The following is a 144179-nucleotide window of genomic DNA, read 5'->3' on the forward strand; positions in this document are numbered from 1 at the left end:
TGGAGGGGAACAGCTAAAGAATATTACTCATTTATTTTCTCCATCAAGGATTCCTGAAAATCAAACAGGAGAGTCAAATGAGTAGGCTATATCCCCGGTTCACCACACTGGTTGTGTAAACTTTAAAGATGGCGTGCTGTGATTTATTTCGACCCTAAAACATGATCATCAGGTATTTTTATTATATAAGGAGGAATTATTTTTTCAAAAGAGTATTTTGTTAAAATGTTGTTTTAATGTGGGCACGCCCACCAGTTCATTAAGTATGCCTGGTTTGCCTGGTGGGTGGTGATGGGTGGTGATCCACCTGAACTGAAGCCGCACCCACAGCTGTTGTATGATAAAAGGGGGTGGGTTAGGGGAGGTGATGATATTGTGATGTCACTATATCACTGTTTTCTTTTCATTGGCACGTTTGACTGTCAAGGTTTCAGCCTCCATGAAGAAACCTTAAATACAAAGGCAAGACATCATTGCACATAACAACCACATGCACCAATGGGTCTAATGAAGTACTGTCACCTCATAGACACATGAAAAACTGGGGGAAAAAACAGCACTCCATCTTTAAGATTTCACTAATATAGATTTTGCTTCGAAAATGATGATCAATCAGGTAAGCGGTATAAGCAGGGAACCTACAATAACCAGTGGGGCCACTCTAACCGTGACCAATGATAGTTAAATAAAAACTGGCAACACAAAATGTCTCACCCACCTACTCCAAGGAACCGATGGATGGGGGGCCACCACTGCCACCAGCAACGAATGGTCCTGAGCAACCCTCCTCTAGCTATGTAGAGATAAGGGATATAACAGGCCCCTAGTGCACCCAATGGTGCATGAAAGCCATTTATCAAGGACAATAATTCACATCCCCAATTTAGCAGAGAACAATGAGACCAGTCACGTTGGCCTGTGCAAACTGCACATAGGAGGGATGATTTAACGACCAAGGTCAGATCTGTCTAGAAGCAACTAGCAGAGATATCCTGGCACAGGGCCCCCAGGAACCGACGGGAGGATACCACCGGATGAACATACGATACAACTAGATGAAGATAATAAAGAGAGCAGAGACTTTATGTGCTTCATTGGCTTTCAGGAAGCCTTTCTTTCTCTCTTTTGCATTAAATGCGGGGTTAAATGTTAACCCATTAAGACCTGAGGACGATTCTACAAATGCCTTCACTTTAAAGTTTTTTTTTTTAAATGTTCAAAAGTAGCAGATGCAAGCTCAAGCTTGTATATCTGCTATTTTTGAATAGCCAATGCAAAGATCTAAAATGGCACACACACACACACACATGGACGGACGGAGTCCAAAACATACTCTCTCCCCATGCCTTCGGCATGGTGGAGACAATGTATGACATGTATTTGTGTCTTTACTCTTTAATACCTATAAAACATATTATTGTGGGAGCACTGTGTCTGGGGCTTGTCGAATGTATATCTCTGCCTAGGGTTGGACGTATAGTAACTATAGCACTGTCTGAACACTACAACTAACTAGTGATCATGGTGGTGCTGCGTTTCAACTGCGAGGGTCTGCATCTCTTCCTCCGCTGAACAAATTAACTCCTCACTGTACTATACAGATTGTTCCTGTTTTTATTATTGGTAGTTTGGTACTTACTGTACACTACTAACACATTTGCATTTTGCATTGCATTAGATTGATGCCATCAAGTAAATTCCAAAATAAAATCATCCATCCATCCAAGTTAAAGTACAAAAGTAATTGCAACCAAATATACTCATTATACTGAATGCCCATTACAGAAGCATGTATATCATTTTAAATTGGCTTTATTATAGATCATTAACCACTTCTAAAATAGCCGATCTATTATAGCTTGTATAGATCGGCTATTTTCAATATACAGAAAAAAGTACATTTGCCTCTGAGATGAATGGTGGAGTAGAAGTATAAAGTATCAAGAAATGTCAACAGACTCAACACACAGGTCAAATTACCTTGAAATTGTACTCAAGCACAGTACTTGGGTAATTGTACTTTATTACTATGCCTCTGTTGTTAATTACGTACAGTCCTAAAATGGATAATGTATTTAGAACCAATTTATCAAAAGGTGAACTGGTCACAAAAACCCCAAACAATGAAATGTTATAAAATATTTATTTGTAAAGAAGACTGGGACATTCATTGGCATTCACGTGTACCTACCTACTGTATACAAGGCATAACAGGCCACAGCAGATACATTCTGATGTATTATCTGTAATGGGTCATGTAATATATCTTAAAATAGTTCCCATTATATGAAAAGTAAAAACACAACATACCGGTAAGCATTCTATAAAATATTACATTGTTCCTAATACTCAATAAGGCAGGACCTTCAAATCAAATTTCCAACATAGACTCAACAATAGCTAATTGGATTATCCAATGTTTTTGTATCCATTACTGTGCACCTCCTTATAGCATGGTAGTACAAATGCACTTCAAAGATCAAAAGATCAAAGATCAAAAATCTTAGGATACAATAAATCTCAATAAACAAGTTTTTCTTTTTTCTTAAATATTTTATCCCACGATTTTGCAACGCATTTTTTCACCCAGTGTCAATTATCTAATGTAATCCTGGGAACTAGACCCTCTCTGCCAACCTGGGGAAAGCAACGGACTGACATCATGCTTCCTTCTATGAATAACGGGTAAGCCGCTTCTTTTCACCTGACATGGGGAAGTTTCCCGGGTTGAACGTAGCGCGTGGAAGGAACACATTATTCCAACCAGTTCCTTTCCCCTCCATAAGGCATCCGGCTGACCAGGGGGAGGATTATTTTTTTGGGAGGGTACCTACCCTAATAAACAAGATTGTAAACATCTACAATTAAAGACAGAAAGAATAGGATATGTGTGCCATTAAACTGTTATAATATTTTATCGAGGCATAACTGTGGACTCGGATATTCATAAAAACACTTAAATTCCACAATCTATTGTACAAAGTCACAGGTAAAGATGTGACACCTGTTCTGGACATTACTAAAGTAAGTAAACAAGACATTCCTGCGATACCATCATTAAGCCTCGACATGCCCTTGGAGTAGGTGGAGAAAGTGCTCGCTTCAGAGAAGTGAAATGAAACAAATGAAAGAAAAGAAAGGCAGACTTAATTCATTGTAAGTAAACAGCTATATATCAAATGCATTTACTATGTGTTGTTAAACAAAATGTAAAAAAAACAATATATATAATATATATATATATATATATATATTCAAAAAATCTGTAAAAGAATAGGTGGGCACCAAGGAAGAGCATCTGTGTTAAATTGGCACTTTTTTACGTGCCAATTTAACACAGAACGTTTTTAAGTAACGTAAAGTATACATGATTAGAACATGCTTAAACATTTGACAATTAAGATTCAATATTTGTACAATTGCTACAAAACCTGTATATCCACTCATTTTGGGGCATAAACAAGATGTTGAAGCATAGAATTAAGTCTGATAATGATGTGCCATGCATGTCCACATCATGTATACTTTACATTACGTTATATATCGTTTTACATTTTATAATTGTACAAAATAGCCAATTTTACATTGAGGTCCCCAGATGTCCTTAGTGCCAACCTATCCTGTAGGGTAGGATATCCAAATAATCTTATATTTTCATTTTCACGACCAAATGCATTTAGAAGGCATTTGTAGAATCTGCCTCAGGTCTTAATGGGTTATGGCTTATGGGGTGAGACATTGAAGCAAAAGGTTAATTTTTCTGCTATATGAGAGCAAAGTCAGTGCAAACAAAGGTCCCCTGGAAGCCTGTTTGGTTGTATAGCTTGCTCCTTTTCGAGCTCTTCAGCACTTCAAGCAGAGTGAGCACAGATGTAGAAGTTCTTCTCAGTGAATTCCTCCCAGTAGTGCAGCTCATCTGTGAAGCTCCAAGAGCAGGCGAGGTCTTTGCACTGGGTCTTGACTGTGTGTACCACACAGGGACCAGGCAGCTCTGCAAACAGGAGCTCTGCTACACTGATCAGAGTAGTTTTCTTCTGGCCCTGGATCAGACGCTGGATGTTGTTCCTGTCAACAGGCTCTGGCGAGGCACTGTAGGATATCACAACATTTAATTTCTCATCGTTTGAAACGACCTGGAAACGACTTTTTCCTGTTAGACAGTGGAATTCCCCCCTGGAAAAAAACCCTGAAGGTGACCTGTACACGCGAACAGACCAAAACACCCAGTCATACTTCTTCTTCAGCTTCTCTATGATAGCATCAGCCAGCTGTTGGTTGGTTAAGTCAGAATGGTCTCTAACCAAACGACGGGAATCCAGCTCGGCCTGTTTGGGAAAACTAACAATGCAGTCCTCGATGACAGCATTCATCTTGGATTGCACATCCTTCATCTTCTCGCCCCAGGTATTAAGGAGCCCTTCCACCTCATCATCATACCCCTTTAGAGCAGTGTGGCCCATCAGGGCAATGATACCAATACAGAAGAGCTTCATTAATCTGAAGCAGTAGTCCTCCACTACTCGCCGACTTTTCTCCTCATAGTTAAGAATGATCTCCAGGACAGATTCAGGACCTGAAAACGTACCTCCTCCTGTCACTGCTTGGTAGAGGACATGAAGGTTTTGGGCACCACCAGCCCTCTCAAAGTGATCCATGAATTGCTTTTTCTTGACTTCACGAAACTTGGGCTTGGCATTGAGAATGTCCATGTACTTCCGGAATTGGTTAGTGATATTCTCCTCCACTGAGAAGTACTTGGCATCCACAGCACTTTTCTTGATCTGCTCAGAGACCTTCTGCATCCCCTCGGAAACAACATCCAGCCGATCACGCACTTTCTGGAACTGCTCCTTCATGAACACAGCCTCTTTGCTCTCCACATTGTCCATGAACAACATTATAATTGGTGCAGCAACGGAAAAGACAGGGAAGAGGTCACCAATAATAGTGGCTGCTACTTCAGATCCTTTTTCAAAAACATCCATCACAGACTCAATCACGCTCTTCTTTTCTGCAACAAATTTCTGTAGCTGGTCAGACATCTTTGTTGACACGGTGAGAAAATAGTTCAGGAGAATCTAATAACAGAAACAAATTATGACATTAGAACTATGTGTGATTTTTAAGATATAACAGAACAAATCAGTACAATACTACCAAATAGTTGACATTTAGAATAAGGATGCAACAGTTAATCAAACTAATCAATATAATCAATTATACAAAATAATCGATAATTGATTTGGGGGAAAATAATTGATTATGTGACACATTGTGAGCTTATAGATCAGCTATTTTTGTGTCACAGTGTAGTCCAGGGGCTTTCAACCCTTTTCATTTCAAGGTCCATTATTTATTCGCCATTTGAGCCACGGACCACTATTTGATGATATATATACAGTGAATTAATCTAAACATTAAAGACACAACATTTGTCACCACAACAATATAATTTAATATTGCAAATGTGTACTGTACATTTAATATACAGTACAAATTGAAACAATGATATTGTCGTGGTGGCTAGCTGCATGGTGGTGGTGAAGTTTAAATAATAGTGCCACCTCATAATTGTAAAGTGCAAATACAATAATTGAATTTGTGTTTATTAAGTACTTGGTTAGGTTAGTTATAATATAAGCATAATATATGTCAGAAAAAAAGGTGGAAAGAAATAATATTCGAAATAGGAACCGTGGCCCAGGCCGTGGCGTAACGGTCTGGGCACCGGACTGGTGATCCAGTCGTGGTGTGCCGCGGGTTCGACTCCCGGACCCGACACGGCCTTTACTGCATGTCATCCCCCCATCTCTCTCCCGTTTCCTGTCAGCCTACTTTCTATCCCTTAAAAAATCAATAAATCTTATAAATATCTTATAAAAAAAAATAAAAAAATAGGAACCGTTAGGAACTGGAACCGTTAAAATCCTAACAAATCCCAAACCTAGTTAGGGGAGGGGCTGATAGTGTAATGTCACCATATTACTGTTTATTTCATTGGCCCGTTTGACTGTCAAGGGTTCAGCCTCCAGGAAGAAACCCTAAATACAAAGTTAATACACCATTGCACATAAAAACAACTGCAGGGTGTCTAATGAAGTACTGTCACCTCATAGATACATGAAAAACTGTAAAAATACAAAAATGTTGGCACTCCATCTTTAACATTCTCTAATTGTATAGACTTCTTGTAAATTAAGTAATGCAAATTTTTAACAATAATTTAACTCTTGAGCATAAAACGAAACTATTTAGCTAGGGACCACCTGGAACCCCCTCAAGGACCACCGGTGGTCCCCGGACCACTGGTTGAAAACCACTGGTGTAGTCAATCAGACTAATTTGTTGATTAGAATTAAACAAAGGAACAAAACAATGCTTCTTGATTATTCAATTAATCAAAAAGATTATCGATACAGTAATCACAAAGGAAATAATCGATAGTTCCAGACATAATTTAGAATAAATAAACGGCCTTGTTTTACTTACAGAGCTATTGAGGTCAAGTTGGACTCTGGCCTGCTGTCTTGCTGTTCAGTCCTCACAGTGAATGCTGATAAGGAAAGATAGAGACAAACAGCAAAATTAGTTTCAGTGTGTAGTTTCATGTAAAGCTGGCTGGGACTGGACACACCCAGTGAGTAATGCTTGAACAACACAGAGGGAATCTACCAGTGAGAGAAGACCAGTAAGGTACAATATTTACATGCAGGAGTTGCAAAATGTGTGCTGTAAAAACAGGTTGATGTCAGGATACACAGCATTCTTGTGACTGTAACCATGTTGAAAATAACAAAACTCAGTGAACTGAGTGGTGCAACTATACATACTAGCCCTCCTCCATGGCCTCTGTGTGTGTGTGTGTGTGTGTGTGTGTGTGTGTGTGTGTGTGTGTGTGTGTGTGTGTGTGTGTGTGTGTGTGTGTGTGTGTGTGTGTGTGTGTGTGACGCTGCTCAACAGTGCCATCCAGCAGTATTGGTGAGGTGTTGCAGCTGTCCATGCTCAGACATACAGACAGAGACGGACGTGTCGTGTATACATACATACTGTATAGCTGCGTAGTGGAGCGGTTAGCTAAAAAATGAATACATTTTAAGTTGAAAATAACAAAACAAAGGTAGCTACTATGCAGCATTTATGTCTTCCCTTTTGTAAAGTTATGGCAAATAGATGGAGAATTTTAGAATACCGGTCCTTGCTGCTGTGTGGATCTTCATTGAATTTATGCATTTGACTTTCTCTTACCCTTCACTATTGCTAGCTGGAGATGCATAGCCTAAGACGAATCATTATTTTGGCCTTCAGCATGTCAGAAAAACATTTGACAATTTGGAAAGTCATTATACAAAGGGAGGGAGTTACATTACATCATTAAAAAGTGTCATCTATTTAAGCAATCATGGCCGGGGTAGCTCCTTCCTCTCTGTCTTCATGCGTTTAGCTTTTTAAGTTTTCTTATCATATTTGTTACATAATTAATAATGATGCCTGAAGAAGGTCAGTAGACCGAAAGCTTGCAAAATAGATATTTTGATTGTGCGCAGATCTGAGTGTGCAGAGCTTCCCTTTGATTTTTTCGTTGTCCCTTTGTGACTCCAGCACCTCACTTGAGTTTTTTCAGCAGGCGGTGGTTCTATTTACATTTTTACATAATTAATATAAAATGTGTGGGCATTGTTAATTTGTCTTTAAATAAAAGCAATGCTCCCGTTTCCTTTGGAATAGGTAATCTGTTGTAGTAATGGTACATGCCATGCGAATTTATAAGAGAAATGTATTTCCTGTCCAGTCTGATGCAACTGCAATGAGAGGTAATACCCTGAGTCCCTGCCCTTTAACGGATCTAGCCTACGTTTACCAATCTCCTCTGCCCTTTAAAGTTTAAACGATAGTGCGGGGCGGTCCAGTCCAATCAAAGACAGGCAGCAGGCGTGGGAAGTGATTAACTGTAAGAGGTTAAACTTGCTGGGCAAGGGTGAGTTTTCCATTGCAACTCAGCAAGTAACCATGGCAACCAGACAATGGAAACTATTTTGTCAGCTCTCTAGTATATCTGCTGAGGCTTGTCCCAAGGGGGGGGGGGGGGGGGGGGTTAACAGTGCACAGATTGTAGTGACAGAGCATCCATTTCTCCACGTCATACATCACACTGACACAACTTGCAGTTGTTGAAAGATCAAGGCTGTGGGCAGTGTTTACAAATCCACTAACATTTCTCTCTCTAATTGTGAATAGCTTACATATCAACAACACAGCTTTACATTAACCTATACATGTTGGTGGAGCATATAGTGATTTGATTAGGCCATGTTAAAAACGAGATATTTCTGGTTTGATGTGCTCTCTCTCTCTCTCTGTGTCTCAATGTCCCAGGGGTAGTTTAACTGCATTCTGAGTGCTGGTGAAGCACCATCACACAGACATTACACTGATTACAGACAGTGCTGGAAGAATTCACATTTTCAGAGTCGATGGACTTTTTTTTGCAGTACACAGAATCATGGATGCCAGTGAGTCCACAAACAGGAACCATACAGTATACACTAGTGTGGATTTGTCTTTTGTTATTATTAACAGCGTGAATTTGTACACTGACAGTAGGCTATATAATGTCCACACTCCACAACATAACACAAAATGCACAACGTTACAGTGATTCTCAAACCTTTTCAATCTTTGGAGTACCAATTTTATATAGGCCTACATTAAGCAATTTTGTTGCAATCTAAGAGCATTTTTATTATTGGACCTATGATATGGTCTGTCATTTGGTCTAGAATTCCTCTACTGTCCATGTACAGTACTGAGATAACAGTGAAATAGTAATGTATTAGTTTAGACTAGACTGTATTAAGTTACTGTACTGTAACTGATGGTGGAACCCAGACCATAATGTGGACCCCACGTTGAGAATAAGCATCCATAAAATATAGGCCTGGGTAAGTTTTTCTTAAGTACAAATAATGAAAGTAAACATGTTGGCCCTACAACAATCTTCCATTTAACTTCAGCCAACGTAAAACGAAGGAAAACATTATTATTCATGTCTTGACTTGTCTCATGACAGGCCGTCGCTCCGGGAAGGAGGAGACAAGTGGCCGTCCGTCTGGCCAGTGAAAGATTGTCCTGAGCTCAGATGTAAAGTCAAGATCAACGGTCTGTTAATGCGCCTCGCTAATGGAAAACATATCGATCAACTCGTGTAGGGGGGCTCTAATTGTATCATTTGACCCGTGTTAAAACAGCGAGCTATAAACAGACAGCTCATTAAGATGGCGTATTGTTACACACACACTCACTATCACATGCACCCGTGCACGCACCACCTACGTCTTTAATAATAAATTGGGACACTTCCTGGGTTGAAAACGGAATGCTTTTCCTCGTTATTTAGGCTCTGGGTACAACGCCCTTTACAAAACAAATGTGAAAACCCAGTCCCATATACGTTAAGTTATGTCGTATAATTTTAATAAACAACTACTTAAAGATGTCAATAACGACGTCGACGTAGCACTCTACTCTGTACAGTGATTCAAGAAGAATAACGAACTAATCTGTAAAGGTTTTAGGCTTGTTTATGTATCGAACGAGGTCGACAGAACGGGGTCACTAAATCTTTATCTTTGAAATGTAGGAGTACATTATTTGAGTACTACAGTATAATAGTAGGATAATACAATTGCAAACAAATAGCCTACTCTGACTGAGCTGAAATGGACTCACCTTGGCTTAGAAAGTTTGCGAAACAGCTAAAGTGTTTCCGCACTACGTACAGTCTCGGGTTACAGATCGAGGCACACCCAGAATGTAACGGAGAAGAAAAACTGGGAAAACTTGGGCGGTGGAAAAAAAGAGTTGATGCCCAGGCCAGCTGAGTCTTATAAAACAAACAACATTTTGACATGCAACCAAATGTAAAACGCCTAATCACAGGAATAGAAATGCAGCACCGCAGCGGGACACTCACCTTAACTCCAGGGGTTCTTGGACCAAATGGTGTAATTCTATGATGGGATCATGGGGTTTTATACCTGAAGAATGGTGTCTAATCATAATTTAATCATTTTTCACAATAAGAAGTAATCTGACAAGAACAGTATTGGCTGAACCCTGATGTCAATACAAATACTATAGTTGGCTTTCTGTTGTAAAGCTCTCATTGTCCCTTTCTGCAAGATGTGTTATTTAGTCTGTTAAAATAACATGAGAAATATCCGCCTAGGCCAGTGGTTCCCAAACTTTTTCATGTCAAGTAGGCCCTACCCCCAAAGTGACACTAATTAGCCAGGGACCCCCATAAGAGTAGATTGGTACGGCTCTAGCAGTGATTCTCAACCCATTTAATTTCAAGGACCCCCAGTTTGACATGAATTATCTACGGACCCCCATTTAATGGCATTTCCCCCAATTTATATTGTAAAATCAATGTTAATTGTGGACCAAATTGGATCAAAATCAAGTTCAAGATCAAGTGGATCAAAATGACCTGTTCTTGTTCTGTAGATGTTGTCTATGAACTTAGTGGCTCAGTGCAGGGTGACAGTTTGAACTCCATGGCCAAATGGTGTCTCTTTATAGACGGAGCTTGAAACAGAACCTGTATTCTCAGTTGAGAATCTCTGAGCTCTGAGTTGAGAATCTCAACTGAGAATACAGGTTCTGTTTCAAGAAGTTTACAGTCAGTGGTCATGCAGGCTGCATTCAGGTGTTACCGTGTTAATGGCAATACCAACCTAAGACGGTTAAGTCCATGAGCTAGAGCTCCAAATTTGGGCTAAGATTCCCTAATCTGAGTTCCCAGAAGTTTTCCCCAACAATGATTACCCAATGAATAGGCAAAGCCATAACCTATACAGTATATTAATCTGTTTCAAGTAAAGTACCGTGTATGATGACCCTTCCACAGGAGTATCCTTTTCATATTTATTTATTACACATTTTGTTATTTTCAACTATATGAATAGGTTGATACATTTTAAGAAATAGTTATCGGGACAGTGCGGGACCCTTTTCTTCTCAAGAAATAGTTATCACCATGAAACTTCCCCTAGTGTTCTGAAATTAGGCATAGGAAAATAGGAAAATATGCCAGAATTTGCATAACTTTCCAGAATCAAAATCAGAAAATTGGATATAGCCAGATACAACCTTCTTATTTAATTTGGTTTACATGTTAGAATCAAAGGTTTTAAGTAATAAATCGCTAACACCGTCCCATCCCCCCTGTCCCACACAAGTGAACTCAACTCAACTCAAATCAACAGTTTGGATCTAGTCACCCTATACATTAACCTGACTCCACCAGATGGGGGTTACCTATATACATAGGCTGCCTACTATCTGAAGGCATCATTCAGTATAATGAAGACCAGTGATATCAAAATCATTAATACATTTGGTTTATTACAAATTAAGGCAGAAAAAAAAAAAGTTCTGTAGATTATATGAGAAGATTGTCTGAAGTAGGCCTACATGGGTAGACTGCTACTGCCCTAATTCTTTTGCATAAAGCAGCTTGCATGTTTGGAATGTAACTCAGTTTATTGCAGGGTATTTATCAATATAAATATTACGTGGGTTTTAACCCTAACCCTGAACACTGTAGGCTCTGAGTCTGAACAACTGAAACACAGACGCAAAAAGATTAATTTGATGTGGAAAATAGCCTGCCTTTTTATCACTAGAGAAAAGAAATGTACATTTATAATCATTATGTAAAAAAGAAAGACAGCAATTTACATTCCAGCCTCAACAACACAGAACAGATTACAAGCATACTGCATGTGTAACATTACAATTCAGGTATAAACATTTATGAATTGTATTTGGTATTTCCCCATTAAAACAATCTGCATTACTCTGAATTGTGCATAACTATTCAGGATGAATGCAGAGGTAGGCTCTTTTATGTTTTCCATAGTAATAACAATCCTCATGGAAGTTGTTGATCTCCACCACCTCCTTATAGTGGCTAACAGCGTGTACCAAACAGTTGGGGAAGCTTGTGCTCAAAGATAGGGCCACGTGCATCATGTTCCCCTTCAGCTTTTGCCCCTCAATCTGCTCCTGAATCTGGCTCTGGTTGATAGGCTTTGGGTTAACACTGAAAGAGATCACCACTTTGATGTTGTTCTTGGTCAACACGTCAAAGTAGTTAGCTCCTCCCCCACTGCCATGGTATTTTTTCCCCGCCAACCAGTTGAAGAAGAAAATGCGCTCCTTATCATTGAAGACTCTGATGGACCAATTCACCCAGTCATATTTCTTAACAAGGGAATCCAAAAGGGATTTGGTGAAGTCAAGGTCAACACTGCCAGGTGTCTGCTGCAGCTTGTGCTCCATGTCCAGCTTGGCTTGATCCGCAAAGTTCTCAGTGCAGTCGTCCACTGCAGCTTTCATACGCTTCTCCACATCCTCCATGCGCTCCTGCCACTTCTTCACCATTTCATCCCCAACTACCCCCTGCTTTAGGGCAGCATGGCCCATGACTGCAATGATGCCCACCACGAAAAGCTTCTTGAGACTCGCACAAAAATCCTCAACTGCCCTCCTGCTTCTCTGCTCTGTTGCAACTACTGTCTCCAGCATGGGATCTCCTGACATGTTTTCTCCTGTGACAGAATTGTACAGGGCATCTAAATTCAAGTCACGACCTGTGTTATCATATTGAATGAGGAACTTCTCCATCTTCTTCTCTTTAAATTTAGGCTTAGCTTTGATAAAGTCCTGGAACTTTTCATACTGACTGAGCATCTGGGCCTCTTGGTCAAAGTTCTGCCTGTTCATGGAGGTCTTCTGAAGCTCCAGTGCAATTTTATCAATCTCATCTTGGATACCCTCAAGCTTCTGATTGACCTGGTCAAACTGTTCAGTCAGGTAGCGCGCCTCATTCCCATCCGGGTTGCTAAGGATTTCAGCGGAGGCCACAAAGACAGCCTCCAAGATAGGATGAAGCTGGCCCACAGTGGCTGCCAGAACCTCAGAAGCTTGCCCCATGATCTCCACACCTTTCTCAATCTTGCCCCTGTTCTGCACGAGCCAATCTGCCACACTGGTCATCTTTAGATAATACGTATGAGACTTACTAATCCAAATTGGGTCTGTCAACAGCCAGACTATGCAGTTTTCTGAAAGGAGAAGAAATATAAAACCACTGTAAGCGTCATTGTAGTGTGATTATATGTCTTACAGCAACATTGCCACCCAGTGCCTTTTCTTTTTAACGAAGCCAAGGGACAATAGGTTCAGTATCTAGGGAACATTGACTCTAAAGTAATATTTTCACAAGTCTTTCCTGACAAACAAACCCCACCATAAAAACACGGCCGTGCATGTCAGTACTTGCAGGCCTCCAGTTTCATGCCGCACCCTGCAAGTCTCATTTAATGACAGGGACCTGATTAGACCTTTGCTGGTATTGTCACACATTACAAATTATGAGTACACAGCATACGGTAGGTACACAGAAAACCTATATGGCAATTCAGAGCAAATATCAAGCATGGTATGTGTACACAAGATAAATGACATCAAAATTGCGCAACACTGCAGTACTGGCCTTTTGGGATGTAATTTACTGCTCCATTGCTCCAACAATAGCCAAGACCCAAAGCAAACACAGATGTTCACAACATGGGAAATAAAATGGCTTTACGTACTTGGGTGACTATATCATAGTTTTCAATGTAAAATACACAAGAGAAATGAGCTCACACATATATCATTCCCTGGAGCCCGTATCCAGTTCAGAAAAAGGCACACCCTAGTCTGAGAAAAGAAAACCCCCACAACTGCACTTGTTCTATGGTAAGAAGTCCACAGTCCTCTTTTTTGCAATAGTGGATGTTATGATTGAAGCCCAAATCATGAAATCAAAATATGAAACACAAAATTGTATTGTTATTACAAACAAAATGGTGTGATAACAAATTATTTAGAAAATTACAGGTTTGAAAGTAACATGTCACAGGCTTACCAGTAATTGCTGCAGTGTTGAGATCAATGGTGTCAATTTACAAGCTGTCCTCCTAAGGACTATCACTGCACTAATTACGTTTTGCCTTGCAGATAATATTATTGCTTACACGATTTCTCACCTTATTATTTGAACTAGCTGATCAAAAATGGGGACAAAGACATAGCTCTAGTGGAATGTAGAATTATAATTAAAGAATAAAAATGTCCAATTTCCCAAACCTCTCCTAAAGGCATAAAATACATTTAAAAACACTATGAAGTATAAATACTTACTGATATTTTTTTGTTTCAACTTGGAAATATTAATATCCAAGCTGTTTTAAGGTGATAAGGTGAGTTTCAATAAGATAACTTCTGGCCTCTCCTTCAGTGCAATATGTTTCTTGGCTTTTCACACAACAAGTGCTGCTTAAAACACCATTATGATGATCCGTTACTTTCCACTTAGCTGGTGGCAGTACCAACCTATTGAGCTCTTATGGAGACCACATCCTCATGTCATGAAAATCACCCAGACCACATCCATGGACAATATGATCTCCACGTCTGCTCAAATTGAATTTAAGCTGTTTGTCTTAAATGAGAATTGTATTGTGCAAACAAGTCAAAATTAGATATAGATGTCTCTAGAAGTCATGTCATCAAAGGTCTTCAAGCTCCCAAAGTTCTTAGTCAAGGTCTGTTTTCCATAGTGATCTAACCAAACAAAATATACATTTCTAAATAAAAAATGTAATGTATTTTTGTTTTAATGCAAAAAGACTAATTAATAATAATTAATAATATTAATAATAATTAAGCACAACATCTCAAACTTACCTCAAAGGTTCAAGAATGCTGTGTATACTGTCCAGTTATCCAACAGTCTAGCTGTATCATTTGAGTACTAGCCTGCATGAGATGTATATATAGACTCCCCCTCACTCTCTCTCTCTCTCTCTCTCTCTCTCTCTCTCTCTCTCTCTCTCTCTCTCTCTCTCTCTCTCTCTCCCTCTCTCTCCCTCTCTCTCTCGTCACTCCCCTTTGGAACTCCTCCATCCCCTCCAAGCATTCCACGGGAACCCACTCGAAGAGATGGTGGGGGCCAGGCACAGACAGATAACATCCTGTAAACCCTCCCCATGCAGGGACACCACAACACTCTGGGAACATACTGGTTCTCTCTCTCTCTCTCCCTCTCTCCCTGAGTCCCCTCCCAGAACTATGTCTCTCTCTCTGTGGGTGAGGAGGAGAGAGAGAGAGAAGGGGGAGAGGGAGTACAAAAAGAGAGCACAGTCACACAGGGCCAGCTAAACGGCTCTGTGCCACATGCACAAAACTCTCCTTGTTGTGTCTCCACCAAAGTATCCATGGTTACCAGGCTGATTCTTCTTTTTGAGCAAGTGTGCTCAACAAAGTCATCTCCTGCGTTTTTCACCTGATGTGACTTCATAGTGCTCAAATCCACAAATCCACAAATAAATGAAAATTAAAAATTAAAAGGAGACATTTGAGATGGGTACTTTAACCTCACAACTGAGGGAAAACGTTTGGTCGCTGGATTCAGTTCCAGTAAAGAGCGTTGACATTTTGTCCAGCAGCAGTAAAATCACTCTGTCACAGTGCTGAGCAGCCCAGTGAAAGGACCTCTGTGTCTCCTGAGAACACACCAGTCTTCCCTTACCGCCTTTGTGCTTCAGAAAGTAGACCATGACCCCCCCCCACACACACACACACACACGCACACACACACACACAGCCTAATGATGCAGATCTGATCAGCAGTTTAAAGGAACACGAACGTCAAAGATTCAGCAAGAGGAACGTTTGTTGAACGTTAATGGTCAGCTGGTCAAAAGAAGGGTTGGCGTGCCCGCGTAGTACCTCCCTGTTTCTGGGTCTCTCTGTGTCGTCTCGCTGTCAGATCTCGCACCATGCTAACCCGTTGCCATCAGAAAGTGGAGAATAGGCATCGCAGGGACTCAACGGTATGTGGCGTGATGGCTGGTACAGACTGACACTGGTAAACACACTCACAGCAGAGGCCGAAGCATGATAGTAGCCAGCTGGAAGAACTCACTTCCTGTCTTCTGTGTCATGTGTTGCTCTCTCACTACACTTATCATCTCCTTCCTTTCCAAGCAACATGGTTCTTATGTGAAACACATACTTAGTGAACATACTGCACGCACGCACCGCACGCACGCACACACACACACACACACACACACACACACACACACACACACACACACACACACACACACACACACACACACACACACACACACACACTTTTTGCAGTTTGGAGCAGAATCAAAAGCATCGTACACTTTTTAAATAAGATGCATTGCTTTTCGTTTCATGTGGTCAAACTCTCCAGGTGAAACTCTGGGAAAACATTTAAGATAATCACAAGCGGCTGTCGTGTGCGGGCCAGAATTCACTGTGGTACTGTTTTCTTGCTGACACACTAAGTAAACTTTCCTGTTGTCAGCATTTACGATAGATGTGTGGAGAAGTTGAATTTATTAAATAAGTTTATTATAAGTTTTCATGGTGTGATATCTTGTTCATGGTGAATAGTTATTTAGTGTTATTTATCATGTATTTCATTGGGTACCACACACTGTTTCGATGATCTAGTCAGTGTAGCTTTATAGCACTCAAAATGCTTTGGATGCAAGTATCCACTAACACTAACCTCTAAATATACTGTATCATTCTTACATTGTGGTGTATGATGGAGCTGGAGCTGCCTCAGGTATTTTACATTATTTTGATCCTAGCAGGACATCCTCTTGACTTATTCAATTCTTATCTCATCTCCTTTCCACACAGTTGCCACACAAGGCTTGGAGCACAAGAATTCAGCCTGCAATGTTGTATGTTTGTGCAACAATAAACACCTTGAACTTGAACTTCCTTTGTGTCCAGCGCAATTAATAATAGTTTTATCTCACAAGACTTAACGCCATCCCGAAGGTTGTGCTGTCTTTGCCTTTCAGATGAAATGATAAAATGATGGATCACCTTATTATGCAGTCAAGCTATTGACCATGTTTGATCTTTTTGACCTTGGCTGATGGCTAGTGTTTCCTCCCCACCACAAGATGTCACTTCAGTTCACAGGAAAAGCCCCCATCTTCTAGCTGCAGAACACACCAATGATTCGGTGGAGGCAGGGTTATTTTTGTCTTCACCAAGCCGACACTGACAGGCATAGAGATGACGACTATATATGTGTGTCTATCCATCCAGTGTGTGTGTGTATGTGCGGCGCGCAGGTCACTGTCACTGCTGGGCTGATCAGGGTCAACCTCTGCATGAACACTCCCTGCATGTAGCTCAAGGAAGACACCCCCCCCCCCCTTCAAATGGTTCAAATCAGCCTCATGGTGGCACTATAACAGCCGCCTCGACTGATTGTATCATTCATTACATGTACTTGTAGACCATAATGTATACTAATAGTATATTCACCAAAATGGTGAATAGGGTCAATAGTCTTAGTTGAAAAGGATAATGCCTGTTGGTGGACAAATTGGTAGGAATTTAACCCAATAGGCTACTTTGTTCTACTGGATTCTAAACTCTCTTACCTGTAGATCAACTTATTGTATACAAGAGAGAGAAGAGAATAATATGAGGCATAAGAACAGGTGCAATTTTATCATTGACAGAAATAGGACAGTATACCAACATCACAGTAAGGAGAGACCTGTGAGTGAGAGGATTTTGATACAATAAGAATTAAAATGAATGGAAACTCAAATAAGGTGAAATAAAGTTAGGTCCACAAAGTAAATACCATCTCTTTAATGTAGGCATGGAGCTTTAATTAGAGATTTCACTAAACACTTTTTGCTACATGCACTGTAGTAAACAGACTATTGTGAATCATACCAAAAGTAACACTAAGCAGTAGCTTTGCTTGAATGAATAGTTTATTTCGATCTTTCAGAGAGGGAGACATTACACAAAAACAGTTAAGCTTATTAGTGCCTTTAAGCTTCTGCCTATGCCTTTTCGATCACAAAAGAAAAAGTAAGTGAGTGCTTGTTTACACAAAAGTGCTCTTTCAGTCCACATAGCTGCATTGCAGCAATGAGTCATGGTAGTGAATGCCTGTAACAAAAAAGAAAAATAGTAAAATTGTTACCACTAAAGACATGGCTTAGAGACTGTCATCCTGGATTTGAACTACTCCCATGGGACAGTGTGGGCTGGAATAACAGGTCCTGGGAAGCCACAGAATTGAAAGTGTGTGTTCTTAAATCTTTATTTATCTAGGGAACAATTCTTGCTTTGCTTAATGCTCAAATATCTTATTCACACATCAAAAAACTTTTAAATACATGCAGGCTACTGAGGTGCTCTAGACACACAAACTGTGTGTGTGTGTGTGTGTGTGTGTGTGTGTGTGTGTGTGTGTGTGTGTGTGTGTGTGTGTGTGTGTTACTGCCGCGGAGGAAAAGCCGTGGAAACCGGCCTTTGAACTGCGCCTGCCTCATGGTGATCAAGCACCAGCAATGTTTAATCAATAACCTCACGTTTCTAGTTGACCAGTTAGTAAGTCTTGAATTTATACAGCTTGTCTAAGCGCAGTTTCCTGAAATCAGTAGCATGATACCATTTTAAAGTTAATTATAAGACTGATTCTACATTCTACAGAACAATTACCACCCTCCGCCTTCTTTTTGATTGAGCCAAGAGACAATGTTATTATCTAGACAACATTGAAGCTGAAGTCATATAAATGACTAGTCATGTCAGTACTTGCAGGTATCCAAGACGCATTTTAATGAAAGTGTCTTGATTATATTGTTGGTGGCCTTGGCACACATTACACATTTCATCAAAGTACACAACGTAGGCACACGGAAAACCTGTATGGCAATGCAGCGCAAATAACAAACATGGCATGTGTACTCATGGATTACAGTAAGACATAAACAGAATCCACCTCTAATAACTGGCATGTTCTGCAGGCATCCAATTTCATGCCATGTCATGGCCACACGCAACAACAGCTCTATTGGATATTCTTGATAGGCTGCAAACACACATTAAGCTATTCACTGTCTGTAGCTGATGGGTATTTTATCCCATCATGATAAAAAATGTCAGGGGGGACTGTAAGCCCCTGTAACTATAAAATATGAAAATATCTTCGATAGCAGAGTGCAACTAGAAAAAGTGCCCTTCCGGGCACAGGTCTCCACCAGGTTATCCACAGATCCGTGCAGTTAGAGGTAAAAACACTTTTCGGCCAGTTATAGCGCCACCTTGAGGCTGAGTTGAAATTGTTCATGTGGCATTTCGTCCTCGGCCTAGTGGGAATGTGGGTGCACAATTTCACGGAAATCACGCGATGTGTTCATGATTTGCAGCATTTTGTTTGAAACTGAGCACTCCTGTGAACTTTGGAAGCCAATCTTAACCAATCAGGATGGAGTCTGATAAATCTGAAAGACCCGTTTCGTTGAATGGCTCTAGAGAGACTGTGTACCAATTTGCGTGATGTTTGGACAAAATCTGTAGGTGTACTGTGCAAAAACTTGTTTTGCACAAAGCGGCCTCCTGGTGGCGCTATAACAGGCCGTTCTGGAAAGTTTGGGGCAGAGGTTCATGGTTGGCATCCAGGGAGTGTGTGTGCAAAATATGGCATTGAAAAACTTGTTTTGCACAAAGCGGCCTCCTGGTGGCGCTATAACAGGCCGTTCTGGAAAGTTTGGGGCAGAGGTTCATGGTTGGCATCCAGGGAGTGTGTGTGCAAAATATGGCATCGACCGGGTTAACGGTGGCCGAGATTAGCTGTTCACGGACACACGGACACACGGACACACGGACACACGGACACACGGACGGACGGAGTGCAAAACATACTCTCCCCACATGCCTTCGGCCTGGTGGAGACAATGAAGCTGCGAGCTGCTCCGGAACAGAACCAAAATGCTCCGGAAGGCTCACAATAATACTTTAGGAGTAATCCCATTACAATACTTATACTTAACTTTAGCTTTACCAAAAGACTTTAAGTAAATAGCCAATATGAACAGGAAGGATTACCCCATAACCAAAATATTACCTGAATGCACCCCAAGAAAAGAAGTCCAGAGCAGAGCGAGGTTTTTAGTCATTTTATATCATCGTTTCAGAGAGAAATAGAACAGGATTCACAAACACAGCAATAATAATCAAATACAGAGCCCAGACCCCCGTGGGGGGGGGGGCCTAGTAGAATGGTTGGTTTCTCTCTCCCGTCTACCCAAAATGGGAGAGTATATATACTTCGACAATACAAAATGGAGGATGGTACAAAGCGACGTGGCACGACACGAGGAGTATCGTACTCAAAGTATGGAAAGATACTGGAATGGAAAAATACTGGATTACTGGAAAATTACCAGATACAGTAGATAACCAAAAAAGAGCAAAGAGGCTGCTCTTCGGCCTCAATGGATAAATTTATCTTCAGCTTGCCGTCTCGGCGAGCTGGGAAGGGGGTATGGCATGCAGTCTGATAAGATAATGCCTGCATGGCCAAGGTCAGATACAGGCTCTAGACAGAGACAGTGCAAGAATCCTTCTTACTAACTAAACGCCGAAATACAGCGGGAAGTCACTACACAGGGCAACCAGATTAAAAGGGTCAAAAAGGTCAAAGGAGCTGATCATTCACCCACAAAAGATACAAAAGATAGAAATTATCTAACAGTAGCCTAATTTCTTTTATATAAATCAGGGGTTTTCAACTGATTATGAACCAGGGACCACCACCCTGACTGAGAATCAACCTGGGGACCACCACCCTGACTGAGAATTAACCTGGGGACCATTGTTGTGTTGGGAGGGGATATGGTCGTGGTGTGGGGAAAATAAATTAACCTTCCATATTAAACTCATGTTGCTGTTCATTGTAACATATTCTATGAGTAAGCAGACACTTACGATTGATTATGGGCACATTTCCTTTTAATAGTGACTCAACTAGGTAATCCGGTTTCCCTTGAGATTCTAACTCACTTTTCTGTGGAAGTTCTTGACATCCGACTTCCCAGTAACGGACAACATCGACGCGTCATCATTTGTCACCAGATAATTTACTGCATTGTTTCTCAACTTGTGGTCAATACGATAAATTCAAATATGAATCTTCACTTTCCTACATTACTAAATGCATGGTCAGGGACCACATACAACACCTTCACGGACCACCAGTGGTCCACGGACCACCTGTTGAAAACCCATGATATAAATGATAGATGGTACACACGCTCACTCATTCAGAGAGAGTGTAGATATCTATCGCCAGCAGCTGAGTATTTTTGATTATATATTTGTTTTTATTATAATCTTTTACTCAGTCATGACAGTAACACAAATAACAGCAATTTGGTCGACCATTGGTCGCTGTAAAATGTGCTCTATAAATAAAGTTTGAGTTGAGTTGAGAGTTGAGGAAGTTATTAGCAGTAAAGACATGGCTTAGACTAAAGACCATCTTCCTGGATTTGAACATGTGGGCTGAAATGACTAGAAAGTAGAAACAGTTGCGCCAGAGTCAGAGAAATAGATGATGAGAACTGGGATACAAGGAAAGAGGAATGCCATGGACCGGAGGGATGTGTAAGCTTTCACTCATAGTGTTTTAGGGAAGCAACGTCCTGTTAGATCAGCTAACTTCCTGTGTTAGCTGATCTAAGAGAATGGTAAGGGGTGGATCATGTCCTTAAGGTAAGGGGTATCAGAACAAACAAAGAGGTCGGAGCGCACACCAATAGTGGGGAGGTGCCACTGCTGACCACGGGATACAAACTTGAAAAAAGGGAAGAGAGGTTGCACAGCTCGTAGTCACAAAGCAAAAAAACGTTTTTATTAGATTATCAACGCTTCTGCAACAAAATGCCTTCTTCAGGGTATGGAGGTAAGCCGGTAAGGGGTGCCATGCCCTTGATACTGCAGGTATAGTGAACATGGGTGTGAGCAGCAACTGGAAGCCAGTGAAAGGAACACAAAAGCTCAGAGATGTGGTTTGGGCCATGGTCCAGCGGTCCAGGCACCTATAGGCACATTAGCAGCCTGGCAGTGCATCGCATGATCTTTGCTGCATGTCTCTCCCTGTCTCTCTCCCCTTTTCCTGTCTATCTACAATGTAATCTATAAATAAATGCAGAAAAGCCCCCCCCAAGTAGTTGGGTAGTTGAGCCCAGAAATAACCGGTGCCAGATCCTGAATCCATGGGCCCCTGGGGGCACTAGGGGTGCAACAGTTAATTTATTGAACTAATCTATTTACAAACAATATTTTAAATATAAAATATTTATATTTTAAAATAGACAATCTACAAGCTCACATGAATGCGGCACGAGGCGATGCATTATGAGTTTTTAGATCTTCAATTTTCACAATTTTTGTATAAAATAATGCTTAAGTGGTTAATCAATTTGTTGACATACTAAAACTACTGTTTCAATCACAACTAATGAGACAAGTACAGAACAGTAGTTTGTGAACAGACCCATGAGACAAAAATGTAGAACAAATGTTTTCATCATGTGGAATGGGAAATGTATTTGATTCATCAGTAACCCAACTAGAAACAGAGAAGCCTGGAGATGTCTTGTCAAATGATTTGCAGTTTGTCAGAACCATGCACAAATCATTTGACAAGACTTCAAGACAAAGAAAGAAGGAAGTGAAAACTCAACCATACACATTTTTACCATACATGAAACTGCATGGTGCTGTCTTCAGTAAGTGTATATTTGTCTAATCAACGACAGCTTTGCAGTGATGCGGAAGAAATGGAACTTGAAAAGTCACTTTCAGAATCAAATCATTTGACTACTTTTTTCCAGCCAACAGTGTACTGAGAGAAGAAAGACGGAATTGAAATCTCAGGTAGTATTATTTGCCTATACGTACTACCTGTTCATAAAATATACCTCTGCATGTGGGGTGTTTTTGGTTCAGCTTCTAAAAGTCTGGGTCAGGCTCCAGTGGTTCTCTCAGTTGGCCTAATTGTTTCTTTAGAATAGAGGGCCCCCTGACCTTTGGGCCCCTTGGCCTTGGCGGCGTTCAGGGATTTAGCAGATGAGACTTGGATAAGGAGTACAGTGCAAACCTACAAGTGATCGCTGCATTGTGTGACCTTTAAGACAGCTGCCAGTCCAGCATCACTCCTAGGTTCTGGTTGTAATTGTTGTAAAAGGATCTGCTGGGTGTTGGCGATGGAAAGAAGATGCTGCAGGGTCGCAGGACTTTCCTGAGAACATCTGCTCTATAGGATATGTTTGTGTTAAAAAGTGTCCTGCAGTGCTCTGCTACAAGTTGATGGTAGATGTTGAGAGAGGGAGAGAGAGAGAGAGAGAGAGAGAGAGAGTAGAGGCTACTAGAGTGGTGTATATTCAATCAGGCGTTACCACCTTCACAAAACACACACACACACCCACACAGACACGGTCACACTCACGGGCACGCACACGCACGCACGCACGCACGCACGCACGCACGCACGCACGCACGCACGCACGCACGCACGCACACACACACACACACACACACACACACACACACACACACACACACACACACACACACACACACACACACACACACACACACACCAGCATTCCATTCCCCTCTGCAGATGTTTCCAGGTCACAGAGATCTTAGCATTTGGTGAGAGATTGAGTGTTGCTTCATCTGACGAAGTTAAGGGGAAAGAAAGAGAAATATTGCTTCCTTTGGATTAAATGCTATGAATATTTTCAGTTACAAAGGTATAAAAAGTCAAACATCAGATTGTGTCTTCAAAGGGAAAATAATAATAAATGAAATATATACCTGTATCTGTGTTTATTAATCATTAGTTATCTCAAGCTATTGACTAAGCACATACTGTAGTACTGTCTTCATGGAGGAATAATCAATAATCACTTCAGTGTGCTGATCATTAAAGACAAATAATCACGATCTATTTGACTTGGTGCATTGCTCTTACATAGAATAAGAATCACACCCGTGTGAAGTGAGTGGTGCAACTCCGTGTGGGGGTCCCTGGAGGGTCCCCGGAAGTTCCAGACCCCCAGGAACACGCCCAGGGGGCCGGGCCAGTTCCGGCGAGCCACCCTGCATCCGAAATGGTTGAGAAATGACGGAGTTACCGTGTGGGGGTCCCCAGGGGGTCCCTCTACTGCACTGTACTGTACTGTCACACCCGAAATCATCATATAAACAGTTAATATATATGTGTGTGTGTATTAGGCTGCACAACAGTGACACTTGGTGATGAAAACAACCAACGCAATTTTCGTGTTCGGACACAGGGACACAATATAGCCAACATAGCCATCATGACATGCATTCAGAATGCGTCGTTTTGTATATGAGCTGTCCGACAAAATAGCTAATAATTTTAGTCTCCAGACTGTCTGGCTGGCAATTTAAATGTCTAGCATGACCTCTACGTTGGTGATATATTGGTGTCCCACAAAATGTCCTCTTGAGAGTCCTTTCTTGTCGTCCCTCAAATGTAATGAGATCTGTGCCCAGTGCAAGGACACATTACATCTTAGGTGTGTGTGCCCTTGCACTGGACGCACGCACGCACGCACACACTAGCCTATGGTAGAGTATGTTAATACAATCTAACTGGCGAATCTGCATGGCAACTAGACTTAATACGTTAATATTCAGAGTAGACTAATACTGTAACTAGTAGGCTACATCTGCAATAGAACTACTGTAGTACACTTGGCCATGGCACGAACACACGGGCAATTGTGTTCGTTGGAGTGCTGCGCTTGGCGCAGTGGAATCTACGAATCAAATTGCAGTCTAAACGTTAACCATTAAAGGTTCAGTTGTATAGTGCAACATACTGTACTTTACTGTAGGAAGAAGCAGTTTATGTGCCAGGATGGGAGAGATCAGAGATGATCTTGCTCACTCGCTGGATCAGTCTGATTGTGTGTGTGCGTGTGCTGCCAAATGTAACAAACCACACCTGACAGTTTTCAATGGCTACGCAGAAGCCATTGAAAGCTGCATGGGTAGAAGTGATGTGGGCACAGTGCACACCCATTGCAGCCAATCTGTAGTTTGTAGCTAGCTAGCTAGCCTGCTAACATTTTCTACTCTAACGTGCACGCCAGAGCCTTAGATAGAGACAGAGTTACGCAAACTGCGTTCACTTCATGGGGCCAGTTCAATGGCGGCTCTCCTACATAGACTTCTATTGAGCATGGGGACAACCAACTGGGCCAAGTCCTGGACCGGAAGTAGGCAGAAATGCATTGGACTCAGGCAACAGCCCAGCTTTAATGAACTTAAATTCCTATATTTTAAATTACATCAAATGGGTCAAAATGGGTGATAATAACCTATTCCATCCACCAAGGTTGCAAACTTGAAAGCGGCACATGGTGTGGACTGTGGACACTCACTTGCATGGCGGTTCACTCGGGCATGACTCACAAGCCTCAAGGCCTCGCTGTCGACGTGCCTGTCTTGTTGTCAAGTGATCACTGTGATGGAGCCGTGGTTTTCCCCATTTGTCGAAAAGCATAAATGAAGTCTGATGATCAGGGTCATGTATGTCATTTGCAAACTTGAGAAACTTGACAGAGTAGTCCATGGATGTGTCATGTGTAGAGCTCGCGACAGTAGAGCAAAGGGGAGAGCACACATGGTTCCCCTTGCCTTGTGCTTTCCCAGCCACCCATGCTGCTTCCTGTCTTTCAGGAAGTTGACAGAGAGCTTCATGCAGGCACAGTCAGCTGGGAGAACTTGTATGGCAGGAGTTCATTGGCATTGGTGTCGAATGCACGTACACGGACAAAATGTGAGTCTCCAAAACACTAATATTTGGAAGTTAGGGTTATTGCGTAGGCTACCATTCGGCATTTATTTAATTATTTTCTTTATGTTTTTTATTTCAAGCTGTGAGATACCAAAATGTCTGTTGAGATGGCTGGGTACAGACTCTGGACATTCTTCAGTCCTATGACTTACTGTATCAACTCTTCTTGATTAAATGCACCTGAACTTTGACCTACTGTATCTGATTCTGATACCATCAACAGTCACTCCAGTGAGGCACCCTCATCTGTCTTTCCAAGTTACAACCAGAGGAAGATACAAGCCCATCTGTCAGTCATGATGAATCAATACAAACTGTGGCTTAGTTCGATCAAAGGAAACAGATAAGGGCTCAGAGGCTGAGCGCATTGACTGCAGTCAAATTCAAATTCACCCATTCTTACACCTACAGAACCAAGTGAAATCTTCAAGCATTCCAATGAAAAGTGTAAACTATGTTACTCTGCCAGGCACTTTGTTCAATCATATTGTTTTGCTCCCATTGGCTCTTTTGGAAAGCTTCCACAAAAATAGTGTATTTTATTTCCATGTTATATATTATTTTGGTGAAGTGAAATCATATTTTATTACACCCGCTTAATCACTATATTTCCTTTACTGCTGTGATGGATGCATAAAATATGCATATTTGTCGTCACTTTCGCCTCATTGTTCCATTGGCTATCTGATGGGACCTCAAACTGGACCTAAACCCACGCTACGCCAGCCACACAGCTACTGCCATTCATAGCGAGAATGAAATCTCTGGTGAATAGACTTACAACATTTGAAATTTAACTTTTATACTTTTAACCATACTGTAGGTGTGGATTTGGTGTGTGTCCGGATACAGTCTGATTGTAAGTAAATTATTTTTGTTTTTGCTGTATGGTTTGTAAAATGGTATATATAACATATGTGTGAATTCTGTGAAAGTATGGGATGTATTGTGTACAGCAGGCCTGTTTGTTTAGCAAAGTTGTACCGTGGCACTATGAGAAAAAGTATAGAAAGCACATTTTGAACAGCATATCAGTGCAGATCAATTCATCGCTTACAGCTGTAATTCGCAAATGTTTGGACTGTAGAATTAACCTGAGGGACTAGAATGTGAATGTGAGGGTGGGGATGCCTCCCTCAGCCTATTGACTTGCAGTCAAATCATCTGTCCCTGTCCTAAAACAAATCCACTCTCTGCATTTATAGGAGGGAGAACCTCAACAGTATAAATCAGTGTTGTATACATGTAAGTGCAGTATAGGTGAGTGTAAGTATTGATGAATGATTCTGGGACTCCATAATTTACTGTCGAGTCTTGACGAGATGTGGTGGCCAGTGTTTTTTATTTTACTTTTAGATAGTCTCTTGAATAGTTTTCCATTTAGTTTTATTCACATATTAGTCACCCAGGATGTTTTTGTGTTTAGTCTAGTTTCATGTCGACAAAATATCATAAGATTTTAGTCGACTAAATCTACAGTTGATTTAGTCGACTAAAATGCATTTTGGCGGGCATTGATGCCGTCGTAATGACCTGCTGAAAATAGCCGATCTACAGTGAGCTTGTAGATAGGCTATTTTCAGCATGCAACCGATTGTAAAATGACTTATACTGCATCTCTTGTCCACTAGTGCCTTCCTAACATTTTAGTCTAGTTTTTATTTGCTGACTAAATTGTCAATATATTTAGTCTTAGTTTTAGTCATCATAGCTTATTTTTTATTTAGTTTCCATTTAGTTTTCGCCAGTGGAAAAAGGTAGTCGCCGAAAATTATTCGTCTTAGTTTTAGTCGACGAAATCAACACTGGTGGTGGCCTAATGTTGCCTTTAGTTTAATAGGGGGTTCCCCTTCCATAACCCCAATGGGCCTACAGTACTCTCACTTATCCCCTCCCCTGTTTTCATACAGTAGTAGGCTAGTACAAATCAGGTTTTTATGTTGGCTATAATTCTTATTTGATGCCACACTGTATTATCATGACAGATTCAGATTGTTTATTGATAAGTTGTCCGTGGGAATTACTTGGCGATTCTAAACTGTAACTTCCTGTGTACAGAAGGTTAATTGGTGCCATAGATATTTCTTGGGTTTCCTATCTTTCATCATTTCCCTTTTCTCATGCTTTTACTTACATATTCTATTCCCATGGGGACATTATCTGAGACTCCTCCCTGAACTGGACAATCCTTAGCATTAATTTAACCCAGAGAATCATACCCGCGAAAAGTACTTTAGACCAGGGGGTGCAGGGTGCGGGCTGGCCAGAGGTGGAGAAATATTTAATCCCTTCATGATTGTGAGATTTTTTGATTTCTGCATCAATCAAGAATGTGATTATTGTTATTGTTTCTTAAGTTAATAACTGATTTCAGTTACCATTTTTATAGCCTGATTATATATTCTATTCTGTTCTGGTTTTACCATTATAGCAACACAGATAATGATTTGAAAGAAGTGATTGGAAAAAATGAGGTGTAGACAGAGAATGGTGAATTTGATTTATTAGATGTGTGGTCAGAGAAACTAATGGCAAACGTTCACATTCCTAAGTGCTGACAGGACTGTGACGCACCAATTCATGGGGTGAAGAATCTAAATGGGGGTGTCTTTGTTAAGAATCTGTGTGTGTGTGTGTGTGTGTGTGTGTGTGTGTGTGTGTGTGTGTGTGTGTGTGTGTGTGTGTGTGTGTGTGTGTGTGTGTGTGTGTGTGTGTGTGTGTGTGTGTGTGTGTGTGTGTGTGTGTGTGTGTGTGTGTGCATGGGGAGGGGGTGGGTTAGAAAGGTAGACATGAGACAGACATAAAGGACAGATACTCATGATAGAGTCCTTATCAATTAGAGTCCAATGCAATGTGGACTGCTAATCCTCCAACCAACAGTGAGTTGAGATAGTATAGGAGCAGCAGAGGAGTTAGAAGAAGCGGGGAGAGGAGGTGAATTTACTGAGTGAAGGACATGGCTACCTTTCTCTCTCACCTTGCCAGGTGCCACTTGTTAGCTTAATTTAACCTTGTAAGTCCTGGTTCATATCTGACAGTATATAAATTATAGACCAAATCAATAACCAAGAGGAAACTTCTTGCTATAATATTATTTGGGTTTATTCCAGAGAAGAGATCAGAAGAGATAAACAATGACACAGTATTATATACAATACATATTATGGGAATGGCACTTTATGGGATGTACATCTGGTTTGCTGGCAAGCGTCCTCATGTCAACCATCATGATTTGCGTAGTTCCCTGGGCAACTAGGCTTGTTGACATTTTAAGCAGGCAACTCTAAAGGCATATGCTGTAAACTTCTTCCAAGGTTAACAGTGCTATCTCATATTGTTTACATACCAGAGCAGGAAAAGGCCCTAGATGGCACCTACACAAGAATGCTGCGAATGGCACTTTATGGGATGTACATCTGGTTTGCTGGCAAGCGTCATCATGTCAACCATCATGATTTGCGTAGTTCCCTGGGCAACTAGGCTTGTTGACATTTTAAGCAGGCAACTCTAAAGGCATATGCTGTAAACTTCTTCCAAGGTTAACAGTGCTATCTCATATTGTTTACATACCAGAAGGATCTCAATGGATGAAAAACATGACCAATGCTGTCTGTGAACCGCAAGCACTTTAACCATACAAATGAAAATGTACAAATGTCAGTCAAGATGACATGCTAAATATTAACTAAATAATCCTCAATATTGATTTGATCACAGATGTATCACCTCTGATTGCCAGCGTCATGACGTCTGAATTAGAATTAGTTGATTAATAACCAATAATCAGACAAAAACAAATCACATTGTCTTGAGCTTGTGTCCATGCAAACAATTTCAACTGTTACTGTGTGTGTGTGTGTGTGTGTGTGTGTGTGTGTGTGTGTGTGTGTGTGTGCGCGCGCGTGTGTGTGTGTGTGTGTGTGTGTGTGTGTGTGTGTGTGTGTGTGTGTGTGTGCGTGTGCACACGTGCGTGCGTGCATGTGTGACTTCTTCTTAAAACTAGTTAAATCTCAACTGAAAACATCTGTGACAACACAAATGAAAATGAGGAGAAGCAGTGCGGTCACCAGACAACCAGGAGAGACAGGAAGTGTTGGAAAACGTGAAGAACAGCTTGAGACATGCCAGGTGGTCAAGAGTATAGACATGTGTTCAGCACTCGCCATAATGCTTGACCACACACAAGATGTGTCCTCTCTAGACTTTCCACATGCTATTGTGTTGAGTCACACACAGATATAAGAAATGGTTCAGTATAACTCCAAGTTCATGGAACTGCTGACACCTTCATTGACATCCAAAAAGCTTTTGACACCATACACTGGGGGAAGGAAACTCATGAACATTCTCCGGGCCTACGGTGTTACTGAGAAGATGGTGCAGATGATAGCAGCAAGCGTTTGGATATGCTCACCGTATGGTATGTGTTTGTATTGCACCAGTGCGCTATATCCAAAGGCACCCATAGTCAGACTTGAGCCAAGGTTCAGACCCATGAATGGTGAGACGAAATAGTTGATTATCATGGGAGTCCTACAAGGTGATAACCTTCCTGATTATTGTGGCAATGGAACTTGCCCTGAAACTCGAAATCATGCAGTGGCAGGGAGGAGACACTGGGGTTCACGCTTATCCCACAGTAGACTAAGCGAGTACATCCCATCACAATCACAGAACTATATGTAGATGACATTGTCTGACCTACAGTATAGTCTCAGATACAGCAGAGGAAGGAAAGGCACTATTAGTGGCAGTAGGAACATCGGCCTTAAGCTCAATGCTAAGAAAACTAAAATAATGGCATTTAACACAGGGGACAGCAGTCAAGGATTTCAAATATCTCGGTGCCTGGACTGCCTCGAAGGAACAGAATCTGAACGTCTGCTGTACACTTCCCTGGAATGCTTGTATGGACCTCAAAAGGCAACTACGGACAGAGCAGGAAAAGGCCCTAGATGGCACCTACACAAGAATGCTGCGAATGGCACTTGATGTCACAATTACATGAGCGGACCACATCAGAAACACAGACTTCTGTAGAGGCCTAATGTGGGTCGCGGACAAGGTCAGGGAGAGAAGGATGAGGCTGGCTCGACACCCAGAACTGGTGGCCGAGCCCTTTGGCACTGGGAGCTAACCTAAGGCCTGTGGCTTAGGTTAGCTAGGGTATAGGAGAGGAAATTGGTGCACCACCTACAATAGACACTGGACGCTGGACACTGCACATGTACAATACAGGATTTGGAAGTGTGCACCCGATTGGCTATTAGATGAAAGAGATTAATATAGAGCATTTAACCACATTTAACCTACAGTGTCTTTTCTGAGCATGTCATCATGACTCATAGTCATAGATGAATATTCGGGGCAAAACTTCAGAATTTGTAGATCAGCTGATTCAGCTCGTGAAGAGATTTAGTGTAGAGGGAAAAGAAGGAAGGTCCCCTTCCTTTTCCCTCTACACTAAATCTCGTGTAGTAAGTAGACCACTATGAGCCTGTCAATGAAATGTATGGTTGAACTGTGTTGGTTTACAAGGTCAATTGATATACAGTGGGGGGTCTTTTCACAGTGCAATGTCCACATGAGGCTACGAGGCGGTTACAGGTTCAGAAGCTGGCTGTTGAGGAACCTGACTAAAAATGGATCTAAAATGTTACTGACAGATCACCTTGCCAGGAGGGACTATTCAAAGGGCCAGTCCTGAGTGCGGGCATGGACCTGCAGATGTGTGTCACCGAACAAATGTTTTAATGCTTTTTATCGGATTAGACCACTTAAAGAGCAGCAGGCTGGTCGATGGTCCACTCGGACTGATGGGTAATAGCATTATCCTGGGGCAGGATTGGCAGACACCAATGGACAGAGCTATCCTACCATTGATCGACTTTTCCCTTCAGGGCCACTCTGATGCTTGCTTCCATCCATCCAGTCTTTCATTTGTTTATGAAATATTGATATTGGCTGCTATCTTCTCTCTGAGATTAGGAGATTTAGCTTGATGGATAAGGAGAGTGTTTCCAAGACACTGGCTATTTGGGGTTTTGTGTGTTTTTTAGGGGTAGCCTAATTGGTTTACAACCACTATAGTAAGAGGGGACGAATCTTGCCCTCGATGTCATACTGCCATTTGTTACATAATGACTCAGGGTGTTATTGATCTAAATGGATCTCTGTCCTCTACTGTATGTCAGAACAACTTTGACATTGACAAGAGCCACGTCTTAAACACAACCTTTTCTGATCTGATGTGGTCTAAATATGTTAAATAATATCAAGCCAGACTGCACCATTGTCAAAGCTGGATTTTTGGCATGCAAAAGGTTAATCATTATGAAAGAGATCATTTTGTGGCAGAGCAAAATTGTAAATCTGCTCCCCTGCCAGTGGCATAGACTTGGCAGTTTACATGGCTATGGAATCAAGGATATAATACTAATACTGAAAGTATACTGATCTGTATGTTGACAGCGCCCCCTGTCTGCAGAGTAGCTTCATCACCATTGAAATGCAATTGTAGACAGAAACAAACCGATATAATCCTCTGAACCACAAAACAAGCTAACACTGGCTCTCTAGTCTCCATAAGATGGATGCAGTTGATGATGTCACTAAGCATGCCTTGGTCTTCCCATAATGACAGGGAGGATTGATGCATTACCACAACCAGAGCCTTTCTTGTAGGGGAAGAGCTTCTTGGATCAATAGTTGTTACCTAGGCAAAGCCCACACAACCACAAATGAATCCACTGGCTTTTAGTATAGGCTGCCACTGCTGTCCATGTCTACAAACCTGGGAAAACAAATTAGACAGCTGTAATAATGAATGATTTCCTTTCAATTATACCCAGTACATACACTTTCCATCACATACAATCTACAGTGATCAAGGGCACAATTATCTCCATGTTACAGAAATGTACAACATCAGGAATAGATTTTTTTTTCTCCTAAAGTGGACATTATAGCCAATTGAACTGAATTCCTTTGAATGCTTTAGGATAGCAGTCACACCAGACACACTCAAGAGTTGCGTGTCCTGTGACTTTGTGACACCTCAGTGGGACAGGTTCTGTAGTGTGTTTGGTGAGGGATTGTTTTTTATCCTTAACTATTATTGTCTGGCACACCCATCTGTGTGTCTACAAACATTCTGATTGTTTTCAACATAGGATTAGTGTACTGGCTGTCATATCAGTAGTCATGCTTGTTAGTCACCTGTCTGTCTGTCTGTCTGTCTGTCTGTCTGTCTGTCTGTCTGTCTGTCTGTCTGTCTGTCTGTCTGTCTGTCTGTCTGTCTGTCTGTTTGTCTATTTGTTAAGCCAGTATGTCAAGATAGCAAGTTGAATATTGTGTATTATTCTATTAGACCGCTGATATAGAATTAAATATTCGAAGATCATCTTTTTTAAGGATCATAATACTATAAATGGTGCTTACAATGCTGATGTTACAAAAGTGCATCTCTTTTTAGCAAAATCCTTGTGTATGACGTGTGTAATCGCAACTTCATCTTCCTAACATCCCAATATAGAAGCGCTCACTGCTTCATGCAGGGAGGCCTCTGGATGATTCAACAAAGACCATTTCCTCCTCCTGCACTGTATATTATAGATAATACCTGATGGACCCCGACAGGCTTGATTTACGATAGGGAGGCACAATGGCTAAACACCCTACTGATCTATAGAGCTATGAAATGATGGCTGTCTCCTCCTGCTCTATGTCTCAAACAAGCATAATGAGTGGTTCCTGCCTGCTGAGCCAAGCACTTTACAGCTCGTCTTCAGTATATTAGCCTCAGCCAAAGGTTATTCATAGCCTATCAAACTAAAACTGTGGTCAGGAATTGCTGACTTTAGTACAAATATCAATTAAATTAGTCGAGGCCCCTGTTACTTGGGGTTTGCTGGCTTGCCTCAATGGACACACCAACGGTCGTTTATAAATCATCTTTATAGAGGAAAGAATAGACAGATATTAGATTAAACCGGTATATATGTCTGTTAATCGTTCATGTAGTTATTAATTGCTGTAAAGGAAAACAGTTACACAGGACAATTGTAAAGTTTTTATTTTTTAAATATTACTCATTTTGTAGGAACTATGAGACAGGTGCATACTGAAACAGATTAACAAAAGGCACTGTGCTGGCAGTGCTAGGGTTTAATTGTTGCAACATGCCTGGTTTAGATTCAACAGTAAATGGTTGAGCGTAGTTAGAACACAAGGCACATTGCAGAGATCTGAGTGCCAACTCCTCGCCTCTTGTTTTCACGGTTGAAAAAGTAACCCCCATGCTCCCTTTCAGTGTTATGTAGGCCAGCCTGTCTTGCAGAGACAAAATGGGACTACAGCTCAGCAGCAGATGCAGTATCAGCAAAACCATCTTGTTTGAGCGGTATGGCTGCAGGGTTATTTCTCTTAAGAGCTTGGGGCATGCCGTTTACTGTAAAAGCATGCGTTATTGTATACATTATAGGCTAGAGTGAAATATACTGCAGGGGAAAAAGGTGTTTTTGAGTGAGGTGGTAATTCTTCAATATTTTAAACATGAATAGATGGTAGTTTTTTTTTTTACAGTGCTACTGTGTCAATAATTCAACAGCTAACACAACATACATTTATAACATTGAAATATTGATGTTTTTGTTCATAATTAAAAGCACAAGTACATCATCAAATGATGTTGATCATAGATTTGAAAATTAAATTCTCAATGATAAGAGAAGGAACCATTTTAAGTTATAATATGATTTCTTCCAAATCCTTTTCATGGACTTATAGCATGGCTGTTCTACTTGAACAATTAAGCATAGTTAAGCAAGCATTTTGGTATATTATAGCACAATATATTATTTATTGTTCCCTACGTGTTATATTTGTCATTATTTTCACTCAGAATGCACACACACTGCTACATTCTTGTGTCTTTCCCAGTAGTGGCAGTCTTCTGGAAAGCTCCAGGCTGCCACACTTTCTTTGTGGCGACTAATGGCGTGAATGACAAACCCACAGAACTGCTTCTCCAACACCTCTACTATGGCCTGGGAACCTTTCTTTGACAGGCTTTCCATTACCTGCTGGATGCACTCACGAGGCACCGGCTGTGGACTAGTGCTGTAGGACACCACCACGTTAGTATTGTTTACCTGGAGTACCTCAAACTTGTTCTGACCAGCTACATGATGGAAATGCTCCCCAGCTCGCCAATTCCGGTAGGTACTTCCAGAGTCGTTAATCACTCGTACCGACCAGTTGACCCAGTCATACTTGCCTGTCAGAAATTTGAGAAGTTCCTGGGCATTATCTTGAAGATTTGGGTCTTCTTTCTGTTGGAGGAAACGTTGGGCATCCAGTTCGGCTTGCACTGGGAAGGCTGCTACGCAGGCCTCAATGGTTGCTTTCATTTTGGACTCTACTTCTTCAATTTTACTGTTCCAGTCTCTGATTTTGTCGTGTTCATCATCGGGACACTCGGGCAGGGCACAGTGACCCAACAGAGCAATCAAACCCAGGCAGAACAGTTCCTTCATCTGAACACAGAAGTCTTCCAGCAGGCGTCTGTTTCTTGCAACATACCTGCAACAACATAGTTGGAATCGATTTAGACTGCATTCATATTTTAGGTATTTAACTGCTACTTTGCAATGATTTATCCAAAGGGAAAACGATGATATTAGTATTGACAACAAAGGTTAACACACAAGGTAGCAATAGTTAAATAGTTTAATTTTACCTTTCCACCACCACCAATACAGACTCCCCAAAGCTGTTGTTTCCCATCAGAGCATCATACAACACATAAAGATTCTTCTCTCCTCCTGTGTTGGCAAAGTGTTCCCTAAAAAGCCTGATCTTAACATCTCTGAACTGTTGTCTGGCCTCCAGGATGTCCATGTACTTCCTGAACTGGTTCCTGATGTTCTCTTCCACAGAAAAGTACTGAGAATCCAATCGCCCTTTCTTGATCTCGCAGTCAATGTCATCCAGCTGGTTGGAGAGCACATCAAGGCTGTTCCGCACGGTCAGGAACTGCTCTTTGACGTAGAAGACCTCTTTGCTCTGAACATTGTCCATGGCCAGTCTTAAGACAGGTGCTGCAGCCTCACATATCGGGAAGAACTCCCCCACAGCACTGGCCAGCACCTCAGATCCCCTCTCGAACATCTCCATCACTGCTTCGATGGCTTTCTTCTTCTGGGCCACGACCTCTTCCAACTGACTTGTCATGGTCTGAAAGGGGATTATGAAGGTCAAACAATATTAATAATGTATTAATAGTTCACAAAGGTGTGGTGGTTCTTTGTATTAATGTCTGTAATAACAGGGGGGTTTCAGTCAGGGTTTCAGTCAAGCATACTGTATCATATGATTGATAAATGCTATATGTAGCTAATCACTATAAACATGCCCTTAAGTCTGTCTACACTACAGTAGGTCTACGCTATGACTTACACTGCACCAAGGCCAAACAAACCATGTTTTAAAATCTCCTTTCATCCGTGCCTGCAACCTGTCATACATCACTGTGTCCTCCCTGACCAGACATTTGCATCAACATATGGCACCACCACAATTAGGAAGAGGAGATGGACAGACGCTGCATCATGGTGATATGATGACATGATAATGGACATCACATTTCTTTATAAATTATATTCCATAATGGAATTTCCATTACTTTAATAAACACATGCAATCAATGGCTCAATTGCACCCAAATTAACTAATCCATTTGAGTTATGACTACAATGAGTAAAACAGCTTTGAGACCTACTTGTAGGCCTACATTTGTGAAGAAAGGTATCCAAAATATTCCGTGTGAAAATCATGCGCACCTAAACGAAAGCCGCAGTGGAATTTTACGCACGAGTATCCTGAGGGGGAAATAGACACACCTCACTATTTTTTTCTTTTCTTTTTTTTTACCTCTCTTGGTGGATGAAAAATCTGTTCCTCTGATTCTTTAAATAACAGCGTTTTTTTGCCCTTTGCCTTGGACGAAATGGGTCTCCTTGTCTTTCACGCCAGATTAGCTCCAACAGCTGCAGTCAAGTTTCACCCCCAAGTTAGGGACAATTCCCACGGTTCTCCCTTTCGCCGAGGAGGGGTCCAAAAAGCAGATTCACTGAGGAAGATGCACAACCCTACCCTATATCTGCAATGTGAGTAGGCTATGTGCAAAGGAGAGAGCGAGAGAGAGGGGGGAGAGAACGCGCAAGAGAGCGAGAGAGAGAGAGAGCCTGAGAGCGAGAGAGGATGTAAAGAAGAAAAAGAGCGCACTAAAATGTGAGGCCATGTTCTGCTTGTCCGTGTCAGCGGCGTCACACAAATGGGTGATTTTCCTTCCTATTATGAGTAGTGCTAATGTGTTGTTAATGTCATTCTCATAAATACCTTAGAACTATTTTTTGTGGTAGCGTATTGCGCACTTTTACGCAAGTCATAAAAATGGAATTTGATGTCTAGCTTTTGGATTATTCAACGAATTTGAGGTAAGACACATTGAAAACTACTATAATGACATTGTCAGCACTGGAGTCGATTGCTTAATACGCTAGAATGGCAAGTTAGATGAATTGCAACTAGTCTTCTATTGTGATGGCATGTTCTACGAACACGTCACCTGTATCAATCAAATGCATCTATTTATGTTTAACGCTTTCTTAAAGAAAAGGGGAGAAGAAAAGAAACGTGGCAAGCACTTTTTTCATTATTCTTTATAGGAAATGTGGGACACTAATTACCATTAGGCTTGAAATAGCCTAACCTGTTTGTTTACACAAACATGATTTCGTTTTTGGGCTCATATATGCTACATATCATATCGATCTATAGATCGATATATGTAGTCTGTCTATGTGCGCACAGTCTCTCTGTGCGCACACGACGCGCCCTGTGAGCGTCCATGCAGAATCTCATCTAAAAAAAAGAAGGGGGGAAAAAGCCATTAAGCATTTACAATTAGCTACAGTTTTATTTGCATGATATGCGAATTCGGCTCATGAACACTTCATTGTATTTTAGGTCTACCAGATTTGGACCCTTAATTTGACCATTCTCAGTACCCTCACACTAGGAGCGTATATATTGCATTGCATCACGCGCTTTGCGCAGACTACTGGTCTGTAGCCTAGTAGGTCAACCTCATAGAGCGGCCGTCAACCCAACCCACAGAGCGGTCGTTACTGGTCATTAGAATAACTCTCTGGCCTAACCCAGCCGTAGGTTAAGCAGGCACCGCAACCTTCATGTATAGCCAGCCAGCCGCCAGTGGCAGACACTGGCAGTGAGCCATAGGTCTACTATTTGTAATTGAAATTAATGCTTTTTACAAGGCAGAATTGTCTACTTGGATCAAAACCAGTTGTAGGCTACTGGATATATTATAGCATACCAAAGTTGTTAAATACCTTCCAGGACCTGAGATTTTGCTCTGAATATGCATGCATGGGAATGAATAGCGGCCTACCTACAGAACTTTTGATAGGCTAAGCCAATCACGTAGTTTAGCCTCGAATGATTCTCTCCAGTAGACTGCATACCATGCGGCATAGACACGGACAAATCACTGGTCTGGTTTTGGCAGCTGTAGTGGATGTTCCAGCTGATGAGTTCAGTGCGCAAGAGTTGTTCACACTAGTGAGGCAACAGTTCCACCTTGTGGACATGGCGTTAAACGGCATTCAATTTTGTATGGACTATGGATGTATGAAAAATGAAAATTCCTTCCCTGCATCCCTTTAGTTTGTTTCGGATTCCTTGTCTCGCTTAAAAGGAGTAAATCTCCCAAATGTAAATTGAATTTACCCTTCAATCGATTTATTATTTTCCATGAAGTCTGCTAATATGCTTTTGTTTAATGCATTTGTTTAGCCTGAGATCTAAATGTTTGCTCTTATTTGCATGATGCATTGCAAACTGATGCTTTTTTTGCATACAATGAATGACTCCAACCTCAAACATTTTCCTTTATAGGCTATATTTATTTATAGCATCATTCTGCATACAGGCCATTATCCATTATAAAATAGGCAAAAATATATTCACAAACTTAACATTCCAAAGGGCTCCATAGCCTCCCCCAGCATTTACATAAGTATACTTATAGCAGTTGTCACATTATAAAGAAATGCCATGTAACATACAGTATAGCTATCAGAGTAGTTATCATGACAGCATTAATAAATGACAAGTAAAGGTGACTGTGTCAAACTGTAATTGTAAAAAAACAAAAAAATAATAACTTCCGACCTCACTGATACCTCCATCTCTTATGTAGCAAGATAAAAATCTTTAAATTACATCAAAATCAATTTATTTAGGCACTGTTGGTCTGACTGACAAGCAAGTGCATGCAAAGATGATGAAATACGAAAACGGATGTTATATGTATGCTAATGATAAAATAACATTCACCTAACCGGGAAATTCCTCTTTGATTAAAGCTGATGAAATCAAATAAACCCCATTTATATTGTCCTATATTACCGTGATATCATACGTCATTTAATGTTAAACTGTTAGTGTTCCATTACAATTGAAAGCCTTATGTGGGGCTAAAGTTACCACTGTGGGTAGAAAAAAAAAATAACAAAAATGGAAGCACATTCAAAGCAAATGTATACTTTGACCTATTGTTTTACAAGATATGTTCAACTAGCTATTGTCCATACTGTATATCTTTATGATATAGAAGACAAGAAGTGCTTGCTGTGCCTGCCATATACTGCATCTAGTATATCCGGTTTCATTAGTGTTGTAATCAGCTACTACATATAGTGTCAATATATATAAAGGGAAATCAGAAGCGCTAAAATACATTAAATGACGTGTTTTTAGTGTTAAACAGATATTCGTGTAAATAAAAGCAAAATGATGCAAAGTCAAACTCTGCATATGCACAGTGAGCATTAAGAATCTCACAAAAGTTACATTCAACATTGAAAACTTTGGGATGGTGCATTTAAGATCCTTTTTTCTTTTGGTCACAATGTTTTCTTTTATATGGCTCATTTTTTATGGCTCATAAAGCCAAAACCTGTTCCTACTGTAACTGCTCCCTCTAGTGGTTGAACATGCATTTGATAAACAGCCTCGTGCCACATCCTTTTAAGACTATATCACTGATCATTGTCAATACAAATTGTATTGATTTACTTGAAAGCAATTATGAGTGCATTCGTTTCTTTAGTGAACAATTTCTTCACCAAATGATCATGGTCATTGAAGCGTAGATAACTGGATGGATATGAACCAGTAAAATGTATTTCCAATATCTAGCCAACCCAAATACGTAGTGTGTGTGTGTGTGTGTGTATTCTCTCCTTGGCAAATTGTCCTATGTTAGTGTTCAATGAGTAATGTGTAAGCACAAAAATCTCATGTACTGTATTCTTTGACATCTAAAGGTCTATTCATAGTCTAGTTTTCGGTGAAGAGGTGACCACCGTTATTAAAAACAGAGATGTGTTGTGTGAGCTATGGTGTGAGATGGTTTTGTCAGAAGGCGGCCCTCACTTCACACGGGTGTGATTTTTTTAACCAACAAACAGATGAATGATATTTTTTTTAAACCTGAAAAATTGAGTTAGCAGGTTTCTGCCGGATAGTGATGATATGCAAATGAAACCTCTATGATTAATATGCCCATACACATAGTACAAATTCACAGTTTTCTTCAGTGAAGTGTGGTTGCATAACCAGTACTCAGTAAGGGCAGAAAATGGAAGAATATAGCAGAAGGAATCGGCAGGATAGATGGGAATGTCCTAAATATCAAGGAAAGGTAGCAGAGGTGAAATTATGCCTCCCCTTCCTCACTTGCACCTCCTCAAAGCCTCCTGCATCTTCTCCTGCACATGCTCCATCTTTTCGGCCCACTCCTCACTCAGGCCTTCTTCGTCATCTCCAATGACGGCGGCGTAGCCCATGAGTGCGATGAGGCCGATACAGAAGAGGTAAGTGAGGCGGGTGCAGAGGTGCTCCATGATGTGGCGGTCACCCTGTGAGTGCTTCAGGTACACTTCCAGGATGGGTCGGCTGAAGATTTTACGTTTTCCTACCACGCCCTCGTAAAGGGTGTGCAAGTTCTGGTCACCGAGGTCGTTGCTGTAGCTCATCTCAAAGTCATCCTTCTTGCGCTCCCGGAGCTCGGGCCGCGCCTCCACCATCTCCATGAACTTACGGAACTGGTTCCGCAGGTTATCCTCCACCTTGGAGTACTGGCCATCTATTGTTTCCTTCTTGATCTGCAACAGGGCGTTGTGGTTCTGCCGGGACAGGTCATCGAGGGCCCGGTTGACGGTGCCAAATTCGCGTTTCAGGGTGCGGATGTCTTCATCATCCACGTGGTGCAGCACTACCCGGATAAGGGAGCCGGCCACACCAAAAATAGGGTTCACCACGGCTGCTGCAGAGGAGATGGTGGCCACACATTCCAGTACCTTTATCAGGCCCTGCTTCAGCTTGGCCCTATCATCCTCAATCTCTTCTGACATCATGGCGAGGTCACCTATGCTGCGATGACAGTATGAAGGTCTATAAGACACAGAAACATGAACAGAATTAGAAAGAAGAAAACTCACATTGGGCATTAGCAAACTTTGTGAGAGTGATACCATTGTTAAGGTAGGCTTTAGGCATTGGTTAAGTCTTGGACAAGATGATGCGCCTAAAACACAAAGTTTTATACATAATAAGATAGAGAACAATAATTTCACATCAAGCCCATTTTTGTTGTCCATGATTGGCTGCAGACTTCGGCAATGAAGGAGTTAACAGTTATATTGGTTAACACAGCAGCTCTCCACTGAGCACTGAAATACTTCAGCACCAGATTGTTTTCAATGAGTTTCTATGGAGGGAACAGATAGCTCCCGAGCAACAGCGATAGTAGCAACAGTAGGCCAGCAAAGGCATGTTGAACGAGTAGTGCTTCTAGCAACACATAGATAGCACACAACAAGTCCCTACACACACACACAAATACTGAGTGTTAAATCAAAGGTTCTTAAAGAGTGAAATAGGCAGTAGGGTTAGTCAGTAGTAAGATAATCAGTTGGGATTTCACCATTTTGCTTTAAAAGAAAAAACATGTCACTGCACTCAGTTGTCTTTACAGTACAGGTTTTATCAGCGGGTCAGCTATGTGGCTGCAGGGCTATATTTAGCTTGCTTTAACTCAGCTATTACAAACACAGAGATTACAACATAGTTTAACACAATGTGAACCTAGACTATGGGTATAAGGGGAATAAAATCCACACTCCCAGTAATCATGTCATTCCAATGTCCGGCCAATCACACTTTGTGTTTACGTAATGTTTGTGTTTACACAAACACTCAAAAATGGCCATTCATTATCAATGGCATTTAATGTTTGTATTAGGACAAGTTCGTGTTTACACGCACACTAAAAGCTGGACATAGCCGGAGTGGATAGCGCCCCTCAATGATGACAATGACAGCAGTAGTCAAACCAAACAGACGCGCAGGCCTTCATCAGTGTAGTCATTTTGAAAATTTCCTACACAATGACGCGCCTGTTTGGTTTGACTGCTGCTCTACGTATTTTCTGAATCTTGAGTCTTTCCCTTGAAGTGAGTTGGCTTAGGGAGTGAATGACAGTATGACACACTTTAGGTCGCAAAAGTTCAAGCAGGGAGTAGAAGCAAAAGCCGAGCAATGCAAGGAACACCCTGCTTTGACTTCAGTGGGCTGATGTTCCTTAATATATGTGTCCACCAGAGGGGGCAGTGATTACACTTACAATGCCACACATCCCCACCCGCCTCCATGTTTCAGCACCAGCATAATGGACTGATAGATGATGGCCCTAACCTAAGGATATAACCCTTTATCTTCAGGTTAATATTAGTTGATGTGCTTAAGTGCAGGTTATCAGAGGTAGTATGAACAGACTTTTATGAACAGATTTTTTGGTGGTCGTGAAAGAACAAGGCACTTGAAAAATGATGTAAGGTCTGAACCCATACTCATGAGATTTTGTTCCCTCTTTTTTATTTTTCTTCAACTTTGTTGAAGGTTAAGTATTGCTTTTCTATTGCTCTCTTCTGCTTTTTAATTAAATTATTGTGTGATTTAGTTTTTGTGACACATGTCTTTATTGTTAATATCTTCACAGATGGTGTTCCACATAAAAATGCATCCTCACCCAAGTACCAGAATCCAGCTGTTTAAATGTAGGTAATGAAAGGGTTAATATTTTTTTCCTCTACTCTTTTTTGCCACTAGGGCCTGCCTGCAACTTCAAAATTGTCAGACATATTTAGCACCAACATAATCTTTCTGCTAATTAGGCAGGATTTGGTACTGACGTGGCACAAATTGGAGCAAAAGTTGTTTAAATAAGCAGAATGGTTGAACAGTGGTGTAAAAGGCAACTGGAAATGAACCCTTGGTGAAGGTGACATAATTCCTTATTTATTCTTCACCAGTGAAAACACGATCTAACCATAATTCTCCACTTTATTACAGCGAATGATTGATCTGAAATACAAAATGCATGCTGTCACACAAATAATTTATCCCAATAATTATTATGAATAGTCAACAGATGAGGCCTGTGACCCTGTTCATGCATTTCCTCTTTGGGTCACCAAATTACTGTTATGTTCAAATCTGGGCCTTGTAGGAAAATGGATACAACAGCACTTCTCTATCTAAGTCAATAAATAGTAAATACTAGCTTGATTCATATTGCATTAGATCTACCAAAATTTGATTAACCTAAGCTAAATGTTGTTATATATGCAATTATCATACTCAAATAGGAATTGTTTGTAAACAGAGTAGCTCTAGTTCACTAATCAGGAAGTAGGCAGTTGTTTTCACCAGTCCCCAGTTCAGTGGAGAGGCCATCTTGAATTATTTTCTCTCTATGATCATATGCTAAGCTAATCGACTTCCAGATACAATCTTACGTTTAAAATAAATTCTAACATATGATTTGCATGTTCATGGCTTATTTGAATGTTATTTTTATTCCACCCAGGCTTGTACCATGACAGTTTTCTCTCTTTATTTCACTGTAGGCCTACTGACTTCTGGCAGTTGAGACACTTGAAGAACAACCTTGAGCCTAATATAGTTCAAACAATATACCTAAGGAAGGCTAAACACACAACTATAGACTTTCTACCATATGGTCTGCTGTGTTTAAATACTCAAATCAAGCTCAACAGCCCCTCTCCCGAGTCCCAACAGCCAAGAGGCAGAAGGCTGCCTTTCCCATGCTAGCAATGGCTCCCCCTAGCCGTCTCTCCATATTTCCTTGTTAATGCACACCATAATGCTCTGTCCCACCCTTGTGTATTACACTGTACAGCAACTTAAAAACACCTGAAAACGTATTTTTTGTTGGCTAAATTTGGAGTATACATTCACCATTTGCCTTTTGTCCAACATTGGGCAACATTGGCCACTGGGAAAGATAGGATTCCTTACCTTTTAAGTACCTCTCTCTCTTTACACCACCCTCTCCAAAGTCCCAAACTCGATTGCCTCTTCTTCTTCCCAGCAATCCCTGCAAAAAAGGAAACTTCCATGTAGGTTGAATGTGTAGGGGTGTTCATATTTGACTAAACCATTCCCATACAATTCCAAGGGCCCAAAATGTCCAGAAAGGGCCCTATTTTGCACATATACACACATGCTCAAACATGCCATTTTAAAAGGCTGTCAATGGGCTCAGATAGTGAAGCCCACTCCTCAAATACACTCTGACCTCCCCCTAAGTTTTCAACTTATTCTGGTCCATCAGTAGTCATACAGTCCATACTAAGAAGCAATTGTCAGTCAGTACAGTGCTGAGTATTCAGAGACTTTCCACTGCATCTTGTGCATTTGCCAAGCCCTGGAGCATCTTTGGGTGGACCAAAATGCACCATTTTGTGGGGAAATTGTTAAAAGAGACCCCTCTAGAATGGATTTAACCAAAAAATAAGAAAGAAAACGTTTTCTTTTAGAGAGGACCGAAGAAAACCAATGGAAAGCTACGTTTCCAAATACACCTCTCCAAAAGTGCACATGTGTACCCACAGCTGCAGAGAGATCTCCAAACGCTCTAGAGGAAAAACGAGAAGATTCTTCTGTCTAAAAAGGTAATTATTGAACATTATTTCACCATATGATAAAGGTTTTGGGCTATTATCACATTTGAGATCACTGCCTTTAAGCAAACCCAAACAAAACAAGTTATCAAAAGGCACGAACTGCAATGCGCCACAGTTATTTATCACTGAATTAAAAAAAATATATATTTATTTTGCAGTGGGTTTGATATTTGTACAGTATATAGTCTACATCAAACACATCACAATAGTGAATTTTGCAAATTCAAGTTGGCAATAACGTGGTGCCACTGGATTCATTTAGGCTGCAGCTTTGCGCCCTGGTGCTGAAAGGAGAACAGCACTCAGTACCAGTACCCAGACCAGTAAAATAAATAAATGAGTAATAGGCGTAAATAAAATAGGCAAAACTGAACAAAGTCATTCAGAAAAAGAACCCCACAAAATGTAAAAAGAGAGCATGCCATCCGATCTTCGGCGCCGTTCAAAAATGTCCAATGTTGACAACACACAATAGCAGGGTCCAGGGATTTGAATGAAACGCGGAGAGATATACTATATTTCCACAGCAAAATGGATAGGCGTTTGTTGTCCTGAATGTCCAGATCTGTCTCCATTATGTAGGATAGATCCACCCGTCAACTAACAGCTATTTCTGCCTGCTTAGCAGCAGACAGCAGCCTTTGTTGTGTTTTGGAGAATTGCTATTTGAAATAAAACACGAGTCTGCATTTTATACACTATCTCCGCATACGGTACCTGCTCGGACACGAAGTCACTCAGCGACGTATTAGTAGGCTAAGCAATCTTTCTTAAATAAAATGCGCTACGTCTGTGACTGTGTGCGCCCGTTGTGTTGCGCCAGTTTCCAAATGACAACCACAGAGTGGAGATGGTGCATGGCTGCACGCGACTCACTCACTGGTGCTGTCAGTTGCTGCTACAGCCTGGCGCACGGCTGTCGCTATTGTTCATCAGCCGCAGCAGCTGTTATTCCAGAATCCATTCCACAGTCAGACTCAGACCTTTCACAACGAGAAGTAGACAACTAAGTCAAAGCATTAGTAGTCTACACGAGGCTACGTAGATAATCCTTTTGATGATAACCACAAGCTTGCCTTATGCAATTGAGTTGTGCGGTCAACATGCGCAATAATTTATGTTTAGGGCAGGCGAATGCATTGCAAAACGTCATTAACGTAGCCTGGGGGTGGCACCGTGGCAGTAGGCCTATAGTAGCCTAGAGCTTGTTTATGGTTCCAGTCCAGAGTGTGTGAACCTAAAACAAGCTTGGGACTTGGGAGACATTGGATATCTATCCAACAAGATAACCAACCAGTTGGCAGAATACACATCAACACAATGCATTTCAGAATATATAACTTATTTATTAAAGCCCACACCGTTAAATTGGATAGGCAGCCAATGCCAAGACATATTTTGTGTTAATTATCTAAACATAATTTTTTCAGAGATCAAATTTGTAATTGTTAAAAAAAAGAGGAAGATATATATATATTTTTTGTTATGTTTATGTGACATCAGGCTATTTTGATCCGTTTTTGGTTACAGTGCCCAAAGAAGAGTTTATACAGACGTCCAATTGAATGCAAATTGTACAAAAACAGTACAATTTACACAATATTTTCTAAACCAGGGTCTTATTAGGCCTAGGCTATTTACTTGCGCAAGCAGAGTGCGCAAGTAATAGTTTCGCCCGGTCCGTATGCACCGTCCCAGCCAACCCGCCACTTTTGATGCGTATGCAAATAAAACAGCAAATTGTGCCTGATTTGCTGGGACCAGATTACATACATGACCATATTTCTTACGTCATCATTGAGAGCTAGTCATACATATACTATATATATGTAATTTATAAAATAAAATAGCAAATTGTGCCTGATTTGCTGGGACCAGAGTACATGGTGTGTATATGTATAACTAGCTCTCAATGATGACGTAAGAAATATGTGGATTAAAGGACCCAATGCCAGAGTGTAATTGGTCTTCGATTGTGACGTAATGACGATATGTTTTAGTGTTGGGAGGTTTAAAGGTAATGCTCCTGTGTATACATGTATGTAATCTGGTCCCAGCAAATCAGGCACAATTTGCTGTTTTATTAGCATACGCATCAAAAGCGGCGGGTTGGCTGGGACGGTTTTTGGCGCAAAGTAACCACAGTATACCGCTAATCAACTTACAAATTACATATATATATAGTATATGTATAACTAGCGGTGCATACGCATCAAAAGTGACAGTTTATAACGGTCGAAAGTACTTGCGCGCTCTGCTTGCGCACTAGTTGGCCATTTATGGCCTACTAGTGTGCAACAAGCAATATATGCACTCGACAGAGTGCAGTTCTAGTTATTATAATAATTTTACAGCAGTTGTCACTAATTAATCATGGTATGATTTTAATAGTTGGTATGTTGGCCACTTATTGATTTGTTGCTGGAAGTCCTAACATTTTATAAAATATCAGTTCACTGTAAGAGACCACACCTGCTCAAGTTAAACAGTATTTATTGCACAAAGTGAGATGAATGTGTAGGCCTATAGATGAGGAGCACGAGGTGGGGCGAGACTCAGGGTGGGGGTGTAGTCTCGGGAGCCTGACGACCTGCTCGGGAGTCGGGAGCGGTCAGTCGCCTCTGCTCTGACACTCCCCCCCTCGGGGCTTCTAGAGGAAAGAGAGAGAGAAGTGTTAGAAGGGCAAAGCTGTGGATGAAGGGAGTTTGTTGGGGGGGTTGACGCCACAAACCAGTGTAACTTGAGAGAATATAGCAAATCAATGTGAACAGTTTGAGCAATTCTTAGACAATCATTATTACATCAGTGTACTTACTTAGTACTTACACTTAAATGCAGCAATGCTCATATAATATGAAGTTAGTCGTCGTCCCCGCCACACACACACACACACACACACACACGACACACCTTTATTTTACTTTGTGTATTACAATAACAGGTCAGTAACCCATACTTCTCTTATTTCCGCAGGGTTCAGGTCATCAGGTCATCCTGCCCACAAGAGAAGATGGCTGCAGAATCTGAGGGGCCGAATCTGTGCTCGGCCCCTCTTGGACTCCCTGTCCACACATGACTGTGTGACCACACTCGGCCCCTCTTGTACTCCCTGTCCACACATGACTGTGTGAACACACTGGGCACCACCGGCATTGGCCTGATCTTAGAGACAAGACGACCGACCTCTGCCTCAATGTCAACAAAACAAAGAAGATGATTGTGGAGCACAGGATGCTGCAGGGGTGAGGACACGTACGTGCGTGCATTGTTGTTGAGGCACTGAGGTAACGGCTTTATCCGGAGGCTGAAGAGCTTTGGCACAGACTCCAGGATCTTAAAATATGGAGCTGGACAGTGGTGGACAGTAACTACAATTTACAATTTACAATTTAGGCATTTAGCAGACGCTCTTAATCCAGAGCGACTTAAATTTAAGCAAGAACAAAAGCATGGGAATACATCACATAAAAGCATTTATCATGAAACATGCGTAAGCTAAGAAGGTAACAGTGGAATATCTATATGATGAAACTATACATACACTATACATAATAAACTATACATATTCACTACTATGCTATACATATGTACTATGGCGTGCTATGACTATATACAATACAATTATAGTGCTGTCTACATAACAACTACCCTATTGAGTACTGCACTTTATTTTTGCAAGTTCATGACTTTCACTCTGCTACATTTCTAATAGAAATAATGTACTTTGGACTCCACTATAGGAATGGAATCTTGGGACCTTAAAGGGATAGTTCAGAATTTTACTTAAGCTGTATGAAATACGTGCCATTAATATAGTGGTTGCAACTTGCAACTGTATTAATTGATTGCCAGAGTCCTGAGAGTCCTGAGAGTTCTGCTCTGGTTTTGGTGAAATATTAAGTAGTTCCGGTCATTTTGTGGGGGGCGCATTAAAAGTAAATTAATTCACAAAACTAGCATCATTTGTATTGTTGACCTATTTCTAACATATTAGTGCAACGTTCGATCATTTTTGACCCCTCTATCACACGGAACTATGTTTTTTATGTCCATATCACTACGCCACAAAAATGTGATGGGGTCGAAGTTGAACGAACGTTGCGCTAATATTTTAGAAATAGGTCAACAATACAAATGACGCTAGTTTTGTGGATTAAATTACTTTTTATTGCGTGGCCCCAGTGCCCCCCACAAAATGACCGGAACTACTTAATATTCACCAAAACCAGAGCAGAACTCCAAGTTTCGATTAGCTAGGATTTATGATAATGTGGATCCAACGTGCGATATATGCCACCAGGCTCCAGCTAATATTCTTCATATGTTTTTGGTCAGCTATATTTGATACTATTTCAGATGTGTTACAGTTGCTAGATAATAGATCCATCCCCTATTATTTCCCTATTTGGCGTCCTTCCTGAAACTATCCCCCTGCCTAAATATCAATCTGACCTTGTCGCTTTTGTGACGCTTCTGGCAAGACGTCTTATTCTTATGCATTGGAAAAAACACGGACATTGCTGTTCTTTGGAGTGGTTGCACCACTCAAAAACATTCCCGTTCGATATCTGACTACTAATACTGTTAATTTTTTTTTTTTTTAATTAAATACACATTGCGTGGCTCCAAATTCAGTAAAGCATGGCAGCCTTTTCTATCTCATGTTGACCGCCTTACACTCGTGCCCACGATTGAACCTGAATAGTTGTCACCTGACTAGCCAACCTGGTCTGGATGATGTTTGTGACCATGAACTGATTTGTATATTGACTATATTGGAGTTTTATTTTATTTTTTATATATATATATTTTTAATACATTTTGTTTTATTTTGAATGTTCTTCGGTTGTCTTGATTTGATTTGTGTTGTTTTGTTCTTGTGTGTGTTGTTTTTGTTTTTTGTATTTGTTACTCTGTAACATTTAAAAAGAAAAAGAAAAGAACTCCCACCATGGAACTCGGGCAATCAATTAATACAGTTGCAAGTTGCAACCACTATAGGCAAGTATTTCATGCAACTTAAGTTCAAAAATTGTGAACTATCCCTTTAATAAAAATATATTTTGAATCAACCACATTTTTTCAAATAGTAAAAAATAGCTTTTATGCATTTACTGACAACCAGAGAGATTGGGAGAGAGTGTCAGGATCGGGATTCGAACCCACAACACGTTGTCAGGCTGGCATTTCAGCAGGCACGTGCACAGATAGACATCAAAGGGAGCTGCCCTCTCCAGACCATGAACGCAGTATTTACTATGTATAGTGTTGAGAGCCAGGGCGGCCCTGCCCCGACTTCAGAAATAGCCCTGTGTGGACCCAAGCGGACCCACAAGCCGCCCCCGCCCCCTCCCTCCCATAGGAAACAGGAGTGGAGCAGGGGACCAAGCCATAGGCACCGGGGGACATACCGAGGGAGAAGAGGCGCGCAGGCTTCCCCACGCTATCCAACTCACGAGATGACCCGTGGGACCATGGACGGAGCAGTAATCGTCCCCAAAGTGGACCGAGATGGGCCTACGATGAAGGGATCAATAAATCCTCTCCTCCAACTCATCCAGCAGCGCTGGCGCCATTGAGGGCGCCCCCCCACCGCCCCAGCAAGCTGAATGGCCGAACCAGGGACGGGGATCTTCTCACGCTGCGGTTGACCCTTCTGCGCAGACTGTATGGATTTATGTTGGTTAATGTGAAAATGTCATAGCAGCTGCCTGTGTTGTATGAGACAGGAAGTATGTGCATAGATGCGCCCGAGCAAGGCAGTTAGAACTGACAGGAAGGCAGAGGCCCTCTCTATACAGCAGAAAGAGAGTAATCAGAGATGTAACTGTATGTTAACCACTATTAAAATGCCCATATAGGGCAATATGTAGGAACTGTAATGTTGTAGCACAAACTTATGCTTAGGGGTGTTTTGAAATGTGACTATAGAGACGACACGTCCGGACGGGCGGGGAAAGTTGCATGCATCAAAAAGTATAAATGCTTATGATAAGGGGAGAGAGCTCTCTCTTCCTTGGTTCCTCCGAGCTGACAACTTAATACAGATTTTTGTATTGTAGACTCTTTTTACTCTTAATACTGGATATTCGAGAGAGAGGACTCGTTTGAGTACAAGCGAGTGTGTCTGTGTGTGCGTGCATTGCAGTAACGAGAACTCTGTCTTAAAGTATGATATCACGGTTCTAGGTTTCGCTCTATAAGGTGGTGGTCTATAAACTAAAGAGTTGTTGGTTTGTTGCATATTAATGTAATTCACAAAGATAGTTTGGTCACAAGTAATAATTAATTTTATTGTTGTACACTTAGGCCATGACACTAAGAGCAATGGTACTTGTACTCTAAGGTATTAATACTTAGGTAAATAGGCAGATAAATAAATTAACACCCTCAACCAGCTGTGTGGAGTAGCGTACACACTGTACTGGGGTCTGGGGGTGCGCACGGCTGTTAGGTATGGCCGCGGGCACTCGTCATATAGTATACATGCATGGTGAAATGCTGCCATACCCAAAGGCAGCATTCAGGATAATTGCCTTTTCCCGAACTCTCCTGAACTTGAACACAGCATTTTGCAACTCATTTGGTGCCGAAATCGCCTTTTGACGCCTGTTTTCCAAAGGCCCTGGGGCACCGAGACCGCCTTTGGACGGCTATTTTAATATCAATTGATTACGGTGATCAATTGTGTCCGGTATGCGCTCATAACACTCCGGTTCCGGTGCGCTGGGAAATAAAAGTTAAAAACGGAAATGAAAATTCCGCTGTCTTATAGTTACTCAGATTCTTCTTTTTAGACCAAAAACAAGCTTGATTGAAGCTCATTTCTCTAAACGATATGATCCTAGCTTACAAAAAGTATGTTTTGGGTGGATTCATTGACGATCGCGGGATTTTTTCCCCCTGACTCTTAGTTGGCCAAATAGCGCTCTGAGACAACCACCAGATGACGCTGTGGCGAATGAGTTAAGAATTTGTTTAGAAATCCATGTCTTCAGTAGTGTGGTAGAGGGTGTGGTTTTGCTTAAAACATTGCTGATCCACAAGCGCTCAAGTCTCAACGCGTCGCAGTGCAGTGTGTAGCATTGAGAGAGCCCCTGCCTCTCGAACATTCTCTGCATGCCCCTGCGTTGCAGCCTAGGGTGACCACCACGCCGACGGCCTGGGCCTATCTGCACAAATTATTGTACAACTTTTTATATGGTAAAGTCTTTCTATAAATTATTTTTCATTGATATTACTTTTTTATTTAATTTGATTGTAGCTTTATTCAGAATAAAATTAACTGAAAGAAGCCATACATTCTTAGACAATCTGAATGCCTCGAGTGACAGTAGAGGGATAGGAAAGTGTGATTGATTGAATACTTTTGTAGTAAGTTTGACATGTAGTAGCCTACAGTCAAACGTTATGCTAAAAGGATAACACAAAAAGCCCCAGGGTAAGAGACCGTAAGACATATAATACATACAATACATATCGGTAAGAGCTTCAGTAACAGGAGTGTTTGGGGCGGGGGCAGAAGATGCTATACTATCGCATGGATGCACCTGGGACGTATCCTCAGTGATGTATCCCAAGGTCATCGGGGTTTCGGGTCTCACAACATCATACCCCTCACTCAGGTGACTCAGCCGGGGTGATCAAGGCCCGACTTATACGTCCCAGTAGCTACCCACGATTAGTCCCATTAGGGAAAGACCCCACACAATCCTCCGCTCCCGAACTACTCTGCTGGGACTGGGAGTCAGTGGGAGGTAGACCAATTTGGCGCGTGGAAGGACTAGGCTGGGTTGACTCCTGTTCGGGCCCCTCCTACATCTCACCAGGTGCACTCCTGCTCTCACCAGGTCCAGGACTTGTGTGTTGCACCAGACTCCCAGTCCCAGCACTCAAGGTTCAACGTTCAAGGTTTCTTTATTCCCAAGGAAGAAATTTGTCTTGGACCCCAAGGACCCGCTCTGCAGCATACAGATACAATACAATACAAAACAATACAATACAATACACAATACAAGACAACAAAGGCACACAGTGACCCATACAACATTAAAAAAACACACACCAACATACCTAGTGCAAAAAAGACATCACCTCAAGACGTCACTCCTGACACTTCATTCAGGAGTGGTGGATTCCTGAGCTGCAATGGTTCTGCAAGCTCCACCTGGCCACGGTGGCACTGCAGGCTCCACTTGTGGCTTGAATGACTGTCCTAAAGGCCTCACCGTGGGTTGTTGGGCACTTGGGCTTCCTCAACCGGAGTCGAGATATACTGTATGTACATACGTTGGTCATGCACAGTATGTCGTGCCAAGATTACAAAGATATTGTTAGCTCCTATAGCTCCTGGCTATTTTTTTGCAAGATATACAAAACTATTATGCTGCTATTCCCAAAAACAGTTGCCGAAATTCAGGTTCAGTTTCACCATGGGTGTGAAGCTATATGCAATCAACTGCTCTGAATAATGACATAGTGTAGCCGAGATGTTTTATGGTTATTGTTTGCAGTGTATCATGTGAACAGGACTGGGAAAAAGTTAGCAACCTGGAGAAGTGACAGCTGGGTATTCCTGTTTCTATTCTTTAAGTTATTCTTTGAATTTGTTCCTTGTCACCATGCATATGAGGTTGATCAGCAGGGAGAGGAGTGTTCAAGAACAACAACTAGTGTAGGATGTTGCATTACTGCAGTGCTATGCATCTTTGGAACCTATATGATGCTTATGCTTTCAACTGGCAGACTAGAGCCATTAAGTCGTTCTGTTAATGTTTTGACCTCTGTGTCATAAGTAAAGTGACACATTTGATGTTTCACTGGTTCACTTTGGTAGCAGGGTTGCTGATTTGATTTCTCTAAGCTTCCCTCAGCATGTGCACCATTGCACATTTGCAGGCAGGCATTCTGTTTGTTTTAACGAAATCTTACCGCCATCTACTGGTCAGAACTTTTGTCACATCATTTTAAAATAATTTTAGCAGTACACACAGCTAGTGGGCATAGGGAGGCTGAGGAGGAGAGTTGACTGTTGATTGGCTGAAATGGTTTTTCGTACAAGAAGCTGGAGAGAAGAAAAAGTTCTGCACACCATCTTTATGCTCCATAAGTATGTATTAAGAAAAATGTATTAAGAAAGCGACAAAATCAATCTTGAGAGATATAACCGCACACTGTCACTCGCACGATCAAGAAGTTTTTATTGATGCAACAATATTTTGGTTGTGTACAGTCAATAGGAGCCAATAGGCTGCATATTAATTAAATGCCCCGCACTCGATTTTTGGATCCAGCGCATCATTTTATTTTGAGTTTAACTATATGTTCAAAACAAATAAATATAGGCTACGTGGCTACTCAAACAGCCGGACAGTCCGCGTCATTATATCTTCCTATACAGGAGTAGGCTTTTGACAGCAGATGGAGGAGACCTCATAACAATAACTTAAAGGACCTATAACATAAAATTCAACTTTTTCAATTTCTTTTGTGTTTTTGGGGCTCCCATATGTGTTTTCTATCCCCACAAATAACCAATTTTGAACAATCAGGCTTTCATATCATATTGGTGCTTTAATGGAAATTGCTCTCAGAAACAGCTCAACTGATTTTGGTCTCATCGTGATGTCATCAATGTCACCCTACTTTGTATAATTCCTCCTCTTCTTCAGTCTTCAGTTCCAAATTTGCATTTCCACTTTGTTTACAATGTCCACCATTGTTGATTTTCCAAGCTGGCATGGAATGGAAACAAGCCTGGTGTTATCTAGCATCAGTATTATAATGACTCAAATATTAAATAATCTGCATATCAGCACCCCCACCACCTCAGGACATTGTGGTACTGCAGCTAAAACTGCTTTCAAAGTCCAGAAAGAAATGACAAGTACTGGTTATATCAGAGTGGTGATTGAGGCTCAAACCATTAGAAATAACTTTGAGGGACATAGACAATATGATATTAAATATTAAAAGCAGTTTTAAAACGCATGTTATTTGCGCTTTAAACAAATATGCCTATTAGGCTACCGGGCGAGAGAGAGATATGGCAAGCCCGACAGTTTATTATAAAGGTATATATATATTGGTAGAGAATTGAATTGACAGAATTGATTCACATATTTATGGTCGACTCAAAGTGACGTGCCGTCGTTGCAGAGGAACACCTATGGCGCCCCCCCCCCCTAAGGGGTGGATGGGCCTGTCGGAATGGCGGTATGTCGAAATGGCAGTATGTCGAAATGGCGTTATGTCGGAATGGGGGTATGTCGAAATGGCGTTACGTCGGAATGGGGGTATGTCGAAATGCCGGCATGTAACCCCTCAGGAGGAAGGTCACCTGAAAAGACAAAGTAGACTCTCATACATGATCCTCCAAAAATAATACAAAAGAAACGTCCTTGTTGACTTAGTTTTTGTTAGATTTTCCCTTCTATCAATTTTGAAGGAGTTCCCACATTTGCTGTTGGCTGCTTTTCCTTCATTAAGTCACCATGAAGCACCCCCACAATATCACACCTCCTCCATGCCTCAAAGTGAGGACCAGACATCAGATCTCATCAGATATCATCTGTTCACCTTCTCTGCATCACAAAGACACAGTGGTTGGAACCAAAAATGTGGCCTCAGTAGAATAAAGGAGAGATTTGCAGTCTACTGGCCATTGCTCATGCATGCTACTTGGCACAAACAAGTCTCTTTGCCTTAAGCCTTATTTCATCATATTATGACAGTATGTATCCCCAGCTGAAAATAGACGATTTGCAAGGTCACATTCTGCTCCAGCCTGGAGCTCTATATAGTAACCATTGCAATAGTGTTTGTTCAGTTCCTTTTTTTTTCCTCATGTTTGGATGAATTGAACAAGGTGGACCCTCTTGTAAACAGTAATGCTTAATGTATTGGGTCGTCCACTCACAGTTAACAGTCTTATTGAGTTGTGCTTGAATTGTACTGTAATTCTGCAAACTGTTAATAAATATTTAAATCAATCAATCAATCAATCAATGGCCACTGGCCAGACTCTCATGGACATCCAAGCATCACCAGACACATAGGGTAGAGATAATATAAGAGCTTGAGATCTATTATTTGTTCCACCACGCAGACTTTTGCAGAGCATAATGCCCCCATTTTCTTAGCATAAACAAACAAATCTAAAGATATAGGCTATCTGAAAATAAAAATAAATACATTATAGGCCTATATCGGCACCGTCGTACGTCGACGTGTAATGTACATCCTAACTAACCCCGCCTCTCCTCTCCTCTGAGCCAATCCCAGTCTAACAGCGGAGGCTGCAGTTGGCCACGCCCGGTCTCAACCGCAGCCAGAGATATAAATGCTTTGTCACCCTGCGGAGTGCGGATGCTGCTATAGTATAACTTAAAAAGTGCTCGGTGGATCGTCGTGGCGTAAGCGTGGTAGCAGCAGCGTAGGTGTATTGTATTTCTGCTTCGTTGTTAAAACACTTTTACATTCAGAATGAGGGAAATCGTGCATATCCAGGCAGGCCAGTGCGGTAACCAAATTGGTGCCAAGGTAAGGAAGCGGTTACATCTAATAATATAAAGAGCACATGACTAACTATGTTTAATGCTTTGATTTTTGGAATAGGCTGGTAGACTTTCCTCAGACACACGGCAACATATTAATTTAACACAGTATAGATTAAGTAGCCTACACAATAGTCCTGTCAGCTGTCACTGCATGTGTAGCCTATTGTGTAAGCTTTTTCTCTGCTTTTTCTCTGCGGTAACTGGTGGGTGGGTGTGGAATAGCGGGCCAGTTGTCTGGTAATAACAGTAGGCCTAACGTTCTCTCGTCTCCACGGGTTTTGTTCACACTGCGCCGGGTGTGTCTGGATTTCGAGGGTGGGGATTCATTCAGATGACCTCAAGACAATGTCTGGAGAAACCAACCAGTGTTGTCAGTCTATTCTTCACTTGTCATTGTCCGTCAGTGTATGCAGCGCTGCCTTGCCTTGGTCCCTTTCCCCTTTGTCTGCCACGAGTTGCTATTTTGCTGTTCGGAGTCAGGACAATAGCCGTGCCTGTGAGTTAGAATAGAATATGCATGCCAAGTCGTTTCACCTCGCATCACAATATGGTGGATCAACAATATCCTATCGATCACGATAATTATTAATGTAGACTCAGACTGCGGATGTACAGCAAAGCGCTATCTAGAGGGGGGGGGGGGGGTGGCAGGGGAAGGGTGGGGCAGCCTAATTAACAAAGACCATTTTCCTTTTTAAAAGAGGACATTTTGCAATGGATATCATCAATGTTTTCCATAAAGTAGGGGAACACATTTATAAGTTTATCACATGAGCTAATTATAACAGTTTATAACATTTATAACAAGTTGTCTTTGTCATCTTCTACTAGTGGCTAGTTTGTCTTTCAGTCTATACCAGGCAGAAGCCTCTGTGAACAATATATAATTATACACAAACGGTCTGTCATCATGGATCATTTTTTTCCTCCCTTATGTATATTTATTATTTAGGCCTAGTTGAGCACTATTAATGGACAGCATACTGTATGATAATGGATGTAGCCAAGCATCTTAGTCAGTAACCACACACTTGCAAGGGCCTGCATGTATTACAGGATGCATCATTATCCTGATGCTCTGCTGACAGAGATTTTAATGTCCAGAAAAAGTGGGGTCTGACTTTATAAGCATGTCTTCTTTCCTCTCCTCACTAAACCAAATTAGGGATGGCGTGGGGGAGGAACAGCTGATGCACAGTGTGGATTCATTGTGAATCATTGGTCTCTCTCTGCTGGGTTGACTTAATTTGCCATTACCGAATAGAAAGAAACGCCCCATAGCAGAACAAAGACCATATGATAAAGATTTCATGTAGAACCCTACTACTTTGACAGTTTTGTTGTAATTTCAAGATATCTGCATTGAAAATGAGAACTGGAGTAAATCTATATCAAGGCCCAAATAAATCAAAAGTCCCTGTCTTGTATTGAAGATGTATTGGGCCTTTGTCAGTGTGTAATACGGTGTTACAATAATACTACTGATAGCCCCCCCCCCCACCCCATATGATTGACAGGCTTGCTGGTGTATTAAATGGTGGTGAATTAGGGTCAGGGTGTGGCATTGCCTCCTGCATATTGTCTCCATTATTTATGGTTAGCTATACCTTTTCCGTCAATACTGTAGTTTGCCTCTGGCTGTTAGTTTGTCAATATTGCCAATGCGTCTCTCTCACCTCCTCCCAGCTCTTATAGTGATCGCCATCAGATTAAGGTCACATCTCTATTTTCTCTATATAGGATGGTTTTAATAAAGTGCAGTGTGGTATTAAGTCTACAGCTAACTCCAATCTCTTAAATACTGAGCTGAAATACGGCCTGCTTATCCAGATTACTCTAAATCCCTTCCTTAATGCTGCTGTCCACAGAAAACCACAGTGCATATAAATGCATGCCTGCAAATTATCGGTCACGCCAGTGTTTGATAAAAACACAAGGAGATCCAAGTGTGGTCTTTTAAAGAGCCACCATGATGTGAATACAGATCTCCTTTAGACAAATTGGCTCCTTCAGCATAGTGTCAGTGTGACTGCCTGCAAATAAGATAATTTTAAGTTTAGCCTCTGCATGATCTATAGATCCTTTGTGCTTTCTCACTTTTTGAGTCTGAAAGAACCATTCTCTGCTGTCAGCACAGCCTATGAATATGGAAATATACAGCTGTATCGGGTTCAATGGTTAGATATAACTTTCTGGGAGCCAGAAATATGCAGTTATTTTCCCCAGAAAACCCTAACCCTGCTGCTGTTTTCCTCGTCTAGTCCTCCTTCCAGTAAACCACATGCATGGCTAATGGAAAGACACTTTCAGTGTTAGTAACTGTCATGTGCTACCTTCCATTTTGTGTCTGTATAGTTCTGGGAGGTAATCAGCGATGAGCATGGAATTGACCCTACTGGATCTTACCATGGCGACAGTGACCTGCAGCTGGATAGGATCAGTGTTTACTACAATGAAGCTTCAGGTAGGTAACCACAACCTCTGACACTTGGTATTTTATATAAAACACAATCAAGGACATATTAAGCCTGAGCTATCCTTGATTGTACTTACTTGCCTGTGTCATGCACTGAAAATAGCCGTGTTTGTGTTTGCTTAGTCTTGTCTGCTGATGGCTACTTTCTCCTATTCTCTTTCTCGTGGAGGTGGTAAATATGTACCCAGGGCAATCCTGGTGGATCTGGAGCCAGGTACCATGGACTCTGTGAGGTCTGGGCCGTTTGGGCAGATCTTCAGACCTGACAACTTTGTATTTGGTGAGTGGACTAAAAACTAAAGCACACAGGACAAATAATATACTCCTAATAATAAAACGATACCGCATTGTTACGACCCTTATTTCTTGGGGTGTAAAGGTCGCAACATAAGCGAACAGGACAAAGGATTTCAAACTGAATATCCATTTATTTACACAAAAATGTACAAAAATATGTAAATTGAAGATGGCTAATCTTTAACAGAAAACAACTAACTAAAGACGCTCAATCAAAAAAGACTAATCAAAAGAGGCTTGGTTTGGGTCAGAGGACAGAGGAATTTAATCTCTGCTGCTGTTAAGCTGACAACAGAGGCTTTATAGGGGAGTACTCTGAATAAATTAACATTTATTAGTGTCTACACTACAAATAAAATACTAATAATATACTATAGAGCTACACAGCGACCAGCCGCTTTTTGACCATGTGCTAATGCCAGAAGAGAACTCATTCATTTCGAGTGACATTTCAGAAAATCTTCTACGTCTGCAATCAAGCCAGCCTGTGAATGTGATGAAACATGACCATAAAAATGTTGAAAAAGGCAAAGGTACAAGACGGAGTACATATTTTAAGAATCATGGAGGAACTACTCTTCCTATAAATGATAAACCACTGCGCATACCTTTCTTATGCTTCCAACCAAATGATAGTTTATAAATTATAATAGCTTGCTTAGCTAAACTTTCCATGGTAACATGAGCTACACTGTGAGTATTTCCCCATGACATCGCAAATTATGCATGTTATTAAAGATAGATTGATTGCATACAGATTTATGGCTTCTACAGGAGCATATAGCATTGTTTTACAATCATGTTGCTCATGGTAAGACTACATTGAATTAAAATTATGACATAACAGCTCATAATACAATTTTCTAGAACAATATTAATGGGACTTTTGCACCATGTCTGACGTACTGGCACACACTGTATGCAGCAGCTTTTGAATTACTACTTAGGAAGCTATTATGTGCATATATTACTCCACCCACAAAAGCATTAAACACATACAATACAATGTGTATGACTATGAGCACAAAATAATTTCTCACAAACACGATGGGTCTAAGCTTTCACGGGTGCCCTGGTGAGAGCCCGTATTTTAATATATCATTTGAAATGAACAAAGGCAACGTCTCTATGGCTGCCAAATGTTTTTTTTTTTTTTTTTTTTGCAATAAAACTCTTGCATAAAAAAAAGGGATGGGTGGATTTTAAGGTAACACCCTCAACAGTTTTGGAAGTTATAAAAAATGACAACTTGTTTCTCTCCTGCTCCTTCAGGCCAGAGTGGTGCTGGAAACAACTGGGCCAAGGGCCACTACACAGAAGGAGCAGAGCTGGTGGACTCTGTCCTGGATGTGGTCCGCAAAGAGGCTGAGAGCTGCGATTGCCTCCAAGGCTTCCAGCTAACCCACTCTCTGGGCGGTGGTACTGGCTCTGGCATGGGAACCCTGCTCATCAGCAAGATCCGCGAGGAGTACCCAGACCGTATCATGAACACCTTCAGTGTGGTGCCCTCCCCCAAGGTCAGTTACGCATGTGATGGTTGCATGATACTAGTTTTTATTTTTTGATGCTTTTTTTTGTCTTCCTTGGTTTGAATTTGTGAATCTAAGGAACTGAGAATGAATTCCTTTCTGTTAATTTCTGTCTCCAGGTATCAGACACAGTGGTGGAGCCTTACAATGCTACGTTGTCAGTCCACCAGTTGGTAGAGAACACAGATGAGACCTACTGCATTGACAATGAAGCCCTCTATGACATATGTTTCCGCACACTCAAACTTACCACACCTACCTATGGAGACCTCAATCACCTGGTGTCGGCCACGATGAGTGGGGTGACCACATGCCTACGTTTCCCCGGCCAGCTCAACGCCGACCTCCGCAAACTTGCCGTCAACATGGTCCCTTTCCCTCGTCTGCACTTCTTCATGCCGGGCTTTGCTCCTTTGACCAGCAGGGGGAGCCAGCAGTACCGTGCCCTCACAGTGCCTGAGCTCACCCAGCAAGTGTTTGATGCTAAGAACATGATGGCTGCCTGTGACCCACGTCATGGCCGCTATTTAACCGTGGCCGTCGTGTTCCGTGGACGTATGTCCATGAAGGAGGTGGACGAGCAGATGCTTAATGTCCAGAACAAGAACAGTAGCTACTTTGTAGAATGGATCCCCAACAATATCAAGACCGCCGTCTGTGACATTCCACCCCGCGGCCTCAAGATGGCCGTCACCTTCATTGGCAACAGCACGGCCATCCAGGAGCTGTTCAAGCGCATATCTGAGCAATTCACAGCAATGTTCCGTCGTAAGGCCTTCTTGCACTGGTATACTGGCGAGGGCATGGATGAGATGGAATTCACAGAGGCAGAGAGCAACATGAATGACCTGGTGTCAGAGTACCAGCAGTACCAGGATGCCACTGCTGAGGAGGAGGGAGAATTTGAGGAGGAGGCTGAGGATGACGCTTGAAGAATTTGCTGTGACGATCAAGAGATCCAAGTCCAAATGAAGCGGAATTAAAAATGGAATAGTGACCAGAGCAGTGTTAGAATTAAGAAAACTCATTATGTATTATATTTGTAATTGACTGAAAATAAATTGGCGATTGACAATTTCTTGTCTTTGTCATTGTATTTTATGAACAATGTTGCTCTCTTAGACCTGTATGCAGTTCTCTGTTGTGGTAGAAGCTATAGGCTATACATAGTTTCCACTTTCTTAATAATAATCAGTTCAGTTACTACATAAAGGGTGATTTTGATACTACATATTTTACTACAGACAAAAGGTCTGTTGTATACTTACTATGAACTCACTGCATATAGTATTCAACAAGAAGGAAAACAAAAGCAGGATTGTTGCAGCTCTACCAATCCACATAAAATGTGAGTTTAAAGCTAATTTCTGTATGGTCACCAGGTTTTGTAAGTATCCCCCCCCCGCCCCCTCATAGACTTTACATAACTTCATGTTAATATCTTGCCAACAACATTTCAAAGATTCTGGAACTGCATTCACTGAGACAATGTTGATGTCTGTTACCTTACTAGACTTACCATTCATCCCAAAATCACTTTCAAGAAGATATTCATAGTCTGTTGTCACTTCAGTACAATTAAATTAAGTACCAGTAACTGGCCGCTAAATATTCAAATGTTCTGTGCAATTAAGAACCTGTTTGGATAAGACTATCTGCTAAATTCCTAATTAAATTACTGAAATTCTGACTAAGTAGAACCGGTCAGACGATGGGGCCCCATCTGTGAGTGCTCATCAAATGTATTCATATTTTAGTATATCTCAGTAGCTGCATTCTGTTTTGACAGTGACGAGGCACGTTGTCAGACATTACTAATCCGAACACAAAATCTAACCTCAGTGTTAACCGGCCATGTAAATCCCGTAACCCCATATCAGTCTTAACCGGCCACTAAGTAGATGTCAAAACACTAGCTGTGATCATTGCATAGAATGCAGCTACTGAGATCTTGGTTGATCAGTAGACAGCTACTGAGACCATTCAATGATCTGAATAAATGATTTTGTCCCTTTCAGTGCATTGATAGAATTCAAACTGGGAGCTGTGATTCTTATCATTCTTCTATCACTGGTGGGTTAGACCTTCATACGAGGAGATATGAAGAATAGACCACAACCACTTGAATGCAACATTACATTACAGCTGCTATGCAGCAGTAAGTTGGGCCGGCCATTTTGAGGAGTAGACCAGGAGACATGAGCATGGTTCATTGACAATTAAGAAACCAAACTTGAGACCTTGGCTGCGTCCGAATTCATTCCCTATGCCCCATATAGTGCACTACTTTGGGGTTCCGCCATTTTGTTATAGTGTCCGAATATGTAGTGAGCATTTTTGCACCCTACAGTAGTGGACTGAAGTATCCCACAATGCACCGGGAATTGTAGGGAGCTCCCGATGGTCACTACAAAAACACAGCGAAGCAAATCTGCCCCATAATGCATTGCGCAAGCTCGCTCTTGAGCGCACATGCACGCGTTTGCGCACGTGCGCTGCTTCTGCATGCATGCGCTCATCGCGCTCCAACTCAGAAGAGGCAGAAGTTGAACTAGCGAAAGAACTCAACACAAATGTACTTTTTAAACTTTCGTTTTCCCCTCTTTTCTTCCCTGGCGGATCTCGAAGCTACAGATCGAGACAAATGATCTGTGCATTTATTTGAAATGGTTTTATTTTATTTATAATAAATCTACTCATTTGCAATAGTATTACTAATCTGATTCATTGTATCACCCAGGCCCAGCGCATGACGTTAGGAGAGGAATCAGTTGCTTGCTGTAGAATATATTTGTGAGATTCTTTATCCCAAACGTAGGCTAAATACATGCATGTGAGACACATATTAATTGTGTCCGAACATATGTTTTATTAATATTCATTCATTCCTGCCATGAAAAAATATGCTATCTAACATTATTTCATTGAATTGCGATAAATGCATTAAAACTTCATTGTGTAGGCAGACAAGGCAGTCATTTATTGGTCTGCTGTTTCTGTTAACACCAAACGTCCGTATTGTGAGCAGAGCTTGTAGATCGGCTACTTTTGGTAATTATTTACCAAAAGTACCCAAGTAAAAGTATACAAGCTCACAACACGGACGTTGCGCGTTGCTTATAGATCGGCTATTTTTGCCGTATCCCCCCGCCCCAGGATTAGCGGGGGTTCATGTGGTCATGCTGCTGATATTTTCATATAGCCTATTGTCAAGGTTGTGCACTGTTTTCATATTGCTGGATAATGGATATAGCCTAATATTAATTTATTGATAATAATCATAGGCCCATTGTTATTTTAAAATAACCTTTTTATCATAGATATATAGGCCTAAATGCCTGCAAACATATTTTCATTAACCTATTTTTTCTTTATTCATTCATGAATTTAACAAACTGTCCTTGCAGGGAGGTGACAGCCTGCAGTCACTTATTTCTTATTTGATACAGTCTGTTCCTAGCGGAAATTCAGCCGCAGCGTTTTGACTGGTTTCTTGTAGTCAGTTGATTCTTCATATCCAAATGAGTGAAACGGCCGGGATAATTTGTTTATTTTTCAAACAGTTCTTTATGAGGCGATCTGAAAAAACCTAATGGGGATTTCATGCAAATAAAAAGTACATGAACCCGCGGAACTACAGCGCCCTCTACCGATATTGACGTCAGAGTCGGTGCTCCCCATACAGGGAGTATTGTCCGAAATCTTCACTATAGAGTCCACTAGAGTCTGGATCCCCGTATGGGGGGTAGGGAGTAGGGAACAACCCTAGCAATTCGGACGCAGCCCTTGAGTCAGTGTGTATGACTTATAGGAAATCGCCAGGGCTGCATGTAAAGGCAGATTGCACTAGCCTGAGATCCAGCCCGATTTATTTTGTCAGTTACTACTCAAGACAGCCACGATACTTGTGCTTCAGTAGCGAGAGACCATAGAGAATTTTCACAGGTTTAGATCTATTCTTTACAGTCTATGGTTTAGATATATGCTTTTTCAACTAAGAGGTGCCGTTTTTCCTTTATTTGCAGATGGGTTCTCAGATTGGCTTTTTACAGGATTCCATCTAGAAGACTGGCCCCCAAAAACCCTTTAGCTGCCTGCCACTGAAAGTATCCACTGAGGAAGCAGACAGAATATTTTATTTTTGTCATTTTTATACTCACAGAATGTGAGTAGCAATCCACAGAATGATGTAGTGAATATCCCAGGCTAAGATTTCACAAATTCAGATAAATTTAGCTGAGAGCATATTTGTATTCTCTCAGTTACAGACCTGTAAGGTTCCATTTGGAACCCTGTCAAGGAACCCCAGAACCTGATATAAACAGATTATATTTTTTAAACAAAAAGTGATTGATCCATAAATGACAAACATGAATTTAATAAGGAGCAATGTCTGTCCACAGAAATCTTTTCTTTGTGCCTCCAGCACCTTTCTACCATGCACTTATATGGTAAACATGCACTGGAGCACTACTCTTCTCTCAGTGCTGTGCTGTTTTAGTGCTCTCAGACAGCATATTTTGGTGGAGCACCCTGGACCCAGTTTGTTTCTCCTGGCTGTGTCTGACAACACAGTCATTTATGATTTGACTTTGAATCGTTACTCCAACCATGAGAAGTCCATGTGTACCATAGGTTCAAACGTTGTGGGCGAAAGCACTAAAGCTGCCTGGAGCATCTCCATTCAGCATCGGGAGGGAGGATGTACAGACGGTCGTTGCTACGTGGTCTGACAGATAGGGGCAGCCGTCGCTTATTGGGTAGAAGCCACCTGGTAATCAAAGTGTCACTGGTTTGCTTCTCAGCCCTGGGCTATGTGTCAAAGTGTCCCTGAGAAAGTCATTTAACCCCTAAGCCCTAATTGCTACCACCCCAAAAGCTCATCATAACCATCTGAGCAGAGCAGCTATCAGCTTGGTGAAGCTGGTAATTCCCCATGCACCAGGTGAACTTCCCCTGCATGGATTAAAATCATTAAAAAGTAATCATCAATTTCCATTGATTGCAATAATTTATACAAAGTAGAGATACAATACTGACATTTACCACACTACATTAACCATGACATCAAAATGTACAGGAGATTCATTTAGCGAGAATTTGCTGTAGTTGTTTACAAACAATTTGAATACACTATGAATTCAAGTTTTGAGAATTCCAAAATCTGGCTGGATCATGTGTGGTAAGTGAGGTAAATTGTGAGGGAGAGATAGCTATACACAGAAAAACAGTGATGACGTAATACCTGCCAGGTTGCAGTATGTGAACATGTCATCATCAGGACTAGCCCATCATGCCAGTTACGGACGTTTTTCACAGGACAGGACCTATGTGCAACATTTTGTTTATTTTCATGCATGGGGCATAATTAATGTCTCTTAGCTACACACTATTCCTCCAAGACCACTGTTCTGCCCTGAAGTCCCTTCAGTTGTGTCTGTATTGTGTAATAGATGGTTGAGCTGGGTGGGATGTGCCTGAAGACGAGCAGTCGTGTCTGTATTGGGTAAGAGGTAGGTGAGCTGGGTGGGATCTGCTTGAAGACGAGCAGTTGTGTCTGTATTGTGTAAGAGGTGGTTGAGCTGGGTGGGATGTGCCTGAAGATGAGCAGTATCTGTATTGTGTAAGAGGTGGTTGAGCTGGGTGGGATGTGCCTGAAGATGAGCAGTTGTATCTATATTGTGTAAGTCAAGGTGGTTGAGCTGGGTGGGATCTGCCTGAAGACGACCCATTTTCTTTGCATAGCACCTCCAGGCCTCCCTCTGCATGGTCTGAGTGTCTTCGGGCATTTCAGATATCATTGTCCTCCTCTGTTTGTCCATGAAAGGGACTGGCAGTGGCAGTGAGTATGGAGTGTACTGAGGAATAAAGCCAGATGGAGATGGGCGTGTCTGTTGACGGGCGACTTTTCGGGCATAATAGCGTCTGGAAGCTGCTCTCCAGGCTGCTCTCTTCTGCCTCTGAGTCTCCTCTGGCAATTCAGACATTGGCACACTCCTCTTTCCTCCGTTCCTGATAAAAGACAGTATGTACAGTAATGTATGTATGCAGATTCTAAATGGTAGAAATGTTTGGCTTTGATAGCCAACCATGGTGGCCGTCTAGACACCCACCCCCAAAGAGCTGAATTTTCTTTACATTAGTGACAGTCTCTCACTGCTGCAAGCCATCAATCAATAACAAGACATTGTGCAGTGAGATCACAATTCAAGTCAAACATGTAAGGTTGAAAGTCCAGCTTACCGAAGTCGTTCTCTCTCCTTGTAGACACGATGTTTTTCAGGGTTTGCATATAGTTTGTCCCTGAACTTCTTTATCCTCTCTCTGTTTTCCAGTCTTCCTAGAGGGGACAAAGTAATAATAATAGCTCAGATTCATATAGCGCTTTTCTAAGTACCCAAAGTTGCTTTACATAAAAGCACACATGAAACTGTGACTTTATATATCAGTAGTGCCTGCTATATTTATATGCTGGGTATGCTTTCTTTTCCACCTGCCTTCAGTAGTGCCATCTACTTTCTTTTGGTATACTGGACTTTTTGATTTCACTGTGCCTTCCTATTATTTGAACTGTTCTGTATTGTTTGTTCTTTTCTCTCTTCCCTATTTTAACTTTTCCTGCAACGTTGAAGCAAAATTACAGTTTTGTATTCCATCAATCAAACTTTATTTATTTATTTTTTAAGTGCTATCTTCTATAATTGGGTAATGTTCCCTCCAGAATAGGGATGCTGGGATTCCAGTGGTTAAAAATCAGGAAATACTCAAACTCATCTCTAGCCCTCCAAGCAGAACCCAAATGCTACTGAAGTTTCTGACATTTGTTAGACCCAGTGCATTGGGTCCTGTTGCACTACTACCATGCCACCTGTTTAAAACATTTACTCCACGTTTAGCGCCTCTCCGCGCTCTATGACGAAATGTTTCCGTGTGAGGCTTTCTGAATATGTAAAGTATAAGTACCCATACATGCCGCTGCGAATATCTCCTATATGTTTGCCCGATTTGGAAGCTTGGATTCTTCTCTTCCTTCCTTGTTTATTGACACCTCATTGTACCGCCTATCTGGCTAGCTAGTGGCGCTATAGCTATGACACAGCAGATCAGAGGCAGGGACGTAGCCTCACAAGCCAACCGCACCGGGAGGCGGTACAATAAACGGTAAACAAACAAGAAGAAATAAAGCGACCAAATCGGTCAAACAAAGATTAAAAATACTTAACGGCTTCCGCGCCACAGGAGATATTCGCAGCGGGATGTATAGCTACTTAAAGTTACCGAATTCAGAATAACTCAAGGAAAATAATGCCGTCACTTGGCGCAGATCCTATTTTAGAGAGAATTTCTACATCCGCGTACTGGAATTTCCATACGAAAATATAGGTCTGACCAGGGACCCAACATAAAACTCATCAAAATTTCAGAAAAGCTTTATGTAGGGTCCCGAGAGGGGCTAACTCATCTCCAAAACCCAAATTGCCTTGTGAAAAAACAAAGAAAAAAACAACAAGATAGCTTACTTTCTATGCTGGGACTCTTGTCATTCTGATGCAAATCACCACCTACAGTTTCCTGGTGATTGGCAGTATTGTGCTCACTCATCTCCCATTTGATTAAGACAGTGTCAATATCGCAAGGTTCTTCCCATAGAGGTTCTTCCTTTACTATTAGGCTGCTTGTTGATATGGACGGGTTACTTGGTCCCTCTGGTACAACTGGAGCCACCACAGAGTTGGAGACAGCGGTCTGGTCGATGCTCAGGTTGTTGGGAGATGAAGAAGCCAGGTCATTGCTTTGAGAAGAAGAGATCTGCGAAGGGGTTCTTGCAAAAAGGCCTAATGTGAATGGAAAGGAATGGAGGAGGGCAATTGTATTAAAACAGATTTGATCAGTGAATCATACTGTCATTGTGTTCTTGCATGTGTTCTCATATGATCTACAATAATTACAAATCTTACATGAGATATTCATTTCGGAATCTTGTCCTCTTGTCATCTCGGTGTCAAAGGTGATTTGGATTTCACCCAGCTCCTCGTGAGTATCAGAGTGTACTGCTGCGGCGCCGACATGACGAACTTCATCTCCAAATAGTCCACGGCTGCATCCGTCTTGTCGGATTAATTGCAATTCATGTTCAATTTCCTTCGTCCTGCATTCCAGCCGTTGGATTTCTTTGTCCCTGTCGGCCACCATCCTTTGGTATTCATGTGTCCTAGCAGAGTTGACACTGTACAACACGTTTATGATTGAATCCATGGCTATTCTAATGGCATTTTCGACCACAAGAACTTCATCCTCACGTAGATCTGGATGCATAGTTCTATTCCGAATCATATTCATAATGAAAACAATGAACGTGTCGTTGCCAAGGCAAGCTACTAGCTAGTAGCTAGGCAGCAGGGATGCACCACTAGATAATAAATAAATAGTGCACTGCACCACACGGAGCTAATCTGAGTAACCCTCGAAGGACTATAGTTCAAAAAACAAAAACGTCCAATTCTTCGCTTTTGTACTGTATCACACACAGGATTTTCAACAATACAAAAAAATAAACCTGGAGCATTTCACAACAAAGCCCAAAGATGTTAGGCCTAAGTGGGACGCGGCAGCGTCTAGTGAGCTAATCTAGTGAGCTAATTTAAGACTTCCGGTGGACGATCTCTTCAAAATAAGAGTACCCTCTAGAGTATTGAAAAAAAGTTTAATTTGCACATTAAAACTACAAATTAAGCATTTATATGATGCTATAAGACACACATTATGTTTCTGTGTAAGAATAAGTAATTAAATCCTTATAATAATAATAATAAAGTTATCTAAATGGATAAATGCTATTCACTGGAGTGCATGGACTTTATAAAGTGGACACTGGACAAAAGACGGCTCCGCAAGGCAACTATCTGGACATACCCACGCGTTCGGGGAGATGTCCTATACCACACCCCACTCTCCGCTAAGCGGGAGAGGTGTAAAATTCACAGCAGCAGACCTTCTACTGGGGTCAAGGCTGACAAAAAGTACCGTTTCCGGACCCAGAATGGACACTGGACAAAAGACGGCTCCGCGAGGCAACTATCTGGACATACCCACGCGTTCGGGGAGATGTCCTGTACCACACCCCACTCTCCGCTAAGCGGGAGAGGTGTAAAATTCACAGCAGCAGACCTTCTACTGTGGTCAACGCTGAAAAAAGTACCGTTTCCGGACCCAGAATGGACACTGGACAAAGAGGCCTCCGCGAGGCAACTATCTGGACATACCCACACGTTCGGGGAGATGTCCTCTACCACACCACACTCTCCGCTAAGCGGGAGAGGTGTAAAATTCACAGCAGCAGACCTTCTACTGGGGTCAATGCTGACAAAAAATACCGTTTCCGGACCCAGAATGGACACTGGACAAAGAGGCCTCCGCGAGGCAACTATCTGGACATACCCACACGTTCGGGGAGATGTCCTCTACCACACCACACTCTCCGCTAAGCGGGAGAGGTGTAAAATTCACAGCAGCAGACCTTCTACTGGGGTCAAGGCTGACAAAAAGTACCGTTTCCGGACCCAGAATGGACACTGGACAAAAGACGGCTCCGCGAGGCAACTATCTGGACATACCCACGCGTTCGGGGAGATGTCCTGTACCACACCCCACTCTCCGCTAAGCGGGAGAGGTGTAAAATTCACAGCAGCAGACCTTCTACTGGGGTCAATGCTGACAAAAAGTACCGTTTCCGGACCCAGAATGGACACTGGACAAAGAGGCCTCCGCGAGGCAACTATCTGGACATACCCACACGTTCGGGGAGATGTCCTCTACCACACCACACTCTCCGCTAAGCGGGAGAGGTGTAAAATTCACAGCAGCAGACCTTCTACTGGGGTCAAGGCTGACAAAAAGTACCGTTTCCGGACCCAGAATGGACACTGGACAAAAGACGGCTCCGCGAGGCAACTATCTGGACATACCCACGCGTTCGGGGAGATGTCCTGTACCACACCCCACTCTCCGCTAAGCGGGAGAGGTGTAAAATTCACAGCAGCAGACCTTCTACTGTGGTCAACGCTGAAAAAAGTACCGTTTCCGGACCCAGAATGGACACTGGACAAAGAGGCCTCCGCGAGGCAACTATCTGGACATACCCACACGTTCGGGGAGATGTCCTCTACCACACCACACTCTCCGCTAAGCGGGAGAGGTGTAAAATTCACAGCAGCAGACCTTCTACTGGGGTCAATGCTGACAAAAAGTACCGTTTCCGGACCCAGAATGGACACTGGACAAAGAGGCCTCCGCGAGGCAACTATCTGGACATACCCACACGTTCGGGGAGATGTCCTCTACCACACCACACTCTCCGCTAAGCGGGAGAGGTGTAAAATTCACAGCAGCAGACCTTCTACTGGGGTCAAGGCTGACAAAAAGTACTGTTTCCGGACCCAGAATGGACACTGGACAAAAGACGGCTCCGCGAGGCAACTATCTGGACATACCCACGCGTTCGGGGAGATGTCCTGTACCACACCCCACTCTCCGCTAAGCGGGAGAGGTGTAAAATTCACAGCAGCAGACCTTCTACTGTGGTCAACGCTGAAAAAAGTACAGTTTCCGGACCCAGAATGGACACTGGACAAAGAGGCCTCCGCGAGGCAACTATCTGGACATACCCACGCGTTCGGGGAGATGTCCTCTACCACACCACACTCTCCGCTAAGCGGGAGAGGTGTAAAATTCACAGCAGCAGACCTTCTACTGGGGTCAAGGCTGACAAAAAGTACCGTTTCCGGACCCAGAATGGACACTGGACAAAAGACGGCTCCGCGAGGCAACTATCTGGACATACCCACGCGTTCGGGGAGATGTCCTGTACCACACCCCACTCTCCGCTAAGCGGGAGAGGTGTAAAATTCACAGCAGCAGACCTTCTACTGTGGTCAACGCTGAAAAAAGTACCGTTTCCGGACCCAGAATGGACACTGGACAAAGAGGCCTCCGCGAGGCAACTATCTGGACATACCCACACGTTCGGGGAGATGTCCTCTACCACACCACACTCTCCGCTAAGCGGGAGAGGTGTAAAATTCACAGCAGCAGACCTTCTACTGGGGTCAATGCTGACAAAAAGTACCGTTTCCGGACCCAGAATGGACACTGGACAAAGAGGCCTCCGCGAGGCAACTATCTGGACATACCCACACGTTCGGGGAGATGTCCTCTACCACACCACACTCTCCGCTAAGCGGGAGAGGTGTAAAATTCACAGCAGCAGACCTTCTACTGGGGTCAAGGCTGACAAAAAGTACCGTTTCCGGACCCAGAATGGACACTGGACAAAAGACGGCTCCGCGAGGCAACTATCTGGACATACCCACGCGTTCGGGGAGATGTCCTGTACCACACCCCACTCTCCGCTAAGCGGGAGAGGTGTAAAATTCACAGCAGCAGACCTTCTACTGTGGTCAACGCTGAAAAAAGTACAGTTTCCGGACCCAGAATGGACACTGGACAAAGAGGCCTCCGCGAGGCAACTATCTGGACATACCCACGCGTTCGGGGAGATGTCCTCTACCACACCACACTCTCCGCTAAGCGGGAGAGGTGTAAAATTCACAGCAGCAGTCAGACCTTCTACTGGGGTCAACGCTCAAAAAAGTGCTGTGCCTTGGGGCATTGACATGAAATCACTTTCTCTACGCAAGCTAAGTCAGGTCAAGGAGTTACCTCTAGCTTTGGAATGGGTGTCACTTGTGTGCGTTGATTGCATCTGTCTGTGCATTTATGCATTTGTTTGTCCTGACGAAACTTGATTATTTCTCGACTGTTTATTTTCTCGTATGACACGACATAGAAACTACTTGTGACTACTGTCTTTGTGTGCTGTCGAGCGGATGTTCTTTGCATCAAAGGTATAGCCTGCTGTGTCATTCGATTCATTTGTCCAGATATGCCATTTATGATCTTTAAGGATGTACAATGACGCATATGGTGGCCTGTCGAAAAATACACACATACTGGTCAAAGCATACTCATTTTGGTGGTACAGACAGGATAAATTGAACGTTTTTGGAATTTTTGTGCCAGCTCTTAACAGGAGAAGTAAGGTCTGTGGGCTGTTAATTACTTCATATGTTGATAAGCTCTTTTCCTGCTGACATGTTTCACATTGTTCAGATTGAGCAGGTAATATTTGTGCAATAGTGTCTAAGATGCCTTTTTGTGACACGTCAAGTGGCTGCACTATGAATTGTGACATTGTTCTTTGTAGATGGTAAGGCCTTGTCACCACATTGAGTACAACTATACAGACTAAGACTTTTCAGGCAAAGCAGGTCATCTCCAAGGAAAGGAGACCGAAGTGTGTATTCTACAAAGCTGTTTAATATGGTGCATTCTTCTGTCCTAGAACATTTCTGAGACACTAATGACACTGATGTGTTGGCTAGATTGAATTTCTCAAGTTTCCGTCTAAATGTTGAGTCCTGCGCTGCTGCTTCTTCAAGCCGTGTGTGACATTTTTTGATAGCAGATGTCTGTTGTAGAAATGTTAGAATTGGTAATGGTATAGCTTCACACATATTGTCATTTAGACTTTCATTGCATAAAACCACATCATCATCATCTTCTTCCAAATTGTCCTCCGTTATTGTTCTGTTAATTGCTTTCAACTGTCCAGGCACAGAATGTACAGATGTCTGTATGTTTTGCTTGAACAACTGTGTGGACACCACACATACTCAACCAAACTACTAGTTTGTGTATAAAATCTAATGGGTCATTGTGCATTCCTAAGGCCAAGTAAGATGCTATTCACTAGTTGTTGAGTGACACCACAGATTGTTTTGCAATCAAATGTGTGACCTGGATTTTGAAAAAACGCTTGAATGAGAGCTGCTAAATTCCCCGGCATAGATGACAACTGAACCATCGAAGTAGGTGTCAATGGTTTCAATTTATCTTGTACTACTTGTAGATGCAGTATACCCACGCGTTCGGGGAGATGTCCTGTACCACACCCCACTCTCCGCTAAGTGGGAGAGGTGTAAAATTCACGGCAGCAGACCTTCTACTGAGGTCAACGCTCAAAAAAGTGCTGTGCCTTGGGGCATTGACAATTATTTAATTAACGAATTAAATAACCTTATTTTATTCTGAAGGCAACCGGATGTCTTAAATTAGCTAGCTCTCAGACAGGAAATTCTAAATTAGCTCATAAGACGGAGCCAAATATCTGTCTGAGAGTGGAGCCTGCCTGGCAAATTACATGGGGGGTCCTTTTTGTGGGCTTGGCCGAAAGTGGGCGTTACCAAAAGTTGGGCGTGGCCATGGCCGCCAGAAGTCTGTCAGATTTTGACAGCTTCAAATTAGTGTTAAACATAATATAACCCAATTGACTCCAGTCCTCTCTGTTTAATATATCTATAATGAAACTATATAAACTATGCATATACCATGAAGTGCTATGACTACTAGCTCTGGTACATAGCTCTAATGCGTTTCATTTAGAGCTATGTTACTCTAAACTTCCCCGCTCGCATGAATGCAGACCAGCCTCTACTCTTTGGCGTAAATAAAAAGAACGTTTTTGCTACACATAAAAACAAAGGCGAGTTGTGTCATTAGAAAGCCTACTTTGGTAATTGGTTCTAGTTCTAGTGAACAGAAATAATAAATAAATAGACTTGGTAACCTAACTGTAGGGAGTGCAAACACATTAAAGAACCTGGGGGTTATCATCTATGAAAAGGCAACACAATGAGCAGAAAATAAAAATGAACCATGTAAATACAACAAATTGAGCAGAGCACTGCAGGGAGTTGAACCCCATTCCGGTAAACCAGAAGTACCACAACCAGTGCCTTGGTTTTTGTTTTGTTTTACGAGGTCCATTCGTTGAAATGTAAATGTTGCATTGCAACGGTAAAGTAATTTCACAATTGACATTGTAGGCAATAATTAATAACGGTATGGCACCAGGCCAAAGCCATGGGGATAGAGTATGTTTTGCACTCTGAGTGAGTGTGTGTGTGTGTGTGTGTGTGTCCGTCAGTTTGTTAACAGCTAATCTCCAGCACCATTAACCCGGTCGATGCCAAATTTTGCACACACACTCCCTGGATGCCAACGATGAACCTCTGTCCCAAATTTTCCAGAACGGCCTGTATAGCACCACACATTTTTGTATGCCCTCCGAGACTATGGACTATAGCCTTTCGCTTTTCCGCGATTTAACCTTTTTTCAAATCGTGAACAATGATGAAGAATCGCGCACTATAGCATGCCACTTAATGACCTTGGGGTCATCAAGGTCATTGATATTGATCAATAACCTTGAGCAGTATAAATGACCTTCAATAAGACTAGTAAATGACCTTGACCAGTATAAATGACCTTGACAAGTACAAATGACCTTGACCAGTATAAATGACCGTGACCAGTATATGACTGACCAGTATAAATTACCTTCATGAGACTAGTAAATGACCTTGACCAGTATAAATGACCTTCATAAGACTAGTAAATGATCTTCACCAGTATGAATTACATTGACCAGTATGCGGTCCGTGACCATGGACTATAGACTTTCGCTTTTCCTTGATTTTCACCTTTTTTTTTTATCCTCAACAATGATGAAGAATCGCACACAATAGCGCGCCGCTCAATGACCTGAGACCATGGACCAATGAACCATGTAAATATAACACATTGAGCAGGGCACTGCAGGGAGTTGAACCCCGTTCCGGTAAACCAGAAGTCCGACACCAGTGCCTTAGTTTTTGTGTTGTTGTTCATTTACAGGTCCAGGTGTGCATACGTATGTGCGCCTGTGCGTGTGTAGGTGCATTTGTGCATGTCTGTGCACGCTTCAATGACCACTGTTGGACCCCATGGGGATCAAGGACCTCAGGGAGCCACCCATAATTCACAACGGTCACAGCGAACTCTGTTGCATCACAACTGGTGGCCAACAGTCGTAACCAACACCGCCACCGACCCACAGGAGAATACCATCGCACAGTGGTATCAGACCAACCACAATCAGCCAGCCCTCAAACCAAACCCTTCGACCTAGAAGAACTCGAAACTGCAATGGGAAAGTTGAAACCCGGAAAAGCAGCAGGGATTGATGACATACTGGCAGAAATTATACAGCACCTGGAACCTAACGCAAAGACCTGGCTCGTAGGGATGCTGAATACATGCATGGCACAGAAAACCATCCCTTCTGTCTGGAGAACGGCCAAAGTGGTTGCAATCCCTAAACCTGGCAAAGACCCATCATCCCCAAAGAGCTACCGACCCATTTCCCTCCTCTGCATCACCTACAAGAGAGGCTGCTACTCCAACGCCTCATGCCACTCATAGACACCAAACTGACTAAAGACCAAGCTGGTTTCCGTCCCGGCCGCTCCTGTGCTGGACAGAGCTCAACCTCACCCAACACATTGAGGATGGGTTTGAGGGAAAACAAATAACTGGAGCAGCAACTGGAGGGCGAAGCAAGCACGCAGGCAGCTTGTGCCTGCCTGCCTGCCTGCGTGCCTGCCTGCCTTCCTCATGTGGAAGCTGCGTAGTTGAGTTTGTGTGTGTCTTTCTTTTTCTGTCTTTCTTTCTTAGATATTAGATACGAAGATCAAGGTAGACGCCGTTGGAAGGCTCAACACAAGCCGATGCCCCTAGAGATCCATCCCAAAGCTTCCCTCAGGGAGTCCAGCAAGCCAGCTAGCCAGCAAGCCCGCCCAGTCAGCCAACGCAGCCAGCCAGCTCCGCCAGTCAGCCAGTGTAGAAAGTCAGGCTGCCAAGCCAGCGCACATCAGCCCTTGCAGTCAACCATTGTAGCCATACCAGCCTTGCTCAGTCAGCTCAGCCAGGCCTCTCTCGAGGCCTGGCTCTCTGTCTGCCTGGCCCGGTCTGCCCCGCCCTGCCTTGCAGCAACAGAACCAGCCTTGCTGGCAAGCCAGCCAGCTCAGAATACGAGCTCAGCAAGCCAGCGCAGCTGGCAAGCACGCAGTTAGTCTAAACCAGTTTCAGACTGGCAGGCCAAGGCAGACAGACAGGAAGACCGAGGCGCCTAGGCAGGCAGACAGGCCAGGAAGGCAACAAAGTGCAGGCAGGGGGACTGTCCGGCCTAAGGCTGCGCTGCAAGGGTTGGAGCCTGGCCAGCTCCTGCTGGTCTAGACTGAGTGGCTGTGGCTGCACAGTAAGGCTGCGGTAACCTAGTCTGGGCTTGCTGCTGCACTGGCTTGCTCAGCTCGCATTCTGAGCTGGCTGGCTTTCCAGAAAGGCTGGTTCTGTTGCTGCAAGGCAGGGCAGGGCAGACCGGGCCAGGCAGACAGAGAGCCAGGCCTCAAGAGAGGACTGGCTGAGCTTACTGAGCAAGGCTGGTATGGCTGCAATGGCTGACTGCAAGGGCTGATATGCTCTGGCTTGGCAGCCTGACTTTCTACACTGGCTGACTGGCGGAGCTGACTGGCTGCGTTGGCTGACTGGGCAGGCTTGCTGGCTAGCTGGCTTGCTGTGCTCCCTGAGGGAAGCTTTGGGATGGATCTCTAGGGGCATCGGCTAGTGTTGAGCCTTCCTATGGCGTCTACCTTGATCTCCGTCCTAAGAAAGAAAGACAGAAAAAGAAAGACACACACAAACCCAACTATGCAGCTTCCACCTGAGGAACCGAGACGCAAGAAAAGAACTGAGCGTCACTTGGGATGGTCACAAACTCTCCAACCATACCCACCCCATGTATCTTGGAGTTACACTGGACAGGACACTCTTCTTCAAAAAAACACCTGGAGAACACAAAAGCCACGGTCAACACCCACAATAACATCCTGTGAAAACTAGTGAACTCCCAAGTGGGGCGCAGACCCACAAACAATCCGTGCAACTGCCATGGCCCTGTCTTTCTCTACAGCAGAGTATTCCTGCTCAAGCTGGAGCCGATCACGTCACACCAAATTGGTCGACACAGCCCTAAATGACACCTGTCGCATCATCACGGGATGGGTCAAGAAAACACCTGTCCCGTCCGTGCCTTTATGCGCTAGCCGGCACCTCCCCCCGCACATCAGACGACTGTGTAACGCTCAAGATGAATGGAAAACACAGGAGATAGACAGTGAAGTCTGGAATGAAATGATAGAGAACACCTCACACACACAGTTTCCTTTCGTGGCTGTTTACATTCGAGGGTCGCCGGTCCTCTCAAACGGAACAGTTTAACGTCATGCCCAGGACGAAAAGATATAGAGAACACCATAATGACAAATGACAAATAACAGCAGGAAGGCATGGGCCACAATCCACCGTCTTGGCAAAGACCACACCACCCATAATTCACAACGGTCACAGCAAATTCTGTTGCATCACAACTAGTGTAGGTATTGGATGGAGCCCGCACACCACAGGTATAAGAAAGACGTGATGCAGAGGAGGGAAATGGGTCGGTAGCTCTTCGGGGATAATGGGTCTTTGCCAGGTTTAGGGATTGCAACCACTTTGGCCTTTTTCCAGACAGAAGGGGTGGTTTTCTGTGCTGTGCATGTGTTCAGCATCCCCACAAGCCAGGGCCTTGAGTTAGGTCCCAGGTGCTGTATCATTTCTGCCAGTAGGTCATCAATCCCTGCTGCTTTTCCGGGTTTCAACTTTCCCATTGCAGTTTCAAGTTCTTCTAGGTCGAAGGGTTTGGTTTGAGTGATGGCTGATTATGGTTGGTCTGATACCACTGTGCGATGGTATTCTATGTGGGTCGGTGGCGGTGTTGGTTACAACTGTTGGCCACCAGTTGTGACCAAGACCGCCACCAACCCACAGGAGAATACCATCGCACAGTGGTATCAGACCAACCACAATCAGCCAGCCTTCAAACCAAACCCTTCGACCTAGAAGAACGTGAAACTGCAATGGGAAAGTTGAAACCCGGAAAAGCAGCAGGGATTGATGACCTACTAGCAGAAATGATACAGCACCTGGGACCTAACGGAAAGACCTGGCTTGTGGGGATGCTGAACACATGCATAGCACAGAAAACCATCCCTTCTGTCTGGAAAAAGGCCAAAGTGGTTGCAATCCCTAAACCTGGCAAAGACCCATTATCCCCAAAGAGCTACCGACCCATTTCCCTCCTCTGCATCACCTACAAGCCTATCCCGTCACACCAAATTGGTCGACACAGCCCTAAATGACACCTGTGGCATCATCATAGGATGCATCAAGACAACACCTGACCCTGTCCCAACACCTGTTTACATTCGAGGGTCGCCGGTCCTCTCGAACGGAACAGTTTAACGTCATGCCCAGGACGAAAAGATATAGAGAACACCAACATGACAAATAACAGCAGGAAGGCATGGGCCACAATCCACCGTCTTGGCAAAGACCACACCACCCATAATTCACAACGGTCACAGCAAACTCTATTGCATCACAACTGGTGTAGTTATTGGATGGAGCCCGCACACCACCAAAAAAAAGAAAAACAACATACTATAGTATGCCCTCCGTGACCATGGACTTTAGCCTTTCGCTTTTCTGCAATTTAACCTTTTTTCAAATCCTCAACAATGATGAAGAATCGCGCACTATAGCGTGCCACTTAATGACCTTGACCAATATCAATGACCTTGAGCAGTATAAATTACCTTCAATAAGACTAGTAAATGACCTTGACCAGTATAAATGACCTTGACAAGTACAAATGACCTTGACCAGTATAAATGACCTTCACCAGTAGAAATGACCGTGACCAGTATATGACTGTGACCAGTATAAATTACCTTCATGACTAGTAATTGACCTTGACCAGTATAAATGACCTTTAGAAGACTAGTAAATGATCTTCACCAGTATAAATGACCTTTAGAAGACTAGTAAATGATCTTCACCAGCATAAATGACCTTGACCAGTATGCGGTCCGTGACCATGGACTATAGCCTTTTGCTTTTCCTTGATTTTCACCTTTAAAAAATCCTCAACAATGATGAAGAATCGCACACTATAGCGCGCCGCTCAATGACCTGAGACCATGGACCAATGAATGAAATACAACACATTGAGCAGGGCACTGCAGGGAGTTGAACCCCGTTCCGGTAAACCAGAAGTCCGACACCAGTGCCTTAGTTTTTGTGTTGTTGTTCATTTATTTCGTTTGCATGTGTGTGCACGCTTCAATGACCACTGTTGGACCCAATGGCGATCAAGGACCTCAGGGAGCCACCCATAATTCACAACAGTCACAGCGAACTCTGTTGCATCACAACTGGTGGCCAACAGTCGTAACCAACACCGCCACGACCCACAGGAGAATACCATCGCACAGTGGTATCAGACCAACCACAATCAGCCAGCCCTCAAACCAAACCCTTCGACCTAGAAGAACTCAAAACTGCAATGGGAAAGTTGAAACCCGGAAAAGCAGCAGGGATTGATGACATACTGGCAGAAATTATACAGCACCTGGAACCTAACGCAAAGACCTGGCTCGTGGGGATGCTGAACACATGCATGGCACAGAAAACCATCCCTTCTGTCTGGAGAAAAGCCAAAGTGGTTGCAATCCCCAAACCTGGCAAAGACCCATCATCCTCAAAGAGCTACCGACCCATTTCCCTCCTCTGCATCACCTACAAGAGAGGCTGCTACTCCAACGCCTCATACCACTCATAGACACCAAGCTGACTAAAGACCAAGCTGGTTTCCGTCCCGTCCTGTGCTGGACAGAGCTCAACCTCACCCAACACATTGAGGATGGGTTTGAGGGAAAACAAATAACTGGAGCAGCAACTGGAGGGCGAAGCAAGCACGCAGGCAGCTTGTGCCTGCCTGCGTGCCTGCCTGCCTTCCTCATGTGGAAGCTGCATAGTTGAGTTTGTGTGTGTGTTTCTTTTTCTGTCTTTCTTTCTTAGGACGAAGATCAAGGTAGACGCCGTTGGAAGGCTCAACACAAGCCGATGCCCCTAGAGATCCATCCCAAAGCTTCCCTCAGGGAGTCCAGCAAGCCAGCTAGCCAGCAAGCCCGCCCAGTCAGCCAACGCAGCCAGCCAGCTCCGCCAGTCAGCCAGTGTAGAAAGTCAGGCTGCCAAGCCAGCGCACATCAGCCCTTGCAGTCAACCATTGTAGCCATACCAGCCTTGCTCAGTCAGCTCAGCCAGGCCTCTCTCGAGGCCTGGCTCTCTGTCTGCCTGGCCCGGTCTGCCCCGCCCTGCCTTGCAGCAACAGAACCAGCCTTGCTGGCAAGCCAGCCAGCTCAGAATACGAGCTCAGCAAGCCAGCGCAGCTGGCAAGCACGCAGTTAGTCTAAACCAGTTTCAGACTGGCAGGCCAAGGCAGACAGACAGGAAGACCGAGGCGCCTAGGCAGGCAGACAGGCCAGGAAGGCAACAAAGTGCAGGCAGGGGGACTGTCCGGCCTAAGGCTGCGCTGCAAGGGTTGGAGCCTGGCCAGCTCCTGCTGGTCTAGACTGAGTGGCTGTGGCTGCACAGTAAGGCTGCGGTAACCTAGTCTGGGCTTGCTGCTGCACTGGCTTGCTCAGCTCGCATTCTGAGCTGGCTGGCTTTCCAGAAAGGCTGGTTCTGTTGCTGCAAGGCAGGGCAGGGCAGACCGGGCCAGGCAGACAGAGAGCCAGGCCTCAAGAGAGGCCTGGCTGAGCTGACTGAGCAAGGCTGGTATGGCTGCAATGGCTGACTACAAGGGCTGATATGCTCTGGCTTGGCAGCCTGACTTTCTACACTGGCTGACTGGCGGAGCTGACTGGCTGCGTTGGCTGACTGGGCAGGCTTGCTGGCTAGCTGGCTTGCTGTGCTCCCTGAGGGAAGCTTTGGGATGGATCTCTAGGGGCATCGGCTAGTGTTGAGCCTTCCTATGGCGTCTACCTTGATCTCCGTCCTAAGAAAGAAAGACAGAAAAAGAAAGACACACAAACCCAACTATGCAGCTTCCACCTGAGGAACCGAGACGCGAGAAAAGAACTGAGCGTCACTTGGGATGGTCACAAACTCTGCAACCATACCCACCCCATGTATCTTGGAGTTACACTGGACAGGACACTCTTCTTCAAAAAAACACCTGGAGAACACAAAAGCCACGGTCAACACCCACAATAACATCCTGTGAAAACTAGTGAACTCCCAAGTGGGGCGCAGACCCACAAACAATCCGTGCAACTGCCATGGCCCTGTCTTTCTCTACAGCAGAGTATGCCTGCTCAAGCTGGAGCCGATCACGTCACACCAAATTGGTCGACACAGCCCTAAATGACACCTGTCGCATCATCACGGGATGGGTCAAGACAACACCTGTCCCGTCCGTGCCTTTATGCGCTAGCCGGCACCTCCCCCCGCACATCAGACGACTGTGTAGCGCTCAAGATGAATGGAAAACACAGGAGATAGACAGTGAAGTCTGGAATGAAATGATAGAGAACACCTCACACACACAGTTTCCTTTCGTGGCCGTTTACATTCGAGGGTCGCCGGTCCTCTCGAACGGAACAGTTTAACGTCATGCCCAGGACGAAAAGATATAGAGAACACCATAATGACAAATAACAGCAGGAAGGCATGGGCCACAATCCACCGTCTTGGCAAAGACCACACCACCCATAATTCACAACGGTCACAGCAAACTCTGTTGCATCACAACTGGTGTAGGTATTGGATGGAGCCCGCACACCACAGGTATAAGAAAGACGTGATGCAGAGGAGGGAAATGGGTCGGTAGCTCTTCGGGGATAATGGGTCTTTGCCAGGTTTAGGGATTGCAACTACTCCAGCCTTTTTCCAAACAGAAGGGATGGTTTTCTGTGCTATGCATGTGTTCAGCATCCCCACAAGCCAGGTCCTTGCGATAGGTCCCAGGTGCTGTATCATTTCTGCCAGTATGCCATCAATCCCTGCTGCTTTTCCGGGTTTCAACTTTCCCATTGCAGTTTCACGTTCTTCTAAGTCGAAGGGTTTGGTTTGAGGGCTGGCTGATTGTGGTTGGTCTGATACCACTGTGCGATGGTATTCTATGTGGGTCGGTGGCGGTGTTGGTTACAACTGTTGGCCACCAGTTGTGACCAAGACCGCCACCGACCCACAGGAGAATACCATCGCACAGTGGTATCAGACCAACCACAATCAGCCAGCCCTCAAACCAAACCCTTCGACCTAGAAGAACTTGAAACTGCAATGGGAAAGTTGAAACCCGGAAAAGCAGCAGGGATTGATGACCTACTGGCAGAAATGTTACAGCACCTGGGACCCAACGCAAAGACCTGGCTTGTGGGGATGCTGAACACATGCATAGCACAGAAAACCATCCCTTCTGTCTGGGAAAAGGCCAAAGTGGTTGCAATCCCTAAACCTGGCAAAGACCCATTATCCACAAAGAGCTACCGACCCATTTCCCTCTGCATCACCTACAAGGCTATATGAGAAGCTGCTACTCCAACGCCTTGTTGCCACTCATAGATACCAAGCTGACTAAAGACCAAGCTGGTTTCCGTCCCAGCCGCTCCTGTGCTGGACAGAGCTCAACCTCACCCAACACATTGAGGATGGGTTTGAGGGGAAACAAATAACTGGAGCAGCATTCAGAGATCTCTCTGCTGCCTACGACACTGTCCAACACCGCACAATGGTCAGGAAAAGCCTCCTCAACAACAGGCGCTTCTATGTCCAGTTAAATGACCAGAGGAGTATATGGAAAGCCCAAAAGAACGGCCTCCAACAAGGTAGCGTGCTCGCCCCCCTCCTTTTCAATATCTACACAAACGACCAGCCACTACCCAATGCCTAATGCCAGCGTTTCATCTACGCCGACAACCTCTGCATTACGACCCAACAAGCAGACTTCCAGAAGATTGAGTCTGTCCTTGAAAGTGCCCTCCAAGAAATGTCAAGCTACTACAATACAACCACCTGAAACCCAACCTATAGAGAACACCTCACACACACATAATTTCCTTTCGTGGCCGTTTACATTCGAGAGTCGCTGGTCCTCTCGAACGGAACAGTTTAACGTCATGCCCAGGACGAAAAGATATAGAGAACACCAACATGTCAAATAACAGCAGGAAGGCATGGGCCACAATCCACCGTCTTGGCAAAAACCACACCACCCATAATTCACAACGGTCACAGCAAACTCTGTTGCATCACAACTGGTGTAGGTATTGGATGGAGCCCGCACACCACAGGTATAAGAAAGACGTTCTTTGTTGAAATACTGACAGCGTTTCGATCCATTTGATCTTCATCAGGTCATGTGTACACAAAACATACACTTTTATACTAAGGGAGTGCCCCCATTAAACAATCAAAATACCACATTTTGGTGCCCCTCCCATCACTGCAGGTGTGACACGTCAACCCTGAGTGAGTAGGTGGGGACCCAGACATATTGATGTAAATATAGTCTGTTCAGAAATTGTAGTGCCTCTCATAGAGCTTGTAGGTGATGCAGAGGAGGGAAATGGGTCGGTAGCTCTTCGGGGATAATGGGTCTTTGCCAGGTTTAGGGATTGCAACTACTCCAGCCTTTTTCCAAACAGAAGGGATGGTTTTCTGTGCTATGCATGTGTTCAGCATCCCCACAAGCCAGGTCCTTGCGATAGGTCCCAGGTGCTGTATAATTTCTGCCAGTATGCCATCAATCCCTGCTGCTTTTCCGGGTTTCAACTTTCCCATTGCAGTTTCACGTTCTTCTAAGTCGAAGGGTTTGGTTTGAGGGCTGGCTGATTGTGGTTGGTCTGATACCACTGTGCGATGGTATTCTATGTGGGTCGGTGGCGGTGTTGGTTACAACTGTTGGCCACCAGTTGTGACCAAGACCGCCACCGACCCACAGGAGAATACCATCGCACAGTGGTATCAGACCAACCACAATCAGCCAGCCCTCAAACCAAACCCTTCGACCTAGAAGAACTTGAAACTGCAATGGGAAAGTTGAAACCCGGAAAAGCAGCAGGGATTGATGACCTACTGGCAGAAATGTTACAGCACCTGGGACCCAACGCAAAGACCTGGCTTGTGGGGATGCTGAACACATGCATAGCACAGAAAACCATCCCTTCTGTCTGGGAAAAGGCCAACGTGGTTGCAATCCCTAAACCTGGCATAGACCCATTATCCACAAAGAGCTACCGACCCATTTCCCTCTGCATCACCTACAAGGCTATATGAGAAGCTGCTACTCCAACGCCTTGTTGCCACTCATAGATACCAAGCTGACTAAAGACCAAGCTGGTTTCCGTCCCAGCCGCTCCTGTGCTGGACAGAGCTCAACCTCACCCAACACATTGAGGATGGGTTTGAGGGGAAACAAATAACTGGAGCAGCATTCAGAGATCTCTCTGCTGCCTACGACACTGTCCAACACCGCACAATGGTCAGGAAAAGCCTCCTCAACAACAGGCGCTTCTATGTTCAGTTAAATGACCAGAGGAGTAAATGGAAAGCCGAAAAGAACGGCCTCCCACAAGGTAGCGCGCTCGCCCCCCTCCTTTTCAATATCTAAACAAACGACCAGCCACTTGAAACCCAACCCATCAAAAACCCAACTATGCAGCTTCCACCTGAGGAACCGAGACGCAAAAAAAGAACTGAGCATCACAAACTCTCAAACCATACCCACCCCATGTAACTTGGAGTTACACTGGACAGTTTAACGTCATGCCCAGGACGAAAAGTTATAGAGAACACCAACATGACAAACCCTACACTTAAACCCTCTATATTTAATAAAAAACAATTCTGGACAGGAATCCTGTATTGCAGGGGTGCCCAAAAGGTACATCGTGATCTACCAGTAATCACAAAGGCTGTGCAGGTAGACCATATGGCATGCCCCTGTATATAATCTATCACTTGAATTAAGGTGACTTGACACCAGCTCAAATGTTGCACACAAACATCAGTAGCAAAAGTACAAAGTTATTGTGACAGTAATAATTGCGAACGCAGTGAGCCACTTACTATGACAGCAGGGGCTGAGTGTCTGTGTGTGTGTGTGTCACGCTGTGTGGTGTCACGCTGTTACACCACCGGCCCGCCACCAGAGGGCGCAGCTGTGGCACGCACGCACGCACGCACACACACACACACACACACACACACACACACACACACACAGGGCGCAGCTGTAGCACACACACACACAACCACACACACACGAGCTGCGTTCGCTTCACGCGTTTGCGCGTCTTACTTGTTGCTATAGTGTGTGTTCAGTAACAGGAATATTCCTGTCTCTCCAGCTCTTTAATAAATAGAAAAGGGTTTAATCAGGAGTTGTAGTAGCCACAGGATAATCTAAGCGGTGGATATTGCTCTTGTCTTCATGTCTTTATGTATGTAAATTGTCTTGTTGTTTGTGTCAAATGCGTGTATATGTGTTCTGCATATACTTGGCTGCTGTGTTGCAAGATAATGGGAGTTACTGATACTATGGGAGTGAATGGGAGTGAAAGGGAGGTACTGTTACTATGGGACTGATACTATGGGAGTGCATGGGAGTGGATGGGAGTGAATGGGAGGTATTGTTACTATGGGACTGATACTATTTGAGTGAATGGGAGTGAATGGGAGGTACTGTTACTATGGGACTGATACGATGAGAGTGAATGGGACTGAATGGGGTGTACTGTTACTATGTGACTGAATGGGAGTGAATAAAAGTGAATGGGAGTGAATGGGACTGAATGAGAGGTACCGTTACTATGGGACTGTGTTTAACAAAAAACTGGAGAGACCGGGAGACCTCTGTTACTGAACAAACACTATAGCAATGATTTTGTCACAATATAGAGCTATTTAACACTGTTACTGAACACACACTATAGCAATGATTACTGTCACACTATAGAGCTATTTAACACTGTTACTGAACACACACTATAGCAATGATTACTGTCACACTATAGAGCTATTTAACACTGTTACTGAACACACACTATAGCAATGATTACTGTCACACTATAGAGCTATTTAACACTGTTACTGAACACACACTCTATAGCAATGATTACTGTCACAATCAGGGCTGCCATATTTCAGAAAATGTCAAGAGTGAGACTCTAGTGTCTTAATGTGTTTGACGCCGTCCGAAGGGCCGGCAATTTTTTTTGGCTTTTTTTAATGTCAATTTGGCCCGTTTTAACGTTGATATTTAACCTTAACACTGATGTCTTCACCTCCATGCCAGCTGCTCTCCCTGCACTGACAGCCTCCTCATGCTTAAAGTAGAAATGAAAAAGATATCTATCTATCTATCTATCTATGCTCCTCAGACCCAGCCAGCCAGCCAGCCAGCAAGCCACACACATAGTACTCAGACCCAGCCAGCCAGCCAGCCAGCCACACACATAGTGCTCAGACCCAGCCAGCCAGCAAGCCACACACATAGTGCTCAGACCCAGCCAGCCAGCCAGTCACACACATAGTGCTCAGACCCAGCCCGCCAGCAAGCCACACACATAGTGCTCAGACCCAGCCAGACACACACATAGCTCCGTAAGGGAGAGGCTACTGGAGATTGGAGAACCTGATTTGGACATGATCTGATGCAGTACAATGTCACTATGACAGAAAGAGAAGATGGGTCTGGCCACATTCATTCACCCCATAATCTCAGTGGAAATTGGGGAATATGTCAGAAAACTGGAATGTGGGAAAATTCCTTATTTTTACATTTTCTTAGTTCAAACACATCTGTGGGCTCTCTCTCTCTATGAACAGAAACAAGTCGCGATGCGGCCCCTCCCCCTTCCCTTCACTTCACACACACACACACACACACACACACACACACACACACACACACACACAACTTTGTCTCTATAATGTGCACGGGCTATGGCACCGTTCCACTTCCTCATATCACGCAAGAGACGCCACACACCAGTATAGAAGAGAGATAGTCACAGGTCACTTACTCACTTGTTGTAACTTGTGGGGGCTATATTGTCTTCCATGAAAAATATTTCGAAGCGATGTTAAACTCTGCATGGCTCATTTCCATGCGATTTGGTCCACTGTTTACCCTCCTGCATATATCAGCTATCAGATCGGCTATTTTACCGTTTGTGAGGACGCACACATGAGCGTGCGTTATTACGCGGCGCCGCAGAGAAAATTGTTATTTATCATTATAATGCGTGTGAAATGGCATGTGTGGCGTGGTGCGTGGTAAAGGGTTAAATTGCGTGACTGTCACACTCAAAGGGTGAGACATGGCAGCTCTGGTCACAATACAGAGCAATTTAATTTAGGTAACCAAATTGACCCCAATAGTAGATCTTTACACTCTCAATAGTTCAATTGTTGTTAAGCATCTGCTTAATTTCCAAAAAACTACACAATTAGAGAATGTAGAAGATTGCTACTTTTGATCCTTGGATTTTATAATGCTGATTGTAGCATAGCGATAGTGGTTAGTGACTGAGCTTTGTTAACATGAGTGCCCGGGATCGTTTCCCACCAATTTCAAAGAATGTTTGTTGCTTCGTGCCAATTTTCACAGAATGTTTGTCCTTTTACCTACCAGACAATACTCTTCTCACCTCTAGTCGATTATTTATTCAGCGTTTGAGCCACGGACCAACATTTGAGGCCATCTAGTCTCTCAGACCCATTTGAGCCACTGACCACCATTGTGAGAGTCTATTAATGTGAAATGGTGGTCCGTGGCTCAAACATGTTATCACTTTTGAAGTTACTTGTTGTGTTTAGATATGTAAATACTACTCTTTAAAGCCGTGTTTCGGTAGTCGAGTGGGTACTGTCGACGGTTAGTAAACATTGAGGCCGGGCATAGTTGTTTATAAACCTTCGACACTAACCATTCGGCTACTGAAACACTGTTTTACAGTTTCGTACAAACATCATATATAAACATCATAACAAGTAACTTCAAGTGATAGACGTTTGAACACACAAACAACAACAGCGTTAAGTATTAAATAACATTTATCACTTACTTGCTCCGAAGACCGATGGTGACGTGGCACTTCCAAACAAACACTGACCAAACCTACCTCCACGCGTCTCTTCCGTATTTGAGGGCGGCGGCACTTCCTTCCGGTGTGAGGCCACGCCCGCGAGATTTAACCGGGAATCTATTGTAGTCATATTGTAGTCATATTGTCCCTACGTTACATCCGGGTCCCAAAATAGCTACATATGAACGCGTGAATCTTTTTTTTTTTTTTTTACAATAACGTTATTTGTCAGAAAGGAAGCCATTGAGGGTTAAAATGGGTCTTAATGCTTCCAACTCATATAACTGTCACCAACAACACTTTTAATGATATTACATGAAGCAGACAGCCCTGTGATGAAACCTTTAGCATTACACTGTGGTTAATACGTTTTTATTCACAATGGAATGTTATTGTACTCTTAATATATCATGGTGTAGCACAGCACAGTAGATTCATATTTCAATCGATCTGGGATGTTAAAATTGTGCAAAACTCTGTTCAATGAATGGCCTCTTCTGCTACATTAAAATTACTAAACATTAAACGTTACTTATACCTGTTATTGAGACTCCTATAGAGCATGTTGACATGGATAGCTTGGTTAGTAGTATCTCTGTTAGTTAATGCAGTTTGATTGATTCAATTAATAGCCTATTTTATTAGACAAAAATGTAGAACAGTAGTGTCATAGAGTGGAAAATGCCATTTGGTTTAATGTCACAGAATGCAGTGCCACGTAGAGCAGCATGATAAATGGTTAACTTTATAGTGTGTTCAAAAATGGCAGATCTGCAAGTTCAGTGTCTTGAATGAGATGTGCTGTGAGTTTGCATATCTGCTATTGTCCAGCATAGGACCGTTGCACAGTGAAGTATAGACAAGGCTTTAGGATTTATAAGTCGTTTTTAGAATATAATAGAATATTCACTCCAGTGAATAGCATTTATCCATTTAGATAACTTTTTGATGTTATTTAATTACTTATTTTTACACAGAAACATAATGTGTGTCTTTACAATAACTGTAATGTAATAATAATACTAATAATGTAATGTAATAATTATTAATTAAATAACCTTATTTTATTCTGAAGGCAACCGGATGTCTTAAATTAGCTAGCTCTCAGACAGGAAGTTCTAAATTAGCTCAAAAGACGGAGCCGTGGGACGCCGCTTCCTGACTTTCTTCCTCTTTCTTTCTCGTCATCATCATAACATTTATTTAAGCCACAGCGCTCTCTGGTGGTTGAATAAATCTAAATCTGAATCATCTTTATTGTCACATCACAGTTTTTAAATAAAAAAGTGAGTCAAATTCGGTTTTGTACAGTTCTCATTGTGTTATTTTCCCCCCAAGAAACAAAGAAGGGGGCAGATCAACATTAGGCTATGGTATGAATTCTGTACTGGCCATATATGGAGCGAGTCTAGCCGTCCTGAGGGCCACATTAAAGGCTCATACATAGTCTGGATTTAAGGCCTATTCATAGTCTGGATTTTCGGTGGTAAGGTGACCACCGCTCCGGTGGTGAGCTGACCACCGGAGCTGAAATAACGTTGAGCGGTGGTGAGTAAAAACAGAGAGAAGGGCTGGAGCGGTGGCGGTGGTTTGCTCTTCACCGCGGCTCGTGACGTCATGTTGTAGTTCGGTGGTCACCCCACCACTGTAAATCCAGACTATGTATGAGCCTTTACGGTGGTGGGGTGACCACCGAACTACAACATGACATCACGAGCCGCGGTGAAGAGCAAACCACCGCCACCGCTCCAGCCCTTCTCTCTGTTTTTACCACCGCTCAATGTTATTTCAGCTCCGGTGGTCAGCTCACCACCGGAGCGGTGGTCACCTCACCACCTAAAATCCAGACTATGAATAGGCCTTAAGTGAAGGTGGGGGCCGCATGTGGCCCCCGGGCCGCCAGTTGCCCACCTGGAGTATACGGTATATCCCTATGGGATATGCAGCTTGTTTATACTTCACTGTGCAACGGTCCTATGCTGGAAAATAGCAGATATGCAAACTCACAGCACATCTCATTCAAGACACTGAACTTGCAGATCTGCCATTTTTGCCATCCAAATGCATTATATGGTTAAATGGGCCCTAAGAGATGCAGAAATTAACTAGAAAAAGTGCCCTTCTGGCACAGGTCTCCACCAGGAGGATAGGAGAGTGTGTGATGTTTGGCAAAATGTTTAGGAGTAATTTAAACATGTTTGTGTGTGTGTGTGTTGTGTTGTGTGTGTGTGTGTGTGTGTGTGTGTGTGTGTGTGTGTGTGTGTGTGTGTGTGTGTGTGTGTGTGTGTGTGTGTGTGTGTGTGTGCGCGTGCATGCATGCTTGCTTCGTGGCGTGTGTGTGTGTGGTGCTTTTAGGGAACATTTACACCCATTCCTTTTGGCACTAAAATTCCTTCTGCAGTTTTGCTAAGAATGCAGTAATCAGTACAGAATAATTTTGGGCTATCAGGGAGAGGACTGTTTGGGGCACTGCAGTCTGTGCTTTGGCTGAGGTCCCCACACCAAGATTCAGCATGACTGCTGTCCAAGACGTCTTCAGCCAAAGAGGTGACAATGGGTAACTCAAGGTCAGTGGTGGAGCATGGGAGCTGACAGTTCCCATGTAAATGAATGGAGGTCAAATCCATCCCTGGTAAGCCAACATAAGGTGTTTGACCTGGAGTGAGTGCTGGTGTCATGGTGTGAAAGTCTTGCTTGTCGAGATCTTTGTTTATGGATGTTGGCACAACAAACACAATATCACTTGTTTCAAACTCTTCTGTCTTAAAGGATGACAAAACGTTGCTTCGTGATGAAAGCCATTGCTGGAAAGAGTAATTGTAACATTCAGCTGATATTTTAAAATAAGGTATATATACATATAGCAGGGCATTCTCATGAAACCATGAAATTAAAAGCTAACCTGTGGATTCTCCTTGGATTCCTGAAAAACATGTTGGAAGAAAGGGGCTGGTGATGGGATATACAACAGAGCTTCAATCTTCCTTCTGCAGAATAAAAGATAATTTCAAGCTTACACTACAGCAATTACTTTTCAAAGATGATTCTTTCTTTAATCGTGGCGTCCCAGGCTTTTTGGGTTGGGCATCTCATTTAAAAAAAAAGAAAAAAAATCAATCTATCTTAAAAAGAAATAGCCAATCTGCAAGCTCACTCACAAAACAGCTTTAAAAAATAAATAATTTAAGTATGTTTCAAGTGGTTAACAAATTGGAGGGATACCGCACAGGGGGGGCTATTGTTAATGTAAGTCTTACCTTGTTTCAGGGATGTAGAATAAAAACAGAAGAATGCCAACAGCCACGCACACTGATACCACAGACTTGGTGAGGAGTGAATTAGCTTGATGTATGTGGAAAATAGTAACAAGAAATAGTGAACCCTACTGTAGAAATAACAGTTTCATCAAGTAGATGGTATACAGGTATAGTACAAGTCAAATATCAGTATGAAATGGGTAGCAAGACTTACAACAGACAAATTTAATACATTTTTATTATAGTTCCAAATCACAACAGGTTGTCTCAAGACTTTTACTGTACCTTCACTGGCTTCGGTCTTCCAACATTTCAATGGACTCCATTTACTCCAGTGTCCAGCATAGTCACCAACAGGATGTGACTTTACTTTTATGCAATATTCTGTGTCCAGAGCAAATTGAGATGTAGCAATTGAGGTATGTTTGTAGTCAGCGATGACCTAGATAATCAGAGAACAATTATTTTTTGTTATTAAGCCAGATTGAGCTATTTTATTGGTTGATTTTTTTTTTAAATTAAAGACGGATACAGTTTACCATTTCATGACAGAACAGCTGCTTACCGGATTCTGAAATGTCTGAATCCACAGTTGATATTTCAGTTTATTGTGAAGATAGGGGTGGTTTTCATACCCATTCTTCCATGTAATGTTGTAGACCTCTGGAGTGGGATGGACCACAACATCGACTGGTGGTGTTGGCTCAACTAATAACACAATGAATTGTTGAACACTTATGATATATGTGAGTTCTTGTCAAATTGGTAACTCAATATTACACTTTTGTGTCATCATTACGTTTTTGAGAGTTGCAGCCATATTTATGTCAATTTATGGCACAAATGAGTTGGCTGTGTTCAGCTACAATCAGTTACCGTAGTTAAGCAGTGTGTCTTCTAGCAAAGCACATGATACAAAAGCTGCGATCAGAAATATGCCTTCCTCCTGTAGCCTACAATCTCCTGAGCCGTATCCAAGTGTTGTGTGATATCCTGACATATCAACTTAAAAATCACATGTTCATTCTCAGTATGTAGTAACATAATGGGTAATTTCTTATTAATAGGAATAATGAAAATGCAAGTGCTTGAAAAATAATGGACAGCTACCCTAACACAATGTGGTACATTGGATTTAAGTACAGCTTATAATAGGGCTTGTCTAAGGTCAATACATGCACCTTTCGACGTCCTTCTGACGTCAGAAAAGATTAATTTCGAACAGGCTTTTGGGGGTGCAGGAGTGTCTGAAAGTTCGGACGTCAGATCGTGTATTGTGCTTTATGTGCAATCTTTTTTTACTTTCTCCATCCTCCCTAAGATAGCAATACGCCAATGCACCAGACCAGACCTTATTTTTATACCAATAACACCCCTCCTCAGCCACCAGCACACACCTAGGTTATTGTGTGAGTGTGTGTGTGTGTGTGTGTGTGTGTGTGTGTGTGTGTGTGTGTGTGTGTGTGTGTGTGTGTGTGTGTGTGTGTGTGTGTGTGTGTGTGTGTGTGTGTGTGTGTGTGTGTGTGTGTGTGTGTGTGTGCACGCGCATGCGTGCGCGTTTCTCTGTACAAAACAGAGTTTCCAAACATCAGTGTCACGTACTGTTCTTTGATGGATTAAAGCTGTTTGTTACATCATGGCAGTCAGCATCGTCACAAAGCTTTATAGTCAACCATTGATACGTTTTGAATGATTCCTGGGACTGTGCTGACACATTCTTGGCAGCAACTGTACAGTTGTAACTGTACTCCAGCTTGACAAGTGGACATCTGAACTGAATAAACTCTCTTCTTCTGGGGCTAAAACAAATTGCATATGAAACATTCATTTATTTTCCATATGTTACAGATGACACTTTGCAACAATTATGTTGATACTTGTCCAATTACCTTTGTTTCCAATTGAATTTCAACAAGTAATTGGTCTTTGTATTATGTCCTACTGGTTTGTCAGTGATATTTAAAACACATGTAATCATAAACCAATAATCTGTTACACAGGTATGTCCAGCAATTTGACCTGGAGGTGGAGAAAAATATGCCATCTTTAGAATGGTGGGAGACATGTCTAATTATGAGTTAGCATTACTACAAATGTAATTATATTATATTGTATTATATAATATTTATTATATTTGTGTTCATTTCCTTTTTTTTAATACAACAGATATTGATAAGGATATACATTTGTTTTATATATTATTCATATAGTTTCATATAATTCATATAAAGGCTTATATGAAGTAATGATAGAATATTTGCCACAAAAGCTGTAATCACAGTTCATGGGGTCCATTGAATCATACAAATTATGAACTTCAATCAATAACCCCAACACCCACAATCCTCAATCCTTGGGGTCTACATCATCATCACAACCGTTTCATTTGTGTACACCGGCACTGCTGAATTCAACTTGAATTAGACTTTAATGTTTTCAATTAAATACTTTTTCTTATACAGTAGCTTATTCAATAAATAACTAGGTACCTTGACAACCTATGGATTGCAGCTTTAAGTATTAGGATTCACTTTGATTTGTCTACAGTTAACAGACCAACAAAACCTTTTAATTTATACTAAAAAGTTGTTTTAAATTAAAACATTTCCCCAAGCCAGCAGTGGTAAGGGGAAACTTGGGAATGCAATGATGGTTTTGTTTGGCCTGTCAATTTAGCTGGATCAGGCTAAGCGTGAATAGAAGTACATACTATAAGCAGACATCAGGCACAGTAAATAATAACCGGAAAACTGTTAACTTGTGATACTGACATACTAACTGTATATCAGCAATGCATCAGCATTGCCATAACATGACATAAAATAACACAATTTGTAATTCAACTATGAACTTTAAATGTCCCCTCACCAGCAGTAGTAGGACCAACTTGAGAATGCAGTAGAGACAATAAATAATAATCAGAATTTGAAATATTTTGGCCTGTACTGTATAACAGCATAGTCAGACATGACATATAACACAGGTAAACTATTAACTATTACTTGTGCCTTACCAGCAGTGGTAGGAGGAACTTGGGTTGTCATAGCAGCTGGGGGCTCACTCAAAAGTGTCAACATAGCTCCTATAAGATAGAAATACAGCCGACACATTAGTGCATGGATATGGTAAGTAGACCTATATACATAAGTATATTGTACCCATTTCCCAGTGAATGGATTAATTATATTTATGAACTGGAATGAAAATGCTAAATTATATTTAGTGAAGTTGTTACATGAAGAAACCTTGCTTATAGAATGGGCACAACAGCTTTAGACCTAGGCCTATTGATTCAGAAAAAATGATTTTATATGCATTAACCTTAATGTAACCATTGTAACACTGTACATATGTTATTTTTTTAAAACTTTCAACAGTTCTGGACTGTGGAAAGGATTTTTGCACTTTGTAAAACAATTGAATACTACCTCCGACATGGTATATTTGTGCAAATAGGATGGAGCTGCAGAGAAGAGACAGTAGCTGCAGAGGTTTCATATTGTGGACGGGGTTTAGGACGTCATTGGTTGTTTTTCTACATTTAACAGCAAGACAGATCAAATGCATTACTATACGAATCCACATCAATCACCCATATCATAGACACAAACAATGCTAAGCAACCCCAAAGTAGGTACAGTAGTTTTAAAAAGATGACATTGACTTAAAAATCACACCTGTGTGAACCGAGTGGTGCAACTCCCCTCTCTCCCCCCCCCCCCCCCCCCCCCTTCTCTCTCTCTCTCATTAGCAGGCAACAGTGCAGCACTGTCTCTCTCTCTCTCTCTCTCTCTGTTTCTGGCAAACAGCGCCCCTACTGGTACTCATTATACTGGTGCTCATTAATGAACACATAGGTGGGTGAACACATAGGTGAACACATAGGTGAACACGGACATTGCTGTTCCTTGGAGTGGTTGCACCACTCAAAAATGTTGTGCAATAAACAATTATAGAGAAAAGAAGGTTACTGTACCTGAGAGACCATCCTCGGCATGTTAACGTCTCAGAGTATGAATGAATGAATGTATGTGACAACTGGTAGTATTTATCACTATGGCATGACAGGATGTCTTTCCTCTCAGATTTTTTTCTCCCCCTTTCATGTAATGCATTTGCATTCAGAATGGGTGAAGTACCGGTAAAGGTCTTGAGATTCTTTTGTGATATGCTTGGCCCCTTATCTGATACATATACGGATACATATACTGAGTCACGTCGCATAAAGATAAAGCTATCTGTATGCTTGCTTCTATATGGTTGGTTACACATATTTTTTGCCCTCATTTCTGCTTCAAACATGGTCCGTTTGTTTGCTCCGCAACAGAATTTAGACACGTGTTCACACCACTCCAAAAGAACTGGACCAAAGGAGTAAGCGGACCATGGTCCCATTATGAACAAATAACCAATCAGTTCTATGGTGTGTACAAACCCTTATTGTAGCAGCAACAACAATAGCAAGTAATTGTTTAGTTTGTACATCGACACTCGTGAAGGTGTTGTCTGCAAGGGTCCTACTTCTAAATATTAGAGCCAGATGTATGTGTGCACTGCACAGTATATGTGTATACACTGTAATATAAATGTACAGATAAAACAGCCTTAATACAAATAGAAATGCACTCTCTCAAGATGCCAACTTGCGCCTTGCACACAATTAGGCCATGTCTGGCCTACTTGTGCGCAGGCAGAGCGCGCCATGAGGTGCCCCTGATATATTATGATATAATGCTCTGAGTCCCTATAGAGCTCTCTGTATGGGTACGACTGCTGCTCTGAGTCCTAGAGCTCTCTGCTGTCTTGGTACGACTGCTGCTCTGAGCTCTCTGCTGTCTGGGTACGACTGCTGCTCTGAGTCCCTTCTGAAGTACTGCTGCCCTGAGCTCTCTGCTGTCTGGATAAATCCTCTAAATCCTCTCTACTTTGAGTGCTACTACTGTCTACTAACTAATAAATCCTCCAGAACCGTTCTACTTGCCACAAGTAATACAAACAAACAAGGATCCTGGGGTAGAACCTTCATGGACTCTGGGTCTGCAGTACATTCTACTTTTTGGTCCATTTGCAGCAGCTTTAGTAGCCTATTGCCATAAAGGTACTTCATTTTTGTGGGGATCATAATGAGGCAAAAAGTGTAGACTAGCATGGAAGCCAAAGTTGCCACACATTTGTTACTGATAGCCTTGCATGGCCAGACTGTATCACTACTCTACATCTGCCGAGGGCAATTCTTTTTGCACAGGCAGATTTGTGTCTGGCCACGCAAAGCTAGTTGACAACCACATGCATGTGCATATAGCATATTATCAGACTACAGAATCTTGATTCTGTACCAGCTGGCATTGGTGCCATCAGTTATTGAAACATGCAAGACCGTGAGAACAGTAATTGCAGTTAAATACAAATACATAAGCATGAATAAGAGTACAATGTACTTGTTGCACACTTGCTTATTTGGGGTCACAGTTTTGACAAATGGATTTATTTACATTGTAGGCATACTAATGACTTGCAAAGTTGCAACCATCTTGCAACATAGCGGAAATACGAAACTTAAAGATGAATGAAAGTCTTCAATAACCGTGTTTACAGAACGGTAAGGATCAGGTTTTACTTGTTTTTCAAGTTCTAAGGAAGTCTTGAGTTTTAGCAAGGTCATTTCAGTACAGTACAGTTCAATACAAGGTCTGCTAAGCTAATTTATTTAAAATCGAAGAAAGTCTATGGAAAACGTCATATAAACGGTTAGGAAAAAAATACTACTACCATACTTAATAATAAGTAGGCCTACAGTAAGGACCAGCTCAGTGGCCTTGTGGTTAGAGTGTCTGCCCTGAGACTGGAAGGTCGGGGTTTGATCCCCGGCCGGGTCATACCAAAGAAAATGGGACCCAGTGCCTCCCCTACACTCAGCATCAAGGGTTGGATTGGGGGTAAGTCCCTGTGACATACTAGCGTCATGTCCAGGGGGTGTAGTTGTACATCAAGCTGCCTCATGCAGGCTCCTGCCCTATTAGACCGTGAGCCAGGACCCCATTTTTGGGGTCATTTGTACCGAAGGGGGGATTAATTCTCATAGTGATTTTTGGGAAGGTATACACCCCTAGTGCTAGAAAAAATGTGATAGCATTGCACTGGTGGTAGCTTTCTGTGTGTTATCACTCCATTTATAACCCCATGTTAAAAGACAGTTTTCAAAATCCGAATGAAGCATTCTACTTCAAATTCATGTTTCTATCTGGTTATTGACCCCCTTTCTTTAAAAAATGGTGAGGATATAGCCCATACTATATATTTTACAAAAAAGTTGTTAAAAATAGCATCTTCAGCAATAATATCTATGACAGGCAGTGACAGAATAGTGATAGAACTAGGCTATAGTGTAAGTAATGCATCTGAAGTATTTTTACCGTACTAAAATGTCACTGACATTTATGTCACAGTGACCTGACCTGAGTCAAACTAACAAGTACTCACAGTTGAGTGTGACAAAACAGCTGCTGTGCATTGAGTTAATTGACACAGTATAACACAGTATAAAAAGAGCCAGTCAGTGGAGATTAGACAGTGCTACATAACTGAACGAAGAGAGAGGAGTGTTTAGATTGAGTAGCTGTATTCAACACTAAATTCCAATTCAAACTGTAGATAAATACATGTGCCCATAGTTTTTTCTTTTCTTTTTTTTAGCTTTTTTTCATCAAGTTTTGTTTGAAATTTCTACAGTGACAACTGCAGTTTACTTTGCTGTCCATACCTTCACAGCCTAATAATCAAAATCATTGTCCAAGTCTTCAACGTCTTCATCTGAACTTTCCACACTCTCTGAGGTGGATGCCTGGTTCTCACAGTCTGCCAGTCTACACATGTCAGTACACTTGAGGCCATTTGCACACACACATTTTGGGAGTGAACATTTCTTTGTACAGTTACAGGCCAGTAGATCCAGGACAGCATCAGGTGCAGGCTGGCCTTCCATCCAGTGCACCACCAACTGTTCAGATTCCCCTTCTCTCTCCATCTTCCATCCTCTGCCAACAGGGCTGGGAACTTGTGGGTCCTGCTTCAAGCATCTTCTCCATATACCAGCCTGGTAGTTAGCTCGCTGTGCATGTTTTGTTAAACAGTCCTTACATGGTGGGAGTTGATGACTTTCAATTTCACCTTTTTTGGCACAGAAAAGATGATACCTGAGCTCATTGATCTTGGTGGTTGAGGCTTTTGGGACATACATGAGACATGTAAATACCTCTAGTTTGTCCATCAGTTCTGGGGAAAGGTCCCATTCCGTACCCAACTCCAAGAATGTGTCCTGTATTTCCCTGTTGCTGGTGAGAAGTTTTAGGGCACTTGTTTTCCCTTTGCCTGCAAAGGCACTTACAGTGTCACATCCAGTATATGCATGCAACCCAATGAGACCCAACCTCCAAGCCAACAGAGGCAGCAACTTTCCTGATGTCTACAAGCCTTGTACGGGTTCTTGTGCCACATTTCTGGAACAGTGGGGCCGTAATCCTGTCACAGAATGCTAAAGACATAATGAAAACATCAGTGTCTTCTGAGCAGATGACTACAGACTGGTATCCCTCTCTTGTGGCATGGGCAGTATGGAGAAGTAGGCGACCATCTGCTTCTTCTTGTTGACATTGAAGAGCAGACACCTCCTCACTGTCTTGGGATGTAATTCTGTAACATGTGTCATTCACAGTTGCATAAAGAATCTTTCCCTGTAGCTTTGATCTATATTCTGCATTCCTCCATTCATGCACAATGAATTTAATGAGACTGGTTTTGTTGCTGACTTTGGTCAAGGTCTGTAGTCATCTGCTCAGAAGACACTGATGTTTTCATTATGTCTTTAGCATTCTGTGACAGGATTATGGCCCCACTGTTCCAGAAATGTGGCACAAGAACCCGTACAAGGCTTGTAGACATCAGGAAAGTTGCTGCCTCTGTTGGCTTGGAGGTTTGTAGGGCTCTCATTGGGTTGCATGCATATACTGGATGTGACACTGTAAGTGCCTTTGCAGGCAAAGGGAAAACAAGTGCCCTAAAACTTCTCACCAGCAACAGGGAAATACAGGACACATTCTTTGAGTTGGGTACGGAATGGGACCTTTCCCCAGAACTGATGGACAAACTAGAGGTATTTACATGTCTCAAGTATGTCCCAAAAGCCTCAACCACCAAGATCAATGAGCAAAAAAGGTGAAATTGAAAGTCATCAACTCCCACCATGTAATGACTGTTTAACAAAACATGCACAGCGAGCTAACTACCAGGCTGGTATATGGAGAAGATGCTTGGAGCAGGACCCACAAGTTCCCAGCCCTGTTGGCAGAGGATGGAAGATGGAGAGAGAAGGGGAATCTGAACAGTTGGTGGTGCACTGGATGGAAGGCCAGCCTGCACCTGATGCTGTCCTGGATCTACTGGCCTGTAACTGTACAAAGAAATGTTCACTCCCTGTGTGTGTGCAAATGGCCTCAAGTGTACTGACATGTGTAGACTGGCAGACTGTGAGAACCAGGCATCCACCTCAGAGAGTGTGAAAAGTTCAGATGAAGACGTTGAAGACTTGGACAATGATTTTGATTATTAGGCTGTGAAGGTATGGACAGCAAAGTAAACTGCAGTTGTCACTGTAGAAATTTCAAACAAAACTTGATGAAAAAAAGCTAAAAAAAAAAAGAAAAGAAAAAAAAAGTATAAAACAACAAAGACAAAAAATATTTATATAAAAAGAAAAATCCAAAAAAACATATATATAAAATATATAGGGGGCTAGCGGTGCTGAGCCTTCTCGTGGCGGCCCTGTTTTCACAAATTTTACAGTACCACACACTCAATAATTGCTAATTTATGCTAATTGTTGTTATTGCAATTTATAAACTGTGTTCGCTTCTCGTGTTTGCGCGTCTTACTTGTCTTTACTTTAGACATGTATACCATCACAAAAATCACTTTGAGCATTAGTCCCCTAGGTGGTACAGACCAACCCCCCTTGCTCATATGGCCATTTTAAGCCCCTCAGCCATATTAGATATTGAAAATGACGCCTTTCTGGAAAATATATTTTACTAGATTTTCACTATGTTCTCAAGCATACCTAAAGGTACCAGAATCAATTGGAAAAACATTTTGTATATTTTATTTTAGGGGGTTAAGTTGTATGTTTTCATATATTGACCCATGTAATTTTCGCCTATTGTTGTATAATAAAATGCATGATAACACCAATAAAGCTACCTCTGGTGCAATGCTATCACATATTTTCTGACTCTAGACATGTATAGCTTCACAAAAATCACTATGAGCATTAATCCCCCAAATGGTACAAACAAACCCCCCTGGCTCACGGTCTATATGGGCCTCATGGAAAAAATATATATTAGTAATCCTTCTCCTGTATCTAACAATATATATCATATATTTACATCTAAAATATATGTAAATAAAAATATATACAAACACAGAAACTGTAAAACATGTAAAATAACATCCATCCACATGCCCACACCTCTTCATGCATAGACCCACACAGGATCCTGCAATGCAATGTTACAGTTGTTCCAGAGACTACAACCATAAATGCACCTTTACTTTACCAGAATTATAATTCCTTCTACGTACAGTTAGAATAAGAGGTCTGATTGGTTTATAGACAGTAAGCAGTCTGAAATGTACTGCATTCAGGAGCTACTGTAAATCACTTAAATTGAATCAGGGAAGTCATCCACATTACTGAGGTAATCAGGGGAAAGTGAGCTGTTCAAATGTTTATTATCAGCATAAGAATGGTAGGATAATTTTTTTCCCTATGATGATAGCAATAGGGAGCATAATATACTGTGTAGATTAACCAGGACCACTGTACCAGGATCAGTCAGTCACTTGTCAGATGGGGTTTGGAAGATCATTCCCTGAGTCATGGTGTCCTTTTGTAGAGTGCCACAGATCATCCACTGCCTGACATAGTTTGAGTTTTCTTGCGTATTAAATACGGAGTCTCTCCAAACCCACTATCAATGGTGTCCAAGTCCACACAGGGGTATCCGTCCTCTGACTGCTCGTTTGAAATGAAAGAGTCAAGTGAAATCATCTCTGGTTCAATATGTTCTTTGCTCTCAGCACATTCCTTGTCTTCGGAGTATGGACTGCAGCTTACTCCAACTTGATATGTTCTGAAGGTGGTTGTAGAGCCCACTGACACAGACTCCTCAAACACTTCTTCCCCAGACAGAGTGACTGTGTGGACTGAAATGTGACCAGTGGAGTGGCCTGTCCCCTGCCAACTATGGCCTTCATGGGAGTAGAGCAAAGAGGCGCTGTTAAGGGGAAAACTGTCATTGTAAAAGTCACATGGATATTTGTCTTTATCCTCAATGAAGCCTTCTTTTTCTGTATTCCAGTTATATACTCCCTGCTGTTTCTCAGTCGCCTCAGGTGTGTTAATCATCTGGATGTCAATCTCACTGAAGTACGGCTTTACCCAGTCCTGTGAGAAAGATCAAACACAAGGTATGGATGAGAGTAATATACAGTACACTACAATGCCTGGAATCTTACAGAGAGGCCGTAATTCACCATTAAAAAAACCAATTAAAACCCTATACTTAGTTGACTGTGGTCCTCCAGGGCTTTATACTATGTCCACTCTCCCCCCCGTCCCCGTCCCCGTCCCCGTCTCAAACAGCCGATCTATAAAGCTCACAACACGTCACAAAGTGTCACTTTTAAATGCTGAATGTTTTCCCCTAGAATTGGGGGAATTTTTGGGGGGGTTTAATTATAGTTAATTTGTCTCATGGACATAATTATAATACCATTTCCTTGCCAGGCCGATTCTAATAGCTTATAATTAGTTAGTTCTCACATGCTTTCAAGATTTTTCAGAAATGTAAAAAAATAGCAGTTCAAGCCTGCAGCGTAGCATGAAGTGACGTGATGCAAGATTATATATCTGCAATTTTTGAATACCAATGCCAAAATCTAAAATGACAGATGTTTTCTTGGTTTTAATTGGTTAAGGACTGTGATGTTCAGGTCCACTGCAGTGAGATAAACATACTGTACATACTACAGTATTTACTAAATATGATTATATCCTTAGAATGGCTAGCCACACTTGTTTCAGGATCACACAAATGCATTTTCACACAAAAGCAGATAAACAATCCAACTCCAACAATAAAACCAATAAATGCAGAGATTTTGCCTCTATTCAACTTTACAAAAAAATGTAACCTGTAGCTGTAAGTACAGTATGATATGTACCCAGCCAAGAGTGCTGTTTCACACAAGATGCTTCCCAGATAAGCACAAAGTTCATTCTTCATAAACACCAACCACATCCTCAACTTCTCAGAATAATAATTTTATCAGCTCTCCTCATCATACAAAACTCAGACTGCCAACAATCACCACAGAAGTGAGATTGCGTGACGGTGAACACCAGTTCTGAGTCACATGGACATCTTTTTCTGGGCTTATATATGTACGTATTATATTTGTCCTATAAACAATTAAGGTTTCAAGGTTTCTTTATTTGTCACACCAATATATGTCAGACATAGAGGGATGAAATTTCGTTTCCCTCTCATCCACGGTGCAATGAAAACAACTAATAAAACAACACAGAACGGTAGTGCAACAGATTAAAAGGCAATAAAGTGCAATGATAAAAGAGCTATAAATATATGACTTTGGATAAGAACTATGAAATACCCCAAACTATCAGAGAGTGTGTGTGCGTGTGTGTGTGCGCGCGCAACATTCAACATGGAACATTCAAGAAGCATAGTAAATAGCCCTCAGTTCGTATTTTCCATTTGGGGGATATCAGCTCTGGTGACTAGCTCACATGTCTCATACACAATCATCTATCTACAATACATTAGGCAGCTGTATCTAGCCATTGAAGCCCCTTCATACTGACTCATTCTCTGCTCAAAAACACTCAGGGAAATTCACAAGATCCCAGAAGCCCCAGATGTGCAGAAGTTCTCACATGGGCAATGCTGGGCGATGTCGAATTACATAGCAGTTTATGTATACTGTACCTTGAAGTTCCCATCATAGGTGTGGTAGAGGGGCCAGAAGAATCTGTCTGCCTTTGGGATGTATGTCAGCATCTGGAGCTTTTTCAGCCAAAATCTGAACAGAATTTGCAACAGAGGCATGATTCTATTATATTCTATAATTCTATTATATTTGTTTGTCTTTGTAAGTAGGAAACAACAGAATGTCATATGTCAATGCAACAATTCTTTAATTTTATGGACCATACCGGACCTCTGAAAAGAGGGGTCCGACCACAGTTTAAATCCTATTGTATTTGATCTGAGACTCATTGTAAAGAACATACTGACTAGGCATTGTGGGAGGCTGTAATACTTATTATATATGATCAAGAATCAAGATGTTTTACTCATATAGGCATGAGCAGTGAAATGCAAGGGTGGAAAGTTCTGCACTACTCTCAACATAACAGTAACAATAATAAAGCTACGGTAATACAATAACTTTACGATAGTTAACAGCATGGTATCAGTGGAAATAGCTTCACGACAACCGGAATTGTCAATCTGTGCTCCTAAAATAAAGAAATAACTGCATTCAGAAACTAAAACAGTTTGGAGATGAAACAGGTAGCTACAGTTATTGTTTACCTGATCACTAGAACACCCAGGGCAGTCATTTTGATACATTTTTAAATGTATTCGCATTGTTATTTATTTTCTAGTCAAAATCCAAATAGAAAGACTAATTATAAACTAGCTATGCATTTGAAGAAGATAAACACAACAGAACAGACAAAAATATATATCAGAATGAAAAAGAAGAAGAATGTCACAGAGGATATTATAGTCAAGCTTCAGACTGGGTCTGATGGTGCCAGAGGATGGGATAGTGACACTGATACATTCTGTGCTTCTGTATTAATTAATACATTTCCACATTCATTACACAATATGTAAATTTAATGTAATGTCCTGATGTTTCTTATAATCTGTATTATCTGTGTAATTTAATTATTTATTTTATATTTATTATGGAAAGTAAACTGCACACTGCGTTAATGATATGAGGCATTTTGTGGCAAAAATCCACCTGATGGTGGCGCTATAACAGGGAATGTGAAATGGGTGGAATATATTCCTCTAGTAGGAAAGTCTGTGAAAGATTTCACGTAAATTGCACGCTGCGTTCATGATTTGAGGCTTTTTGTTCAAAACGGGCCAATCCTGCAAACTTTGAAAGCCAATGTTAGCCAATTAGTATGGAATATGAAATATTGGACAGATCCGTCTTGAGCACATGACTATAGAGATAGTGTGTAACGATTTGTGGGATTTTTTAACAGAATCTGGAGGAGTAGTATCATAAAATATGTTTTTCAAAAGTCGGCCTCCTGGTGGTGCTATAACAGGCCGTTCTGGAAGATTTGGTTAATCGCATCCAGGGAGTGTGTGTGAAACATTTGGCATCGACCGGGTTAACGGTGCCGGAGATTAGCTGTACACAGACGGACGGACACACACAATTAGTGAACAGTCAGAGTGAGCTATGAGCATTCTAGTTTATGGAATTCTGGTCATTCCTAGTGTTTAAACTAGCCTTCGTGTCATCATTATCAGATATCAAAAGAGCATATATAGGCCTATATATATAATTATATATATTTAAAAAAAACATTAATCAGTTTAACATTAACACATTTTAGTGACCACAATATCAATAATGTGCCCTCAGTGCTGGTGAACTTTGCATGACTTCCTATGCTTGGCCTCCGTTCGGGTGCATTACATCTCTGCAGTGCACGTAGTCCAAAGCAGCAGTTGGTTGGTTATGGAGGAGGAGGGGATGCCGAGAAGAGTGAGAAACGTCACAGTTCATTTACTGTAAGATCAATGGGGTTTTGGTTTTTGGGTTTTTTGCTTTCTTACAAAAATACACGTTTATAAGAAACTATGTCTGTAATTATTGTAATATAATGGCGTTTTCATTTCTGAACAACAACTGCAATTTAGGCATTAATGCTCTTATTATCTTATCCAAAAGTACTGTACATAATCTGTGTAACTGACCAAAACAGGGCAAGTTGTCATGTCATGTCATGTCATGTCATGCAAGTAAATCTCCTCCTCACAGAGCTTGTGTGAATAAAACATCATTTGTATCAACCTATGTGGTAGAGTATGTTAATACATTATAACTAACTCACTGCTCTTCGACTGAGAAATGTATATGCTGTGGTCGGCTAGGACCAACAACTGGTATCGCATGAAGCTCGAAAGGCAATTTAATGAGGATCTCAGTATTAGCTCAGCAGTAGAAATATAAGCGCTCATGCAGGGGACCCGGGTTATACGAGGTAGAACATTACGGGTTGTAGCTTTAAGCTGCAAATGTTGCTGACAAGTTTTGCCTGCATGTAAAATGTGCAGATGTTTTCTCTGTGAGAGACACTTTAATCAAATATCTATACTCACGGCTTCTGGAAGTAAAACAGAACCAGGAAAGAGATGGCTATGGAAATGGAAATAGGTATGGCAATGACTATGGAAATGTACTCCTGTGATGAATAATTTCCTGCAAAAACAAGGAATGGTCAATATGGGGATAAACAAATGAAATGATTTTGCTAATTGAAATAGAATGTTCACTATTGTTATTGACAAAGACCACTCTGCAATAAGATTTACATCTAATTTCAGTATAAGCTCAGGACTGAAAATGTACCGTCAATCTCTGCACTTCCCAAAATCCTCCATTCTGTTGGACGACTCCATTCACTCCATGGCCCCTTTAAGAAATCCTCTGGGCATAGTGAGGCCTTGACATCCACTATATACTTCGTATGTGGTTGCAGTTCATCGCTGTTTATCAATATGTATTTTTGGTCGACTATGGGATATGAATGCTGTCAGTATCAAAAGAATAAATGGTCAAACTTAATAGGGTCAATCAATGGCTCTACTAGTCTTTCGTAAATAATGAACGTTTTATGACAGCTGTGTAATATATAACTTTCAAAGAACTTATTACCTTTGCTAAGGTTTGGTCCATCCTTAGCCGTACCATATATCTGAGACATCGAGGTGTATGGTTAATGGAGTTGTTTACGCCCCACGTAATGTTAAAGGAATTGTCATTATTCGTCACTTGCAGGTTGAAAGGCTGTGAAGGCTTCACTGAAAGGTACAATGTGGCAAATAAACAGTTATGCTTAATTGTCTCCACCAGGCCGAAGGCATGGGGAGAGAGTATGTTTTGCACTCCATCCGTGTGTGCGTGCGTGTGTCCGTCCTTCCTTCCGTCCGTCCGTTACCAGCTAATCTCAAACTTTGCACACACACTCCCTGGATGCCAACGATTTTATTAATTTTATTCAATGCAGAGTGATAGCCTATATAAACAAAGCTTGTTTGTTGTCTTACCCATATCAGAGAGATTCCAGCTAGTTGACTCAGTCTCACTGCCTTGCTGATCAACTTTTGCGGTACAGTTAGTCTCAACACGTGCAATCATTTCAAAATCCTCTTCATCCACTTCCATCAGACACCATGAGCGAGGGGGCATCATTTCACAGCTCCCACTAATTTCATCTTCAGAATCACTGGAGGAGATGGATGTACATGTGATATTGCAATAAAAATCACGAATCCTTTCCTAGATCTTATATTATGGAAACATAGCCTCTCAAGACAGACTGTTGACTAACGTCAAACATGTTCAAATCAATGGAACAAATTCAAAGGAAAAGAGGGCACTGTTTTTCCTTTGTTTTGCCAATGGTACCCAGATTGATGACAATTGATGCATAAACTAGTTTTATGTTGGTGCTTAATTGAAAAATTTCCATTAAATTAATCGTCATGCCACTATTATATAGAAACATATTAAATAATACATGATCTGCCCACAGGTTGACTTTAAAATTGTCCAACCTCACTTGGCATATAACATTTGCCCACCTCATAGTCTCCAAAATATGACTATTGTCAAGTGTATTTCTGCCTTAATGTACAAAATGATTGACAAATACAAAATACCAAGTAATAAGCTAGGCTTATTCTCTAAAATGAGAACCAGCTTGTTCCTGAAGCCACCAAAGTATTATGCTTAATCTATTCTGTCAATCAATCAGAGCTTGAATTGTGAGATTGTAGATCGGCTATTTTCAGCAAGGGACACCCTTGTACAACCAGCTTAAGTGAGGCTTCATAGTGAGTGTCACCAATTGTGTTTGCAATATACAATGTACAGTTCATATTCATTTCACTCTAACACAATACCTGCAGGTGGCCTCTATCTGAATTGCATAATTAGGGACCGTGTCTGAGCAGGAACAATTCAGTCTAGATTGATAGTCCGTTGTGCAGGTGACATTGCAGAGGGCTCCAACTGCAGAAACGAAAAGTATACGATTAATTTTTGCATTTGTTCAGTCATGCTATGTCATCCACTGCCTTTCCAACATACAGTAACTTATTAATCTATGATATGCAACGTACAATCTTGAATCTCAATATCACTGAGATCAAACTCTTTTGAATGCTTTTTTTTTTTTACCCTTTTGTCACCCCATTTTTTTGTTAGGCCAATTAATTGCTTCCCACACACATTTATGTGTTGTCACAGCTCTTGTATCCTAGTGGCTCAGGTACCAGTGAATTGAGCAGCCCCCACCAGGAGGATGTTGAGCCTTCGTCCTACTCCTCCCACACAGCACATATTGGTGACTATTATCACCCTCCCCACCCCGCATTTATAAACATATTGTATACACATGTACGCTATTTATATTATTGTGATTGTGAAATTATAGGAGAGGTTCTCCCTCTAATTTCAACTTATTTTGTGTTAATAAATACAACTCAAACCTAAAACAAACAAAATACACAATACACAAGATGACAAAATACAAATCTCTGATTATGCCAACATACCATCTTGAATAAACCAAGCGAGATCCAGCAACAGCAGCAAGGACACAACTTTAAGAGCCATGGGGATACCTGCAGGTTACTCTTCTCATCCACTGGTTAGAACAGAGCCATGGGGATACCTGCAGGTTACTCTTCTCGTCCTGACATGCTGAAAGCGTCATGGTTTTGTCACCAAGGATGTGGTTTTAACCCTTCTCTAGCTATAACCAAGAGAAGAGACATACAAAGACTTCCGTTTGACAAGTGGCACCTACACTTACAGAATGACAGATATAAAACGAAAACAATGTATAGTAATGTGTTATGTACTGCGAATCTTAGGTTAAGGAAATGTTAACACTTTTGTTTGATACATTTTTCATATTAACTGATGTAATGCATGTCAGGTAGTACCGTAGTATCGTTTTGGATATTAATGATTAAAATATACTATTTGTACTGTACACTGAGATACTGTAAATATTACCCACACAAATGTCAATGAACAAGATTGTTCAACGTAATGGGTCCAGTGTGGATCTCACATCATATGGCCAGTCTATGATATCAGTCATCTCCGTTTGGCAAAATAGTAAACAAAACTGTGACATTTTTATTTTACTTTTGAAATTATTTTGTAATAATAAACTGCTGTTCTTGACTGCTCGCCTCCTACTAAAATGTGATGAGTGAGAAATAAAGCTATACAAAGCCCTATAAGGCTATACATGCCTGTTAACAGTTATTTTATTTCTGAATTCATATATCATGTTTGATATATGCTTCATGAGACCCTTATGTGACTGACTCCTACACACAGTATTGGTTAATTAGGGACTTTTTAGCTAAGCCTGTCTGTAGTTAAATGACTCATAATATTACTCACATATAGCTGTGGGCCTCTCAGAGCCCACAGTGATGGGTGGTAACAGCAATGTATTTGGCTTCCAAGTCAAATAACAGCTAAAATGTCTGTATAATATAAATTAATTTAATGCTTTCACTTAAATGTTTCTTTTACCTTTCTTTATGATTGCATTTTCCCATCACTTAACTTAAATATCCATCTATACGTACAAACAAAACCAAAATTAAAATAATTCCACTACTGTAGCATAACCCACAAGCTCTTTCATAACCTCAGGTATAAAATGTATGAGAACAGGTGACAGTGGGGCTTGTGGTGGGTATTTCCTACAAACAGCATCATACTGTTCACGGTGGCTTTTTTGGTGATATAACTAGAAGAATGACTACAGGTTTTCTGATCATAGGTTTCATAGGTTTTTACACCATTATCTCCTCTTACAGTACACTATACCTGTATATAGCTGTAGAATTCTGTATGAAATTATAGGAAGGGGGCGGGGCAGTGGAAATGAATATCAAATAACTAAATACTGAATCAAGCAACTTAAAAACTGTTGTGGTGTAGACGATAAAATGACCAAAGGTTCTTTTGAAAGTGAAATATCCCTTTAAGACTGAGAATGACTACTATTCAGTTAAATGCATACTATGATGCATTCTGTGATTTATTTTCACACCAAATCTGTTTACTATCTAAGGAGTTTTACTTCTTTTTCTATACGGTGAGCGAGTCTTTTCCTGTCAAAGTTTCCCTTGTGTTTTTGAGACCACCGCTACCGTAGTCAAGTTTGAAGAAGAGAAAAAGGACGAAAAAAGGCGTAACAGTTTTCTCAGTACTTCACTAATTAAAATGTAAAACAATCTCATTAATACTGCTGACCAAGTTCTTTATTAAAAGAAGCAGTGAATTCGGGAAATAAAAGCAGAAATATAAAACTATAACTGCAAAAATGATAACATGGTGTAAAATAACAGTAACAACACAATAGCCTTCACAGAAAGTCTTGGCAAAGCCTGCCTTTAGCTCTTATCCAGTGCAACAAAATTATTCTACATCACTATATGGCAAATTAAATACGTGTGAGGATGTAACCTGTGAACCAGAAACTAACGAAGAGCACTTTCAACCTGGCGTTGCCAGTTTTGGCATGTCACTCACTGTAGGCAAAAATGCTAAACATTTTCAAAAAGTGGATCTGCTATTTTAGCTATTTTTGAACTTAACCCTTATAGGTCCATTTGTATACTTTCAGAGTACAAATATTACAAGGATTTTACAGTGTAGATTGAGCAAATACAAAAAAGGTATCAAATGGGGGTCTGTGGCCTAAGCAAGGCATAATTGCAGATGCGGCAGTCGTTGAGAAATAACCACTGACAGGAACTCAGAGGCAAAGATGAGATGTTTAATGCTCCTTACTTACTCTTCGACTCGGCCTCTACTGCAGGATAATATTTAAAGATAGTGCCGTGATTCCCCCCCCCTAAAACATGATCATCAGGAATTATGATTATACTAGGGGGAAGATTTCTTTCAAAAAAAGTGTACAGAAAGTGTTACAATTATGTTTTATGTGGCCACACCCACCATTATTAAGCACCACCCACCTGAACCTCACCCACAGCTGTTGTTGTATGATAATGTGGGAGGGGTTAGGGTTATGATGTCACTAAAATTGTGTTATTTCGATTGGGCCTTTTGACTCAAAGGCTTTCACCTTTCAGGAAGAAACTAAAAATACACATTGAAGACATATTTGAATATTATAACCACACCTGGGAGTCTATTAAAGTAATGTTAACTCCATAAACACATGCAAACAGAAAAAGTACAAAAATCACAGCACTCCATTTTAATGATCCTGAAGGGGGTTATTTCTAAACAACGATTGGCTCGCCGGCTATTATACTGCTTATTACATGACTACTTCATAAATCAATTAATATATTGACACAAAAGTAACTAAAGTAAAATAAAGTATTTCCTTGCTCACGGTAATGAAAGTATTCCGTAAATTTATGCCAGGTGCGGCTGCCCCCGTCAACGAACAGCGCAACACGGTCGCCTCGGAAAAGTGTTGAACAAATAGAATCAATTTTCGGTTATTGTATTGTCTTTTCTCGCTTCAATGTTTTCAAAAACATTCTTGAGAGTAATGTTTAGCTGTAAATTACTTTGTGCATTTGTTTACAGCAGGAGCAGGTGCTCTGAGCAGGCTTTGATTTGACTGAGTTACTGAGTTCATTGGTCATTATTCAGAAATAAAACAGTGCTAAATCCAATGATTGAGCAATCAGAATCAAGCATTCAACCAAGCTGTGTAATAATGGATATTCAACTTGTGGTGGAGAATCACTGGCTTAAGAGGTTCACCACTAAACTACCATGGCGCCTCTACCTGTCCACCCTTCCTAGGCCTCCCTCGACGTTGAGGGGTACCTTCAGGTGTGTTGTCAGAGAGGTGGTGGGAGTCATCTGCCTGGACAAAGGTACTAGTAGCTTGTGAAAGTTCTTCCTGGAACCTTTTGCGGTCACGACGACGCCTTTGTGCAGCTCTCCATTTATCTCGTTTCTTTCTTTTGGCCTCTTCAGACATCTGTGATACCAGCACCCTCTTCTTGAAGTAGCTGAAAGAGAACAAAAGATAAGTGCTTCCTCTGCATTCATTGTGGTAAACTTGAAGCATCTCAATCTGCAGTACAGTCATGAAACTCATAACCAGCCACCCATCATGCACTGAACATGTATTGTACATACACTGTATATTTTGTAATGAAGTATTGTAAGAAACAATGATATCTAGGGGTGTAATAGTTAATCGATTTAATAGACTATAAACATTTAAATAAGCAATAATCGTTAAATTGATTAAAAAAAAACCTATTTTGAGCATGTCCTTATAATCTTCAAAACATAAAGCAACATTGACACGTAAGTTAACCTTGTAGATCTTCTATATTCAAAGAATTTGCACAAAGCATAAAATAGAACTTAAGTAGTCAATCGATTTGTGGATCTAAAGAATTAATAGATACAATAATCACTAAGAAATTAATTGAATCCTTAAGTAATCATAATCATATGAACAGAAAAAGGCTACCTTATACGATCCTTCTCCTTCAACATCTGTACACCTTCAGGTGTAGAACGGCATCTTTCTCTGTACTGCCTTTGTGTCTCTGCATTCCTCAGCTTTCCTGAGGTCATGGAAGCAATATTATCAGCATTCAGCAGTCAGCACTAGCACAGCCTAGAAATCTACAATATTTCAACTCAGCAGTTTTTAATGGTCTTGATAACAAAACATTATAGAAATAGGGCTGTCACTATCTTTTCATTTTAATTTAATTACATTATTATTATTTTTCTTATTTTTCTTTTTACAAATAATTACAATGAACAATTTGTGTTATTGGCATTGAATATTTGAACATATAAATAACAATTAATTTTGTTTTAAATATGTTTAAAATATCTGAACCTTTTTCAACATAGAAACTAATCTGTCTAGTATGCAAAAAGAATGATTATCTAAAATCTGCAATTCGGAAATTATGTAGGTCTAAAAATTGTGACAGGCCTTCACAGAGTGAAATCATACTTTTGCTGTTGGGAGTCGTGGGACGGTTTAATGAAGGACAATATGTGCTTCCTGTCTGTGAAGAGTGTGACATCTGCTGGTCCTCTTGGTTGGATGGCTCAATAGGCATACCTTCTTGTCTCAGTGAGAAAGCCCATGGAGACATTTTAGCTGCAACACCTATGGAGTGAAAAGAGTGGTGTAAACTAAAGTAACTAAGGCCCCCTTTACACGAGAACGGTTTCCATAGAAAACAGAAAAATAAAGTATTGTTTGCAGGGGTCCGTTTAGATAGAAGACGACAGCGTTTTCGGGTGTAGAAACGGGACAAAGTGAAAACTTCCAGAGTGGAGCAGTTATGCCTTGCGTAACTGCTTGGGAATCGCTTGGATGCGGTCCACCTCCACCTGGCATGCACACTACAGCGTTTTCAGTCACTGTTGCCGTGTGTAAAATCAGAATAGAAATTGAGAACGCAATGGGACTTTGTAGCCTACTACTAGCCTACTATACTAAAGTAAAATGTTTAGGGGTCGAGGTGTACCTTCAGGTTTAGCTGTGTTGTCAGAGAGGTGGTGGTGGTGTCATCTTACAAATAATTATTAATTAACTTTTTGTGTTTTTGGCATTGAATATTTGAACATATAAATAACATTTACTTTTCTGTTTGGCTTTTAGGTTTTGCAAAATACTACGACAAGGAATAACTACTGACAACGACCGATAAATAATGGAGTATGGCCAAAATCGGCCATTCATAATTTTATACTATATACTAGTATAATTATTATTATTTCTATTGTGGCAATAGCCACTCTACAAACTCATAATGTGTAACATTGCAACGGGTTGTGAGCTTGACTGTAGATATGCTATTTTTGAAAATATCTGAACATTTTTCAACATGGTAACGATTGTAACGATTAAGCAAAAAAACTAAAAAGAAACTGAAAGAATTAAATCATACTTTTGTTGTTGGGACGGTCTCTGTGCTGATCACATCCCTGCTCACACATCTCTGTCTTGATGTGTACCGGTTCAACAGCAGGAGGCTCCTCTTTGATCACAGGACTGGTACCCAGTCTGGCTAATGAAGGACAATATGTGATTCCTAATCCTGCCTGTGAAGAGTCTGACATCTGCTGTTCAGGGTCCTCTTGGTTGGATGGCTCAGCAGCCATACCATCTTGAATCAGTGAGAAAACCAATGGAGACATTTTAGCTGCAACACCTAATGGAATGAAAGTGACTAAAGTAAGTAAGTAGTTTAGTCTACTCTGTTGTACTGTCTGAAGTAAAAGTTTAGTATTTAGTCAAATGTAAACACTTTTCCACGAGATTCACAGTTCACACACAGAGCATTATGATACCCAGCGGTTGGTAGATAGCTGACTCCAAGTCGCAGCATCAATTATTGGATGAGTACACACAGGCTACAACTTTACTAGCCCAAACATTTATCATTCACAGACACAGCCATATGGCTAGCATTAATATAGAAATCATGCATGTGAATGACATGTGTAATATTCTATACTTACAGGGAAACTCCAGTTCCAATTCCTGCTCATTTGTCATACTATAAACACAGTTTGCAGTGAAGGGGTTTATTGTGTTGACGTTACGTTCACTCTGCAGGACTAACAGTTCGTCTTCAGTCTGTTTCAACCTAACCTCCAGTCGACCGATTTCTTTGTCTCTCTCGTCCAGCATAATTTTATATTCCCTCGTTTTACTGTTGTTGACGTTGTAAATGATATCCACTACGACGCGTATGGCATTTCTAACTGCATTTTCAACAACACGTGTGTCATCATGAATATTTAGATCTGAATGTATAGTTGTGTTAGAATAATTCATTTTACTAATAGTTTTAGCACAATGCGGCAACCCTCGAAAATAACAAAAGGCTGACCGAAGGAAGAAGTTTTCAGCAAAATAATCAGAGTAATTAGATGGATGAATTTATAATTAAACGTTCAACAAACAAATGAAACCTACTGTACAACACGCTTGGCCGTGTTTACAAAGAGACAGCTATGACCAACTTCCGTGTGCACCAGCTTGTTGGGGCTACACAGCGCCATCGTGTGGTGATTTAATGTCAGTGCAGCCTGGGCCTTAAAACCTCTTGAGCCCCATTGTTGTGCTGGAGGGGCTGAAGGCACAGCCCCCCCCTCTATGAATTGAATAATATAAATGTCACGTTATTATTTATATAAATAAAAAGTGGACTGGTTGGAGGATAAAATAAATAGTATTCTTAAACTACACTTGTGTGACTTTTTTGGTTTGTTTTATATTTATCATCCTCTCTGCTCTGCTGCTGACGCTATTTCCGGTTACCTTTACGCACGGATTTGAATTTCTCCGGTCTGATTGTGTAGTCACAGTGTACTAGTGTGTGTGTGTGTGTGTGTATTGTTGTTGTCAACATGGCTCAGAAGAGAATGAGTGATTAAATTTATTTATTTAAGCCCAAATCAAGTCTAGTTCATGAACCCTTCATGAGCACCAGCAGCAGTGTTCAGCAGGGGAGTGCTAACATTGAGGAGGACATTGTCGTGAATTTGTCGTCGGAGGAGGACAATAATAAAAACAACAACAGCAGCAGTGTTGCCGCCGGGGCCGAGCTCTGCACGCCCGGGCGGCCACGGCCTCTCGTATTCATACGAGAGTCATGAAGAAACTTCACCCTGTTTTTTGCGCTCGCTGCATTTACAAGATTTCCGTATATATAAACATTCAGATTTCAAATATAAAGTACTCACAATTTGTCCCACGGGTGTTAGTTAGTTGCAGCTCCAGCGATTAGAATTTCTGCATCCGCGTTGTTTAATAAAAAGCATTTTTATCCTAGGTGTTATTTTGCCATTGGCTTTCAACTACGCGCCCCTATCGGTCGGGAGGAGGGTGGCACTCGGTGTGTTCGATATAGGTACGCTGACCGCCCTGCCAATACAGACTAATAGGCGAGTGCGCTCCCGGTGTGCAACTGTGGATTTCCCAAACGAACCTCGTTTGAAAAAAGTAGCCGGGGAGCTCGGACAAAAATGCTTTTTATTAAACAACGCGGGACACAGCAATTCTAATCGCTGGCGCTGCTACTAACTAACACCCGTGGGACACTTTGTGAGTACTTTATATTTGAAATCTGAATGTTTATATATACGGAAATCTTGTAAATGCAGCGAGCGCAAAAAACAGGGCAAAGTTTCTGCATGACTGTCATGGTAATCATCATGGCAGTCATGTTCCAGGGCTACCACGGCCCCTGCACCTGCAGCCACGAGCCAGGCGACTACCGTTTTTACTCTCAGGCCTCAGTCACGTACATAATGACATTCTGGACAAGTAACACACGTTGGATATACAGCAAATGCCATGATGAGGGAATCAACCACCCCGGAGCATCAACCACCCCGGAGCGCAAGAGCACATTTGGGGTTTAAGGTAAAGCATTTACTATTTAACTATATTATTTCTCTAATAGTCACTATTGCAGTGAGAAATAATATAGTATTTACTAATTACTATGGCCGCCGTGCCAACTGAACTGCTGAATGCTGCTGCAATCTTGTTACCGATACAACACCTGGGTCGCCGAGCCCAAGTGCGCTGATTGATTGATTGAAATATTTATTAACAGTTTGCAGAATTACAAGCACAAACGCAATACAAAGACTGTTAACTGTGAGTGGACGACGCAATTAAGCATTACACTTGTTTACAAGAGGGTCCACCATGTTCAATTCATCAAAACATTTAGAGACGTACAAATAGACACAAAGACACTTATATATAGTTAAAGAACAGAACAGGAATTCAAGCAAAAAGGGAAAAGAAACATATACAGTGAGGTCCAGCATGGAAATGCTGCTGTATTTGCCAGCATCCACCTCTTGTTTGATGTGGTCACTCAAATAGAGGAGGCATGTGTCAGTGGGATGTTCTGAAGCCGGATTGGAAATCGTACATATATATTTTTTGTGGCAAGATACTTTTCAACCTATTAAATCCATCACGTTTGAGATGGAGCTAAGAATAGAAATAGGGCGGTAGTTTCCGGGTTCTTGGGGGACCTGTCCCTGTTTGTTGGAGAAGTGTATTATGTGGGTGATGATTGGAGCTATAGAGATGGCAGAGTCTCTGAGAAATCTGGAGGGAATATTGTCATGGCAAGTGGCATTTTAGGGTTGAAGGGCACTCAGTTTTTTTAAGTACCTCCTCAGTTGTTACCATTGCCAGTTTTTGCATTCCACTCTCTTCAATTCTTTGGGTCAAATCCCAGAAAGTGAGAGGGAGACTGGTGCTCCATATCAGTACTTCCCAAAGTGGGGTCCGGGGACCCCCAGGGGTCCTTGAGGGAGTTCCAGGGGGTCCCCAGCTAAATGATATAGTTTGGAACCAAATGGACCCTTATGGGTCTGTAACTCTGAAAGTGTACAAGTGGAACCCAAATGTACCCTAACGGGTCCATTCGCTTCCATTTGTACACTCTCAGAGTTAACATTGATTTTACAATAGAAATGCAGTTAAATGTGGGGCCGTAGACTAATGCATGTCAGAGAATCTCTGCTAGAGCTGTAAAAATCTTCTCTTATGGTGGTCCCTGGCATATCTTTTCAAATGGGGGTATGCAGGCTAATTAGTGTAAATTTGGGGGTCCTTGACATGAAAAAGGTTGGGAACCACTTAGCTCTGCAGGTCCATAAGCCTTCTACTGCTTCGATTCTGCCCTGCAGTAAGGCTATGGGACTATCAGTTTTAAATCTCAAATCGAAATCAGACCAGCCTCTCCTCTTTTGTGGAAATCTCACGAACGTTTGACCTACTCACCAATACAAAGATGGGTTGTGTCAATAGAAAGACTACTTTTCCTTAAAAAAATACTTTTAGTTACTCCGCTGCACCCTCTACCGATATTGCCCAGAGAACTGCCTCATAGAGAATATTTTTCCTCCGGTGAAAAAAAATCCCTTTCTGGCCAAAACGTACCGTTTACATGTGTGGTGGGGGGCTCAGAGTGCGTCCACTAAGGAAAGTAGTCTTTCTATTGACATACCCCATCTTTGTATTGGTGAGTAGGTCAAACGTTCGTGAGATTTCCACAAAAGAGGAGAGGCTGGTCTGATTTCGATTTGAGATTTAAAACTGATAGTCCCATAGCCTTACTGCAGGGCAGAATCGAAGCAGTAGAAGGCTATGGACCAGAGCTATGAACCACTGCTCTACAGTATATTTTGTGCAGGTGAGGCACAGGAAGACTGTATCCACTATCCAGTCCAGTATGATTCCAGACTAAAATGTTAGGGAGGGCCGACCAGTGTAGAAGAATTCCAATAGACAAGACAAGTTATTTTTTGCTTGGTTGCACTCAGGTGTCGCTCTCCGGAAATAGCCAGTCTACTAGCTCGCAACACTTGCAGATCTGCTATTTCCGGCAGCTAAGTATAATTACATATTCCATGCTACCATGGCTTGCCAATATACATTTTGGTTAAAGCGGCACTATGCTGCTCATTAAATGAATACAATTTAATTTATTTTGTGGACAAGGCAAAATAAAACATAGAAGTCCGCACACTGTAACTTTGTAAGCTAAATAGATTAACATTTAGACACAGAGTCTACTGTCTTCATCAGACTCTGTGTCTTCATCTTCATCTATTCAACAGACTATGACTAAAAGTAAAACTAAATCAGAATTTGAAATTGGCTGTCAAAATAACACTGGTTGAAAACCACTGCACCAGAGACATGAACACTTAGAAGTGGAATAATTCCTCCACTAGAGGGTAGCATATGTTAGATGATAAGACATCTTTAATTCATAAATAGACCTCTGGATGTGAGGTGTGGGTTCTGTGCTGTATAATAATACTATGCCAATGTGCAGCAATATGTTTTTAAACTATTACAACAACTGGGAGCAACCGGAGAAAATTTATTAATTAAAAAAAAAATTGTAAGCACTTGACTTGTTGACAATAGTATACCATGTTCTGTACTTATTATGAATTATATTTTTGATGAAATTTGTTTACACACACATTTGCACTCAAAGTACTACAAGGGACATAAACTATCAAGCTTTTTTGTCTATGCTTTTGGCAGTTTTGTCAATCAATCACATGAGCAACCAGGGTACAGTTTGTGGCTAGTGGGCTAATAGATTTAATGATATGCTAAGAATTCAAACAAGCAGTTTTTGGGAAACTGTTGAGTTTTTGTCACAAGTGGAGAGAAACAAAACAGACCAAAGTGAAAAATGGGGATACGTTTCTTTAACATAGTTTTATCATAATAATTGCTTTATTACTTTATGGTTTGGTGACCAAATCATAGGTCTACTTTGCAGCATGCTACTTAGTAGGCATTCATTTCTTTGTGAGAATCCAGGGGGGAAAGGCATTTGTGAAGGCTACTATCACAATAATCTCTCAAGAACCTATTCCAAGCTGCACTACTGAATCTGTCAGCAGGGGCAATCAGAATCATTGTATAGGCCTACATTGGGATTGACTGGAACGGTAACTGGTAAGCACCCCACTGGAGGAGGAGGGCTGAGGGCGGATAAAACGGGCCAACAACCATGTTATCCACATTCTATTGGGTGGCGCCATAGACATAGAAAGGTAGACACCTCCTTTGGCTCTGGGGCGTCTGCATCTTGTGACGAGGCAAGCTTAGTTGCCAAGCTTCCGCATGCGTCACAGAAGGAGACGTTCGGTCCCGGAAAAGACACGATTTGATTGGCCAGTAGTCACTCCAGAGGCAGAGACGCAGCATGCCTTGTTCTGCACTTCCGCTTGACTTCCTTCCGCCTTGAGGTGTCTAGGTTTTTGAGCGGTGCCAATGCTCCTATGATTGGCCGAGTGTGTTCCTATGTGTCTATGTACATCTGTTTGGGGCAAAAACGTACCGCTAGATGACTCAGTGGTCGTCACAAACGCACGCACGCATGCACACGCACGCACGCACGCACGCACGCACGCACGCACGCACGCACGCACGCACGCACGCACGCACGCACGCACGCACGCACGCACGCACGCACGCACGCACGCACGCACGCACACACACACACACACACACACACACACACACACACACACACACACACACACACACACACACACACACACACACACACACACACACACACACACACACACACACACACACACACACACACACACACACACACACACACACACACACACACACACACACACACACACACACACACACACACACACACACACACACACACACTCTCAGTTCACATGTTGGTGTGATTTTTATCTATGAGCTGTGCCCCCAGAGGCAAATTCAAGGAAACAAACAGCAGAGGGCACTGTTTTTTCTTTTTTTTGCTGATGTGTTCCCAGGTTGCTATCACAATGGCATGCATACTTTTTTACCACTTTTGGGTCTGTTGATGGATTGGTTGATTGAATATGTTATTAGCACGTATTAAAAATATGTTTATTCCACAGTATAGTTATGCACATCTATACAAAAATAATAGCCATTTGGCCCATTTCGATTGTGGTCCTATTCAATTTATCATCAAAACATACAATACGAAACAACATACATTGTTGAGGATGTCTTTTTAAGTATTTGGGGCTGTTTCTGGAGGTATGCTCTGCTAATTGAGAATGACTGAAATAGCTCGCTGTAAGGTTTTGTATGGCTCTTGAGGGCTGCTCTTGGTGAATTGTTCCGTGAAGTGACCCGCACACTGAAGCAAAGTGGTGAGGTGTCTCTACTGAGGGGGTGGGGGAGGGATAACTACTAACTGGTGAGGTGTCTCTATACTGGGAGGGGGAGGCATGGCATTGCTGTCGTGCGGAAATCTCGTATCTCCATATTTGAACTTTTTTTTCTTTTTATTTCTTCCATAAATTAATGCAACACGTCATACCAGCTTCAGTGTAACACAAAATAGCTGATGTACAACAAGCTCACAAGTCACAACGCTTCACATCAGCGAGCAGTGAGCTTGTAGATCCGTTATTCTTTTTTTAAAGATTTGTTTTTGGCTTTTGTGCCTTTTATTGATAGTTACAGTGAAGACGGACAGGAAAGAGGGAGAGAGAGAAGGGGAGAGACATGCAGCAAAGGTCGTCATGGACGGGATTCGAACATGCGACGCACTGTCAGGCCAGAGCCTATATGTGGCATGCGTCTGGACCACTAGGTCAGCCGGGCGCCCAGATCCGTTATTTTTTTTAAAGAGTGGCTAATTCTGTCTGGGATTTATAAATATTGAACCACTGATAATATTAACAGATATTACATTGGATGCATTGGATTATTTTCCTGAAAAGTAATGGAGAAGGACATACAAGGTTTCCACCTGACAGTGACGAGTGGTGTGTTCATGTTCAGAATCAGAGCTGGTGGTCGGGGGTGAAGTGAAGCCACCCTCTAGTCGTGTGTGTGTGTGTGTGTGTGTGTGTGTGTGTGTGTGTTTTAGAGGGCGTATGCAGTTTTGCAGCTGCATGTTGTCTGCGTGTGTGAATAAGAGGAGAGAGGGGGCAGAGAAGGTTCAGAAGTGTTGGAGCAGAAAATCTGTCTTTCTCTCCCTCTTTCTCTATCTCTCTCTCTCTCTCTTTCGACTACCTCTTTTCTCCATCTCCCCCTCTGTCGTTGGGCCAGACGTAAAGCAACAGCAATTTGTGCGATTTCACAGCTCACTGGGTCCCTAAAGCTCTGACAGCCTTGCACCGCGAGAGGCAGAGGAAGGGGGAGAGACGAGAGAGAGGAAGATGGAAGGAATGAGGAAGAGGCCAGAGAAGAACAGATAGGATATCAGATGTGAATATAAAATTGATGGTGAAAATGACAGGTGGAGTGATGGGGCCATCAGCAATGGGGATGTGACATTTGATGGAAAGGAACAGTGTCTCACAGCATTCAGTGATGGCTCCCTTACAGCATCTTCTGCTCCATCTGGTATTGAGTTGTTATGTATTAATTATTAAATTATTAAATAAAAGGACCCAAATCTTCTAAACAGAATTTTCAACAAATGACCTGTCATCAATATGTGTTAACATGTATTTTGTTTAATGGTTTCTAAGATGTGTTGTTGTGCCCCAAACTGCTATTACACCAAAGATATTGTAGATAGCACATCCTTTTTTTATCATGTTTTTTACTTGGGAAAAACATGAAGCCTGCGCCCACCAAAGATGGCACTAATGAATAACTGTCTTAACATCTCACCATCAGTTCTGCCTATTCTTGCAAGATCTATGAGGGTCTTTGTCGATTGCAGGAAAGCTTAGATCGTGACCCTGAGTGATTTAATCCGTTCATCAGTCCATGCACTCTTAGCATTTGATGGGTTCCGTTTGGGTGGTCATTATGCTGCTATAAGATGTGAGACTTGTGCCCTTACAATGGGGTCACTACCTCAAGACCTCAAAGGACTACCATCATCATGGTCTGGTCGTAATCTTAGTACAGCAAGGGTATAGAGTTGTAGGAAGCTTTAGACTATAACAGTTATGTGGTGCTTTTCAAATGTTGTGACTTGTGGCTGAAACACTTAACACGTTTTATACAGATGTGGCAGTCAGTCAGTTTGTTGATGTCTTTGCCAATTCATCCTGACGTTCAATGGCTATGCTACAACTCTGTGTAACCAGAACCCTGCAGCAATGCAATTTTGAGCCTTGAGTTTTCCATTCTTAGGTCAGAAACCTGACCAGGCATCATGCCAATGGATAGTCAACAGAGAGAGGGAGTGAGAGAGAGGCAGAGATACACAGAGTAGACACATAGATACCAGTGATGCTGATGTGGAGGGGTCAGAGAGAGAGCGCTTGTGATAAGACGTGTCACCTGAGTGCTTTGTCTTGGTGGCAGGGGGTCAAGTGAGAGCTTGAGTAAAGGGGGGTGTGTGGGGGGGGATGGGGGGGGGGGCGGTTCAGGACATCTGGGCAGTCTTTGAAGGGGTCAGCCACGGGACAGGAAACCTTCTTAATCCCCCCAGATGGGCCTGCCCTGTAGTAGAGGATTTGGACCTCCGCTTGCTCTCCCACCCACAACAGTAGCTAATTGACGCCCAGTACTTCGATTGCAGCACTTCCACTCAAAGCCCCACATGCTTTCACAGGGATTTGGAGCTTGACTGGGAAATCCTTTTATTATACCTGATGTCACTAATGCTACCAGTATAATATTATCTCACCATGTGGTATTGCAATTGTGATGATAAATACAAGGATACATTGGCTAGACTAGACAGACAGTTTACTAAATGACTAATATATTCACTTGAGGTTTCAGGCAAATTACTCTCAAGTAATACAGTATAAGCACATAATACATACTCAAAATCCCCATATATGGTGCCCAGGTCTCGTGACATCACGTGACATAATCAGGGATGGAGATGTCATAGTAACTGTGGCCTGCTGTCGCAATTAAGCCCATACAGTATATAGAGATCCCTGATGTCATCAATATTGGCCAGCAACTCTACATCTGACCTCAAACCCTTAGTTCTCCATATATGGATATGTCAGAACCTGTTCTGACATTCCATATGTTGATCCTTACCCATCCATCCTTCTTCTTCGATGTCTCCCTTTTGACTGACCATTCAAACTCAAGACTGGCCTGCCCCAAAGTTATTAGTGCAGCCGCACCCGGCACCCGACGAAAACTAGAGTTCTCAACAGGCCCGAAAAGTCCTTCATCAAACCCTGTACACTCAAGAGAATGTCCCTGCTACCACCCTTAGATCACCATATATGCAGCTGACCTGTTCTGACATTCCATATGTTGATCTGACCTCATCACACCCTGTACACAAGACATGCTCCTTATATGGCTCCTTATATGACGACCGTTGAGCCGATTCTACTCTATGGCTCCGAGACATGGACACTTTCAAAGAAACAAGAGAATTGGTTGGATGGCACGTACACCCGCCTTCTAATGAGAGCGCAAAATCCGTCTTGGAAGAGCCACCCATCAACTAATCTAATATACGGCAACCTTCCCCGTGTTTCTTCACTGGTCCGATCCAGAAGAGCGCAGTTTGCCGGCCACTGCTACAGAGCTGACAATGAGGTTATATCTTCCCTTCTTCTCTGGAGTCCTGTCTCAGGGCGGACCAGAGGTAGAAAGCTGTCGTTCCCTGATGTCACACATGCTTCAGTAGGCAGGAACTGGGGGTGGCAATGAAGGACCGGGAAGTCTAGCGTAGCATTGTGGAATCCATGATCTCGACCGCGGTCGAAAAATGATGATGATATGGCAGTACAGAATTCATTCCATGTTGATCTGACCCCCCATGCCAAAGCGCCAGCGCCTGCCCTGCAGTCTGCCGTCAACGAGGTGGATGCATGCACGCTACCTCGCCCTTAGGCGTCTTACTGGTACTAAAGCAAGGTTCTAAAACAGTTAGTCCCAATACTTGATTCTGATTGGCTGGTTACCGTTGTAAAATCCACGATAATCTACACCTTCAATCACTTTATATCATTCCCAGCTGATCCCGCAGCTCTGTAGCTGAACTTGGGAAGGGGAGCACTTGATTGCCTTACACACGCTGGCCGTGCGGGCGTGTAAGCACCGCCCGCACTCATATGACTGTGAATGTGTCGCTCCAGGCGTCAAGACATCAAGTGCTATTCTCCCGTCACATAGCATGTGAAAAAGGAAGTGTGTCTGGCTCGCTCTGGTGGGCGCAAAGCGTAGCTACTTGTGAATTTAATAGTTTTATTAGGTTAATATTGCTATGTTTGTAACCGTTTACAAAAGCAATAAGCCACGTGAGGTCCCAGTGTACCGTGGATTTTATAATGGCTGAGAGGGTAGAAGACCTACGCCTCTCAGCCATTATAAAATCCACGGTAACCTGAGACCTCACATGGCTTGCTTTAGTCTTAAATTGTGTGGCTAATTGCTTTTATAAAATGGTTACTGTTGTGTTGCCACGACAACAGAGCAGCGTGACTTAAATAATCATTTCTACAAGAAGTTTCTATGCATTGTTTACATTTAAGAGACACTACAGCTAGCTCTGAATCAATATTGAGTGAGCTAGCCTAGCTAACAGACTAAATCACTGCGATGATTTTGCATGCTAATACTCAACTGCATAACCCTTTTCTCACCTAAAATTTTATCAGAAACAATGTTTCAAGATTCTGATGTGAATTGATTTCACAATTTGTTTAGCACTGTAATTTGATGGCATGTGGTCACATGTGTGAGTTTTGCAGTTTAATGCATTTTACAACGGTTCAGCCAATGATCATCAAGTACCTATCCATTTTGTGTGATTGTGAGAGTTTTTCATGACAATGCTGATTGTAAGAGGAAATCTGTAACCTGAAATTGGTTATATTTTAAAGGTAGTATCTGTGATGTAATAACAAGACTCTTCAAGATCTCGGACATGGACATGTGTGTGTCCAGACTTATCTATGACATATGACACAACATTTGGGCAAGGTTTCAGCCCAATAGACTTCCCAATAGACTTTCATATAATGATTCATAATTACTGTATGTGGAAGCGAAAATGCATGGAGGTACGTATTGGCTTACTAGGGGGCGGCCATGGCTGAATTGGTAGAGAGGCCGTCCCGGAAAACCCACGAGGTGCTCCTGAGAAAGGCACTTAACCTCTAAACTGTTCCCTCCCTGGGCACTGTATCTTTCCCACTGCTCCTAATACTTTTAAATGCAGAGGACACATTTCTATGTGCAAATTTGTCTAATAATAATAACACTTTATTTATTTATTTTAAAGCAGCTTTCATGACATGAAATGCAGCTCAAAGTGCTTTACAGAGCAATAGAGAAAAAAAGAAAACAAAAGCAAAAGCATATACCGGTAAAACTTTTGAATAAGGCAATACAGCAATATACTACAATAATACATATAAATATAAAATCTGGGTTACAAAATCGTGGGATAAAAAAGTGTGGAAGTATGTCTTGACCTGTGCTTTAAAATGTCTACAGAGGTTTGTGAGATTATTTTTCCAGACGGCTAGCGTCCTACAAAGCCTTGTCGTAAAAATGTTAATTCAATCTAGAAGTTTATATGCCAATATTGAGGTTATGTCTTTTTTCTATAAAGCAGTGATATTTACAGCAAAATCCTCACTGTTATGTTACCTGAGTGTAATAGCAGGTACATTGTTTTTTACACTTTCAGTTAGTTAAATTAACACACAGATTGTATTGTATAGTATAGATAGAGAATGAGAGAGTGGGGCTACTGTCCTTGTACATGTCTTTCTTTCCGATAAGGAGTATTGAGGACCCCTCCTCCCATATACCATTACCATAAAGGCCGAGGGGGTCAAGTGAAGGTTCTTGCCCTGACCAGCCAACTGGAAAACTCACAGGTTCACAGGTCATGGATAAGCCGCCCTATTGGCTGATTGGTCAGACAAATCAAATTAGCATCCCCTGGTGATCCCCTCTTAAATCACCGCCCATGAAGAATTAGAAGAGGTGGCCATACGTTTAATTTGATTCGTACTTGAGCAGCACATATAGGACGGATATCTTTCAGTGTTATTGAAAAGGCTACAATTTTGATTGAACGTGTCTAGAGCAATATACTGTATCCAAATAGTATCTTTCACTATTGTAATGATTTAGACATTTTAGTATTATGCAATTATGCCTCACATGTGTACAGTATGTGGAGTTTTGGCAAGAAACAAGGAAAGAAAAAGTATAGTAAAAACACTGACGTTTTATGACATGAGGACATTTTATCTGATGCTGCTATCACCGCAATTTCATTTCCATTCCATTCCATGACTTTGACCTTCCCTCCTCCTGCATTTGATATGCAGTGATTTATCTGCCAGATAAATTTGTTGCCTCTTGTTTAAGATGGGGCACGGGGTGGGTGAGGGGCGGGGCAGCGCTGGTGTCACACACTGGGTCAAAAATAGCAGCTCATAAATTTATGGTAAGTGACTAAAAAGACTGAGACAAAAGGTGTCAATTGTGGTTGAGGGAAGAGAGGGTAAAAAGGTGAGTTCAGGATTGGGTCAGAAAAATGGAGGGGGAATTGTTTGAAGACAAATGAGAGAGGATTTACTTCTGAGATGCTTGAAATGACAAACACAGAAGCAGCCATCATGGGAGACCTTACCTTGAGTGAGATTTTGCATTAAGACAGCTTATCAGTCATTTTGACAGTTTGAGGTTAGAGGGTCCATATAAGAAGTGAAGGGCAGTGCAGCCCCCAACACACTTTGAAATAACAAGGCTTTAGTCACAGCTCACCTGTCCAGAAAATGTTTCTCACGTGTACTTCATAAGTGTGAACTTCGTCTTAATGAATAGCAGAGATTAGAATGGCTGCTATAATTTCCAATAATATAACAATATAACATATTTAACTTGTGTATTGTGTATTTTCGTCGAAGAGAAGTTGAGGGGAAAAAGGAGCATACCTAGTAGAGCCCTGAGAGACCCACCCCGGTCAAGTATATAGAGTTCAAGTTTTAGTTTTCGAAGAGGAATTAGGAAATTCAATGAAATCAATACAATCTTTGAATGCCATTTTCTATAATGGCTTGCTTGCATCTTATTCATTTTCATTTTTGCATGCATTGCAGGTGACAATAACATCTATGCTATGCCACTCCTTTCCTGGCGTGGCACTCCTTTTATTCACAGTGTATATATATCAATGGGTGATGACGATTTAAATTCAATAAATTTGAGACTAGCTTATAGTAATTGTTTAGTCAAGAACATTTATAAAGCACTTGTAATAAGACTGTGGAGCTTGTATCGAATAACACATGAGAGAACAATGTAACCCAACCATATGTGACTGCAACCTAGCAACACAACTCATTTCACTCTTGGATTTGGCAAAAGCCCAGAGAATACAGGACACTGAGTCCCACATATTGTACATGGAGTTTGTTGGTGAGTGCTCCATCTCATTCACCACCTGCAGTTGGGCCACAAATGAGGTGACTAATATCAGTGCCAAGGGTCGCTTGGTCAGAGTCGCACAGCTCAATTTGGACTGCAACGTTGTGGGAGGAGAGCTGTAGCTGTAGCGGCCAGTACACAGAGCAGATGTTGTTAGCTCACTATTAACGATGCCTAATCACTAATTAGGGAGGAGTAGAGAACGAAGCCTCTGCTGAGAGCCCCGTGAAGGGAACAGTCTGGCAAAGGGGAGGAATGATAGCATAATAACTGGAGTCATACAAAAACAATCAACAGGATTCATGGGAGTTGTTGTACAGTACATAAATCCATATGTGCTCAAATATTTCCTACGTTCCTGCTGTAGCCTTATGCTAATCTAGCAAAGCAATATATAAAGGTCTGGTGATTTAGGGGAACGCGAAGGAAAGAAAACAAAGCTAATGTGCTCCATTGTTGTCTTTGGGTTGAGTCACAGTGGCTGTGACCGGCTGGGATCTGAACTGTATATGACCTTGGGGTCAATCCCAGTGTTTGTTTGTTTTGGAATATGACTAACATTGGTCTGGTGATGCATTTGCCCTGTGGACCTTGCACAATGAGGAAATCAAAAGGGAGAGAGTGAGTGAGAGGGAGGGGGGGAGTGAGACAGACAGAGAGACGGACATAGTGAGAGAGAGCAAGAGAGAGAGAGAGAGGACCAGATGGGAGACGGAGATGGATTGGCCGGGCTAACAGGCAGATGTTTATGGGCCATTATTTACAAGCTCTTTAATCTGGGCTATTTCCTCGCCCTTGGCAATGGATAGGTCTATGGGTCATTCTGCCTGAACTCCTGCACTACTGGTCATACATCTCATAGGCCTACTGTAAGAGGGGCAGGCAGCGATAGAAAGCAACAAGAAAAATGGGGAAAGACGCGGGCAGGGGAAGTGAAAAGGACGGAGGAAGAAAGTCTAGAAAGAAAGCCATGGAAGAAGAGAGATCGGAGAGGAAAAGGGAAGAGAGAAGGCAGAGATGAGGATGAATTAAGCAATATTACACGAGGGGTGTTCTTTATCGTTAGGGCGGCTGTGGCTCAGGAGGTCGAGCAGGTCGTCCAATGATCCCTGGGTCGGCGGTTCGAATCCCGGCTCCTCCTGTCCACATGTCGAAGTGTCCATGGGCAATACACTGAACCCTACATTGCCTCCAATGAGTTGGTCGGTGTGAGCTTGCCACCATTGGTGTGTGAATGTGGGAAGTGAGGACGCTGGCATCGACTGTTCGCCGCTTCAACCTCCCATTGTATGAATTAATGAACCATTAAAGCGCTTTGAGCACTTAGAAAAGCGCTATAAAATGCAATTAATTATTATTATCGTCATTAAAGGAGATTCAACTTTTTCAATTTTGTGGGTCTTGCGCTCCCCTGTGTATTTTCTATCCCCACAAATGTGCAATTTGTGCAATCAGGATTTCTTGTCATATAGCGGCTTTTATAAGCAATATTACACGAGAGGGGGTTCTTTATCGTCATTAATGCACGCCTGTGGTTCCGAAAGGTATCACAGAAGTGCATTAATGACTATTTCATTTTTCAATAACAGATGTAGCCACTATGACCACAAATGTCCTAAGAAACTATCTAGCCTAGCCACCGAGTCTGCTGCACTCTGAGAGAAAAGCATGGCTGAATTATTTGTTTTGATTAGCCATGCCATTATCGTGGTTTAAGCATGGCTAGAAAGCGGTTTCAACTAATCAGATAGCTTCCTCGAAACGACCTGTTGTATAATGCCATTTATGTGATTTTCAGATGTCGTACAGTAGTCTTAGTAGTTAGTACCAGGTGAAACAGAAATTATTTGTATTGTCCAACACATGATCTGTAACTTTAATAATGGATACGCATCAGAAAAAGGAGGGGTGGGGGGGATACATAGGACTGACATGAGATGACATGCTTGTGGAAAGAGGGGAGTGGAAGGACGGGGCACATTGCACGATGATCAGATGAATGGGCCATTAATAGAGGAAGAATAATTGAGAGAAGCAGCAAAGTGTCTCTCCTTTCTAAACACTAAGTCACGGCTATTTTGTCACTTTTCTCCTTCAGTCTTCATCTCTTTGCCATTCCTCTGTGTACATTTCAATTAGATGGGATTTGTATGATGCTACTGTATGAATGCAACTCGTATGCCTTGTCCACCCCTCCAGACCTACGCCTAATTTTCCCATCTGCTGCTCAATGAATATTAGCCCAATTGCTGTTCATATCGATTCACACTGAGGTTAAAAGCTTTCAAGACCTTGGCTTGGCTATGGGTTGCCTGGCAACAGTTCAATACAAACCCTCAACGTGACCCCACTAGCCCACACGGGAAGATTCAAGTGGGATGGGATAGTAAGGTGACGATGAGGGTAATGGGAAGGGGGGTGCATGGGTCCGGCCAGATAGCAGAATCTCAGGCCTTGATTTCTATCCCCCATCAGTGATTAAAAGCACCCCCTTTAGCCTGACATGGTGACCTTAACCCTTGGACCTCTCAGCTCTGGGGTCACTTAACCTTGAACCCAATTACAAGATAAGGTTATTTAAGTGTGACCCGGGTTGCGCGCCTCACTCAGTTAATAGGACAGGCTCGAGGAGAAAAAGGCCAGCACAGCTGATACGCTTCTAGGCTAATTCACCGGGTTGACAAAGGTCGCGGCGGGGCCCATAAAGAACGGAACGTAACTTCGATTTCTCATGCAAAGTGAGACTCAGCAATACGATATGGTGGTGGTGGGGAGGGCAAATCGCAGAGACAGCAAAGCTTGTATTCAGATAGGATGGTTTCATCACCATCACCAGGTGCCATCGCTCTGAGTCTACAGTTTGATCTAACTATGCACAAAACTTTGCCCGTCCATTTACCATTATAGGATGCGTATCTGACATAGTTACTTGATCTGATTTGACACTGAGTCTCATTGTTAAATCAACCCTCCAGATTTTCCTGTGCATGCCTTCAGTATTGTTCCCGTTCAGTATACAGTTTGAAGAATTAATTTTCATAACACATCTATTTTGGGAAAACACCTTGATGTTTGTCATATGGAAGCTCTTACGGCCGGGCTACACTGGAGATGGAATGGAACCGTACCGCGGGCGGAGCGGAACGGAAGCAGAGTTGGCTGCACTAACGTCCCAAGTGGAGTTCCTTATTCACTGTTTTTTCCTCTGATGAAGAGGCGAATGGGTGCTAACTGCAAGGTTGCCAGTTCGAACCCGGGCTCCCCCAGAGTTGGTGTCGAAGTGTCCTTGAGCAAGACACTGAACCCCTAATTGCTCCTGATGTGCTGGTTGGTGCCTTGCATGGTTTCCGCCGCCATCAGTGTATGAATGGGTGAATGTGCATCGCACAATCTATGTAAAGCGCCTTGGATAAAGGCGCTATATATGCACCAATTAGTCAAATATTTTTTATTTAAGTTTGCACATTTTAGGACAGACAACAGATACATGACACAACAAATACAGAACAGATACAGAACACCAGTACTGAACATACATGTATAGTGTATAAAATTATGAGATGCAATGTAGAAAAATAAAAACCAAAAACTGTATGCTAATGAAATCAACTATAACTGGAATAAAATTAAAATAAATATTAGGCCGCTATACCAATATGTATGACACCTGGATTTACCCAAGGAATAAGTATGACAACTGAATCTACCCACGGAATAAAGGTTGTCCTGTGCTCTCATTGGCTGTAATATGGACCTTCTCGGGGTGCCGTCGCAACCCCGTTCATACTGTATGATGTAGGATGAAAGCATATTGGTGAGCGCTTTTATCGCCGCTGGATCTTTTATTTAATTATGCACGCACATTCCCACTAGGCAGATGTGAAAGATGCCAAAATCAGAAAAACACATGTTTATATTACTCCTACACATTTCCAAACATCACAAACGTTCCTGACCTGGTGGAGACCTGTGCTGTGGGGAGCACTTTTTCTAGTTATCATTGAAATAAATAGCCTCTCAGTATTCTCTATCATTCCATCATAATATGATGGAATGATAGAGAATACTGAGAGGCTATTTATTTCAAAACAACTGATAAGTGAACATTAAGTGTTCTATATTATACTAACACTAACACTTAATGTTCACTTATCAGTTGTTTTAAAGGGCCACTTCGCCCCTTTTGCAACCAGATCTTATTTTAATGATGTTTGGGAGACAATAAACACTTTCCTGGGGTTTTTAGATATTTTAGTATTTCAAAGTGTCCATGGGCTCCATGATGTCATGGCTCACTTCCTTCCTGGACTACAATTCCCATAATGCTTTGGTCCACTGCTCTTCCTTGTGGATAGGAAGAGCTAGGGGTAGTCCAAGGAAGCTCTTAGAAGGAAGTGAAGTGGTCACGTGACTGGGCTGCGCCATGACACTTTCATGGACACTTTCACGGGAGCCAAACTACACCCGGAAGTTCGTCAATGAGAGCTCAGTGACCAGCTCATGAACAAACATTATTTATGAATGACTGAGACCTTTTGTAAAGTGATCGCTTCTGGAAAATAAAATAATATATATAACACGTTATTTTAGGCTGTCTTATTTTTTGATGTGCATACTACTTGTGCATACTACTTAATAGCAGAGAGCAACCCAGGCAGAAAACTTACTATGTGCTCTTCTATAAATACCTCAATAAAAATAAATGGTTATTAAGTCGAAAAACAACCACTCGGAATGTATTCATTGCACTACCGGTGTGAGTTTGGCTCCCATGAAAGTGTCCATGAAAGTGTCATGGCGCAGCCCAGTCACGTGACCACTTCACTTCCTTCTAAGAGCTTCCTTGGGGTAGTCCAGGAAATAAGTGAGCCCAGTGTCCATGACATCATGGAGCCCATGGACACTTTAAGGCACATGCTGTTTTGTCATCAATATAGATAAGACCACAAGGACAAGTGATCATATAGCCTACTGTAGATGACATGAATAATAGCCTATACTGTGTAGATTACATGAGTTGTAGAACATGTGATAGAATCCCTTATGGGCAACTGTTTCTAATAGGTTGGATAAACATAGTAGATTTTACTGAATGATAACACTGAGAATAATTGCCACAACAATAAATGCATGAACCACATAGTCATGTATTTGTTTTCCTGTTCGTGTTTGTAGACAAACTGATGGAAGGTATTTACTTTATTTCATATCTCTGTTGTCTGGAAGAAACCACCAAACTCCAAAATGTTCATTTTTTCAGGAAAACATCCAGCTCAAGTGGAGTTAAGAGGTTTCTGTCTAAGTGCTTTTTTCTTCCGGACAGCAAAGTTTATGCTTTTTCTAATAAAAAAAAGAACATGTTAGGATCGTTCTCTACCTTTCATTTTGTTATGTTATGCTTATTTGAGTAGAAATCTTGAAGGAACAAGAAACACTGATAAAGTGCCAATATTTTATTTAAAACACGTACTGTAGGCCAGACAGAAAACCAACAGCGATCGGTGAATTTAGTAATGATAATGTAGTCTAGCATTTGTTTATAACTGTATATAAAACATTTAAAAAATCTATTTATGATAAAAACCCAGCTGTAAAAGAGTTGCATTTTGTTGTTAGTACCCATATTCAACCTTTATATGTTAAGGTTGTTATACATATTATATGTTATAAATACTGTAATTGGTCCTCACTACTAGTACAGTTTCCGTTGCTACTGCATCTTATTGGTGAGCTATGGGCAGTTCAGACACCTGACATTGTCAATGGGGATTCTAAGGTAATAGAAACTACAGCCTCTTTTCCTGGGATTATATTAGTTATAGCATGTTGAAATAAAAGCCATTGTTCCTGCAGTAATAATACAAGTTGGAAATATTGTTTCCGATCCCGACGGCCTTTACTGCATGTCACCCCCCCCATCTCTCTCCCCCATTTCCTGTCAGCCTACTGTCTGTCCCTCTATAAAAAATATAAAATAAAGGCGAAAGCCGCAAAAAACCCATTAAATAATAAAAAATAAAAAAAAGAATATAAATTTCAATAAAAGTAAAAAATTAATAAAAATAAAACGATAAAGTCACTGATTATTGGCAGGTTTCTGACAGGCAGCCCTCCTTTTAGATATAATGTAAATTGCATAAAATTCTCAAATCAACCAACACAGTATATTTAGCATTTCTTGGGCAAAGATTTACCGCATAGCATTTCCCTTAGATGAAGATGGAATTAATTCTCAAAACTGAAATCTACTGTATGATGAAACCGAAGGACAGAGTCACAATATATTAGGCTCATGATCTGACATGAAATGGCAGAGAGCATTTATCCCACCTTCATGGAATTTTAGTATATCAAATCTCTATATCAAAACGGGCCAGAATAGTGTTGTTAGGCAAATCTGGTCATAAAGAAAGTGATGCATGAATTCCATTGAGTCCCTAAAAGGAAGGCTAAATGCGGGGAAAGTCTACAATTTGGAACAAGGGTTCTGATAGATTTCTATCCTGCTGCACCATTAATGAAAGGCTTGGTAACTTTGGTAACGCAATGCAACACGTTGTGAGCTTGTAGATCTGCTATTTTTGCTAAATGTTCACACCAAAATAGGGACGGAACATGGGCGGAACCCCATACAAGCATGTTTATTTTTTTGTAGAAATTGTGACACCAGGTTCAAACTGATATAACCTAATTTACACGTATTTGTATGATGGTATAGCTGGCCGAGCTAATTCAACTTTAGTCAGACAGTAAGTATATTGGCTTATTGGGACTCAACTTAAATCTACAGTATTAAAGTCTATCCGTTGGTTTGTCCTGTTGCCACAATGCCACGTACCATGTGGTTAACTTTTACCCTGCCTCTCCCTCTACAATCTGGCATTATTCCTCTTGGGCCAAGGCCAGCAGGCAGCTTAACAAGCTGGGCTACATCCGAGCAGACTGGAGGGTGAGGGGTGAACACAACAAGCCAACATGAGCAGTGTGTCTTGGCAGAGCCTAATGCCACATTGCTTATGAGATTTTGGTGAAGCTGAAACTATTTATTTTTCTTCTTCTTTGCCTAGTTGAGTTACTTTTCTATGCAACTATGCATATTGTTCTTGACATTATACTTTTTAAAGAATATTAGAGGAAGCTTAATTGAAGAAAACCTTACAATAGCACAAAAGCAGTAGTTCTAATAACACAACAGCTGTGTATACACTACAGGGCATATATTTACTTAGTTCTATCAATGGCTATTAATTACAGTAAAAGTATACACTTGCGGATACATTTGGGATTTGACATATTTGATATATTATTGTTGTTTGGGTACTGTAGGACAGGTACCATGTACTGTAGGTACTGTATGCATAGATAATTATGTATATTTAACTGCAGTGGGGTGGGAGGTATTGGTGTCATGTCTTGTTGTGTGTGTAGTGCAGAATCCACTCAAACCAAGCCCGGACATTCTCCGCACCACTGAATCACTTAGTTTGAGGTCAACTGTTGAAATAGGTCACCATTTTCCTAAAATGAGAGACAAAGGGGTTTCTGATTAAATTTTGCAGATGTAACGGATTTATCAGGATCACATCATGCTAGTCAAGCAGAAAGGTATGGTACAGCCTCATCAAAATTCCAGCCATAAAAACCATAACAGAAAAGCTTTCAAGTTCATTTATGTGATGTGGTTACATGAGTCCGTCAAAGTCAATTTAGCAAAAGTTCCCTCGAAAAAGAAAGGAAGGATATATGCAGTGTCAATTCATTCAACGAATGCATAGCTCCATCAAGCACACACAAGACAACCATTTTGCCTAGCTTTGCCTTGCATTTTGCCTGATGCCGTTAAATAGGAGAAAATATACACATTAAAATCCTGACTGTTAATTTAACTTGAGAGTGTAAAACGTTGTCCATATGGGTCAATTTTAAGAGTTGAAACACTGGATTTCACAGTGCATGCACCAAATACCATAGTAGCAAAAATAGCAGATCTACAAGTGCATGTCATAAGGGTATACCGTAAATTGTAGTATAGGGCTCTACAGTACATGGGGCCTAAGTGAAACTGCAGTTTCATTCTGGCCCCTGTCAAAGGATGACAGAGACAACAATGCATCTCTTGTTGCTGAATATGAGAGTAATTATAAAAAAATCTCTTTGTTTAATTCACTGGGTGTGAACCTACTGATTGCCTTGCCGCCGCAATGCAACACAGGGTAGAAGAAAAAAAAAGTGGAAGACCAGGGACAGGGGGAATTCCATAAGAACAGCGAGTCAGATGGAGAGAGTGTGAGGGAGATGGGAGAGAGAAGAGCGATATGGTGCCCTGGCACTGGCCCGCTGACCGTCAGTTGAACCTCGCTCTGAACTGAGGGTGAACTCTAAACTTGAGGATCATTGGTCACAGATTTCCCTGAGAGCTGCAAACCAGGGCAACATGCCCTCGGACGAACACATGCAGTATGCACTCACTCACTCATTCAAATTTTGCATGTGCAGTGTGCACGTGTCGTGAACATGCACATGATATAATACAAAAATAAAAGCAGTTTCTCCACCACAGCATGTACAAATCCACTCACGCGCACGTGTCGACACACGCTTATCCTCTTAATATAATCTTGACCTTGACCAAATGCTTCCCAGTTTGCAGAAGGCTGCATGTGTGGAGCAAATCAACACTAGTGTAATTGTTTATACTTGTGTGATGTACCTATAAATGTACACACTGATGGTTGATGGGCAAGGTCAGTTTATTCATATAGCACTTTTCAACAAGAGTTCAAAGTGGTTTGCATAAAACTGTAAGGCATTGACATTAAGGCAGAACATTGAGTGTAGGTTACACATTATATAATATAATAAGAAATGCGAGAATACAATTACAGTGCAGAACACAGGAGGGCATGCAAACATATATAGCCTCCTTTCATGCATACATGCTGTTGTGCTTGCAACAGTAACACCAGACATGTCAGAGGGCTCTAGCCTGTTAACCACCCCCACTCTGGCACACCCAGGAGGGCACAGCAGAATGCATTTCGGGGTCATGGACAGGTCAGCGCGGAGCATACCAACCCTGTCCCTGCGTGACGCTTCGCTGAAAATGTCACATACAGCAAGTTCAATGGAGAGACGAGGGGAGAGAGAAAAGAGAAGGGGTAAATAGGATAGACGAGGGGAGAGAGAAAGGAGAAGGGGTAAATAGGAGAGACAAGGGGAGAGAGAAAGGAGAAGGGGTAAATAAATGGAGAGACGAGGGGAGAGAGAAAGGACAAGGGGTAAATAGGATAGACGAGGGGAGAGAGAAAGGAGAAGGGGTAAATAAATGGAGAGACGAGGGGAGAGAGAAAGGACAAGGGGTAAATAGGAGAGACGAGGGGAGAGAGAAAGGAGAAGGGGTAAATAGGAGAGACGAGGGGAGAGAGAAAGGAGAAGGGGTAAATGAATGGAGAGACGAGGGGAGAGAGAAAGGACAAGGGGTAAATAGGAGAGACGAGGGGAGAGAGAAAGGAGAAGGGGTAAATAAATGGAGAGACGAGAGAGACAGGGGAAGGGGTAAATAGGGGCACTGTTCCTGCACATTTAATTCCAGAGGTAGAATTATATTTTCTCTGATACTATGAACTTCAAAGTGCCAAGAGTTGAAAGTGTTTTCTTTTTTTTCTTTTTTTTTACATTTTATCTCGTATTTGTTTCTTCCATATTTATGAGCTCTACCCTTAATTCTGTAACCTCCCCTCTACCCTACTATGTCTGGTCTGGTACAGTATAAGAAAGGAAAGTGTTACACATATTATATAGGGCGGACTGGAACTATGTATTTTCTTACCTATTATTCTATTTATTACCTTTGAATTATTCATTGAATTATGAAGACATGCCTTGTTGTTTAATATCAACAAACATTTATTTTTATCGACTAACTGGATTCGTTTTACAACAGTGTCATGTAAAATAACTGAAATCAGATTACAATGTACAATTAATCATTATTAAAATATAATGTGGACAAAATAACATGAAAGACTACCACATTTTTGTCAACCACCGATATTGTTAAATATATCCCTATGTTGTCAAAGCAGAGATGTACATAAAGCTATAATACAGATGAAGTGTTGAAAAGAACTATAGTCATCAATAATGCATATCCCAAAATGTCCAATACCAGATGTCCACCCACTAACACAAGAAAAAAAAATTTAACTTTCCTATCTACAGTAAATACTACACATTAAATGGAGCATCTAGTCAATGGGATTTTTCCTCTGCAGCATTAGAGATATGGAGTATTTTTTGAGGGTTGCATTGTCCTTGCTGATGAAATAATGGACACTCCAACATTTCCTATGATGATTTATTTATATCTCACAGGAGCAATGAGAAAGAGAAAAGGGGTAGGAACTGTGCTTCTATAAAAGGGTCTTCCAGGAGAAGGGAAAGGCTGCCCTCTTTTGTTAGTGTTAAAAGGCACTTCACTTTAACCTTTCTTTAACTAGGAAGGGGATCTCTGTGCATGCATGGCTTTTTCCAGTTGCTTAAACAGCTTCACATTCATCCAGTTACATATATTCCCACCTGGGAGCTGCCTATAGCACATCCACAGGACAGTCAGCTATGGTTGTACTGGGAGCTGCCCTGTACATCCACGTCAGCTATGGTTGTACTGGGAGCTGCCTATAGCACATCCACACACAGTCAGCTATGGTTGTACTGGGAGCTGCCCAGCACATCCACACACAGTCAGCTATGGTTGTACTGGGAGCTGCCTATAGCACATCCACAGGACAGTCAGCTATGGTTGTACTGGGAGCTGCCTATAGCACATCCACACACAGTCAGCTATGGTTGTACTGGGAGCTGCCTATAGCACATCCACACACAGTCAGCTATGGTTGTACTGGGAGCTGCCTATAGCACATCCACACACAGTCAGCTATGGTTGTACTGGGAGCTGCCTATAGCACATCCACACACAGTCAGCTATGGTTGTACTGGGAGCTGCCTATAGCACATCCACACACAGTCAGCTATGGTTGTACTGGGAGCTGCCTATAGCACATCCACACACAGTCAGCTATGGTTGTACTGGGAGCTGCCTATAGCACATCCACACACAGTCAGCTATGGTTGTACTGGGAGCTGCCTATAGCACATCCACACACAGTCAGCTATGGTTGTACTGGGAGCTGCCTATAGCACATCCACAGGACAGTCAGCTATGGTTGTACTGGGAGCTGCCTATAGCACATCCACACACAGTCAGCTATGGTTGTACTGGGAGCTGCCCAGCACATCCACACACAGTCAGCTATGGTTGTACTGGGAGCTGCCTATAGCACATCCACAGGACAGTCAGCTATGGTTGTACTGGGAGCTGCCTATAGCACATCCACAGGACAGTCAGCTATGGTTGTACTGGGAGCTGCCCTGTACATCCACGTCAGCTATGGTTGTACTGGGAGCTGCCCAGCACATCCACACACAGTCAGCTATGGTTGTACTGGGACCTGCCCTGTCTACTATTGTATTGGGAGATGCCCGGTACACCATTAGGCCTACTGTATACTATTTGGTTTGGGAACAGGCCATCTCTGACAAAAAACAAATACAAAAAATTATATTGTGTGTGTGTGTGTGTGTGTGTGTGTGTGTGTGTGTGTGTGTGTGTGTGTGTGTGTGTGTGTGTGTGTGTGTGTGTGTGTGTGTGTGTGTGTGTGTGTGTGTGTGTGTGTGTGTGTGTGTGTGTGTGTGTGTGTGTGTGTGTGTGTGTGTGTGTGTGTGTGTGTGTGTGTGTGTGTGTGATTTTGATTTAATAATGATTGATTAATCTTGCCAGCCTGAGCAATATATATATTTATATATATTTTCTGTTTTAAGTCACTTATCTTGAAGTAGCTTTGAATTAATTATAAAATACAAATGTGCAACCAACAGTCATTACACATTACTACACTACATTATTTAGTACCTAGCATTTTTGGACATTATGGCATGGTCTAATTTAGTTGTTTTTACAAACTATAAAGCTTAATTTATACTCCCTCGTGATCTACAAGCAATGTGTTGCATTTTTTTGCTTGTAGCTATTTTTGCCACACAACACAGGCATTTGATGAAGTATAAATCAGGCTTAAATTTACAATGATATGGATTTAGAGATTGTATTCCCTGGACACAAGGAGACAAAATGAATTAATATTTAAACTAATATGGATTTCTCATTGAAAGGGTTTACTGCAGACAATAGAGATGACAGACCCCAGTTAATCCCAGGTCCAGATTTCACCTTTTGTTAGAAATGAGAACAAATGGCTTGTACTGTACCACATAATTCCCCAAATGAATGAACTGAAATGAACTGCAATCTATTTTATCAAGCTGGCATTGTTTAAAACACATTTACTGCGTTATTATAAATCAATAACTCCCGTTCCCTGCCGGTGTTTACATTAGCCTTTAAAGAATCACGGCGTCGTTGAATCGGGGATTCCACCACAGTGGCGATGCAAAACATAAACAAGGAACAGATCAAGCAGGAAGCGTCTGACACACACCGTAAGGCATTGAGCCTCGGTTTCCTAGAAGCCTTAGGAATCGATCTTCAGTGTTTTTTTTTCGATCACGTGATCCAATCGTGTGACGTGTCAGTGTCACAGATGTCCGACGGAAACCCTGTATAAACGTATAAAACAAAAGGCAGGTTTAGCGTGTTCCGCAGGGAAAGACAATGGGGAAAAAGACGGGTTTAGTGTGTTCCGCAGTCAAACTGTTAAGAGGGGCGATTCAAGCTACTAAACTTGTAACAGGATGCTTAGAAAATCCTGACCCCACCCTTTTAAAACTTGCAAACCTGTGTAAATGGCCATGACCTGCGTGTGACCCATGTTCACAGCTCAATGTAAATTGGCCCAGACAGGGGTCCACCCATGTCAATATCCACTGTTAAACCTGAGTCTGTGGTGTAAAGAGGATTAATCTGTGCCTGGAATATCTCCTGTTTATCTCTTGTTGGAGGATTTTGAAGCATGCTATACTGCTAGAATGCAAGAGAAAAGCTTTTCAAACCACGCTCACGTCAACACAGTACCACCTAAGGCACATTCTGTGATATTCTATCCTTTTGACTCCACTATTGAAAGAAAAACAGCAAAAAGTCCATGAGAAGCATATGACTCAGACCTCCCTGGGGTTATGACAGGTGCTGGTATCCTGGAGCCACGGCAGTGGCAACAGCTGCCATGAAGACCTGGCTATGGACTCCCAGGCAGCGTTCAGACTGACAGGTGGTGTAGAGCTGTTGTCACCGTCACCTATCATGACCTGGGATGGGGTTTCACCTCCGGGGCAAAGGAAAGATCAACATTTCTAGATCTAACACTTCCGTTGTTAGGAGCCGTATGCGTTTAATTTATAGGTGTATAGTCATTCCAATTATAGTTGTTGTCCACCCACGTCCACCCCAACCGTCCACCTGATGGAACTTTTCTAGGTCGTTGGATACTTTCAAGATTAGTAAATTAAGTTTTAATGATCTAATTTGCTGGCCATATTGCACAGAACTGATACTGTGACTGTGGTCATTTTAAATCTACATTTTGTGCGTGTGCTACTTTTACATTTATTTGTGTTTCTTGTAATTGTACTGTGATTTTCGTTCACAACGTGTTGCATCTTGATGCATTGTGAGCTTGTTGATATAGTTTTGTATAGCCAAAAAGGCTGCAAAAAGGATGACACTTCACCATTTTTGCAAAAGAAATATGTTAATGACGTTTAGAAGAATTAGAACACTTTCCTGGGGTCTTTATGTGTGTAATATGTGGTTTTAGATATTTTAGATTTTAGCAGTGTCCATGATGTCACAGACACTGGTCTCACTTCCTTCCTGGACTACTAACATGTTGTCTCAGTAACAATGTAAACACACCTACGATTCCGCCGCTGTCTGAATCGCTGGGGCAAGCTTTTCCGGGAATCTGGCCGACGCGGCAATCTTCTGCGTGGGTGGAGCTTCATTTTCATCCACCAGCTGTCTAAAAACCAAGGAAGCTCTGAGAAGGAAGAGAAGTGGTCACGTGACTGGGCTGCGCCATGACACTTTCATGGACACTTTCATGGGAGCCAAACTCACACCGGAAGTGCAATGAATACATGGCAGTGAATGGAGCCGGGCTGGACCAGCTCATAACAAACATAATTGAGACCTTTTGTAAAGTAATCACTTCTGGAAAATAACAGACATATCACAGGTTGTTTTCTAATCACTTACTTTTCGATGTGCACAGAGTGCAAAGTATATAATTTTATCTGAGGATCTAAACAGCAGTAGGTATCGTTTCTGGCTCCGAAGTATCGCGAGATTTGGCTGCCAGACAGAAAACGGTGGGAAGTCTCGTGATACTTGGTGCGTTCAGAAAGGTACTTTGTGCTCTTTAGATACCATACCTCTATAAAAATTACACAGTGTACTAGGGGGATTATTAAAATGGGTAGGGTATAAATACCACTAGTACCAAAGTATATTTACCACTCAAATGATTATCAAAGTATTTACATTATGTGTATGGAATAAACATGTAAAAGGAATAAAACAGGTAATCATAAGGGGAAAAAGGATATGTAATCATATAATGTGCGACTAAATATTAACACTCACTAAAGCTAAAATCATGGAATTAGTAAATATTTATTGAAGTAGAGAGTATAAAGTACACAGAGGCATCTTTCTCCCGACGCGTGCAAACAATGAGATGGCAGGATGGTTGGGGAAACGTACACACACACATAAGGGAGGGTGGTACTCAGGGTACAGGGTTCACACACCACACACACACACACTCACTGGTTGATTTAAGTAAGAGTACAATGACTGACTGGCACATTTAAGAAAGCTCAAATACACACACATAAAGATGATCTCATAATGACTGGCACATTTAATTGAACACATCACATCACACCCACGCACCCAGGGAGCAGAGTCCGGAAGAAAGGGCCAACGCGACACTTCAAAGAAGGGGGATGGCCAAGAGCACCCCCTGAAGAAAATGAACTATTCTGATTGGCTATATTCACAAATTGGAACTATTAAATATTTCTGTCGGCCCATGGAATCGTTACTCTCTCATGCCGTAGAAGGGAGTCCAGAGGTCTACTGGTGGTTTGTTCGGTGACTTCTGTCGGTAACATTGATTGTATATCCATATTTGATTCATTATGATTGTAATAGGCTCAATTCATATTGTTGTAGACATAGGAACAAACATAAATGTACATTAGTTAATAGGGCTTTGATTATTAAAACTTATAGATAATTATAACTATTTGTTGTGTATTCATTCCAGAGGTTGGCACAAGTTTTGGACATAATCATGCAAAACGAACGCGTATTGATCTGGTTTTCTGTCTGTACCTCCTTGGAGGTTAAAGGTGAAAGGCCAGAGGTTAAAATCTTCTCCAGTACACATCGACAATAATGTGTTACATGTCTTCTGTTATTTTCCAGAAGTGATTACTTTACGAAACACTGCCATGTATTCATTGCACTTCCGGTGTGAGTTTGGCTCCCATGAAAGTGTCCATGAAAGTGTCATGGCGCAACAGTCACGTGACCACTTCTGTTCCTTCTCAAAGCTTCCTTGCTAAAAACCCGGAAGAGACGCCGGCAGACAGCGGTTTTTGGCCGCGCATGGAAGGTTAGGTGTGCCCAGAGTGTAAGACAGCCCTCCTATCCACAAGGAGGAGCAGTGCACCAAAGCATTATGGGAATTGTAGTCCGGGA

At 42.0% G+C, this 144179-nt stretch overlaps 7 protein-coding genes and 2 long non-coding RNA genes across 16 annotated transcripts; 2 read left to right on the top strand and 7 right to left on the bottom strand.

Moving 5' to 3' along the window:
• Positions 1–2129: 2129 nt before the first annotated feature.
• Positions 2130–10009, bottom strand: rpz4 (rapunzel 4). 3 transcript variants are annotated; one of them, XM_083761740.1, is made up of 3 exons: positions 9971–10009; positions 6490–6553; positions 2130–5078 (listed from the first exon to the last, which is right to left on the bottom strand). In XM_083761740.1, exon 3 carries the CDS (start codon positions 5040–5042, stop codon positions 3852–3854), a length of 1191 nt encoding a protein of 396 aa, XP_083617866.1. In that variant the 5' UTR covers positions 5043–5078; positions 6490–6553; positions 9971–10009; the 3' UTR covers positions 2130–3851. The 3 variants fall into 3 exon arrangements, with proteins under 3 accessions (XP_083617866.1, XP_083617865.1, XP_083617867.1); XM_083761739.1 differs by lacking the exon at positions 9971–10009 and adding an exon at positions 9731–9791 and having other exon boundaries at positions 6490–6552; XM_083761741.1 differs by lacking the exon at positions 9971–10009 and adding an exon at positions 9727–9741.
• Positions 10010–11386: 1377 nt separating this feature from the next.
• On the bottom strand, positions 11387–15007 carry rpz5 (rapunzel 5). The gene is made up of 2 exons (XM_083760617.1): positions 14800–15007; positions 11387–13130 (listed from the first exon to the last, which is right to left on the bottom strand). The coding sequence occupies exon 2, from the start codon at positions 13060–13062 to the stop codon at positions 11878–11880; it is 1185 nt and encodes a 394-aa protein (XP_083616743.1). The 5' UTR covers positions 13063–13130; positions 14800–15007; the 3' UTR covers positions 11387–11877.
• Positions 15008–34149: 19142 nt separating this feature from the next.
• On the bottom strand, positions 34150–36842 carry LOC310855567 (protein rapunzel-like). Of its 2 annotated transcripts, none has more exons than XM_083760618.1 (3): positions 36761–36842; positions 35568–36064; positions 34150–35410 (listed from the first exon to the last, which is right to left on the bottom strand). In XM_083760618.1, the coding sequence occupies exons 2-3, from the start codon at positions 36059–36061 to the stop codon at positions 34723–34725; spliced, it is 1182 nt and encodes a 393-aa protein (XP_083616744.1). In that variant the 5' UTR covers positions 36062–36064; positions 36761–36842; the 3' UTR covers positions 34150–34722. The 2 variants fall into 2 exon arrangements, with proteins under 2 accessions (XP_083616744.1, XP_083616745.1); XM_083760619.1 differs by lacking the exon at positions 36761–36842 and adding an exon at positions 36609–36669.
• A 357-nt stretch (positions 36843–37199) lies between these two features.
• LOC310855574 lies at positions 37200–44291 on the top strand. The gene is made up of 3 exons (XR_014569004.1): positions 37200–37326; positions 42978–43035; positions 43888–44291. It is a non-coding gene; the product is annotated as an uncharacterized lncRNA (long non-coding RNA).
• rpz (rapunzel) lies at positions 38803–46013 on the bottom strand (the record flags this gene model as incomplete). Of its 4 annotated transcripts, none has more annotated exons than XM_083760626.1 (3): positions 38803–41371; positions 44300–44378; positions 45848–46013. In XM_083760626.1, one exon carries the CDS (start codon positions 41332–41334, stop codon positions 40651–40653), a length of 684 nt encoding a protein of 227 aa, XP_083616752.1. In that variant the 3' UTR covers positions 38803–40650. The 4 variants fall into 4 exon arrangements, with proteins under 4 accessions (XP_083616752.1, XP_083616751.1, XP_083616750.1 ...); XM_083760625.1 differs by lacking the exon at positions 45848–46013 and adding an exon at positions 45685–45816; XM_083760624.1 differs by lacking the exon at positions 45848–46013 and having other exon boundaries at positions 38803–41350; positions 44300–44427.
• Positions 46014–56349: 10336 nt separating this feature from the next.
• Positions 56350–61905, top strand: LOC310855564 (tubulin beta chain). The gene is made up of 5 exons (XM_083760615.1): positions 56350–56508; positions 58881–58989; positions 59171–59281; positions 60571–60815; positions 60947–61905. Exons 1-5 carry the CDS (start codon positions 56452–56454, stop codon positions 61757–61759), a joined length of 1335 nt encoding a protein of 444 aa, XP_083616741.1. The 5' UTR covers positions 56350–56451; the 3' UTR covers positions 61760–61905.
• A 5164-nt stretch (positions 61906–67069) lies between these two features.
• LOC310855573 lies at positions 67070–69420 on the bottom strand. Its single transcript, XR_014569003.1, has 3 exons — positions 68786–69420; positions 68348–68662; positions 67070–67167 (listed from the first exon to the last, which is right to left on the bottom strand). It is a non-coding gene; the product is annotated as an uncharacterized lncRNA (long non-coding RNA).
• A 32596-nt stretch (positions 69421–102016) lies between these two features.
• il21r.1 (interleukin 21 receptor, tandem duplicate 1) lies at positions 102017–109132 on the bottom strand (the record flags this gene model as incomplete). Its single annotated transcript, XM_083762166.1, has 8 exons — positions 109014–109132; positions 108360–108468; positions 107502–107680; positions 107110–107255; positions 106804–106984; positions 106554–106653; positions 104121–104214; positions 102017–102556 (listed from the first exon to the last, which is right to left on the bottom strand). Exons 1-8 carry the CDS (start codon positions 109072–109074, stop codon positions 102017–102019), a joined length of 1410 nt encoding a protein of 469 aa, XP_083618292.1. The 5' UTR covers positions 109075–109132.
• A 1615-nt stretch (positions 109133–110747) lies between these two features.
• On the bottom strand, positions 110748–115451 carry LOC310855568 (uncharacterized protein). Of its 2 annotated transcripts, none has more exons than XM_083760621.1 (5): positions 114985–115451; positions 114411–114629; positions 113465–113623; positions 112964–113060; positions 110748–112490 (listed from the first exon to the last, which is right to left on the bottom strand). In XM_083760621.1, exons 1-5 carry the CDS (start codon positions 115301–115303, stop codon positions 112244–112246), a joined length of 1041 nt encoding a protein of 346 aa, XP_083616747.1. In that variant the 5' UTR covers positions 115304–115451; the 3' UTR covers positions 110748–112243. The 2 variants fall into 2 exon arrangements, with proteins under 2 accessions (XP_083616747.1, XP_083616746.1); XM_083760620.1 differs by having other exon boundaries at positions 114411–114674.
• Between the last annotated feature and the right edge of the window lie 28728 nt (positions 115452–144179).

Source organism: Protomyctophum parallelum (genome assembly GCF_964188405.1).
Source record: "Protomyctophum parallelum genome assembly, chromosome: 3".
Taxonomy (NCBI): domain Eukaryota; kingdom Metazoa; phylum Chordata; class Actinopteri; order Myctophiformes; family Myctophidae; genus Protomyctophum; species Protomyctophum parallelum.

What these genes read in the sequence shown, in the direction of transcription:
- rpz4 (XM_083761740.1), bottom strand. Translation starts at nt 5,042, where the DNA reads ATGTCTGACCAGCTACAGAAATTTGTTGCAGAAAAGAAGAGCGTGATT.
- rpz5 (XM_083760617.1), bottom strand. Translation starts at nt 13,062, where the DNA reads ATGACCAGTGTGGCAGATTGGCTCGTGCAGAACAGGGGCAAGATTGAG.
- LOC310855567 (XM_083760618.1), bottom strand. Translation starts at nt 36,061, where the DNA reads ATGACAAGTCAGTTGGAAGAGGTCGTGGCCCAGAAGAAGAAAGCCATC. An exon ending in GTATTGGTGGTGGTGGAAAG is followed by an intron (nt 35,411 to 35,567) that starts GTAAAATTAAAC and finishes ATGTTGTTGCAG; the next exon opens with GTATGTTGCAAGAAACAGAC.
- LOC310855564 (XM_083760615.1), top strand. Translation starts at nt 56,452, where the DNA reads ATGAGGGAAATCGTGCATATCCAGGCAGGCCAGTGCGGTAACCAAATT. An exon ending in ACCTGACAACTTTGTATTTG is followed by an intron (nt 59,282 to 60,570) that starts GTGAGTGGACTA and finishes CTGCTCCTTCAG; the next exon opens with GCCAGAGTGGTGCTGGAAAC. An exon ending in GTGTGGTGCCCTCCCCCAAG is followed by an intron (nt 60,816 to 60,946) that starts GTCAGTTACGCA and finishes TTCTGTCTCCAG; the next exon opens with GTATCAGACACAGTGGTGGA.
- LOC310855568 (XM_083760620.1), bottom strand. Translation starts at nt 115,303, where the DNA reads ATGAATTATTCTAACACAACTATACATTCAGATCTAAATATTCATGAT. An exon ending in AGACCGTCCCAACAACAAAA is followed by an intron (nt 113,624 to 114,410) that starts GTATGATTTAAT and finishes TTCACTCCATAG; the next exon opens with GTGTTGCAGCTAAAATGTCT. An exon ending in CACGACTCCCAACAGCAAAA is followed by an intron (nt 113,061 to 113,464) that starts GTATGATTTCAC and finishes CCATGACCTCAG; the next exon opens with GAAAGCTGAGGAATGCAGAG.